This window comes from Manduca sexta, chromosome 9 (assembly GCF_014839805.1).
Source record: "Manduca sexta isolate Smith_Timp_Sample1 chromosome 9, JHU_Msex_v1.0, whole genome shotgun sequence".
Taxonomy (NCBI): Eukaryota; Metazoa; Arthropoda; class Insecta; order Lepidoptera; family Sphingidae; genus Manduca; species Manduca sexta.
The window spans coordinates 9,216,705-9,360,883 of NC_051123.1; the positions used below are offsets into that span (position 1 = coordinate 9,216,705).

A 144,179-nucleotide genomic window follows, 5' to 3' on the forward strand; every position below is an offset into this window, starting at 1 on the left:
TGGATGAATTTTAGACGCTTCAGAATATGACACACAATTTTGCGCCATGTATATTTTTATATTAGATTGTCTAGTTGCTTCAGGACAAGACTTGCTAATAGCAAAGTGCTGGCCACCACAAAGACAACAATAACTGTCATCCACCTCACAGCTACAAGATGAGCCATTATGCTCATGACCACATTTATAACACCTAGGCTTTGATCTACAACTAGTTTTAGTATGTCCATATCGACAACAATTAAAACATTGAATAGTTGGGTATATATATAAATCTACTTTAAGTGCATTATAACACATAAATATGCGCGTGGGAAGAACCTGGCCGTCAAAAGTTAACACCACTGTTTGTGAGGGTTTCCATGTCACAGTCCCATCAACAGTACTCTTATAATTAAGGCGTCGAACTTTAATAATTTCTCCACAACCTAAGGGAACTCTTATATTTTCTTTTACCTCACTTAGGGACATATCACATGGGATACCTCTTACAAGTCCCATTCTTGTGATATGAAATGTTGGGATATATGCCTCATAGCCCTTTTCGGTTAATGCAGTATGACTTAAAAATGTGTTAGCCGATGTACAATTGGAAAATGCCATGGATATTTTATTGCGTCCAATACGCTTTACACTGCCTAGGACAATATTGTCTATTTGATATTTGTGTAAAAAGCGACCAAAAGCATATTGGATGAAAACTAACATCTTTATTTGTGTCTTCAGAAGATTTTACAATATGAACTACAAAGGGTGCTGCATCTGAATTGGAATATTGCTTTCTTTTAACCTCACCTAAAGAGTCAGAAACGATTGGAAGCTTAAGAAGGAACAACTGGGGTTGACTGCACTTGTGAATATGGAGATGGATCACCAGAGTTCTTCTCATCACTGTCCACACAACAACAACCATGTTTGCCAGATTCAATTGCCATTGGGTTATTTCGTTTTTTTGTTACAGATTTTACAAATTCTATGCAGACGCGTTCCCGTTTTTCTTTTATTTACATTGGATGTTGAACAATCAGTATCCATACTAGAGGCAGTATCTACAGTTATGAACTGTGAAGGTTCAGGAACAACACCCCCAGGGTCTGGGGGCTCCTTCATCCTGCTCATAATATATTAAATTTTATTAAAAAAAAAAAAACTTACCAATAGTAGTGTTTCTATTTATACACAGTAAAAATGAAAAGAAATAAGTAAATATATATATACAATATACAACTTAACTGACTAATTTTATATACAAATATTTTTTTTTCCTTTAAGCCAAAATAAAACACCCGCCAAGTTCGAACGTTTCCCGCGCTTTCGATTGGCAAGTTGGAACATTTGACATTTTATTTGCTTTTTAATTCGGCATCATAAAGAGGACCAAAGGTAACCATTTGGTTATTTTAAAGTGTACGCAAGCCGACCGTAGCAACATAATATTTGTCTCGTTCTTTTCAACGGTTTTGGCCTATTTGAAAAAATAGGATAAGTATATGAGGGTAATTTAGATTCCTTCTATGCTTGTTCTTGTTCTAAGGTTATAACCGTTATAACCAAGGTTATAACTTATATCATTTTTCCAAATTGTTAATCTGAGAAACGGAATATAAATTATTATTTTTTAATGTATAGTCGATTATTACATTATTTTATAGGATTAAATTTAAGTAAAGTAAAATTTATATAATCGTTAAAAAAAATTAAAATAATTATTATATTTAAAAGCTCTACAATTTGAAATACTTACTAGAACGGAACGTCCTTGTCTTTCTTAACTTTTCAAATAAAGGTCATACAGGTTACTTACGTCAAATTTGTAATAAGTCGACCTCTGGCTTAGCCGGTTTCTTGCAGTTCCCTAAAAAATCCACTATAAAAATGGCCGCAAAATACAAAATTGTCATGATTCGCCACGGCGAGTCTGAATGGAACCAGAAGAATCTCTTTTGCGGTTGGTTCGACGCTGACCTGAGCGACAAAGGTGAGTCGTAGTCCAGGATCTATTACGACCTCTACCCCGAGCCACAAATGATGCAATATTTCTGTTAGGTCGCGAGGAGGCTGCCTCTGCCGGGAAGGCTCTTAAGTCGGAGGGCTACCAGTTCGACGTAGCGCACACTTCCGTGTTAAAACGCGCTCAAATCACCCTTAACACGATTCTGCAGGAGATCGGCCAGACCGATATTCCCATTAACAAGACCTGGCGCTTGAACGAGAGGCACTACGGTGGTCTCACTGGTCTGAACAAGGCTGAAACTGCTGCCAAATATGGAGAGGCACAGGTAAAATATTATTTTTATTTTTCAAACACTTAATATAAAATGATTTGTGTTACATTTTTATTCCATTTATTCTATACTTTTTTAATATTATACATTAAACTGTGTAATATGCTACTTTATTTATTTGACTTTATGACCTTTAAATATTTTTTAAAGGTCATAAAGTAATTTTTTTTCTTTAACAAAAACACCAAAATAAGCAAATTTAATAAAGAGTCTATTTATTCTATAAATTATGTATATTTTTTTCTGTAACTTAGGATTTTTTTATATATTGTCACATCTATGACAAACTTCTGAATTTGCTATTTTAGTAAATTTATTAGTTTTTCATAGTTGTTAATATTATTTCCAGGAAAATGTACAATAATAATTAATTTATTACTACAAAACTTTTTTACATATTACAAGTCTACGTCTTTTACATGTCCAATTGGCCTGTATATAATGGCCTATAATGAATGCCTCTAGGTCCAAATATGGCGTCGTAGCTTTGACGTACCCCCACCAGCGATGGAGAAAGACCACCCCTACTATGAAACCATTGTCAATGACCCCCGGTATGCTGGTGACCCGAAACCTGAAGAGTTCCCCATGTTTGAGAGTTTGAAACTCACTATTGAGAGGACCCTGCCTTACTGGAATAATGTTATTGTTCCTCAGGTATGCTATAATGAATTCTATGTCTTTGCTACATATGATTCAAACCAGATTTGAATGGTTTCATGGGTGTAAGTAACATAAGTTTAACACACTACCAATTTCATCAGAAAATCCCAATAGATAGTGTATAGGATTTCGATACATTCGGTAGAATTTCGATATTCTTTTAGAAAAGTTTTGTTTATTGAATTGAGTTGTAAGTGTTCTTGCTGTATACAAAGCTGGTCTTAATGCATCCAATAAAGGTAGAACAGAAACTTGGCAGTACTGACACTGAAGTAGCCCAAATAAGTGTAAAATAATTTTAAGCTTCTATATTTTTTAGCCATAAGTTTTTACAAAACTGAATTCAATATCTTGTAAATCTTTTTTTTTTCATTTCTGCCTATCATTATTTTATAATAAAATATAACATTTTGTTGTATTTGCAGATCAAAGAAGGCAAAAGAATCATTATTGCTGCCCACGGAAACAGTCTTAGAGGCATTGTCAAGCATTTAGATGGTAAGATTTATTTCATATTTAATATCAATATATAAGATATTTTGCAGTTATTCTAAGATGTGATCTCCTTATAGACTTGGACATAGTAACCTATATCTAAAAAAAATTATATTACATGTCTCCACAAATTTATTCAATTCCAACATACACTTATACATTTTGTAATTTAAAACTCATGAGTGACATATAAATCCATGGAGAATTATTTTTCAAAAACATTTCTCCAGGTCTGAGCGATGCTGCCATTATGCAACTGAACCTGCCCACCGGTATTCCATTTGTGTATGAATTGGACGAGAACATGAAGCCCGTTGACTCCATGGTCTTCCTTGGTGACGAGGAAACCGTGAAGAAGGCTATGGAAGCCGTTGCCGCTCAGGGCAAGGCCAAGTAAAGCGTTATCAGTGTTATTTATTATTTAACAACATGTTTATGATAAGATTATAGTTTTTATTTTACGCATGAGGCGACTAATTTAATAGTGCGGTAAATATGTGATAATTTGGAAGTGTAATACAGCTTAGTTGTGAGGGACTTATCTCATTAAACAGAATTTGTTATTGACAGGTTGAATGGGCACGAAAAAGGTTTTTTTGCTTATTATTTATTTTACATACTAAATTACATCTCACTATTGATACAAAAGGAAAATGTAAAACATAATACAGTTACCAATTTATAAAATAAAACTACAGGAATATGTTATCGTTTTTTAATAAAAGAGCAATCATCATTATAGTGTTAAAAACTAATATTGCACCTCCCCTATCCCAGTGCATAATGTCTTCCTACATAATTTAGTTTTTCACTCAGTACTAGTGCAGGGTTTAGGATATGAGTAAAACTCCCATTTGGTATTGAGATCTCTTTATTAATCATAGACTAACTTCGATAAACTATTTTACGAACAACACTAATGCAATAACAAATTTAGAACTACGGAATAAGTTGTCATGAAAAATGGTTTATCTATTTTTTTTTGTAGTTATCTGTAAAGAATATGTGGGTGTGTAAAGTATATTTTATCTCTACTTTCCTCTACCTTGGAACTACTCAACTACTTTATATGTTTTAACTGCAATAAACTACAGTGTATTTAAATGTAAATAATATATACACTATGCTACTTCATAAAATGCTAATAACAAGTGGCTTTTATGATTAGCTGTGACTATCAGACAGAAAATAAATGCAATGAGGAATTTGTGAAAAAAAAATGTAACAGCAATGGACTGAAAAATTTGCTTATAACCACCACTGTGGGTAGCTACATTAAAAAATCTAGAAAAATCTAGGACTAAATCAAATAAAACTTGTTTATATGATATCTGGCAAAATCAGCGTGATATAATGACAATTTACATGAAATGCTGATCTTGAATATATTTAAACTGTATAAATACTTGGTAACTTGGCAGATACAGGATTATTTTGATTATGTGTTCTGGATGCATGCCAATCACATTTAGTTTTTACCAGAGTATAAATATGCTTGATAGCAAATAACTATTGATCTAATTTTCATCAGGTAAGCTGTCTTTTAAATCTTTCATGACGCCATCAATATCGATTCTTTTTTTTTGACCTCCATGTTTTGAAATGGGATGCCCAAATAATGGATTTTTTTTGTGCAACTCATGGATTTTTTTTTCTGGACCCTTATCAATTTCCATAGACAAATCCACAAATTCATCCTTGGACTTATTCTTTGGTTTATTGGTCTTCTTTTTATTTTTTGGTCTGCAATCAAATCTGAAATCTTTGGGCAATTTATGGACAAGGACACCATGCTCTAATCTGTCTGTGGGGGTCGAAAACTTTTCAGTGCATTCTTCTACGAAACAGCAATACTGAAAAAAAAGAAAAATAATATAAGTCAAATAAAAAAAAAATTATCAAATGTCCCATTATTTTTTTAACTGCATGAAAGCCTTAATGTCGGGTTTGTTGGTCTGTTCTTGACAGCGAATTCAGAAAAGAAAAACAACATGTGAATAAGAGGCCCTTTTCAAGTTCAACAAAGGTAATTGTACTATTCAATTATTTTTCTGTTTGTTAAATATTACGCAATTTTTGAGCAACATAGGCGTTTAAAAATATATGTGAATTAAATTATTAGTAACTATAAAAATCTTTAAGAATACCCTTAAGCATTACTTAAATTATTGCTGTTTCATTAGGAAAAATCGAGCTGTGTCTGCATTTACTTCTAACGATCCAGAAATCTTCAAAACCCTCGCAGTTACAATTTATCAGCAAAGGCAAATTTTTTAACCATTAGATAAAAGTAATCCATTGAAAAATCATAACCAAACTGAATGTAAAAACGAGATAATTAGATAATTTAACTATAATTTTATTCTCGCAAATGTAATTATTTTCAATTTTTCAGCTGTATTTAATCCTAAAAATATCTTTTATCTAACAATTGCAACATCATGATTTTGTCACCCGCATTGCTCTGGAGGGAAGTGGACAATTAATATTCCCAACTCCTCCCTATCTTTCTATTTGATTAATTTCGTTGCGGGATAATGACATATTAGTTTTCCCTGAGACTCCTCGAGCTTCACTGCTCGGTGTCACAAAATGCGTGCTATTGCTGATCTTGGCTTACAGGAGTTGTAGTGGTGGTTGTGAGGGCGGGAAAGTCTCTAAAAAATTGGAAAATCAACTTTAGTGTTAGTTGTTGTATAAACTTACTGAAGGTTTCCTCTCTGCCATAGCAGAGAAGAATGAATCATGGTTTTCTCTAATATGTAGATCCAGCAAATACGGGTTTGGCAGCACTTTCTTGCATTGACCACATGCATATCTGTGATTGTCATTGTGTTCTATAAATACCGCTTCATCCGTAAATCTGCAATAAAGATGTATTTCACGACCAGACCAACCGGATAAATAGATCAAAATATAAGTCGATCAAATAATTTCATTGTGAGGCCACATTGCCTTGCCATTGATAAAAAAAAAATACAAAACTATTCTCTACTCTATGTTCGTTGTGTTAATGTTAACTGACAGATTTCAATACACGATCCTAATCTTAATCTTCAGTCCGATTATAAGGATAAAACAATAAAAACGTTTCATTCGTAAACATGTCAATTAAATTTCATTCTGATTGGTCAATATTTGTGATCGATCGACTAAAATATTGGGGATTGTATTTATATTTAATTAAATCGACGGATAAAACCTACTTGTTTGAAATCTGAACACTGTGTAAGAGTATCTAAATATTTCTTTTTACGTCAAATAAATTCGAAAATCATATTATACTTACTAAATATTAAGTTTAATAGTTATTAAAATGTTTATTGGATCCTAACGAAGCTGGTAGGAGCGGCATTTCTTAGGATATGTTTAAGCAACATGAAGGCATCACGCCGTCCTCTAGCTTCTTTAAATCTCCAATTATTTGACGTAAGAAAGCAAAAACAGTTAATGCAATGCACTGATTGATAACGTTTGTAAGAATTAATTTAAATTACTTAGGTTCGATTTTTGAGTCACATACAAGTGATCTAATGAATACATTATAACTGAAATATGTCAAACAACCATATTTATGAACTTTACAAATGCAATTGTAAATTTATTTGTGTTATGAATAACTTTTGATGATTTAAAAATTGACCCTAAAATTATACAATAGCAGTTCTTACGCTTCGTCGTCATGGATTCCAAGTCGCGGCGGAGGTTTATCAATAGCGGCATACAAACTTTTTGGATCAATTCCCTTCTCCGATAAGGAGGTTAACAGCTCTACAAGTTCTGCGAGAGCTTTCATACTGAAAAACAACCACCATATTAAATATGAATATAAAAAAAAATAATCAATTTTGAAAATAGAATTACTGGAATATTTAACCCGGGTCCTCGTTTTTTTTTAATAAAGTGCACAAATACCTGCTACAGAACATAAAGAAAATATTCTAATCTAGATTATAATGTGGATATACGTTACATAAATATTTAATTTGTTATTAGTTACATTGTAATGGGCAAGATAAGTATGTAATACTATTGTAAATTATTTTAAAGCATGTGTAACTTCGCAACGTTTCTATTTCTACTGTTGTCATTAAAAAACCATAAGCAGGTACATAATAATTAAATTTAAACCAAATTTTGATCATACATTTACATAGAATTCGCTCTCAGTACTCAGGTACATAACTTCGTTAAATTACTCGGTTAATGATAACTACGGTTAATTTCAATTGTTATTAATTTCCGGTTTTCCACCTAAAGGTTGCCTATCATATTGGCTGCCTATCTAATTATGCTGTAATATTGATTTAAGTACTTAATTGCAAATAACTGACTATTATAGTTTTAATAATTTTGAACAAAGATTAACTATGGTGCTCGTTTATCAGTTTCCGATGAAGCGATTCTACAATAAGTTCAGACAATAATTTTAACGTACGCATGCGCGGTACGGCAACGCTCTGAGGTCCTAGGTTCGAATCCCGGGTCAGGCAAAGTTTTGTTTTGTTTTTTTGCTCAGTATCAGTCCATTGTTTAGAATTTGTACCCGATATTTCGTTAGGCTCGTCCCCTATCACATCATGGGACGGAACACACATGGCTAAAAATGGGTGCACGCGGTGGTTGCGCCGTGGATTCGTGTTTCAAGCTTAATTAAATTCATTATTTCACATCAGGTCTATTGTATTACCTTCTTGTATTTGGATATGACATATCTACATCTATTTGAATTTATGTAATTACTTTTATAATATTTCTCTTATAACCAAACGTATAGAATTACGGTGCCTGCATTCAAATGAATATTTATTAACACAAGCACATAACGTTTTGGGTTGTTATAATGTCCTCCTTTTCTTCGAAGAACCCTTTTGTCCACTCCACTTTGGGCTCGGCCACAATGGCCGAACACACTATTATAGGATGTTGCAGTGAGGCTTAGGACTTACGAACGGTCGCCACCGATGACACCCCAGAGGTTCCAGCCTCAAGAAAATCGTTAGACCGTATAAAAAATACAAAAAAAACCCCCAACCTGCGATTCTGGTTAATTAAATATTTTATTGCTAATATATGCACAACTACCAACTACGTAGCTTTTTAAGATACCATAACACTATCTTGCCATTTTTCTTGTGTAGAATCCAGTGTCCTTGCTAATGAGGTACTGGTAACTCAAGGTTTATCAACTACAGCGAACCGGGAGGGGAAATGTTAGAACACAGCGGGAAGGCATCTCTATATTTAGATCGCGGTAAACAATTTGATGAACAATCAACAGTATTGATGCTAGCTGAGGTAGAGGAGGTCTTAACTTGTATAGAATCCTATATAACTGGTGGTAAGTCTTACTTGGTATCATGTTTGGAAACTTCAGGAACGGATGCCACGGGTGGCATGGCCATGGTCACGAGGAGTTCTTTAAGCTTCGCACTTAGTCCTTCTCTTAACTCTTGTAATATCTGTAACAGAACATTTCATACAACTGTTTTTGTATACGAATATTAATTCACAAAATTTAAACCTTATAACGAGCATAGAAATAAGTGAGTAAATTATATTATTATTATCATTTTACTGTTTATATTTCCACATTGACCTATGTTAGTAAAGGAAGTGAAATACAAACTGCATCGTCTAGGATAGAGATGGCGAATAAGGCTCGACCGAGATCTCGGTCTCGGTCTCGGTCTCGGCATTCTCGGCTATAAATCCAGCCGAGAATTTTGTCTCGGTTCTCGGCTAAAAACCGCCGAGATTCTCGGCAATTACCGAGAAACTTTGTACGGAACAGAATGAGATTCAAATCAGCGCGCAGCCATATTCGTCGCTCGGTGTGAGTGAGTGAGTAGGCAGTCTGCGTTGTGATTGGTTGGAGTCCAGTTGGTGAACTGCGGCCGCCTTCGCGCCGTTCGTTCACGGTTTATTTAGCCATTGTTGATTGTTGTTAAATTGAAATTAGTAAAAATATTCTAGTTAATAAAAGTAAGTAACAAACCCACATTAGGCCAGCTTGGTGAATGCCTAAACCCTCTCAGTAGTAAAGGAGAGATGTTCCCAGCAGTGAGATCCAATATTTAATACATCGTATAAATTGCATAAATGTAAGTACTTTTTAACCGAGTTCAAAAAAAGGAGGAGGTTATCAATTCGACGGGAATGATTTTTTTCTTTTGTATGTTTGTTACCTCAGAACTCGCTCATTTATGAACCGATTTGGAAATTTCTTTTTTTATTCGAAAGAATTTCTCTCCAGATTGGTCCCATAATTTTTTTTTCAACATCGCTTCAGTAGTTTGTTTTAAAAAAAACTAGAATAATTATGTTGTCCTAGAAAACGAAATCGCGAATTTTGCTTTCCTATGACGTTTTTAGTTATGTTTTTGCATTGAATTTGGTTGAGTGTACTTCTCATATACTTATACATATAGCATAACATCTTTTCCGAGTGTCAGGGGTAGGCAGAGGCGTAACATTTCAGCGCGATAGTCGTACTGTGTGTGAAACATATCAGTTGTGTTTTTGGGTTGGGTTTAGTTGACTCTACTTCTTACATGCATATATATAGCATCACACCTTTTCCCCTTTTCAGGGGTACTCAGAGGTGTAACTCTTGAGCGCAATAGTCGTATCGTGAGTGAAACACGCCATCGAGGAGGTGAATCATCATCGAACAAAAAATTAAACCGCCTTCAAAAACCACTCAAAACCAAAAAAATATTTCACGTTACAGGTATATATTGGATACCAATTTTGGAGCCGGTGCCTAATTAAAATTGCTAGTTAAGCTATATTTGTTGCATAGTCCATCTATGAGCTAAATTTCCTATATACCTCATATACCTGTTATGTGAAATTATTTTTTGGTTTTGAAGGCGGTTTAATTTTTTGTTAAAATTATTTTATAAGTATTGTTTTGCTGAGTTATTACTTGTACGATAAAAGGAGACACTCTTTGAAGGGTGAAAATACCGAAAAAAATTTATACTATATTATGTTATTTGACTTTGATTGTTAAGCGGTTTTTTATAAACAGTGCCTACTGTAGTATACAGTTAACAATTTTTTTATAGTTTATTCATGATTTGTCTATTCTCGGTCTCGGCCGAGATTTTATTTCATTCTCGGTCTCGGTCTCGGTCTCGGCCGAGAATGAAAAACCCGTCTCGGTCGAGCCTTAATGGCGAACCAGTGGCACGCGCGCCAGTGACGAAATAATTCGGGCACGCGAGTAATATGCTAAACATTGTATATGTATCTTCTTTGGGCTACACTTCGCTTAAGCACCAGGTGCAGTGATGCCTCTTTACCGGGAGCCGATAAAAAAACTTTGTTGGGACAAAAAAAAATCGCTAAAGACGCAGTCGGATAGATAAACCCGGTCCTAGGTAGCACGTTACGGGTCCTTTTTTAATAAAATAATGGCACGTTAACCATTCAAGGTTCGCCGTCTCTGGTCTAGGACATAATTTAGGTCATGAGCACATATTTAGAACCTAGATTATCCTTATGACCTAACCTGCAGGATCCAGAGAAATAACGAGTTATTATTGATCATATAGAAGTCAGGGAAAATACCGAACCGCAGAAATTGGTTACGTGTCTGATTTAATGGTTTCAACTAATCCTCACTTTTCCCCTTTGAGGCTCCACGTCATCCGCAATGACTAAACAAAATTTTGATTAGCGTCTGTAGTTTTACAGGCTTATCATCTCCATCGGCGTTTAGCCACGCTTCTCTACTAACCAAGGTTGTCGACAATGAATAATGATACGAATGAAAAACATTATACTTTGTACAATACCGTCGTAGCTGAAGTAAATTTATAGGCATGGGATCGTGAATCTTGGAATATCGAAATCCCGGCCAATTTGCAGATAATTTTATATCAAACAAGAGGTCTACAGTATTGAAAGAATCTTCGGGAAATAAAAATTAAAGGCATTTTAAACAAAATGCTCTTATCCCTAGAACTTCAGGGGATATAAAAGAAAAGGATTAAAGCGAGAAGCGCTTTTATCCCTTGACATTTTTGGATGTCATCCTGTTATACCAACTGATTTCAGTTGTGTTGGCAAGCGTAAATAATGGAAACGTAATGAATGGCATTATAAAGGTTTGATAATAAAAATGATATTGCTATATTAAATAAGTACATATGATTTTTTGCTGTGTAACGATTATTGTACGATTCTAAATACAAAAAATTTGTAACTAACTTAATAATTTTACTAGAAGTACAATAGTTTCTGGTTAAAATTAATTGGCTGTATAAAAGCGTGGAACGCACATGGAAGTATTTCTTCGTTCCCAAGCCGGGCAACTGCCCAAATTGATATTCAAACCTATTTTTTTTCTTAGTATCTATCCGGAGTCTGGAATTTGGGTGCGACATGGCGATAGCCCCCTATCACATCATGAGATGGAACATACTTTTCGAAAAGCGGATACCCTAGTTGCACATCTGCCTACCTTTTCGAGGATAAAGACGTGATGTGTGCGTATTACATCAGCTGATTTCAGACTGACGTTTTTTATTTTAATTTTAGTTTATTGACTGGAAAGTTATAATATGATTAATTTGTAGATTATAATTTGATTCTCATTGTTTTAACAAAAGAAAAAAAATAATATGGGGTACCTTAATTTCGGGGTTATCCCCGAAACCCCGGGATCACAAAGGATTGAAATAAATTTTCTACCTACATTCCTCAAGGATATTATTAAGATAATTTTTCAGTTGTGTAAGTAGTGTTAGATACACGAGCGGCGGACTACCTTTCGGCACATTAGGGGACAAGGGAAGCAAAAATATTTTTTAAATAGACACTTACGTATTAAAATAAAAGTAATTAACGGTTTTCCCGGTTTTTATGTTTAATTTAAATTCTCTCAAGTCCGAAACCTTTGCAGCCTTTATGGTCTCGGAGTGGATGAGCTGTTGGTCGTCCAAAACCAAGAAGTTCCAGTAGTTCAATAAAAATAATTAATACCACAATATGTAAGTATTATTGGCAGAGCTTGCTATAACCCTATATCGAAATTTTTCGGGGGTCCTCCGCCCTTTAGGGCAAAGTAACCTTTTTGGTACCTGGTGAAGATTAGTGTTTGGGTTAAGAGGGACCGTATACCATTGAAACGGCTGGTACAGCGGTACTTTACGTAATAGGTAAGTATACAAAATCCAAGAAGAAAAGCAGCTATCCCCTCTCAACACCTGCCCCATGTGCGTAAACTCATATCCAGAAATTACCTTCTACATACCGTCAACTTCGCGTGTATATTACCATTTCCTAAATTATATAGATTTATACTTACAATCCTAGATACGTAGGTATAGCAAAAATAAAAACTGTAAACACCTACAGGAAACAAGGTAAGTGGGTAGTGGGTACCTATATAAAAATGTTGTTAGTTAGATCTTGATTAATAGAATGCCCAATAGGGGAACACACACAACTATACACCTATTTTGGCACCCCATTCAGCAGATTCACTGCGTTGAGATTATGTATTCATTCAATTCTCGACAGTACTCAGACTTGACCTCGATTTGCTGATTGTCGTTCATACAGCTGATAAAATATAACCACTCATGCAAGTCATCATCGCGAGCCGCGGAACAGTTCGGCTGCCGACACGGTCCAATAAATGCCGCTTAGTTGTTACTAAGATAATAACCTCAACTTCCTTAGCATCATTCAACTCATTATTTATATTACACTCGCGTAATACACACGTGAGTGAATAATCATTGTTATGAGTGACGTCTTTGATTAATAAAATAGGAACTGATATTGCGACGTGTTTTTATTGATCGTGTTTAGTGCTCTAGTTACCGCATTTAGTGGTGTATTAACGGTATTCATAATATTATAAACAAGGAAAACAGTAAAAATGTCCGTAAGGCAAAGAAAGGTGAGTACATGTAGATTCATATTTTTGTATTGCGCAAAATGATGTAATACCTATTATAGCGGTTGAATAATATTTAACAGTTATAAAAAAAGTAAATACAGACTAACTTACAACTTTAGTAGCTTCCTGTGTCCTTGAACAAATTACCAATAAGTACTATAGTTTGGTTATTTTATCCTAAATACTGAATAGTAAATACGATCAAAGTACCTAATGGGTTACTGTCTGGGAAGGGCTAGTTATTGATTTAGATATATTTATTTAAATTTTCGCCAGGTGTTGATTACAGTTTGTACATATTCTGCTAGTGTGAAGTGTCAAATTTATGATAATAGATAATAACAGAGAACTGATTTTATCCCGCTAGAGACGCTACAGTAATCTAAAAAAAACTAAAAATGAAAAATTAGGTAAAATGTATATTTTTTATAAATTTAGGTGTAACAAAAACGAGATTCTATTTATTTCCTAAAAATAAAGTAAATGAGTTTCGATACTAACATATTGTAGTTATATAAGAAAAATACGTTTTAACGCTTGAAGTATTTCAATGTATGAGTGAATGGACACAGACGTATATGAAGGATTTTTTACATATATCGAAGTTGTTTAGAAAAAAGATGCAGTGTTGTATTTTTTATTACGATATTTATATTGAATAGTTATGTCATATCGAATGACCAATTAGTCGATTCTCAAAGTTGCCTTAGACAAAAATTATCTATTGTTTATGACATTGACATTTCCTGTCATTATGTTATGAAGTTTTATTACAGTGGTTCGCCTGGTTGGTTGTTTAATTTTTGTATTAATTTATTTAAAATGCGCTACGTTTACAGTATTCGAAATAAAATCAGTATTATATCATAATACGTTAGTTGTGATGTTTAAATTTATTAACAATGGGAAAGTTCAGCACGTACAGATATTTAGAGGTATGATTTTATATTGAATGTTTAGTTTTCTTTTTATAAATAGCATCTTGAAATCGTATATGTAATATTGTCGTAAATATAAAAAAACCGCAAGAACCTTCGCTTATCTATAGTGTGATGGTGTATAGAATTTTCAATGCCTTAGGATTATTTTAATGCTAATTTTGCCGTGAAGTAATCGGAATAAACTCTATAGTGATATTATCCACGTAAATAAATCGTGTGAGAAATGCATGAATGGTGTTTTGTGTTCTTGATAATAGTAGCCGGTATTAAAAAGCAGAATATAAAAGACAAGTAACAAAATATTTTAATGGTTTGCCATAAGTTCTTTATTTTCTTTGAAGTACTATGACTGAATTTATTATATAGTAAAGAGAATTTTGTTTTTATAATTGATTATATACTCTTCTAATTAGTAAACTGATTCAATAACATTAACCATAAGTTTAATTACATAAAGATATGTAAATGTACCAGAAAATTTGCAACACAGGAATTTCTTGCTCATAATTTTTTGGTTAGAACTTCTTTCCGAACTGCTGGTAGAGCTAATATTGATGAAATCTAAATAATGTATAAAATTTTACAGGTTCAAATAAATTATTTAATTTAATTTAATTTTAAAAGAATATGCACCAGTATATTATAGCTTCCTCTGTTTATCTATCAGTGATTTCGCCAATATCAAGTAATAATAATAGCAAATATAAATAAAGTGTGACCAGTAAAAATTGTTTCAAAAACAAATTTGGTAATGGACTTGATTGATCACAAACTTACAGAGAGTTGACATCAAAATGGTCCCACTGTAACTGATATGTGTAATATAATTGTTTATCATAATATTATGAAAAAATAAATACCTGTCATCTACATATGAAGTATGAAACTAAAAGTTCAGGTTTGGATGTAACATATTACTTTTATCAATATTATGAAATGTAGATATCTGACATTCTCAGTAAAGGCCAGGTCGAAAGTACCCGGAACCGGAGGGAATGCATGAAAGGATTAATGAAGGTTGAGGAAGCTCGAGAAGTATGCCAGGACCATGCAAAGTGGCAATCTATAGTCTCTGCCTACCCCTATGGGATAAAGGTGTGATGATACTATGTATGTATGTATGAAATGTATGATGGTTGTTAGTGTGATTGGAAGTCATTCAGAAGGCTTAGATAACAACTAAGGCCTAGAATAATTTGTATTACTATTAGAAGTGGAAAAAAATACTTATTTTGTGTTAATTCTTAATCTATCCATTAAATATACAGTAATCAGCCACCCAATAACATTTCTTGGGTGTTTGTTAGATTTTGCATTTCAGTGATTTTGTTACAAAATCCCATTAGTCTGTAACTTGCAATATACACAAGTTAAAAAACAAACTATCATAATATATTCTTAGCTGTTCTTATATTTGGGTAAATATAATAAATAAATTTATAAGTATTCTATCCAAGTATACATGTTTGCCAAAGAGTTTTTATTATTTCTGCTGCTACAAAAAATGTTTATAATGTATAAGGTGAATTATAATTTTATTAGAATTGCTATCAATGTTTTTTGTGTACACAGCTGTTATTGACTGTTTATTATTTATTTATAATGGTTCACTGATATAGTATAAAAGCATAAAATCAAAGCATATATAGCATAACATTTACTAACAAGACATAAAGTTAAATGTATTTACTACACATTCTTATTTAGTAAAGAGTAGAAACTCTAACTGTTTTGAATTATAAATGACTTCACACTAGGAGTGAGGCATTTTATAGTAACAGTTAAATATAACAGATAAAAATACAAATGGTAACTGTTACAAAAAAAAAGAAAAAACAGTTCCAGTTCCACATAGCCTAAAGTTTCTTTACACACTGTCACAAGCTTCTATATTCTTGTTTATGATATTTTTATTGTTTAAGAGATCTGTTATTGATGACATCCTGTTACAGTGCGTTCCATTCTGTTGTGATGTTACTTTGTTACAAGCTTCTCTCTAGTCTTACAACATTCTTATTAGAAGGAAAGAGATAACACATGTTTAACAGCTTGTCAACTAATAAAGACACAAAATGGTAACAAATCTTAATGGTCACTGTATAGTATAAAGTAACAACCTGTTATTTTGTAACAGGGTTTTGGAACTATTTTTACTTCTCGTACATAATAAACGGTTAATTATTAAGGTATATTATCAACTAATATTTATATAAATGTACCTATATATTGGCATAATATAAAATTAAGAATACAATTATACAATTACCAAACTATAATTTATTATGAAGTCACCTCTAACAATTTAATTCTTTTATTTGCTTTAAATTTGAATCAATAAAATATCAATATGTTTATGTAACTAATTTGTGATGTTTTTGTTGCAGTTAAAAGATGATAACTCTTCATCTCATGTTAACATAAGGAGTAGGACTATAAAGCAACCGCGGAGGTTGAAGAAAGTATTTATTATTCTCATTGTCTTAGCACTAATTGTCACATATTTCTTAGGTGAGTAATTTTATAAATTATTTCCTCATTATCAATAATACGTTTCGTCATTAAGTGTTTTGACAAATCATTGTTGTATTTCTTACGAAATCTCTTATGGATCAGAGATTAAATATTGATTAGAATAACTGATTAAAAATGTTTATTGGTAAGGCTTTAGACATTGGACCAGTGGCGAAAGGTCCATTTAGACAGATGTCTGTCGACTTCTCTTTATGTAAAATCTTATTATCATTAGAATGATTTGCAGATCGCATTCATGCCTATTAGTACCTATATGTTGCGTCGGGTTTCCCTTTCGGAAAATTTTATATTTCGCCACTGGATAGGACTATCATGTTTTATCGTGGTATGTTTTATGACCTCATATAAAACCTAATTTTACAGAGATCAATTGAGGAAACTGACCCATATGTTTATTAGGGTATTACAAAAATTATTAACCAAAAATATATTTTGACAACAAAGCTTTATTATGTAAAATATTTTTGGTTTCTATTATTCTGTAGATACTTATTTGAAGATCTCTAATGTCTTTTTATTTGCGCGATTGAAAATAGAAGACGCTATAAATTTTATATAAATATAGCGTGCAGTAGGATCCAAAGGAGTGGTAAATTTAAAGACCATTTTCACTTTCAACTCTAAATTGAACTTGAATAGAGTTTATAATATTTCTTCTAGTTCAAACGATGGCACATACTTAACGCGCTTTGTCTATATTGTGTTAACTCAAAACGCGCCGTGGCATGTAATACCTTGTGCATTTAATTTTGAATTGCCTCAACCTGCACTTGGTACAGATAATAGAATTCCATACAATATGCTGTTAAAATAAGACTATAATACAATATATTTTCTACTTATTTCATAACAAGTGTAAACATGTCCCTATTTTACGCCGAACAATGAAACAAATTGAAAAACATTCCTCAAATTGAAATCGTAAAAGTTTAATTTGACAGTAATGAATTACGCTTGTGTACGTGCGCCAGCCAGTACTCAGTCGCGAACAATTGTTTGTAAACTTTGCCGGCAAGCTGTGTACACGGTACGCGGTGGTACAAAATATCTAGTGGGTGGCAGAATAAATATATTTTCACTAGGTAACACGTTTGAGAAGGCAAACATGTGTTTGTATAGTAAGAGTAAGACAGTAAAAAAATCCCCTATACTATACGGTTATCAAAACTGCGCTTCGATTAGAACGCCCGTAATTGCAAAGACGGATAGGCCCCTAATAGACGGAATAATGCCCCGTCAATCTTATGCAAGTATTTTTAGTGAGATAAGAAAATGGGTTTTGTAGTATTTAGATTGCTTGAGACTTGAGAGTTTGAATAAAAATTAAGACACTCAAGTATCGCAAGGGATTCGTTAATAAAATATGTTTTGGTTCAAACTCATATATGAATAGTATATAACCGCAAATATAAATTATGTGACGCCGCGTTTCTCTTAATGTTATCTGATTTAGACACAAAAAACTCAGTAATTGTAATGGTTTGTTATTTCCCAGCCAATTTATCAGATGCGCCACAACCGCGAATCTAATTATTAAACACAAACACGACAAATCACGCGCTTTGCACTTTTCAGGGGTAGACAGTGTAAAACACATTTAGTCAGTTATTTTGCTGCCTACTAGTTGTCCCGCGGCTTCGCCCGCGTGGAAGGCAGTGTGTCACAAAGTTTTTCCCGCTAAAATCCCGAGATTTTTTACAACCACACGACCTCTTCAATAGTATTCGATATATTTCAGTCAATTTACATAAAACCGTAATGTACTATTAACCTAAACCTTCCTTAAAAATTGCACTATCTTTTAATGAGAATCGTACAAAAATCCGTTCAGTAGATTTTGAGAAAATTGACCACACACAGAAAGACAACTTTTGGGGGGCTTTGATTTTATAATACTTACAGATAGTTAGGGGACATCCATTAATCACGTGATGTTTTTTGTGACTTTTTAACCTCTTCCCCCCTCTGGTGACATGTGGTGAGGTTTTAGACTACTATAACTAAAATCACGTGTATTTTTTAGGACAAAGTATATTGAAATTTTTATATTAAACTAGCGACCCGCCCCGGCTTCGCACACCCCAATGCTGATATTAAATACACTACAGAAAAACTGTGTATATAAAAATATAGCGGCCCACTCTGGCTTCGCACGGGTATAACATAACAAAATAACAGTATTTCTTCACTATTTAATGGATGTTATTATACATATAAACCTTCCTCTTGAATCACTCTATCTATTAAAAAAAATTGCATCAAAATCCGTTGCGTAGTTTTAAAGATTTAAGCACACATAGGGACAGAGAAAGCGACTTTGTTTTATACTATGTAGTGATCCCGCGATCAACGAAAAATAAATACACGTGATATCTCATTAAAGACCCCCCCCCCCAACCCGTGATATTTCGTGTTTTATTTCCTCCCTTCTCCCATCTTTCGAGCTTCACGTGATTAATGGACGACCCCATAGATTTAATGTGGGCCTTATTGCCATTTACATACCGGTTACAATCTGAGTGTTAAAATTTATCTAGAAGTATAAAACCAAGGTTACCTATATATTTAACTTATTTAATTTGTTATCGATAAATTAATGATTTTTATAACGGCAAAAACGTTTCCCGTGTTATATTATCGCTTTGAGATATTAATCTATTGTTTGCGCGGCATCGTAAACATAATTAATTAATGTCTTGTACCGATTCTCAAACTGCAGTTTATCAATGATGTAAAAATCTAAATATCATAAGAAAATTAAAACAATTATAATTAATTTTGAAATAAAACATTTTTATGTTACTTTACTTTTAGCCTGATTTGTTTTAACACAGTATGGTTTATGTACAAGAACTCACAGCAATGATCGGTCCCTGATTATTTTTATGTTATTAAGTCTTGGTAATTTTCTTATATAATTACATATTTTTAAGACTACAAAATATGTTAACAAAGTTAGTTAAAAAAGTTACATATAATGTGTTAAATAAAAATAAAAATGAGAAAAGAAAACAATAAGTACAAACGGCGGTCTTATCCCACTAGGTGATATTGTCCAGACAACCATGGTATGAATATAAGAAAAATATAGAGAGAAGGCAGTGTAGTGAATAGTATAATAACTTGGATTAATAAAAATAATAACAATAAATAAAATTAAAATATGAAAACTATGTTGTCCCACCTGGACGCTTCGTGGATGCTTTTAAAATTACAAATAAAAATTGGGCCCAATGTTGAGAATACTTATGCTGTAATCGTGTACACATAACGACTTGAGTTTATGAGTACATTAATTGTATGCATAATTCAAGAAGACAGTGCTTATTTAACCACCACAGTTCCATTGTGCCCGAGTCTTTACACGAGTTGATAACAATTCGCCATTCGCTTTCGGTGTTGTCATAGCACAATGACTGTATGAAGTCCGTATAAATTTGAAAATAGAATTCTAACCTCAGAACAAGAACAAGCATAGAAGTAACACTATGACATTTGAGTGTACTCTGTCTTAGACAGCAAGAAATTTAATTGTGTTGCGATCCCTTCTGATATCTTATCGATATCGATAGATACTTTGTCTATCGGCTATGGTAAATTCACAGACCTGCTAAAATAAACACTTTTCGGTCAGTCAACTACAAACCGTTGCAAATTGCTATTTTAGATAAAGGCTAAAAAAAAGATATCAATATCCTGATTTGGTATTCAAGTACCAAAAGAAGTCAGGATATATAAAAGCACTCGTTAAGAAGCTGTTAAATTACAATAAACTATAGAACTACCGGCTTTCTCCGAGCTAAATTTTGTCCAATTTTCATTTGCTATTTACAGCAGTTTGATGCCTTCCGAAACGTCATTCAAACAAAAATGGTCAAGCATTTAGATTATTAAATTAAGAAAATGTTAGAAATTTCGGAAGGAATGGAAACCGCTGTAAGTAACAAACAAGAAATCGGCTGGAATTTCGTTTAGGAGAAAGCCAGTACGCCTTCTGTTCTTTTCTGACTTTCTTAGGGATTAAAAGATACCCAAGAGGTGTGATTTGACAGAAGCTACTAAAATGGGACAGTAAAATTAAAACACAGCGGTATCATTCATGTCACATATGTTTGATAACTTATTTCAATGTTAATAAAACTTTGTCGAAAAGCTTAGAGCAAACACGGTGCTGTTTTTTCCAATGCCAATTGGGACGAGCTATGGCAACGATCCATTTTTGCCTCATAGCATCATCTGTGGGGAATCTGCAATGAAACACATTGTATGAAACACACTATGAAAATCAGATACTTTCCTTAACCCCCAGCCTTCGCGCACGGTTTCCAAGTGGCTTTTACCACTACACCACCGTATATTTAAAGTAAAAGGCAATTTATGCAAAATAGTAAACTACAATATACTAACATCTATGTTATCGACAGAATATGCAGCACAACATTATTGAACACGACTACGTAAATTGGTAAAAATGAAAAATACTTAATAATTACTGTATCGAATGGCCAACAGCAGATTATAATATAACTACAGCATAATAAAGATTAATTAATAATACTTTTTGCACTCATGTACAGGGTTTAAGCAAATATATTAGGTTTTTTGTTTACTCACCGATGGAAGCTGATGATTTCAGTTTCATTTTCTTTACGAGAAGAATGAGATTTACACCCCACAATAACGCAGGCCATTGCTTGTTCGTAGGGCTATATTATACTTAAACAGCACTGAGTATTTATTAAAATTAACAACAAAAATATTACAAAACATGTAACCACTTTTGAAAAGCACGCGCTGAAGTATAACGTAACTAAATTGTGTGGGCGCGTTTGTGACATTGTTTTGAGGTTGGCAAGTTGGAACTTTTGACATTTTATTTGCTTTTTTAATTCGGCATCATAAAGAGGACCAAAGGTAACCATTTGATAATTTTAAAGTGTACGCAAGCCGACTTTAGCAACATAATATTTGTCTCGTTCTTTTCAACGGTTTTGGCCTATTCGAAAAAAAAGGATAAGTATATGAGGGTAATTTAGATTCCTTCTATGCTTGTTCTTGTTCTGAGATTCTAACGTTCCATTTCATTTTTTTAAATGTAACGTTTTTCAAGTGAAGTGATCGTGTATCGATATTGTTTCCAGACAGTTACGTATCGATTAATTTGTGCGCGAAGAAAAATGAATGTCACAACGCCTACGGTAATGCGTACATTACCTGTTCTAATAGCAGGTTTGTGTAATTAGATGTAGCCCTGTAGTTAATGTCGATAAAGTCGAAAATTAAATATGTATCCTTGGAAAATGATTAATATTGTACAAACATTGTTGAAACTGTTAATATTTAAATTACACTCTGGGAATAAAATTGTAGATACTTAACCCATGTTACGAAGTTATATTGAATTTGTATTATGTTTTCAAATCTTCTTATTGCAAGAAATAAGTTTATCTTTGAAAAATGAGTATTGAAATGGTTCAATAATTATACTGTAATTAATATTTCACTTGTATGTTTTATCGAAATAGGTATTACATATATTTTCATTGTGCAGAATTAAATACAGTATTAATTTAGAAGTGTAACACTTGAATATTTTAGTCAAAACTAGATTAGTAAAAGTATTTGGTATCGGGCAAACAGATTATAAATAAATAAAAATATATTTTTATACAATATGTAAGGTTACTCTAGGGAGCTGTTTAAGGAGGGTATTGAGTGTTCCACTCTAGTCCCAAATAAGTAAAAAGTATATTACCTTATTTTTACAGGATATGTAGCATCTAGGTAATTTTGCTTTCCTAAGCCAAGTTTGAAATACGGAGGGAAAACGCATAATACGTAAAGGTCATATTCATACGTAATAAACGATAAGATAGGTCAAACAAGTAGCTAGCACAAGGGTACCCATATTTTGGGAGCCTAATATTACGATTTTTTTAGTTTTAATCTTTTTTTTTATTAGTAAAGTGCAAGCATGAACTGCAATATTGTTTAAATAGGTGTTTCGATAAAAAAAAACTTAAGCGCTATTTTTTTCGATAAATTTTGACTAAGTTAAAAAAACATATAAAAAGATGCTCATTTTTATTATGTATGAAAATTTTTCGCAAAAAAATATCGCTTAAATCATTAACCTTTCAACCGTAGATATATATTATTGTAGATAATAAATTCTGTCGAATAAAAAACCGTGTTAGGACATGTTTAGATTACTAATGCGGTCTGCGGTTGACAGTGATATTCTAATGCATTAAACACATATTATTAGTTATTGCGTCACTAAAAAAAATATCCTCATTTAACAATTAATATTGGGACGTAAAAACTCTTATATACATAGTATCTCGTCTCTATCCCATAGGGGCAGGCAGACTATGAATTGCCACATTGCACGATTCTGGCATACTTCTCTCGTATCCTCCACCCTCGTCAATCTTTTAATGCATTCCCGCCGATTCAGGGTATTTTTGATCTGGCCTTTACTAAGAAACTCAGATATCTGATATGAAGGCTCTTCCATCCACATTCGCCTTATATATCCTCTTTGTCAGTTTTCTGTCATTCATCCTCTCCAAAAGTCCAAACCACCATACCTTTATAAAAACTCTTGATTATTAAAAATAAAAAAATAGACTACCATGTAGGTTTTATACTTCTCTCTTTACTATAAATATGTTTAATATGTCGGTATTATGTAAAACACACACACTCATGTCACAGACAGACATACTCGACAGAACTATATATAAAATTATGCAATGTGTCCATATCATTATGGCACAAGTTTGTTTACGAGTGCGAGTCTTTCTGTTTGTTCAGAGATAACGCAATCAAATGCTATTCTAATAAATGGTTTTCTCGATTCGGTCCAATGACGGAGTGAACGTGTCTTATTAAATTAATAATATTTTTTTCTAAATAAATATTCGTAAAAAACTTTGATTTGTTAAAAAACTGTTACGTGTTGCATTTATTTATATTACACAGTCTGTATAGGCTAATTTACTAAATAAAAGTGTCCATTACTGGATCCACGACTTTGAAAATGTTATTAAGTATGCAATTATTGGAACTATATGTGCGTTGGTTGTTCGGTATAGGGTTGTTTGCAGGCCAGTCGCAATGGCTGGACGGTATCGCGAAGAGCCTCGGGTACGAGAGCGTGTACCACTACGCAGTGATCATAGACGCCGGTTCGTCTGGGTCCAGAGTGCTCGCGTACAAATTCAGGGTGCCTTTTACTGGTGAGTGTATTTTTTTTTATCGAAATTGAACTTTATTATTGTGATTTTAATATACTTATTTGAATATGATGTGTTGGTGATTAATGTGACAAAAAAAATGAAATTAGCTCTTTTGGAAGTGTTTGACGATATCCTACCAGTGGGTAAGTGTGGTGCTTCTGTAACTTCGTATATAGCAGCATGTATGTACCACGTTCTGATCAGGTTGATTAGATTCTGTAAGGTTTAAGTTGAAGTTTAAGTCCTAAAATTTTTTATGGAAAGTCCACCCAAAAAATGATTGAAATTAAAGTGGAAAAACATCATTAATATTTTTCTTATCATACATTGTTTTCAGTATTCAGTCAAGCCAAATTGGACCTTGTGGATGAATATTTCGAGGAATCTAAGCCAGGGTTGTCATCATTTGCAAATGATCCCGCTAAGGTAAAATACCCTTTTTGTTATGTTTTTTGAAAACAATGGAATGTGAAGAACTGTAAATATATATTGATAAGGGCTTTTTCGATGGATGCTGCGATTCAATAATGATACATTGTAATTTAGGGTTTTATCTAACCTGCTACTTATAATTTTGCGTAGAACATTGGTTGTTCTTATAACAAATAAATATTATTAATAAAATTCGGAAGCAAATGTAAAAAAATAATTTAATATGTAGGATGACCATGAACGGAACGATAATTCAGGGATTTTGCAGAGTTCATTTTAAAACGTATTTTTTTCTTAAAATTTACTAAATGCTCAAAATATTTTTGGCTTAAGCATTAAGTAAAGTCTAAAGAAAGTAGGTTCTAAGTGGGTCAATATTCGTGTTGTATAGCTCAGAAAAATTGTCTTCATCGACTAGACCATTGATTTCCAAAGTGGTCCAGGTGGACCCCAGAGGTCCGTGGGAGACCTGACCGGGGGCCACGTTGGCGTGACCGAAAAATGGGGGTCCACAATTCGTAGGTGGGAGCACACGAAAATTTATCTGGTCTGATAGTAAAGTACTAAAATGTTAGCTTGACTTCACCTATCAATGTAGGCAGATAATATTAATAGGGGTCGTAAGAGACACGGTGACGCCAACATAACAATCCAGACCCTCGCGATGGTTGGGCGGTGGTTTTAATGCGATTTTTGTGCGAAGCCTCAAATAAGAGTACCACCAGAATCAGCAAAATTTTTAAAGGAGATACCTTAAGAAATTGAGAGATAGAAAAAAAAATTGGGAACCTCTAGACTAGACTGTCTTCATCTATTTACCTAAACAAGGTGAACGGTACACTTCGCAAACATGACAGAAATGTCAAATGAATGCATGATGTGTTTGTGCAAGTGTATTTACTTTATTATTGTTATAATTATGATCTCAATAATGTTATCTTAGAATGGCTCTCAAATATTTAAATAAGGTCACACCGTCATGACTACGGGGAGCACAGGAGTTACTAGTGCGTGTCGATTAGGGGTATTTAACAATTCCACCACGGTATCCCCTGCCGTTCGTAAAAGGGGACTTTTAGAGAGTTGCGGGTTGAGCCAGGGGAGGGCTGTTCGCTCATATACTCCAACGAGGCCTCCCGCTGTCTTAGACGTCAAAAGCGTCTTTCGGATCTTTATGTATATAATATTAATGAATTCATATGTGTATAAAAGCGGCGATACCCTATTTGGTTGTGGAACGGACTGCCGAGACGAACGTCCGCAGGTTCAAATAACAAGGGCACACACCTCTGACTTTTCTAAAAAATTTGGTGTGTATTCTTTGTGAATTATCGCTTGCTTTAACGGTGAAGGAAAACATCGTGAGGAAACCTGCATACCTGAGAAGTTCTCTACAGGCATTTCGAGGGTGTGTAAAGTCTACCAATCCGCACTAGGACAGCGTGGTAGACTAAGGCCTAATCTCTCTCAGTAGTAGAGGAGGCCCGTGCTCAATAGTGGGACAGTATATAATACAGAGCTGATATTATTATTATTATTATTATGTGTATAAGTGTAGGGTCCTTGTTTCTACCACTGTAACGCAAATGCAAGCCAAAAAAAAAGTTGTGTATGACGCTCCTTCGTATTAAAGCCAGCGAAGTAAACTAAGGTAATGTGTCCAGGGTGCGGACACAATAGTGCAGTTAATAAAGAGGGCGGAGTTCCTCACGCCGCCCGAGAAGAGGAAAGACACTCCCATCATAGTGCGCGCCACCGCCGGCCTCCGTCTACTGCCCGCTGAGAAGGCGCAACAGCTCATCGACGAAGTACAACTAGCTGTGTCCAAGTGAGTATATTGTTATAAGTAGAAGGTTTTACTTTAAGTTCTGCTACTTACTGGTAGTAGGTTATATGTGAGAGTCCGCCTGGGTAGGTATCACCGCAATGTCTATTTCTGCCGCCAAGCAGCTGTGTGTAGTTACTTTTGTTTTCCGGTTTGAAGGACATTGTAGCCAGTGTAACTCTTGGATATAATATGACTTAACATTTCAATGTCTCAGGATGGCGAGCGCACTGGAATACCAAACAATGCTTTGTAATTCAAGGTGTTGGATGGTTGTTTCTACTATTTATGGCCGGTCGTATCGCTTACCATCAGGCGAACGGCAAGCTCGTCTCGTCATTCAAAGCAATAAAAACAAAAAAAGATAACTTTTTTCATATAACTAAATGACGAGATAGGATTACTTAAGGCAAGCGTCGTGACGGCCACTACAAAGGTACAAGGACGATAATTATACTAAATTTATATACTCAATGGTATTTTTTTTATATTTTTAGTTCATTGAACGTTTTTGTTTTCCTCAGATTGGGCTATGATGTGGGTCCTAACAGCGTCAAGATCATGGACGGTTCCGACGAGGGAATATTCATCTGGTACACAATCAACTTGTTGCACAGTGAGTAATATTGTTAACTAAAGCGATTTTGATTAAAATAAAAAGAACTATCACTGAGTACCGATATACTCTCTTAAATACTACACCAACAAACCAACCGATTCGGCTGTCAATAACCAAACGCCTCAGACTGTCAAACGCTCATTGTTTTTATAGCAAAAATATTTTTATCCTTACAATATTATATTTTTATTGATTTAAAATTTTTTGAGACTGAGTTTTAATGGAGAATAATTGGACGTAGATAAACAAAAAGGATCGAGCCCACAAAATGTCACTTTTGAAATAGTTAAGATTGAAGTTTAAATCGTATTTGTACTCATTGATATTCTATTTTATATTTTGTTGATAGAAAGTTCGAATTAACATATTGTGACTAAGATGTTTTAACTGATGGAAAATAAAGACCTTATAGACTAGAAATAATTTGGTATACTCGGCTCATTTTCGACCTTACTGTGGGTTGAATCGTTTTTGCTTATCTTCGGCTAATCATACCCGTCAATTGGCAGTCTCATCCATCTATTATGTAACTTAGCAGTCTTCGAAATGGCTTAATACATTACTACCCACCCCTGAAAAGACATGATTTTTTCTCGTAAACGCTAAAGCGACTCCATTGCTGATGGTAAGTAGAGTTGCATCCACATAGACCCGACACACGAGATATTTTTTTAACCATAGAGGTGATTAAATAATATTTTCAGATCTGATGGACGGCGAGACGATGGCCGCACTGGACCTCGGCGGGGGGTCGACGCAAATCACGTTCGAGCTGAACGAGAGAGACGCGAAACTGTACCCTGCCGCCGACCAGTATGTGGTGCCGGCTGGTAACAACATCACCCTGTATACGCACAGGTGGGTTGGTAAAATGATAAGCAAAATAAAAAAAAATGTCCTAGGTGGCGTCAAATCATGGTTACCATAGCAATTCATTTTCATCTGATTTCTATATGGAAAATTTTATTTTTGTAGCAAGAGGAAATGGTGCTATTCCTGCTTCGGAGATGTGATCTTCACAATCTATTTGAGAGACATAGCTAAATAAAAGCTTGTAATAACTGTTTACTTGCCTACAAATACAGGTCATTATCAACAATGAAAACATTATGTTTTTAGCATTTGGGTTGGATTATTCCGCACATGATGTCTATGGGAAATGGAAATAATTTTGTAGATTCTTATATAGTTTAATTAAGAAACTACTTCACAGCATATTGTTGAGTTTCATATGTAGCGCGATTGTCACGTTGAGGTCTTAGGTTCGATATCCGGGTCAATTACAGTGGTTAGGTTTTCTTGTTCAGTATCAGAGTTCTAAATTATTCCTGATATTGCAATAGGTAATATATTTCACATTACATCTAACAGAGTTGTCGAAATGTGGCCTCCATCTACCAGGCTATCATGAAAAGATAGAAGTCACGTTTCTACAAAAATGCATTTTATTTCCAGTTATTTAGGTCTAGGTTTGAACGCGGCCCGCTACGGCGTGTTCCTGCAAGAGGCTGGCGGTAACGACACGCGCGAGTTCACGTCCGTGTGCGTAGAGCCGATCATACAGCGCGAGCCGTGGACGTACGCCAACAAGGAGTACTTTGTCAGGTATGGTGTCCTAGTACTTAGTAGTTTGAGACATGGTGTCCTAATACTTAGTAGTTTGAGACATGGTGTCCTAGTACTAAGTATGATTCCTGGTTGTACATTGTTAGATATGGACCTCATTAACGCTAGGGATTAGGTTCAAAGTAAATTATATCATCTACGTCTTGGGCGGCGTGATGGCGGATAGTAATACTGGTGATCCCAACATAACTGTACAGTTATTCCTTAGATTAGAATTAATAGCAATTTCCCGTGCAAACAATATATTATTATGTTCATTAAACTTGTTTGAATAAATAAATGGCATTTTAAATATTGCTGTGAGAAAGAGTGGGTGCGTAGAGGGAATATCTCGCTATCTCTTTCCTACGCCCGCCTCGTATGTCTAGTGACGTCACGCCTCACTACGTACAGCTATTTAACTGACTGCTACCTCGTCCACTGAATTTAAATTTTTATATCCTGGCAGCATTTGTTAGCCTCTCCGCCTGCGTGATAACGTTTTTCTGAGATAAAAAGTAGCCTCTAACAATCAGGAGTAATGTAGCTTGCTATTAGTGAAAAAAAATTCTAAATCAGTTCAGTAGTTTAAGTTATTAGCCCCTAACAATGAGCAAAGTTAAACTTTTTTTTTTTTATAATAGTATAAATTTATTTGTGTTTTTAGAATTATTTTTTTGTATGATATTTTTTTAGAAAAAAACATTTAATTTTTGAAGTAAATGCTAATAAATAAAGTATGTCGTGGCAGTGGCGCGGCGCGTCGCAGCGGCATGAAGCGCGCGGCGGCGCTGCAGCTGTGCCACGCGGCGGTGCGCCAGTACGTGCTCGGCGCCATGGACTGGGAGCCGCAGCAGCCGCCGCGCGGGAACGTCGCCGCCATGAGCTTCTTCTACGACATCGCCGCTGACGCCGGCATGATCGGTAATGTTAATGCCGCTATCAGCTTTATATAGCACGGTATCGCCAAGGAATGTGATGATAAGTGGACTGTCGTTCAAATAGTATTGTAAGTGTGATGTATGATGTGTGCTTGAGGGAGAAACGAAACCAGCGAGTCTCAACTAACAATTGTGTTTATTAATTAAATGAACTTACATTTATACCTTACAAATACATGGCGTGTGCATTTAATACATATTATGTCCCCACAAAAGGGTCAAAAGCAAGATTTTAAGTAAACATTAGCTTTAGAAATATAATAACTTAAACTTTCCACAAGCCACCACTTACCTATAGGGTTAAGGTATGCTCCTGATCGCCAACTGTCGATGGATAGTATTCGCTCTGATAACGACCACCTTACTTATGGCAAAATTATGCAGACTGGAGAAATATCTTCCGTTAATCAGTACTCTATCTCATTTCATTTACTGTCAGGTGTAGAGTTGCCACTAATGTGGTTTTTGAAGTCGATATTTTTGTCGCAAATAGTTTTAGTCAGTATGTACCCGCCGTGTGCGTTGCAGACGTGATGCAGGGCGGCACGGTGTCGGCGGGCGCGTACCGCGCGGCGGCGGCGCGCGCGTGCTCCGCCTCCAACGTGGAGCAGCCCTGGGCCTGCGCCGACCTCGTGTACGCCGTCACGCTGCTCAGCGACGGCTACAAGATACCCGACAACCAGCCCATATCGGTACGTATTCCATTTTTTATCTTTTGTGTAAAAAAACTTGCAAACGAGTAAATTTTTTTTTCTTAAAAAAAATTTATTACGTTAAAATTTTACGAAAACATTTTTGCTTTTCTCTAAAATTAACTAAAACCTTTGTAGTTTCATTCGGTAAGAAAAAAGGTTTGAGAATATTTTCATGTCTTAAATTCGTTCATCAAATTTTATAACTGCCTACACTACTTAGCTAATATACAATATACAATATGTAATATTTCTTCAACAGCTGTTCAAAAAAGTGAACGGGCACGAAGTATCGTGGGCGCTTGGGCTCGCGTACACAACAATGATGAACAAGATGGCCGCCGCCGCTTAGCAAAACGCCAACCTTTTATAACGAGCTTACACACGGTAATATGGAACGCAACACCTTATGCCAGGTGTAGACTACAGTCGATTTCAATACACGATTTTAACCGCTACTGTTGTATCTATAGTAAAAATAGACCAATCAGAATAAAATGAATTTGAAATGCTTACAAATTTTGATCAGTTTATAGTTACTATTAAGCCGTAATAAACGGTTAGAATAATCCATGTGAATCAGCTGTAAGCGAACGAATCTGGACGATTGACCGAAAGCGACCAAGCGTGCGGTTCGGATCGGCGAAACGTTCGCTTGGTCTGTACCCAGCATAATATTACCTTAGTAACGTAAACCTTCCTTAACATCACGGCTTTAAGGACTTGTAGCCAGAGCCGCACACAAGACAGTACAAGTGTTGCGTCCATTTACTTGCAAATTGTAACAACGCCATGCTTACCGTAGCTCGTATAAACATAGATCACTACGCCACTCGTAGTCCGTATTACTAACACTTTAAGGACCCTTTTGATTTGGGTTTTAGTTTATTTGACAAATGGAATCGGTTTCTGTTTGGTTGTGATGGTGAGTGTTTTATCCTGGCAGAGGATACGCCTTGATACGTTATAGTCTAAATATACTGACGGTTATAGGATGTGTGTATGGTCCGCAGAATAGAGTAGTTTGTTGTGTTTGATTTTGTATGAAACAGCAAAAACTGTAGAGAAGAAATCGTGTGAAAATGAAAATGGTATAAGCTGTTGACAAAATAATCCATGTGGAAAAATTTCAATTCTTCCAATGAGCTAGAGTGGGTATGCATTGTATTTTCGCTATATTTTTCTCATTTCAGAAGCTAAGTTATTTTGAGTGTTTTTTGAAAATTCGTACTCTTGATTTTGAAAGACGTTAATGGTAGATAGTAAAAAAAACAACTACCCTATTATGCCAGCTTTGTAAACTTAAAAAGTGCTGGAGGCCATTTAATATAACAGCAATATTTAAAAATACTTTATAGAAAATTACCATCGACCCTAAGAAATATTAATTAATAAATCTCGAATCCCTTTATTGACTGCGATAATAGCCAAATATTTCAATAGTTATTTTCTTTGTTAAAAATTATGACACTAGGGTAAAAAACCAAATGTTGGCACTCCCAAAAATGTGTCCTACATTTTGAACTATAATTAGATTACCAGTATCAGAATATTTTTAGTAACAATTTAAAACTATAGAAAAGAATATTAAAACTATAGTTCGGATACTTCAAATGTTATTATAGTTTAAGGGTTGGTGGAATGCCAATATTGGTTATTTTACCCTAAATAGAAAACACTTAACTCATACGGCTCATCTATCAACTACGTCTGAATTAATTGGATTGTAAATTCTTCTCATTCTGGTAATGGCTATATTATAATATTGTTTCGTGCATGTTTCACAAGCATTATTAGTTGATAATGCGCTTTTTTGAGTTCATTTCGTGTGTTTTTGCATATCGACGCCCCATGACGTCCTTAACTGTCATACGACGTATGATGACGTCAAAATGCAGACTAAAAAACCTTATGTTTGTTTAATTTATATTTTTTTGTGAATAGCAAAGATTCAATAGCAAAAAATGTGTTTCAAATGACTATGTGTTTAATTGTAGTATTGTAACAATTATCAATATGATTTTCCATAATTCCAATAGTTTTAAAATAGATATTCATAAATGTAATAGTTGTGTAATTATAGGCTGTGACAAGTGAATTTGTGGTACCGAGTAGGGCAGGGATGGCAAACCTTTAATGGTTAACGTGCATGGCCGCCAAGATTACTTTTAGGGAGGAGCATCTGCATCTACATACTATAAGTAGGTACTACATAATATTACATGAACATTTTTCTTTTCAAATAGAAATCGCGCGGGTATTTACATATGATAAACCATAATAAAACCTCTGTGGTCCATAGTTCCCATTGACATTCAGTTATTTTTATTGTGATTTGTTGCGGACAGGGGGGTTCACGGGCACCCCCTTGCGCCCCCCTCACGGCGCCCATGTTAACGTGCCAATATTTATAACAAAAAAATATGGCCTGTAACATGCAATCTAGGACCGGTTTTATTCATCCAAGTGCCCCTTTTTAGCGACTTTTTTATGTCCCAACTATGTTTTTGGCATGTTCGCGTGCCATTGGTTTGCCATCCCTGCAGAAGGGTTTTCCTGAGTATAAAGATAAAGAAGATTGACTTGTGCTATACCACATGATTATAAAATTGACGGTTGAAATTAATTTTGTGACGTTACTAAATAGTGTTTGTCATTATTTACAGTAAAAATGTGTATTTTCATTTTTTTTTCGATTCTAGGTGTAGTAGTATATGTGCAATCAGATACAGAGGAATTTTCCACAAGTATTATCTTAATTTTAATATAGTTAAATGTAGAAAGTACGTTTTCATTACATGATTCCATACTTAATACTTCAGCATTTTAAGTAAATAGAACATATAGCCGCGGTTCAAAATTAAATTCCACATGACTGTATTGTAAAATATACTTTAGTATATAGATAATTGAGAATAATGTTGAGATTTATAAATTCTTTGCATGACTCGATATCAGCAACAAGATATAATGGAAGAGATATCGTATTTTACTGCTCACACGGGGTTTTAAGTAAGAAACACGCATTAAACGCTCATTAATTGGAGAGCGTAGTATGTGGAAGCGCCCTAAATGTGTACAAGTCATGATAAAACAACAAAAAACATATATTTGGGTTTTTAAATTTTTATTCTATATTGTAATGTTTTTTTCTTGCTCGCTGTCAGTTTGGAGAGTTTTTATTATTGCTTTAAAAATATTTGCAAGTGCAATTATGTATATTTATAAAAATATTCAACGTGTATATTATGCTGTAAATTATGTATTAAATCTCGTATTACCGTACCATATAATTTTTTATATTATTTATGAAAATAACCGAGGTCCAAATATAATTCTAAATATTTTTGTTGCAGATTTTTTATGAAGGTTGTACACTTGTGATATTACGTTCTATTGATTTTATATTCTGTGGTTTTCGAGGTTTACGTTGGCCCTGAACTGTGCATCGTTTATAGGATCAGGCTTATAAAAATTAGAATTGAATTGAAAATATTTTTTTAGGCAACTATCATTAGATTGTTTTAGGTTAGGTTTAATAACTAAACGCACTTACCATAATAATCGCGGTAACGACCTCCTAATGTAAAAACCTCTTTACGCCCTGAGCACAGATCCAGTTATTTGCGATAAGCGACTTTCGCTTGGTAAAATTTTACTTGTCTGCATGCACTTTGCATCTATTCGACTTATTGGCAAGCATCGGAAACGTTTTTAAGGCTGGCATCGATTAGAGCCGAATCGAAACGCGACGAATCCAATCGCATTTATATTGTATGTGCGGTAATTCGGCACAGCGTGCTACCGCGCTGTCCTACAACCGTTTTCAATAAACAATTTCAATCTTCAATTCGATTCCACGAATGTACCAATCAAATTAATTCAGTTGTAGGCAAGTCAAAAAAATGTTCTGATTTGTGAATTTTTGATAGAACGAAAAGAAATATTGGGATTGTTTATTGAAAATGGCGGATAATGGACCAGTTTTATAGTAAATGTATAGCGGGGGATTGATACGATTCGACTCGACTCTGCGAACTTAGTCGATGTGAGAAATGTATGTCGGGCGAATCGATAGGTTTCGACTAAAGCGTAGTTGATGCTAGCCATTATATACTTCTGTCAGCTCAGATTAAATTTGTAAATCGAATGACAATCGCTGCCGCCACATATTTCAGCGCACTATTGATTTGTAAGAGGTTATAGCAGACGTAATATTGGTGTTATGTGTAAAATTGTACAAATTTAATAAATGTTGAATCTTAGTAAGTGTTTTATTTCAAATTACATAAGTTAGAGTTTTTATTAAAGCTTCATTTGTGCAATCACTCTTACGTACATTAGCCCACAAGCTAGGGTTTCTAATAACGGCTACATTTGTGCTATAATTTTGAGAGTTAACTCACGGTATTATATTATTTTATGTTTGAAAGAATTTCTCAGTGATAACTTGGACCCAACCACTCTATAGACAAAGTTAAATTGGAAGTGAACCTAAACGTTGCATGTCTAAAAATAACTAATTCTAATAGGTGAAATAAAAAATCATATAATTTTATAATTTATTAAGAACCATTCAATAGTTACAATAAAAATGTTTACACTATCGCACATCTCAGATCGCTTGAGTCGCTCAGTCTCGTCTAAAATGATTAAATTTAAATATAACACTATGGTTTTGAGATTATAATTGTCAATAACTAGAACAGAATTGCCGAGTCTATGGGAGTGAAAACATTTTTTTAGGTTAGAACAGACGCCATTTTGTAAAAAACACAAAATTAAGATGGCGTCGAAAATTAAATACGTAAGATATATTGTGCGTAATAAAAATGATTTATGGATTAGTAAAAATAAGTTAAAATATGTAAAGTACGTTCTTATAAATAGATATAAGTATAAAAGTCCATTACATAGTTTTAAAATAATAAGTTCCGTCGACTCGGCCTAAAGATTAAATACCATTAAATTGTAAATTGCTTACTGTAACACGAAGAATCTAAACAGCTATCTTACATGCATCTAAACTATTACATTGCGTAGATATGACAAATATGTCGGTATTTCTGCCACGGATTCAATATGGCCCTTGCCTATAGGTTAAATTTGCTCCGAATGGCTGTAATTGTTTTTAGATGAGAAATCTAAAACCTCTCAACAAGATTTTGGAATTATTGGCGTAGTTAATACCTAGATTTTTCCTATGCGAACTAAGGTGAAAAATACCAACATTACGAATTTAAAGATTATTGCGTAGGCATATTTAAGTAAATAAAGGTATAATAACACAGAAATTTAAGTTTCAGCGAGAAACATTTGCGAACGATTTATATAAAATACTTACTGAAGTAAACAGTTTATATTTAGCGAATAAAGTTGTATAATATTTTTTGTTAGACATATTTCCATTTAGGAAGAATATTTTTATAAAAGATGTTCTGTTGTAGATAAATAAAATAATATTAAATAACTTAATTAAAATTACAGTCCGCACAGTGCTCTTTAAAATTATTTACAATAAAACTTAATTTTTAATGAAGTCCAAAAACATCTTTGGTTATTCTCACAGCATACACTTACATCCAATAATCTAAAGAAGTTTCTAGATAAAAAACTTAAATTAAGAATATTTCATGAAACGTAGAATCCTATTTTATATTCAGAGAACTTGACAACTGCTGCTAACTACCGTTATCAATAATCAATCCCAATCCTTAATCTTTGATCCCATCGCAAGAATTTACCAATCAAAATAAGTATGTATGTCAAAAAACCCTTCTCCGTTTGGTCAATTTTCACGATCTGTCCAAAAAAAGCGATTGGGGTCGCTTATTGAAAAAGGCGGTAAATCGATAAAATCTTATATCCAAGTTTGTAACCAAAAGTGGTTATATGTTTTTATCTAAATGAAACGTGATATATAGAACAGTGGTTCATTCTAAGGAGTTTTTAATATGAAATTACAACTTCTTATACCAAAATAGGTAGTGTTCTCCGTCTTCCACCAAGAGATCGTCCACGCCTGGAATAATGAAAAAAAGAAAAAACATTATCTTTCGGTCTCTTTAACTACTAAAAGGTAGGTCTTGTGGAAATATGAGCACTGAGCAGTGTAGGAAAGGTTGGATCGCTTTGCAATTAATTTATAAAACATTAGGATTTTGGTATGTTTTTGATATTTGGATATGTGTACGGTAAAATGACTCCGCATCTACTGCACCTGGTGATTAGTGGAGTGTTAGAACAGACCGGCAGAACTGTGTCACATAGTGGGGAATATTCTCATGTCAGTCCACGCTGTATTTGTATACTCCGTTTATTAGATGCAGAGGAGACACCTTTTCAATCCCGTATAAAAATAAATATCTTATAGCTTTTGCTCGCGGGAAAATATTTTGCCAGGTTAAAAGACCCGCTATATATTTTTCTGGGCTAAAAAGTAGTGTATGTCTTTCCCAGATTCTCAAACTATCCCCAAAGTAAATTTCATCAAAATCAAAGCTCAACAAACAAGGTTACCTCCGCATTTATTATCAGTATGGATTAATAACCACCTGTTTAACGGATTAAAAGACCCGCTATATAATTTGCCAGGCTAAAAAGTAGTCTATGTTTGTCCCAGGTTCTCAAACTATTTCCATAACAAATTTTATTAAAACCGGTTCAGTGGTTTAGTCGTTAACCTCAACAAACAGGGTTACCTGCGCATTTATAATTAGTATGTTAGTATGGATAGTATATAGAGCGGCGATAGCCTAGTTGGTTGTGGAACGGACTGCCGAGACGAATGTCCGCAGGTTCAAATCCCAAGGGCACACACCTCTGACTTTTCTAAAATCATGTGTGTATTCTTTGTGAATTTATCGTTCGCTTTAACGGTGAAGGAAAACATCGTGAGGAAACCTGCATGCCTGAGGAGTTCTCTATAGGAATTTCAAGGGTGTGTGAAGTCTACCAAACCGTACTATGCCAGCGTGGTGGGCTAAGGCCTAATCCCTCTCAGAAGTAGAGGAGGCCCGTGCCCAACAGTGGGACAGTATATAATTCAGGGCTGATATTATTATTACGAAAGTATGGATTACTAACCGACTGGGGCGACGAGCTGGTTGCCGGGCGGGCTCATCGGGTCGGGTATCTCGGGCAGGCGGTACAGCAGCCAGTAATGGTAACCCATCGGCTCTTCCTTGTGACCGGCTAGTGTGTGCACATAGTGACCGTTGGGCCACTCGCTCGCCTCGAACTTGAACTTCGGATTCTGTTCAGCCGCCATTTGCATCACGCGGTAGAATGATACGTTCCTGAAGTTGTAATAAATTTATTTGTATTGTTATTTTTATCTCAAGCTTAATTAATTGATTTAGATTGACAACATAACACCGATGATTCGCCGTGTCCACTAAATAGTCCCAATAGATTTTATAATCCACCGAGAAAATGTACCAATCAGAATAAAGCTTTTTTTTTGATATGATTAGAGTTTACAAATTACTTATTTTCATTGGTTTATTACTCCGAATCAAAGATTAAGACTGGGTTCGTTTGTTAAAAACGAGCGTCCATCGGAATTGCCATCTTTCCTTCTTCATTCTTTTTCAAAGTTAAACCAAAGTACGGTGCGTAATATATTATGTTATGGAAATCTATCTCAACTATGATGTATAGTCGTTTGAATATAGTAATTAGACTCCATGTTTAGTTTCATTTCGTAAATTTCTTTTGTTAATGGTCTCTAGAATCAACGTATCAATCTACAAACACAAACCTCGGTGCCACCATGTGCAGTGTGAAGTTCTCAGTGACGTTGGTGCCGAGCCACAGCGTGTATGTGAAGGACACGTTCCTGGCATCAGACTCGTTGCTCGTCTGGCCTGACTGATACGCCAGTTTGAGAATACCGTCGCCACCGTTGCTGTCTGAAAGATGATTTAATTTTATTCCAGTGTAAGTAGGGATTGGATTTAAAGTCCTCAGTGTAGAGTGCCTATTGTGGCTGATTCGAAATACGGTTTGCAGGTTTTGCAGACTAAAGGTTAAAATACAATCCCGAGGAGACTCTTAAATTAATATCTGATAACCCAATAAGAATTTTTAATGTAGCATAGTCACCAAACTTCTTACCAGCGTTGTATTGTAAGGGCCCGTAACCTCCTAGAAGTAAAGTTTCGTACTCAACAGTGAGACAAAATATACGGTGATAATATTAATAAGAGAATTATAGTAGTCGATATAGAAAATTAAAAGTATAGTCATCAATTTAACTAATCGTATAGAAGTTACCTAAAGGTTCATGTCGGCTGTCAAGCAATTTGTCGCTGCAATGCGGAGGTCGTACAGCGGCTAGAGAGGCGGGAGTGAGCGCTGCCACTGCTGCAGCGGTCATGGCCACGTCGCCCCACCCGCCGTCGGGGTTCTGTCGCTCGAGCAGCCACTTTCTGGCGGTGGGCAGGCTCCAGTGCTGGTGCGCGCCGGGACCGCTGTCCGAGTCTTCCAGAGCCTGGATAGAAAAAAATCTCGTTCGCCTTTTACATTCTACTATACATTAATAGCGTGAAAGTATTTTCTGAAATTGACCTTCGGAAATCTTTACGGATTAAGTATACTCTTTGATTATAATCTATAATATTATATAAAGTTGTATTTTTATAATCTCTCAAAAAAATATTTAAACACCCAAAAAATATTGACTTCGTGAATTTTTTTTACGCGGGGAAAGCGCAGTACCACTTCGACCACTGGAGGAGTGATTGGTCGAAGAAGGTGTTTGTTTTACCAGTCTTAAGGGTCTTTTAAATAGTGATCTATAGAAGCATTGTACCTAATACATCCACATGTAGTTATTATAATAATATTCTTACTTGAATAGCAAGGGCAGTTGTGGTGAGACTGCCAAAGCTGCCATCAGGGTGCTGCTGCCGCGCCAGACCGGCCATGGGGCGGCGCACGAAGTGGATGAGGCTTCGGTGTCTATGGTCCTGCACCACGCAGCGCAGGGCCAAGATCACCATGGAGATGGTGTCTGCAATGTTATTGATTAGGATTTGAGACTGATGATTCAGAGAATCCGGTTGATATAAGTTTTAACTAGCCTTTACGATTTGTGACTGCCACAATGAAAATCAAGCAGATATCTGGCCAATTTTTGTGCTACAACTTCGACATTACAGTTACATATGAAGGATATTTTCCAATACATTTTAGTAAATGTTAGCATATAAATTATGAAATCTGGTTTATGTTAGTTAATTATCTACTCTATTAACAAATTAGACGTATCCAACATTGCTATGAACTCACTCCTCACAAAGGCTAAATATCTTACCAGTTGGCAGTTGGCACTAACTTATGACATGCTGATACTAGCTGGAAAGACTAGCACAATGAAACAGTTTACGAAGAGCTCACCCAAGCTATGGTCAGCAGCGGCATTTGCAATATCCAGCAGCCGTCGGATGTGACGACGTCGCACGTGGGCCGCGGAGGAGCACGCCGCGAGGGTCGCGTACGCAAACTCCAGGTCATGAGGGGGTTCCCGATGAAGCAGAGCGGCGACCAGGTCCCGTCCGTGGAACGAGCGAGGGTCCTTGCACAGAGTGCCTAGAGCCAGGGTGTAGGCGGCGAGGCGGCCTAATGGAGGGGGAGACTCATGGTGCCTGTAATCAGGAAAGATAATTTGACTCACCAGATATCGTGTAGAGTATCGTGTATCGTGTACATTTCCATTGTCACTTTGTAGTATATAACAAAAAAGTTTGATATATTCATCTTTATTTAGTAGGCCCACTGTTATAATATCGGTAGCCATCTTTATTTTAATAGTGATTCTCATGTCCATTTTCAATGAAGGATCTTAAACTTTTTTCAATCTTTCGCAAAAACTGACCAATCAGAGCAAAGTTATATTGACGTGTTCACAAAATATGATTTATTTCGATTGGTTCATTCGTGGAATCGGATATGAGATTGAGATTGGGAGAGTTTAGTAAAGACCGCCATATGTATCGTTACTAAAATAAAAGTGGCTACCGATAACTTATTGTGTTAAGTATTACTAGTCACTACACAGTCAACACTTGTTATATTATTTAATAAAATGTATTATCAAGCACTCACTTGGACATCATGAGCAGTATTTCGATCTCCATCTGCTTAGCAGATAATTGCATCTCTAGTCCTTGTTGCTCTATCTCCTTCCCTGTGTTGTTCGCCAACTGAAATGTTGAACTAAATTATATTCGCTCTATAAATACTTTATTTGGATTCGCTTATCAGTAAGAATAATATCGAATACATTGTGTGTAAATGCGAATCGATGTGACATTGCAATTTGCTATTGGATTTGATAGCCGAGTCGGGGAAAACGATATTCTATTTTCCTGCCTAGGTTTAGCTCGAGATCTGCATTTTGTTCCTGAATCCCGATGTGACGATAGGTTCAACCTTTATCACATAGGATCTAGTTGGCGAAATCTGGGTTTGATACACCCATACCTACCAGGCTACCATGAAAAGCAAGAAGTTACGATACTTATGTTTTTGTAATATATGTCTAAATAAATTATTATCTTGCTAACAACTCATAAAAGGGAAAGACGTGATCATCATCATCATTTCAGCCCGGAATCGTCCCTGCTGGACATAGGCCTCCCCCATTGAGCGCCACAGGGACCGGTCCTGGACCACCCTCATCCATCAGACTCCGGCGACCCTCACCAGATCGCCGTGATACTATGTACGAATTATATGATGATATAAATATACCTGCAGGGTCAACATGACCTGGTGCGTGTCGTTCCCCCAGCCCCAGTCAGGCTGGCGGTGCTGCAGGAGGTACTGCAGCGCCTTCTGTATGGCCTGGCCCTCGTTCAGTGTCTCCGCCTCCCAAGCCACGCTCGTTGAAGCCACCGTGGTGGTTGTAGGCGGGGGCTTGGTGGTCGCAGTTGTTGGTTGTTCGGTTTCTACCAAAAAAACTTAATTGAGTAACCTTTTTAGTGTCAGTTGAAAGGAGCTTTGGTGAAATATTTATTTCAGATCTATATTTGGAATACAAATGTTCTCATTCTAAGCAAGAAGAATCTACTTGGCGGTATTTGATTTCAGATTTATTCGCAAAGTAAAGGGTAGAAAATCGATTTAAATTGATTGTTATTTGATTGAATAAATTTATGATATCCACATAATAGAGATCTAAACAAATGAATTAACATCTTTTTCATGCAAATATTAGCAAAAACAAGCGTCCATTTTAATTAATAATGTTTTAATTAAATAAATGTGCTACCAGTTTGCCCCCAAACAGCTGCGACTAGTAGAAAGGCGCATAGCGATGAAAAGAAACGGTGGTCCATATTGAAGGCTGTAACAAAAAAAATACGTTAATGTTTCATACTATAGGAATTGTACAGCTATTCTTATTTTAGTCTTTAGAAGACTTGTATTTAGGTACAAAATATGTTTTTAAACTTTGTAATTATTAGAGGTTTTTAACTCAGATGGTTTTATTATTTATTTCCCTTCGAATCTTTGAAATTGTTTTTGCCACTATAGGGAGAAGAGTTACGAGAGAGATTGAGAGAGAGGTTTTTATAACAACTAGTAGGAAGCTGCTAGCAACGTACATTTTAACTTGAAATGATATTCAATCTTCATCTGATGTAGAGTCCGCGGAATATAGTTTACGCATGTTTCAGAAAACGGTCCTTACATTTTACGATGAACCGTACATCTAATGCTATATCTATGAAAAACAAAATTTATCATAAATTATTTAGATCCGAATCCACAACTGCACGAGGCAATCACTACCTTACGTAGTCTACAAATTGAAACATGAAAAAAAAAATCTTAAAGCAAAGGAACTAAAATATACATTCATAAGCATTTTGAATATAAATATGCACGCGCAAAATTAGGTTCCCAAGCTCAGAAATAACAAAATAAAGGTACATCTCGCGTGATTTTTTCTCAAGGAGGGGTGTGATACTCTTGAATATGTATGAGCAAGGTTGTCGTTTACTTGAAGAAAGTGCTGCGAGACGTGTTGCTACCCTTCCTCAGTAACATATTAGACCTCAGTTGAGCCTGACATTTATCGCTATAGAGGGCTGTTTGTGGGTGTCCTTTGCTCGTTATTGACGCGAATCCTTAAAAATTTACGCATTCTAAATCCTTAGGATAAACTTCTAGATACTTATAAACACTTAATAATTAGTTTGGTGGTCTTATTTTTTATTTTTTCGATATACAACTAATTTTCTAGCTCTGAATCTACATTCAATATGTTATATTGTAACAAAGACAATTTATCTGCTTCACGGCGTGCAACGATTCGTGTTTGATCTGACGCGTGATTGATGAACCTCTTGAGGTGTGTTGCTCCCCTGGTACTCTTATATTATTTAGAATATATTCGTGTTTTGTGTTCATGTGTTTGTTTGGTTAATTGCTCGAAAGAAAAATAAAATGATGTTAAGTAGTTTAATATTATGCTATTTTACGGAAAATTTAGTACTTAGTAGGAATTTATATGACCATCTAAATTCAGTATACGGTAAGACACGATTATACAATTTGTAAGATCAAATATTTGATGGCTACTTAAAGTTTTGATAACTACATTCAAACTTATGTAATTTTAGTCAAACTATGTTCCATAAAAATACCAATTTGAGACCAACGAAGACAGAGAGAAACCGAGCGCTGGTAAGTGCGAAATTTCCATAAAATGAGGCGTCAAAAACATCCTGGCTAAGTGTGTGTAACGAAGTAAAGATGTGTTTTCACGGACGGATGCGCGGTCGCCTCTCTAATTAGCGCAGCAGACGGAAAATTAGCTCTCGACACCTAAATGCACAGTCGCACACTGCCACTCCCCGCCCATGCCACCATCCTACCCCCGGGACAAATGTTAAAGATTAGCGCACACGTATCGGCCCGACACCAGCGGTTCAGCCACATTGATTTACTGTCAAAAACTTTTTATAGAAAAGCGGTACAGTAACATGGTTATGAGGCAGTGTATTAATAGGTTTTGGATGTCATTTTTAGATATATTGCTAATTAAAATCTGTTACTTTTCGGTCATGGTTCGTGAGAGGTCAAAGCGGTTATAGCAATAGGATTCCAGTCAATTAGTAGAAGACAAATCGTTCGTAATGAATTAATGTGTCAATTATTATGTATTGTTACGTAGCATATTTTAATAATCTATTTTGAAAGAGAATATTTATGCTAGGTCGATAAGTGTGCGTCAAATTTATGTAGATTTTGTTGTTTGAAAAAAATAAATTGAACGCCTTCAGCCGTCACATGAGCTTGTATAATTGTTGATAGCACTGATGCATTACCAAAATTAAAATGCTGAGCCTTACCACTGAGCAAGAGTTTAAAGAAAATAAAACGACGTGTAATAAAACATTTTAGACGGTAAGTAAGTATGTTCTAGAAAATTATTAATAAATGATATAAACAAACAAATGTCGTTGAAGTGAAAACAAAATTTTATTATTTTTAATATTATATCCAGTCCCGCTATTACATTTGATTATAATAATATTCCAATTTTAAGTGTTTTTCTGCCTATGATCTGCATGTTTACATTGTCATGTCATTAAAGAACTTTATGTAATTAGACCGTTAGTATACTAAATAAATAAAACATAAAATAAAGCAGACCACAAACAAAACCTAGTTTTATAACAATACAAATGTTGATCTAACAGAATTACAAGGCCCATCAATCAAGCACCGGCGGCGGGGCCCACTCGCTGTACAAAAGATAAATTACATCCTTACTGTACATGACTATCAGATAAATAATGATACGACACACATTCTAAATAGTGTTTATAATAAATTACTCTGGTTTAATGTGTATTAGTAACTACTACGTCAAGTTCACATTCATGCCTTACCACGGGTAGGCAGAGACGGAAATAATGCCTCTCCTTTTTTATGGACGAAACTAGTTCCTTTACTTTATGGGTTTTTCGTCCCATCATGTGATATGAGGCGAGCTTATTACCATGTTGTGTATACATGGAAATATCTCAATATACTGTTAATAGTTGTGAAGGAAGACATCGTTCGGAAACTATACTAGAAAATTCTTCGTAGGAATTTCGGAGGTATGGGAAATCTGCAACACGCACTAGTCCTGTGTGGTAGACTAAGGTCTAATTAGAATGGGCCCTCTGAAATCTCAGGTTCGAAGGTCCAAATCAGTTTTCCAAGTGTTTCTGTAACAGCTTGAAGTCTGGAAATTGTACCCGTTATGGTAATAGGCTTGGCCCTAGGGTACCATGAGCGAACACATATGGCGAAAAGTGGGTGCCTTAGTAGTACAACTGCCCTTCAAGGAAGCGTGATGTGTGTTTTTTTATTTGTATTATAAATGCTAGGACTTTGGCTGTTTTCTTATACTTATCGTAGATATTATTGTGTGCTTTTCATGAATACCATTTGAAGGTTATCTGGTCCATCACGTTTCAGTAATGTTTAATCGTAACCGTTTAGTAAAAGGTAATATTTTAGTGTAGAATCGAGAACACTTTTCATTTTAACTGCTGCCCAGAGGGCGATTGCTGTTAGTAATCGCTGTCGTTAGGACTGACAAAACGGTGCAAAACTGCTCCCGAAATATATTTTAAAAATTGTTTCCTAAAGGTTTTGATAATAACCTTTTAGGGATGTGTTATGATGGATTCATATATCGAATTAGGTGTGTAGATTGCAATGTTTTCCTTTAGCGTTACATTATATGGATGTAGGACATGATATGCTTTGAAAAGATTTACATTATGTATAAGAAAGTAAATAGGAATGTTTCTATCCAAAAGGCAGAAAATTAAAGAAAATATGCATGGAATACATGAGGGAGAATATTTTTTTAAACTGGAAGACGATACGAATAACCCGCTTTATTGAAGGTAAATCCATGACCATCCAAACTTCGGGGTTGATAGAATAAGAACATAGGAGGGGCCTATGTTCAGCCTTTAAAAGTCTGAACATGCTGATGCTAAAATTGTACAATGCAAATTCTAGTCGAGTTCTTTGAATAATCCATAGTCGTACTGATACAAATCTGTCTATCGAAGTATGATATGTAAAATATGCATTAGAGGATTCCAACCGAGCCGCGACGTGAGCGTCGTTTTATTTTACGTTCGTACTAATGTGAGTAATGTCGCTGCGTACTCGAAGTTATTACTGTTTAATGACTAAGCGAATTTAAAGAAGATTCATTAGAATAAATTACTGAAGCTTTTTGCTATGCAAAGAAGAATTTGTTTGTGATCAGTGTGATCTTCAAAATTCATAATTTAAACCAGAGGTTCACTAATGTTTTTTTTGCTCATATACCCCTTCCTTGATTTAGCTGCTTCCGATGGACCTTTTTTTGGGGTCTCCGTGCCACTTACATCTATCAATATTATCTGCCCACACTAATAGGTGAAGACAAGTCAACATTTTAGCACTTGACTATCAAATCAGATACATTTTTCGTGGACTCCTTACGAATTATTGGTCTCCTTTTTTTGGTCCGGTCCGGTTTACATCGGCAGGCAGGAATTGGGTTAAACAGACCATTCGCCACTGTGAGATATACCTATATATTAGAGCTTCTATCACATCTCATATGTACCCAATATCAAGTTAATGACAACACACTAAATAATTGCGGATAGAGCACATAAAAATGTTCAATCTAACAGAAACAAATCAATACGCCCGTTCCAATTCCAACTAAAACTAAAACCTCGGGTTTTCCTCATTTCCAACTTCGTATCAATGCCACTGGCATTCTCATCTGTCAAACATCTATGAGTAAAAAGTAAAGTTTCCCAGTTTCGAGCAGAAACAATAGTGGTTGATATTTTATGTAGGTAATGTGTCTGCGGACACCCAGGGGATGTAGTGCATCGGAATATGTTCGAACGTTGACCTTTCCATGGCTATTATGCGAGGGTTGTATTAAATGTTTGAAATGCAGTTTTGACGTTGAGTTGTTTGAAATTAGTTTGAATATTTTGTTTGTACTTATTGAATTTTTCGAGGATGGTTAGGACTTCGGCATTTTGATTTTTAAATTCTATGTCTATTGAAAGGTGAAATATCGTCGGGACTAGTGCAACACCAAGTAAGTGACAAAGAATGTTTTGTATTATGAATCCTAAGTTTGGTATAGTAAGTCTTAATCTATATTGGATATTTTGCGTTACTTACGGTCTTAATTTGAATTTTGGTTTGATTTTGAATTTGAATTTACACTATCTTCAGCAACATTTAATAAGCGAGATAGTCATCGATTTTTGATAATGCCATAGAATTAGCAAACTACTTGGAAATAGTTTTAACCGATTAAAAACAATATTACGACTTGCCACACAACACTCATTACTTATGGGTCTCAAAAAAATAATTTCTGTACTTCATCGCCACAACTAACCAAAAAGATTACCAAAAATATTCTCTCCAATACTTTGAAAATTTAACTCGAAAAACTGCAACAAAAATAATGTGAAACTAGAATCTATGGTACCCGCCTCAGGCGCGCAGGTGAGCGCTCCACGCTGCAGATTTAAAAATGCCATTAGTACAGCTTTATGGAAACTTCTAACATAATTATGGTTCTCGGATAGTATCGATTCGTTTTTATAGCGACTGATGTAAAGTGCAGTATAATCGTATTATGTTACAGACGGGGTTTGCTTGTGATTCCATCTGGGAAATACATTTTATAGAATGGAAACCTCACTGTATTATGATTTCTTTGTATACGCGAATGTTAGACATTTAAATTAAACTATTTTACGGATTTTATCGCGGTTTTAATTTTTTACTTTTCTCCCGAAGTTTCGTAGACTTTGCAGCCTTCATGGTCATTGGTCACGGGGGGGGGGACTGTATTGTTTAGAATAATAAGGAGCTTGTATGGCCAGAATATGGTCTATCTCTTTTATATGTGTGTGTTATATTCAGTTAGTCTATCATCTTCAGTCATTAAACCAGTGACGAAGCGTCCATACAGACCGATTCCTACCGTCTTTCCTTTTAGGTTTATTTACGTTTGTCTTAGTTTTTGTTTTCTGTTAAATTGGTTTGTTATGTTAACTACAGCATTTTTATTGCCTCGAGTTACCTAATAAATTTCACCCTTCGCGTCTACTACCCACTGCTGAATATACAGGTGTTCCTCAAAGATTTCCAGACCTTGCAATACTTGCAAGAAGAGGATCCAACGGCTTCCAGCTTTGTCATGTCTGTTCACCTTTTCTGTTTTATGTATTTACTTCTAAAAAAGTGTCTTCAGCAAGTAATGAATTTATTATTAGTTACAGACCAAGTGTTAGGCTGTGTAAGTTTAGCTCGTGCATGATATTTATTCATACGTGCGAACATACCGTAAACTATCTAAATTCAGTTATGTCCTATGTCTAATTTTCTCAGCTATGCTAGTGAACTCAGACGGTCTTCGTCTGCTACAGTCAGTGACATAACTACATCATAAAGGTCTGTGGTAATTTAATCGAATGGGTCCTTCCTTAAAAAATTGAAGTTAAATAGATTTACGGCGATTTTAAGTCACAACACAAAAGTACTTAGTAAATTTTACATTTTGAGGCCCATGCAGTCGGGACCCGTGCCGTTTTGGTCATGTCACGAACTTATATAGATTTTTACGACGTTTTTTAGGTCACAACACAAAAGTACTTGGTTAATTTTACATTTTGAAGCCTACGCAGTCGGGACCTGTACCGTTTTGCATGTCATGTCATATTGTTACGCTACTAGCGTGATCACAATGTTCAGTCGGGACTGCCGTTTTGGTTTGTCACATTGTTACGCTAGTAGCTTCGTCACAATGTTAGTAAGATATAACTCCATTGGTAGTGGACATGTCGGGATAAACCTGTATGAATAGATCTCGTCCGCCGGCGGGCACAATTCTCGCATTACTCATTCCGGCAATGAGGCAATTTCGTGCCGACATTCAGCGGACTTTTTATCCGTACTCGGTACGGTAGATTTGATTAAATCTTTGTATTAACAGTGAACGTTGCTATGTCAAAAACATGACTTCATTTGTTTCGAAGGGTGATAGTCGAGAGTGTGTTTTAATGATATCATAATGAAGATATAAAAATTAATGGAGCGCGGTCAAAATTTGTTTTTTTACGCTTATATTATTGTTATGTTTATGGAATAGTTCCCATTTTATAAGAAAGCGATGGCTTGGGTGTGGCATGGATTGCCGAGACGAATGTCCGCAGGTTCAAATCCCAAGGGTACACACCTCTGACTTTTCTAAAATTATGTTTGTATTCTTTGTTAATGCTTGCTTTAACGGTGAAGGAAAACATCGTGAGGAGACCTGCATACCTGCGAAGTTCTCTATAAGAATTTTGAGGGTGTGTGAAGTCTACCAATCCGCACTAGGCCAGCAGAACTGATAGGAGAGGAGATGAACAAACCATAATGCGGGTGCTACTAACTTTTGTAGGGTTTATCATCAAGCGAGCAACTATCTTGTTTCCTAAATCAGTTGTATAAATAAATTCTGTTTAAAATAAAAAGACAAACCTGCAGTGACTCTATTTAATAACAGCAGAAAACCCAATTTCCTCTACATTACCATATTATTGAATTTCCAACCGCATAAAAACAATATCGTAGGTGCATATTTCAACGCGGCAATAAATGATTTTTTGACTTAAAAACTACCACCGCATGTATAATATTGGGTGTTATTTTTACGCATCACTTAAAAAGTTTAATTTACCCTACTTAAAATTGGCATAATGTATAATTGCCATAAAAAAAGAAAAAATATATGTTTTTTAAATATAGAACACAAACATAGTAATTTTACCCCCTTGAAATTGGCATAATGTACAATTGCCATAAAAGAAAGAAAAAACTTTTTTTTAAATATAGAGCACAAACATAGTACGGATTACGAAGTTTGAAAATAGAACTGAAATACATGGCTGGTTAAAAAAAAATACATAAGTACGATACTGATTGAAGTGCATTCAACATCGACGAGACGACACAATCTCTCAGTCGCCATAATTACGCTAATTGCGTCTTTACGCTTTTAAGGACAATATTGTAGGGGATATGCGAGCCGGTAAAACCTCCACAGCTGTAGACATATTCTGTAGACTCAATACAATAAACCCCATGAGAGGTAAGGTGTAGGATAAGTACTTTTTATAAGTGTAAAAACAGCCGTATCGTAATACAATTTGAGGCGTGAGTGGAAGTTTTATGTTGGTTTTATCGGAATTATGGTTTAAAACTTCGACCCTTGCGAGCCAGATATATTACACACATTTACACCTTTGTACTCGAAGGAGTAGGTAGAGGTACAACTGGTACATCACTTTCTGCCATATGTTTACTGTCCCATAATGTGACAAGGGGCAAGTTAATCGCCAAATCGAGCAGAAATTCCAGACTCCGGGTTGATATTGACTAAAAAAAAACCTATATCGTTGCACCGTATTACAACTACCTACGACACAAAGCCAATCAAAGTTATAAACTTCGATAGACAGTGTCGATACATAATTTATTTTTTCTATACTCAATATGTCTTACGAAAAATTACAAGAAAACATCAACAACTATAAAGAAAGTCACAAAAAAAAACTAATTTACGCAAATCTTCCGCGCCCCGCACAAGACCCAAAAGTGGCGGTTTACAAAATTTTTATCTCCACCGAGGGTAGACGTAGAGCGGGAAAATTAAGATAAGCCCGCCGTTCTAGCGAAGACCTTTCTCTAAGAATATTGTGTTTTATCCCCCTCATTGCGATCGCAAGACATTGTCTAGGGAGCTTAAGATAGTGGTCAATTTTATTTCTAATAAAAGTTTGGGTACATCACGCATTAGACTATGCTTGTACGTAGGTTTGACTGACGAGACGAGCTTGCCATTCGCCTGGTGGTAAGCGATACGACCGCCTGTAAGCAGAAGAAACACCATCCAACACCTTGAATTTCAAAGTATTGTTTGGTATTCCACTACACTCGTCATCCTGAGATATAAAATGTTAAGTCTTATTATGTCCAGTAGTTACACTAGCTATAAAGTCCTTCAAACCTGAACGCAACAGTGATTATACATTGCTTGTCGGCAGAAGTTGGCATTGCAGTGGTACCTACCCAAGCGGACTCTCACATATCAGAGACCTACGACCAGTAAACAATATACTTTATAGTCATGATTAAATTTTTAATCCATTTTCCAGTACAACGCGATCTATTCGTATACTACTAATTAGTTTAAATGCCTGTAAAACAAAACGTTCTATCAATTTTTATTTGTGTTGACAATAATCAAAGATACTATGCATCTCTGTAACACATATTGTTTTGTCAATTCTTATTTGTGTTGAGAATAATAATTAATGAAAGATACAATGCATCTGTTTCCTTAATTTCTTAGATACAGCTATTAAGGTGGTAGCTCAAGGTCCATTTTCATACATTTTGTTTCGGCTTTAATCTGGGTAACTAAACAAGTATTGGCAAGTAAAGAATTTAAATTCACGTCTAGTTAGTGATTAGTTCTCGCAGTTGAAGAAAATTGTAAAAATAATTAATAATCATGGATATTTCTGCCTTTAAAATTTCGTCATATTAAATTTTAAAGGCCGAAATATCCATGATTATTAATTATTTTTACGTTTTTTCAACTGCGAGAACTAATCACTAACTAGACGTGAATTTAAATTCTTTACTTGCCAATACTTGTTTAGTTACCCAGATTAAAGCCGAAACAAAATGTATGAAAATGGACCTTGAGCTACCACCTTAAATCATACCTTTATTCATAAATTCTCATTACACGGCGGAATTACCTAGTCTTGCCATAAATATTGTAATAAAGAAAAAAGAAAATTGTTAACTGCAAATAACATTTATTACTTTTACAGTGTGTCAGTTTAATACATAAATATAAAACAATTAAAAATATAAAAAGCTTATTCGAAGTGGTCTCCATTGGCTGCAATACAGTCCTTTAAACGATGAGGCCAGTTATCAATAGAAGCACGCACTCTTTCCATGGGAAAATTCTTCACTGCCAATCGTATAGATTGTTTTAGGGACTCAAATTATCATGGCGTTTAGAGCAAGCTGTACTCTCTAAAACTGACCACAAATCATAATCCAGCGGATTAAGATCGGGACTAGACGACGGCCAGTCTTCAGCTCTGATGAAGTCCGAAACGTTCGATTCCAACCAAGACTGCGTGGACCGAGCTTTATGACCCGGCGCCGAGTCTTGCTGGAAGGACCATACTTGGTTATTGAACATGGTGATGTTAAGGGGCTTAACTACCTTCTCAAGAATGGTATCTTGATACACTTGTGCCGATGTTTTGATACCTTTTTCACAAAAATATGGCTCAGTCACTCCTTCATAGCTAACACCCCACCAAACCATCACTGAAGTCGGATAATGTCCACGTTGCACTCTGTCGACTAATTGGGAAGCTTCCTTAGAGCTTTGAGCATAAATACGGTCATTTTGTTTGTTAAAATGTTGCTCAATTGTAAAAATTTTCTCATCCGTAAACAAAATTTTTCTGTGACCTCCCTTTGCGTACCGCTTCAGTAGTTGTTTCGATTTTACCACCCTATTCTTCTTTAAATTATCAGTTAAGAAATGGCCAGTGCGTCTCTTATAGGCTGCAAGTCCTAAGTCATCTTTTAAAATACGCGACATGGTTCTAGGTGCTATCTTCATTTCCCGAGATAAAATCTTTTGCTTTCGGACAGGATTTCTTCGAATTCTTTCCCTTACTGCTTTGACCACCTTTTTCGTACGAACACTACGTGGACGGCCAGATCTTTTCTGTCACAAACAGAGGAGGTCTCATTGTACCTATTAATAGCCCGGTACACAAACATTTTACTAATACCAAGTGTATGGAGAGTTTTAAAAATTGCATTTGGCTCCATACCTACTTTGTGTAATGCTATCACAGCGATTCGGTTCTCTTTATCACCCCACACCATTTTAATATCGCAAAATATTTTACAATGTATTGGCGCCAAAATGAGAAAACACAATGAACAATCGTATAAAAATGACAGATTCGAAATTCAAATGTAATATTTTTTTATAATTAAGTGTAACAGTATTTATGGCCAGACTAAGTATATAAACATAAAACAAAGATAATTTTTGGTTTTAAAACACACGAGAAAATATCCGAATGTAAAGCTGCACTGTCGTTCACTAAAAGAACGTTATTTATTTCAACAAGAAAAATATAAAGGTGAATTATCACTGTAAATATTTTACATCGTAACATTGGATATGGCACGCAGATTCAATGTAAAGCGACTGTTCCCTCTCCAACATAAATCATACAGATATACACGGGTTTATGTTTCATATATTTCAATATTTCATACGAATTGTTTTTATCGAACGCATTTTTTATCGAATCAATAACCTTTCTTTGTTTGTTGGCGGGAGGGTATCTGATATTACGTACATACAAAGCTGGATCTAGGTAGCCATCGGCAATTGTAGATAGCTAATGTAATTATTTCGCCATAGCATTTGCGTCTATTTATTTATTGATATAAAATACACCAATAGAACTATATATTATAATATTAGGTATTATTCGAGACTTGGCCCGCGTGAAAACTGTCCCCGCTACAAAACTCTAAGAACTGTACGACGCCGGCGCCAATTATTTAAAAAATCAGTAAAAGAAAGTCATGAGAGCATAATATTATCGAGATAAAAAGCAGCCTATGTTAATCCCGGACATGGTCTACCCGTATGTAAAATTTAATCCAAATCAGTTTAGTTGTTTCTGTTGTTACTCCTAACAAATAAAGTAACACCAAAACATTTGAATATACAATATTAATAAGATAAGATTCCAATGCAATATAACAATAAGGTACATATAACATGCATTTACAATATTAGTAAGATAGGATTCTAATGTAATATAAAAATAAGATACATATAATATCCGAAATGTGTGCTATTTATAAGTGTACACAACATTCACCATGGTCAACATAATTAAAAACTAAATAATATTGAAAAGATATTAAGTAATTACAGAATGTCTTAGGACAGTATTGATGAATACAATTAAGTGGCGCTCTTAAGTGCGTTACAGTCGAGACGCTGTTAAATAAGATTAGCATCCTAAGATAGTCGTTATTAAATCATTTAACATCACCTCAAATGATATTTTAAGTCACAACACGTGGCGGATTTTGACAGCTGAATTTTGTAAATTTAACAGCGGCGACTCAAGTGACAACAAGCTCTTAAAGGACAACTTCATCTTTGTTTATTAAAATAGTTCAATCATCGATATATTATATTATGTACTGTGTACTAGATCTGGAGTTCCAATCACTCATTGTTGAATTAAAGTGTACTGCATTCCAATATTGGTTGCCATTTTACTTATACTCTATTTACTTTATAGTTACGACTTTATTTAAAGCGCTTTGGCACTGTATATTTAAAAAGTAGACGACGGTTGATGTTTTAGCGCTGCAGCAAACCTCAGTTCTAACTCTAGATTTTGAACCAATGGTTTATATGGATTTTTGTGTCTATAGAATATACGTCAATGAGTTCAATACATTAAATTACTTGAGATTTTTCTCAAAGGTGAAATTGGTTTACTAAAATCGCCCGTAGTTACCTTTTTTAGGCCATTTGACAATGTGATAACTATAACTAAACATTTTTACATGTTATTTAAAACATTGCAAACAAGGGCGAAAATACCCTTGACAAAGAAATTCGTACACGCCATGATAATTGAAAACATGGTGTCTTTGAATACTGAAATTGAATTTTTATCGCGATGTGTGAGTCCACACATTGTTAAAGAACGCATTAATGCCTTTGGGATAACGGTGAAGTTTTAATGGAGTCTTCCGGCGAAGTTTAGATGACGTTTATTTAAGGGTAGCAAGTGCGATTTTGAATATTGAAATTATGGAATGAGTTGCCTCTGCGGGTGTTTGCGGGTCTACTTCCATGAAAGCCTTTCTTGTTGTAAATTACTGTGCATTTTATTAGCCTCTTTGTTCATTCAAGACATGGTTGGCTGTGACGAATTTTATACCAATATATCCAGCTACATACATATATAAGTACATACATGCAGGCCTTTCGACAGGTCCGTCCGAAAATATTTAGGGGAGGCCTATGTTCAACAGGAGTTTGTGTGGCTGATGATGATGTACTGCAGCTTTTGAAAATTTCCCGCCGATATTCGTAGTTTCGTATTGTGTTTTTAATATAGCTAATACCATAACATTTATTAGGAGTTCCCTAAAATGAGTAAGATAGAGTAAGTAGGGGAATTAATTACGAATATTTTATTAGCAGTCAATAACAACGCTTAGAAAATCAATATACATTTAGCCCCGTAATTAGTATTGCCCACGAAAGGGTTAAATTTTCACATTCACATTTTGTTGTCTTAAAATAGAAAAGAATGAACAAAATTACTAAGATATATTAATAAGCCCCATTATACATTAGTTTGTAAAGCCTACGTTTCGTAAGACGCAAGAAATAGTGTCCATTGTGCAACGACATTTGGCACCATTAATTTTCTTCCTTTATTTGTCCTCGAAAAACGAGCTTTGTTCCAAGAGCTAGACATTAGTTACAACTAGAGTTGCTATTTTAGTCTGATACTTTTAGTTAATTACAGTAATATAGATAACATTAACTTGGTAATAGGTGTGTTTTTTGTTTAACAGAGAAAGTGCATTCTTTACCATTGCCTGAAGTGAAGACTTACGATTTGTTAGGATGTTGTATGCCCCAGCGAGGTAATAGGTGTTCCTAGTTTATCTATTTATGTACTTGGGTTTCGTTAATTACCGCACGTTTTAATAGTAAAGGACAATGTCGAGGAAAAATAGATATTAATATATTTTGCTGAGAATTCTACTTAGGAATTATGTAGGTACGAGAAGATGGTCAACTCGTACCAGATTACTGTGGTGGATGTGGCCTAACCCTCTCAGTAGTGTAAGAGGTCCGTGTTCAGCAATAGGACTGTATATACAGAGATTTTGATGTATTTAGTGTACGAAATCGGTGATTTCTCTCTCGATATCAGGTCTGGGATAGTACAATACTGCGTAACTAGCATTGTCTACGTAAGTGACATAAATAGTCTTTAAATCAACTGAAAGTGTTGATGTTTACTTCACACGATATTGCCCTATTCTCCGACAATACCTAATTTGTTCATAAAAAAGTTTCCAATATACAATAAATAGATTGTATTCCATAAATCTTATTTCAAATCATATTTCCGAATTCAAACAGCAATGTTCTAAATCGGCACGTCCTTGAACATAGCGGACGGCGAGCGGCGAGCGGCAAGCGTAGCGTCCCACTACTGACAGGAAATTGCACTTTTCCAATAGCTTCTCTCGAGTGCATGCGGGGTAAATATAAAACAATGGCGTATTCATATTTTGTATCAAGGTTTTTTTAGTGAAGGGGCAACGAGTAGTCGCATGGGGTGGATCATAGATGTCTGGCTTTTGAAGTAGACACTCTTAGGATTAGGCTCTGTTCGATAGACTTGGATACATTCAAGATTATTCCGTATTGATAGACGTATAAGTACTATTGTTTGATTGACGGTAAATTAATAGATAGGGAACCTACATAGGTGCCTAAGAATTCAAGTAATGTTTAAATATAAAACAGTAGGTAGTAGAAGTGTGGATTCAAGACCTAAATTTTAGTCACAGAGTGTATTCCGTGACAGGATAAGAAATAATAATGGCCTTGCGAATGCTTAGCATTACGAAATATTTCCTTTGAGAGCAATTTAATCAGCTGGTGGCGGTTAAGACAAATTTCAAATTAGCAAGTGGGCGGCTAAAAAATTGCCACTTATTCGAAATGAAGAATTTTAGTACTATCATTTATAAGTTACTAGCATTTGTTCGCAACTTTGTCTCAGTGGAATTCCGTTTGTGACAAATATACGAAAAAAATTGTCTTTTCTTAGTGTTCAAACTTATTTCGTACCAAATTTTATCAAAATCCATTCAGTCATTTATGGGCAAGAGACAGTATTTTCCCATTTATAAAGTCTTAGCTAGTGGCTCCACCTACAAGATTGCTATGGCGGGAAAAAAGTCTTGATAAATATGTTTCCACGAAAAAGTAGCGTATGGTCTCAAACTATGTCTATACCAAATATCGAAATCGATTCAATGGTTCAGTGGTGCATTGTACCAGACAGATGGGAGTCAATTTCTTATTTATAAAAAACTAGCTTTTGCTCGCGGCTTCGCTCGCGTGGAGGAGTTTTTCCGCAATATTTTTTTTCCGACTTACTTGATATGTATCGTTATATTATCACCAAATTACACAAAATCATTATAAATTGTTGTCTATGTGTTATTCTGATGTATAACTGATATTACTGTAAAGTTTCATCCAAATCCGTTCAGAAGTTTTTTCGTAAAAGAGGAACAAACATACATACATCCATCCTCACAAACTTTCGCATTTATAATAATTAATAGGATTATTATGGATAACCCAATCTTATAAATCAAGGACACAAAATAAGCATACATTCAGGTTATTTCTAACAAATCCAACAATACCTTAAACAAATTGACCAGAACAGCGCAGCGGTAATGAATCAAAAATGTACGACCAGCAAATTTGATACATTTCCACATCCATTTATTAGGAAGCCGATAATGATTAGATTTGTTACCTCCCGCGGGATCTGAGCCGCGGCCGACTTCCATCGACAAATTAATTCACTTGATTTCACGATCTCGAAGATACGTGAATAAAAGTATGAGTAATATACTTGTACAGCCGCCTTCATAAGGAATCAGACGTATATAGAATGGTTAGGTATTTATTAAAATTAAAATTTTTTGGTTTTAATATATTTATAAAAAAAATGTGTTTTTGTAAAATGTAGATATTGTAACTTTGACTTAGCGGATGACCAACACTTTAGTCCCCCCCGTGACCATGAAGGCTGCAAAGTCTTCGAAACGTCGGGAGAAAACTAAAATATAAAAACCGCGATAAAATACGAAAAATAGTTTATTTTTAATGTCTAACTTCGCGTAAACATAAGAAATCATTATGGTTAGGTAAGTAGTTAGTCTATCTAGTACGAGTTGACTGCGCATTATGAATCGTCATTTTCATATACAACAATAGTTTATAATCTCCAAAATAAAAAAATAGCGTAATCAACTGCTGATACTGGACCCATGTTTGAGAAAAAAAGAATAGGATTTCGTAAAATATTCCTGAAAAAGGTTGTCTTTGGTTATAAGTCACATTGATTTATAATTCTGGTTTTCTAAAGTCCAATGGTCAAAAAATACAACTTGATAGTTTTTATCATGTCTTATTGTCATTCCCTAAATAGACGTCTCTTAGATTTTAAAGAGTAAAACAATCTCCTATTTACCTATACGACTATCAAAACTGTTCTTCGATGAGACCGCCCGAAATTCCAAGAAGACTGATTACCCGCCGAAGAACGAATAGGGCTCTGATTATATACCTTTTTTAATATTATTACGTCCCACGCCGTTTTTACAATTACAAAAGACAATCTGTTTGGTTACCTTTTTGACAACCCTATAATATTATATAGTATATCTTCTGACTATACTACTTACCTTGCATGTTGTTTTAACAACACTTAATTTATGTATTTTATATTTTTGACAACCCTAAAATATTACCCGATAAGACATTTTTAGAACACCTAAGAAACAGAAGGTATTAAATTTTTTTGACAACCCTAAAATATCATCCTATAAAACAGTATATCTCCTAACAATAAAAAATATAGAGCTCTAAAAAAACACGTAATGTAATATTAAGAAGGGATTTCTTGTCCGCGGTAAGAAAATGGAGAAACCCTTTTAAAGCAATAAACATGTTTGTAAGTCATAAAAATAACTACTCCTTACAAAGGGATGCTTTGATTACATTTGCAAAAGAGTTTCCATGTTTTTGAACGAATAATGTTGCAAATGTTGTTCTGGATTTCATTGACTGGCTTAGGGTTGTCGCTGGCTAGTTTCACAATAAAGCGTTTGCTAATAACGGTTATTAATTACCTGATAATTTAACGATTTCTGTTACTTTTAATTTGTGCTTTATAGCTTTTTAGATATTAAAACATCTTGTAAGAGGTTTTGTGTGTCTTTTAGTTATTAGTATCAATGGTGAAATAAGACAAACACAAAAATACTTGTTTGTATTAATATTAAAAAGGATGAGACAGGTTAACAGAAAATATACCAAATAGCAATATCAAATTATAGTTAAAGGCTCACCCCCTATCATATTATAGGACGTAAAACACACGGCGAAAAATGCATGTACACTAGTTGCGTCGATGTGTTCCCTTCACGAATAAAAGATGTCAATTTAAAATATAGAACGTTATTAAATTTTGTAAATTTTTCATTCATCGAAAAATCTTAAGATATTCGTTTATATCTTGCCGTTTGTTCGATATTCAAAAACGTTATTGACGAAGTTCAATATTTTATTTCGTAACGAATAACCTCAGATAACAATGAAACTCCAACACAAATGATATGATTAAAGAGAATTCACCCTTAATGTTTGAATACCGTTATAGGAAACGTTCGCCCACGTTATTTATAACGGCTATATTTGTAAAAAGACGTTGATTGATCGGCAGACGTCGATTCTATATAGAATCGCGGCAATCGCTCATTCTTGAACGGTCCGTCGAGATTTCTTATATAAATAAAATCTTTATTTAATACTTAGGGATTCCTTTTTGAGATGAATGTTGTCCTTTTGGGGCCATTCGTTTGTGTCTTGTTTGGTAATTTGAAATTCGGGATTGAGGTTATAATGTTTTGAAAGATTCTTTGTTGTGTTCGGGAACATTCATGCGGTAATTGTATATTTTGAGTTTGATTTCGTATTCAAATATATTCTAAGAATAGAGACGTATAAGATGTGTAAAATTTTATTTTGATATAATTATATTTGTTGGTTACATTTTACTTTAAGTCAAGTTATGAAAGAATAAAATATATTTCAATGGAACGCTTCGATGGAAAGTTCGTTATATCACACATTCTATTTTTAAACCCGTAAAAATATTTCATTTCAGAATACGCGTAACATTCCATATTCGAATGAAAGACGCGTGCACGTTGTTAGCGGTGGAAAAAATTCGGCATTTGAAAAAAAATCCGTATAAAATGAAAGGCTTGGTGGAAAAAAAGGTGGTTGAACAAAGGGCGGTGCTCTTTGGTCGTCCATTCGAATAGTATCGCTGCAGCCGCCAACCTAGCCTGCCGCTTGAAGAACGCACCGAGTGGATGGGTACTCGACATACATTCAGCTCGCTACCACTAACATTGGAACTCGATTACGTTGTTTGTTTATATTTATTTTTTTTACACTTCACGCTAGCGTTGAAAATATTATAACTTGACGTGGTGACTGAAGAGATGAAATACAAAAATGTAAATAAAGGTTAATAATGCGAGCAAGGAAAGTACATAGATATTAAAATGAAGAAGTATAAAAATATGAAATAAGTAGGTATACTTATTGAACGATACGCTTGTCGGTACGACTGCGCTCTGAGGTCCTAGGTTCTAATCCCGGGTCGGGCAAAGTGATATTTGGGTTTTTCTGCTCACTATCAGCCCAGAGTCTAGAATTTGTGCCCGATATAGCGATAGGCTCGCCCCCTATCACATCATGGGACGGAACACACCTGGCGAAAAGTGGGTGCCTTGGTTGCACATCTGCATACCCCTTCGGGGATAAATGCGTGATATTGTGTGTGTTATTGAATCTTTTGATACCAAATACTAACATGCGTAGAATTACAGGACATCGACTTGTAACCACAGTGAGAACATCTTTATGTCAGCTGAAAATTAATATTAATATTATGACTTAACCAATCTCAGTTTTCCTGTGATAATCACAGATTTTTCGAGTTGTCGAGTTCGGATCGAGCCCGTGGTAGGGGCAGCTCGTTACGTCGGCAGAACGTTACAGATGCATAGTAACCGCGGCCGCGTTCGCAAATTTATGGTCGATTGTTTTGCATAAAGGACGCGGCACGTCAATTGCATTGTTGGATTATAGCAGATTTTTAGTTCGTTTCTCTTCGAGTGTCTGATCTGTGGTTTTCAATAGAACTTGTAGGAAGTAAACCCGCTGATGCATTTAATATTGATCGTATAAAATAACGTAAAAATTGTTTTAAAAATCTGATTCGGCTTCCTGAACTTAATATGTACTTGATGGTGATCGTATATGACATACAAAGTAAATTGTTTTTAAAAAATAACGTAATTTTTTGCCTTCACCTTACCTGAACATAATTCACATGAACGTCTAGCTGGAGATGACTTTTTATTCAGCCCAGAATATAATTTACATGAATGAAATGAAGAGATGTGGCAGTTATCGTTAAAATGTAGTTCAAACCGCGCTAGTATTTTAGTCGGCTAGTATTTAGTAAAGTGTCTGTAGATAGAAGGTAGAGATATTTAACTAAATGCAGATACGGCATCTGTACAGCACTCGGCTTTTAAACTAGCACATTATCGCACACATAGATAATTTTTTTATACGTGTATGGCAGAGTGTCCCCACTGCATCTGATAATAAGTGGAGTGGTTTCTTGGTTGACGATTTTGATTCCTTCCTAACCGAGCGTCGGCTACGGCGGCCAATCTCAACGGAGATCAGCAGGAGATATGTGCACAAGTCTGTGCGCACTACACAGGTGCAATATCTATTCCTTCACTCTCATAGTCCGGTGATACGGCAATCCGACATGACCAGACAGGGATCAGGCGCAGGAACAAAGGTTACTTTATAAATATCAGCAGAACAAGGGTTCTGAGCTCATTGCGGCATTAATGAACAGGATGTACATATTAATCAAATAAAAAAAATGTTAATACGATAACAAAAAACAGAATTAAAATGGCGTGTTGCACCTGTATTCCATCGACCGCGTTCAGTAAATTGAATCAAACTAAATGTAATGGCGAAATCGCAGCGGGCTGCGATAAATTTTTCAAGTTTAATTACTTTAGTGAGTTTGCAAACTGTAGATACCGGTTTTGCATCGACTTTGTGTACTGCGAATACTAGTAACGAACTTGATTAGTCACGTTTGTTAGGATTAATGTGGGACACATTTACAGCTTCGGAATAACTATCCTATGAGATATTTAAAAATTAAGCTGCATTAACCGCCATTTTCAAAAAGATTCCAATCATTTTTTTCGTTCTATCTCAAAAATGGACCAATCAGAACAAAGTATTTTTGACAAGCTTACAAATGAGTTATTTGATTGGTTCCTTCTCGGAATGAGATTGGAGATTGAGATTTGGGTCATTTGTTGAAAATGGCGGTTAGATGAAGCAATTATTGCTAACAAATAAATGTATTTTTTTTTATATCTGACAAAGTATACGTCAATGCGGCCGAGAATTGCCTTGCAGTTGAAAATGATGAGACGAGTTAAATTTATAAGCAATAATACAATTATTCGAATAAAACACAAAAATACTTTTTAAGGATAATAAAGAAATAAGGTTTCGATTTATAAAATCCCTACCAACCTTGAACGTGCTCAAACAAAGGGATGGCAAACCACGTGGGTGGAATTAATTCGGTTGTTTTACTTTTGCATTATTTTCTTCCGGTATGAAACGTTAGTTATTTAGAATAAGTATGTATTAAAAATATTTTTGAGTTAATTGTATTTAATTGATGCAGTGCGCATGCGCTTTGTAATTCGAAGTTGGTTTTGTAATATTTGACAGTGTCGCTCACGCTCAATATCTATGTTGTATTTACATAAATGGAATTATATATTTCACATAATTCTATGCCTTTTTCAGTAAAAAAATCCAATTACCCCGAAAGATAAGTTCCATAAGTTATTGTATTAGTTTTACGAACATAAAAAATTTAAATCAATTATTTCTAAAATAAGTAAAAATTAATATAGGACTATGTATTAGTGAGCCATGGATTTGAATAAAATAAAAAACTTTATCACGTAGGTGAACAAGGTTGCACTTATACATCATACCAATTAAAATCACTTACATAACTACGGAAATTTTATAAATAATAATTGTATACAAAAATGGTAATAGCTCCTTCGCATCACATTCGTCTACATTGTGATAGGAGACAGTAATTATTTTGTCTCGACAGTTTCATCCCTTTATCCGGGAGGCGGAGGAGAAAGATAAATCCAACCTCCGAGGAAATCGCACGCGAACTCTCCTGGGGTCACGCTTGTTACGTGCTCGGTGAGCTATCGTTTCGAGATAGCGACGCTTTGGATTTCGATAATATTTAGTGTTTATTCTGTTTCGTTTGACTACGCATGTATATTGTATAAGAACTTCATTGGGCTAAATTTTAACTAGTAATAATACTTTTTGGAGCTAATGTAAAAAATATGAAAAGAAATTATGTTCTAAATTTAAATTTCTTTATAGCTTAGGTACAGTCTAGAGTTGCACTCATAAAATGAATTAAATCAACATGGCGGCAGGGCGAATCGATTGAAGACGTGGCACATACATAAAGCTAATGTATAAAACCAATAAAGACTGCTGTTCAGTCCAAATAGTGTAATTCCCTCGATGGAATAGAAACATTTATTTGTCGTTCGGTTAAACACATTGCGCAGAGCACTTTTAAAGATGTATTTCGACTGTCCACGTAAAATAAATGTCTGCAGTTGCATTTGATATTTATTTTTCCAATTTCTAGCTTTTGATCATTTTATAAGGACTTTACTATAGCCTATATAAAAGCTAAATAAATACTCTTATAGGTAAGTAGATGAAATATTTAAAAACAAATAAAAATTGAAACTGTAAGTAATTTTTATATCATCAGTCATATCTGATAGCAAAAATAAATGAAGTTGAAGTACTCGTGGGCACAGACAATAAGTGACATGAAGTATGACCGACACTGAGGACGTTTTCTAATGGAAGCAATTCACTAATGTTTAATTAAAAAGTATGACGGGTAAAACGCAACTGTTTTTATTTGATCAATAAACATTTGCATTAATTCAGAATGCAATATGGCCACTGAATTATATATTTGTCCTTTTTGATGACATTTTAATGGAAGAAATCAAATTAATGATATCAATGCTCATTGTTTTTTAGACTACAAACAGAACGAATGGCTTTATGAATTGTGATGCTCATGCCTAAAAATACCACGTTCAATGAATCCTGCCAGCTGATTTACGAATTCGATATTTAAAATGCATGTATTGCCATGCCCAGCCATGCCATTCTTTATAAATAATCAGCATTAATTATAACGTGATTTGTAATGCTGGTTCGTTTAAACAGAAATTAATATTAAATTCCGAGTGATGTAACCTCGTCCCAGCATGAATGCATAGAGCAATAAAGATGATAACTTTGTTCAAGTGGAGTAATTGCACCGACGAACCACTTTTGTTTGCTATTCAGTGGAACACACTCCGCAGAGGTTTGCTATATTATTTTTAGAGTTGAGTATGATATTTATCAAGTTGAGATCTTGTTATTTAAGTATTTTTATTAACGTAGAAGTATTTGTAAAGACTTTTGAATGTTTGTTTTATGTAAACACATAAACCCATAATGAAATTAGATAATTTAATGACAACTATTCTAAACAGAAAAAAAGCAAATTTAAAACCAATACATACAATAGGTGTTCTAATTTTAAACATTCGAAATTGATTAATTTACCATTGATTATAAAACATTAAAACCATTGACATATTATATTCTATAGACACGAACTCCCATATAAACTATTTGTTCAAAATCTGAATTAAAATGGCAACCAAAACGTCACTGTTATAACCTATTTATTCACTTGAACAACAAATAATTTTACTTATTTGACTAATATTTTTTATTCAAATCCAGGTTTACACTTAGAATAGAGTTCTTATATCATGAGCGCCACTCCGTACACAACCACATTCTGTCAATATTGACCATACTAATATCAGTTTGAATGGATTGCAGTTCAATTCAGTTGAACACAGTAAATGTTCGGAACGCCAAATCGAGTACGTAGTACATATACATCGATGTTAAAAACACAATTTTAAATTTGTGCAAGACTGAAGCACGAAATTCTTTTAAAAAATAGTTGGGGATGACAATCGCAAAGAACATCGACCCGTTGGTAAGTGTATGTCACAATTTGAATGCATAAGAGCAGTAAGCTGCAAGTTACTTGGATAATGTAATATTCTCAATGGAATACAAACGTTTAGATTTACATTGAACAAGCTCTTTTATTATTCGTATGCATTATAAAAGTTAATGTGTCCGATCCATTAAGATAGGTAACTAAAGTAACAAAATTTCCCCATTTATCTGATAGGTAAAAGTCCATAGTTTAACACATTTTATAATAAGGCGGAGGTTAGCTTGGTTGTAAAATTTTCTGTAAACCATAATACTCATTATGAAATACTGCCTTTTACTCGCTTTTGCTCGGAATTAGGCTTGCTATCAATATTAAAAAAGAGTTTTGTAACAAGCCTACATCATTTTTCGAGATCCAATCCAATTGGCACAGCAGTTCATTCTTGAAAGCGCAACAGGCAATTAGTTTCGCTTTAATAGTTTGAACAATTTTTCCGTCTTTTTACTGTGTACGGTAGGACTAGGGCTGCCATCCGTTTGGAATTCCCCGATTTGTCACAGTTTGCGCGGGGGGGGGGGGGGGGGGGAGAACAGGGACGTCCGGCTGGACACTTCTGCTGTCAGGGGATATCCTATTTTTTGGTAGATAAGCGATTAAAGTAAATCTTCGTAAAAAAAAAAACATACTTTACAAATGAATAAAAATATAACTATGTTTTTATTTTTGTTACACACAATATTTTTTCAAAGGTGTCCGGGGAAAAACCCATATTTCGCCCAAATATCCTGGATTTTTGCCGTGTTTTGGTCCTTTTTACTATCATTAAAGGTGAACCTTTAAAGGTCATGCATATAAGATGTTTTATATGTATAGATATTCATTGCTGGAGCGTTTTTACGAGCGGAACGTTAACAGATTTATGTTCAGTTTACGTCCCAGTTTATATCTGAATAGCCTTTGCTCGCGGCTTCACCCGCGTGAAGGAGTTTCCGAGATATTTTTTTCCGACTTACTTGATAAGTATCGTTATATTATGACCAAATTACACAAAATCCTTACAATTTGTAGCCTATGTGTTATTCTGATGTATAACCAATATTACTGTAATGTTTCATTCAAATCCGTTCAGTAGTTTTTTCGTGAAAGAGGAACAAACATACATACATCCATCCTTTCGCATTTATGATATAAGTAGGATATGTATGTCTAGGCGCGGTTACAGCCAACTTCTGTCGATAGTTTGAATTACTTCCAACAGAAAATATTTATAAATATCATCACATTGATTTAGTGCGCATACGTGCGTAAAATGTGTTATTTATTACGAGGATACGCTATTTCGATTGAAGCATCTAATACGGTGGGTTAGAGTGGTTATTTGCGTGGCAACACTCTCCCCGCGTTGATTTTAATATATTTATGTTTTCCTTTTAAAGAAACGTTCCTTCTTCTTTTATTGCTTGATTATGTAATGTTTTAATATATCATCTTCAAAAGATATCAATATGACTATGACTTCCAGGTCTAGTTATACAATTGTAAAAACCAAAAACAAATATACATCACGCATTTATCCCCGAAGAAGTATGCTGAGGCGCAACCAGGGCAATCGTTCTAATGATAATTAGATATTACACATATAACAACAGAGAAGCCGACAGGAATCAGGTTAAATGGACCCTTCGCCACTAGTACGGTTTATACCGACGGGTCCATATGGCCCGATACCTATCGGCTTCCCTTTCTGTAGAATGTCATTATCATTATAACTACCTGCAGACAGCATTCATGCAACTCCTACCTATCTTTCTATTTGATTATTTTCGTTGCGGGATAATGACATATTAGTTTTCCCTGAGACTCGCCGAGCTTCACTGCTCGGTGTCATTAAATGCGTGCCACTGCTGATCCTGGCTTACAGGAGTTGTAGTGGTGGGTGTGAGGGCGGGAAAGTCTCGTGAAAATATAGTACCTTTGTGTTGTGTCGAGTTTCCATTCCAAAAATTTCACCCTCCACCACTGCAGTCAGTCCGACAGAAATCCGTAAACAGATTTCCCCGTGTTAAAAAAAATCTACTCATCGTTTAATGGCCCTAAGTAACATAGTACGTGCACACAAGTACATTTTAAAACCTCTGCTACTGAATGAACTAACGCTTTGCGAGGAATTTGTAAATCCGAGCGAGAACCAACAATGTTGAGATAGAATCAAATGTGCGATGCAACGATTTTGTCAGCGGTTAAGGGTTAAAATGTTCCCTACAAGGGGTGTAATTTGATGGTAACACTTTTTTTAAATTTCGTATGTGATTTTATGAAAAAACACGTTATACATGGAATTAGATGGATATGTTGTAGAAGATAAGTATTGATGAAATCTGTTGGTAAATAAAAAAAAAAATAATAATAATAAATAATAATAATAAAAATAATAAAAAATGATGCATACGCTCAGATGTTAAACAATATCAAATATAAATTAATCATTTTGATTTCTTACATCAAGCGCTAAACCATAAACTAAGTGTTCAAAATCAAATCGGCTGTATATTTGTGATGTACCTAGTTATTTTTCAAAGATTAGGTCGCCAACCACAATCGACTAATCTTCAAAATTTCTATTGACTCCCCTAAGATAGATATCCTTCTCCAAAAATTTAATCTACTCTCAAGATAATGAACAAAGAATACATTCAAAAAGGCCATCCCGTAACAGTCGCGGTTGAGAGCCGAATTATATCAAATATCACAGAGCATGCACACCAATACATACGAGTATTCAGACGAATATATCGCAAAAAGCATTCTCTAATACAGGCCGCAGTCCCATTTGTTCCCTTCAACATTTCTCTCTCGAATAGTTGAAACATTTATCTAGTATTTTTTTTTATCGCTCGGCACACCGCCAGGGGGAGCTGGATACCCGTCCAACAGATTTCATTTCCTACGGGAAATGCGACAGATATCGCTAAGGGTCCATCCAACTTGATTATTATACAAGAAAAAGCTACGGAAGGAATGGAAAAACCGGCCTGTTTGCACGACTTGTTTTGTGAAGAACAATTTTAATAAGAAGCTGTCTGTTTTAGTTGATGTTTTGGATTGGTCTTGTTTGTTTAATATTGTACACAACTTTGTAAAACAATGACTTGACTGTGAAATGCATTGGGCAAAGATTGATTGACACTATTTCGTTGCTTCTTTTAAAAATAGAATGTAAAGTATGAACAATGTATTTTTTTTTTTATTTTAGGCTATTACTAGAATTTTATTACGTATTTGATGTTTGATGGTAAATGCAGATATCGCTGAACGAATTTCGAAGTTCTAGATTATCATAGCAACGTTTTATCCCGGAAACATATAAATTGGGACTTGTATTACGGCAATGACATTTGACGCGGGTCGAGCGACGAGCAAAACGTAGTAAAAATCTAAATAATTTATTAAATATTCCAATAATGACAATAGGAAGGAGTCCATATATACAACAGATACAAATACCAGGCGAGCATAACACAGAACTGGTTATTAGCCTAGTTAACGAACGGGCACGGAGCTCCCTTCGTCCCCTCACAATAGTATTGTGTCTGATTGCACATGGAGTTTGTACTTTTCACCTAATGAACCTGTCTGGTTTCGGGCATACTTTGGTTACTTTGTGGATGTTTTGCCGTTTATTAAATTTCGCCTCGCGTATTACAAGATATTTTCATGTTATATATACTTGTTTTAATATTAAGTTTGTTTCGAATATCTTATTAATTCAATATAATTTTGAGCACAAATTAAAAAAGTTTACATAACCAAATTTTCTAGGCATTGAGGTTAGTTAAATACTGTTTTTAGGATTCCGTACTTCAAAAGGAACCATTATAAGATCACTATTGCCGGTCTGTCCGTTTTTCTCTCTGTCAAGGCATTTTCTCAGGAACGCGTTGGTATCTCTCAGCTGTGAAAGAATCAAACTTGGGAGTCAACGCGATAAAAAGATATGACCAATTATATTGCATATTTTTCGATTTCAGAGGGGAATAAAAACCTCTAGGGTACTTGCCGTTGATCTAGAATCATGAAATTTGGGAAGAGGTAAAGTCTTACAGCATATGTAAAGGAGAAAACTTGAAAACCGCAAATATGTACACTAAAAAAACTTTTTATTCATTAAAATAAACTGAGGTTTAACTTTGTTTAAGATAAAGAACAAGAATATTTCCAATGAAGGTAATATATAAAAGCATTTTAAAGTTTTGAATTTGTTCAGCTACTTTTAGGTCCGACTGTGCCATAATCAAAATGGTCACAATTTGTACGACAATAAATAATACTCAAATCAACACACGCATACAGACATAAGTACCGACTAAACGAAATAAAACCAACCAAGTTCAGAATTATAATGAAGATTCGCTGAACGATCGAGCAATTTACTCGAAGACCTTGAGATCAAATCGGTACAAAAAGACAAACAGGTGAATAAATATGTAAATCCTTGCGTGGATACCAGAATAATCAATAAGAACGTTTTACGGGTAGATTTCTAAACATCGTGAAAAGGAAACGATTGAGGAAATTATGGATTCTCATGTGAAAGAACTTTCCCGACATAAGGGTCCATCAGGTGGTAGGATATATTTTATATCCGCCCGGATAGCGATCACCATATATAAGGTGTTAAACCCCGCCATAGTGGCCCACGTTAGTGTGTCACGTTCCGTATGGCGCCGTAGTGGATCAGCCTGTGTATATCCGGTTCCATCAGGCCGGCTTAATTATGTCGACTGTCGAGGGGAAATCATCTGTCGTCAGTCAACATTCTATTGGACCCCACTCCACTTACCATCAGGTGCAGCGGGGTCATTTTACTGTGCTCGTACAAAAAAAGTATTTTCATAATGATTTCTTATGTTTACGCGAATGTTAGACATTGAAATTAAACTAATTTTCGGATTCTATCGCGGTTATTAGCGTTTTATTTTCTCCCGACGTTTCGAAGACTTTGCAGCCTTCATGAGTCCCCCCCGTGACCATTAGTTTAATTTCAAAAGTATTTTTCTTAAGTAAAAGTTACATATGTGTTAAGGCCCTCCCGCGAAGAAATGGCCTTGAGCATTTGTTTCATACTCTTATGGATCTTTACTTATGGACGGCGATAAGGAAAAATATACGAATTTATTCAAAAAAATATTTTTAGGTCTTTTGTAAATTACAAATATATTCCTTATTAAATTGTCCATCTAATTTAGTAAATTATTTTATCAATACATATTACAGGATTACATATATTTGGAACACTCTCGCCCACAATAATGTTATACAATAGTGGATCGCAATGGTCCACTCATCGCAAATGTCAAGCAAAGTGCCACGGAGCACTCCGTAATTAATGTAGTGGGCGAAACTATTTGTGTGATATGCTTGGGATATTATTCAAAGTAGATATTTATATTTAACTAGATGACCCGGTGAACTTCGTATCACCTACATACATTTATTATTATTATTCATCGTGGAACGCAATTTTGCCATACCAATACGTACGTTATCATTATCTGTCTCTCGCTAGTCAACAGGGCCCTTATTCTGTATGATATAAATGCGTAACGCGGCCGTGTCATGTTATCTTCGAGAAATGTGCGTGGAATGGTATTCTGTAAGCCAAATTTCTATAGTCCTTAACATGATGCGTTGTGTTACGTGCTTGTTACGCACTGTTAAAATAACGTGCGGGATAGAGAATAAGGCCCCAGTACGGCTTGCACGTGAGGTAGCTCGTCGCACATTTGATTGACTTCGACGATCTAAGTCATCTCCGTGGCATTTTGCGACAATAACAATAAATAAAGTTCTCGCGCACTGAACAATTGATGATAGATTTTAATTATAGTCTTGAAATTTCTTTATTTATTTTCTATTTTTGAGAACCAACTAACACTTTTACACTTTATTTATTTCTGAAATGTTTTGTATTTGAACAAAATAAACCAAAGAAATCGGACCTCATATTACAACTATGAAACAGACTTATTTCTGAATACACCTATATATATGTTACAGTTTTTATTTCTAAAAAGAGAAAAAGACATGAAATGTTTCACAGGTAGGAACATTTTGTATTGAAAACTTATATTGTCGTTTTTAGTATTTTCCGTTATTTATTATTTATGTTCGTCACCGTTTAATCCATCCCTGGACTTCCACAAATAATTCAAAACCAAAATTAGCCAAATCGGTTCAGCCGTTCTCGAGTTTTAGCGAGACTAACGAACAGCAATTGATTTTTATATATATAGATGATAAATATATTAAACTACGGAATTGTTTTTTTTTACATAGCCTTTTAATGCTGTAGGGGCCATATTGGTAACAAATTCCAGAATCCGGACTGATATTGCAAAACCCAATATCATTTTGACCGACCCGGGGTTCGAACCCAAGATCTCAGTACTGCAATCGTGTCGTAATACATCTACGCCATCGATGAAGTATAATAAATTTAGGTTTTATAGGTACAAATTGTAAGAACAAACTTTTCGATTAGAGTTAAACGCGAAGATTAAATTGATAATGATTATAATATGTAGTGTAAAAATATTTTTTAATATTTCGTACTTTCATTTACATTTTTTTATTAATTTGAATGACGAGACGAGCTTGCCGTTCGCTTGATTTCTATCGAAACGGTCGCCCATAAACAGCAGAAACAACATCCAACACCTAGAATTACAAAATATTGTTTGGTATTCCACTGCGCTTTCCATCCTGAGACATGAGGTGGTAAGTCTTATTATGTCCAGTAGTTACATTGACTACAATGTTTTTCAAACTGAAACACAATAGACTACACACTGCTGCTTGGTGGCAGAAATCGACATTACGGTGGTACCTACCCAGGCGGACTCTCGCATATGAGAGACCTACCACCAGTAAGTAGTAAGAGTTACTTTTTAATATTTCAATTTTACTGAAGACTGTAAAAAAATATTATGCATGACATAAGTGCAAATCGAGACAAGGGAATCAAAAAGACAGTTTACATTGCTTAATTTCTATAAACATTCAGACGATGAAGTAGAACATAAACACCAACGTTTGTGAAATGAAGAAGAGATAGTATCGACTTTAGAGCCACGGAAAGGCATTTGAGCTTTAAATATAGACGGAATCGATATCAATACTCTTCTCTATTGTATTCTATGTACAGATATGAGACATGAGCAAATAAATTGTCTGGTGGTTAGGTAATAGATTTAGATGTTAACTTGCCCAATGATTAAAAATGGCTACGGTGTCTTTTTAAAGCTGAATACGAGAACGATGATGCTTGACGATGCTGCTTGGCGAAAAAAAAGGTTTTTTGAATATTTGTATGGGGATTTTGTGTTAGTGGTAGGGTACTTTATATCCGCTCGGATAGCGACCGTAAATAAGGTGTTAAAACCCGCCAAAGTGACAAACGTAAATATATCGTGTTCTGAGATCAGCCTGTGTTCATACAGTTCCAACAGGCCATAATTGTGTCTACTTTTGAGGAGTAATCAGCTCTCGTCAGTTGATATCCATTACACCCTTATCATCAGGTCCAGTGGAGTCACTTTGCCGTGAAGATATTAAAAACATTAACATGTTTACCCCGACTCTGTGTGACGGGTGAAACAAAAGCAGTAACAAAAACAAGAAACATAATACTGCTTGGCATTCTGGCTGGCCCATAGATAGTAGCATCTTGTATCTTTTGCTTTAATTGTACATAATAAAGTCAGTAGCTCAAGTCGGTGGAAAGTGTTACAAAATATCGAAAAAATATTACTGCAATGATTCGTGCATTAATTCTGAGGAGTGAATGCTATCATTCACGGCTATTGAGTCGGAAACTCATATGGCCCCGCTGATTGCCAACGTCATGCATTCGCTAATGAAGTAGGAATATCTAGGGTGTGTTTGTATAGTAATGTTGGAGTTATTTGTTATCCTCTATTGTTATGGTCGCCTGGTATTTCTGAAAATGTTTATTTAGAAATTTTTATTAGTTGTCTGCAAATTTCCTGTTTCGCTTTGTTTTCTTTTAGCTTTACAGCTGATAGGATTTTGAAGAAAAATTATTGGGGATTTTATCGATTTTATTTTATATTATAATTCTCCCGAATTTTTGAAGACTTTGCAGCCTTTGTGATCGATCGGCCCCGTGACCAACGTAAGTGAAACCTTATTTTAAATTTCTTACATTCGCGTAAACGTAAGCTGATGACAGATTGTCGTGTCGTCTATGATATCGGTTATTGACTTTAACTTTGCATCATATTTTTTATTGGATTTCCGTACGAAATATGATAATGTGTTTCGAGAAACACGAGCAAAGTTATCCAGGGATGGAATTAGGATTCATTATGTTGATAGATTCAGCCCCGTCGGGTCGCATTATAACACGAAAATACCGTCCCAAAATAGGCGCATTGTTTAAGCCACTACCTACTGCATTGAGGATACAGGCTTGAGTATATGTGAGTATGTACTCTGGATTAAGTTGCTCAAGATCAACAGTAAATTTAGTATGTTCACTACGAAGGGGTTTCAGAATCCGCTTGTTCTTCTCAAGTGTTCTTAGCTAGACAAGCATTTTCGCTACACGGTAAAGTTACAAGATCCGAAATAGTTTACCTTGTTGGCGATTTAATACATTAAATCCTAAGGTTCGTGCAAACGTGGCAACTTTCTGTTGCTTCCTAATCCGCAGACGCAACCTGCAACTCGACCAAACTTGCTACGTTTGTGCACCCCCTTAATCTTCAATCGGGTAAACCGATATTAACTTGACACAACTGTAAGTTTACTTGTCGAAGTTTTGAGATTTGCCGAAGATCTGATAAAAGCGACCTGACAAAGCGAGATTCAAAGTTTCGTCTTTGCCAGATTAAACTGAACGTGCAATTGTAACTGACAAGCGATTCAAAGTAATCTTGATTCTATAGAGTTACCTTCGTGATAATACTCCATTATAATACGATTATGGTCTACTTCTCTTTATCTAGATGAATATTATAAATAAGTAAACTTTGTAAGTTACTAAATTGCTTCATTGCGATTAATCTCTAGAAAAGTGTAGGAATGGTGCATCGCCCTTTAATAATAGATGCTTTTTTACTCCGAAGATGACAAAATGAATGACCAAGAAGATAACAGAATCTATAAAAAGGAACTAAGCCTTGTATTTAAATTTATCATAGTCTTTACACATAATATATATTGCAGAGACTACGTCCAATGAAAAGTTATGCTTCAAAAGCGAACGACTGTCGCCGACGTTCGTTCAATCTAAATTAATCCGTCATAGTCTTTCCTACGCGTCTAAGCTCTCCCTCCAAAGGGATATTTGTCCTGCAGGACTTGCAGAATAATTATGTTCCGTTTTAATTGAATCAGGAATAATTTATCAATACCTTAAGCAAAACAGGGATAGCAGATGCGTCAGTCACGGAGAGTTACCAGGCTGACATGAAAGCGGAGCGGTGTTCATTTGCATTCGGAACGTATAAACTACGAAGCCGACATGCCCGAGTGCTTTGAGCTCCTATTACCTTACATTGCAATTATTGTCGGTGTCATTTCACTCATGTACCATTATGAGATGTTAGTCGTCTTTATGTTTATGGAGCCCTGGTATTATTATCTTGAATTTCATTTTATTTAATTACATGACGTGGTGGAATATATTAACAATGATATATATTATATTCCGCAGGTTGATTAATTAGATTTAGAATCGGTGCTCTTCATTTGGTTTTATGTGTATTTTTTTTAATATGTGTATTATTATGTTCTCTTATAAATATTATAATTTATTCCATTTGACATTAGATACGGTGGCATGAAGTATCTATCGACAGTACAAAAATATGTAACGCTATAAATTTTATGACATAAATTTTGTCACATGAATTTCGCGTTAAGATTTATCGGTGCGATTTGCAACTTGTACAGTAAAGTGCTATCGCAGTGATTTCTCAAACGTAGGTATCATTGTGGTTTCTAATAAACGATGTATCCCGTTTTGCAAAGTTATGTCGAACATTCCTCACTGTCAAACTAATAGCCAATAATGTTTAGATCAATACAGTTAATACGATTAGGCATTTAGGGGAAGAAATAAACAGACAGATTAACAGTATTGTGCTATCATAAATCCTAATTATTTCCAACATTTTACAGAAATTTAAACCTTTCAAACAAGATTTAAGTATATCTGTGTAATAAATTCAACCTATACAAGCAAATACTTTTTATTTCTCACGCGGTTAGCAACCGGCATTGAAAACATTTTAATCCACAAAAATCCATTTCATAATCGCTATGAAAAATAAATCGCAACCTCATTACCCGTGGCTATTTAGAAAATTAAAAAAAAACGTATAAAGGCGGGTTCACACGGCCGTGCGCCGTGCTCGCCGGGCCGTTCCACACGCTCGGCTCCGCAGATAATCGCGTTTGATCACGATCAGCGCTCATGCGTGACAACCGCCCTGAACGCGCCATGGATATTTTTATACCACTTATAGCAATTTGCAGTAGCATTATAGTTTACATACGAGCTTGATCTTATGTGGGATCGAAACGAGATTTTAAGTTTTGATGTTATATTGTGGTTTGCCATAAAAACGTAAAAACTACGTCTTATTTTGTTTTTTTGTCAGCGGACTAAAAACACATTTTAGTATTTTTAGGTAGTAATGAGGGACATTAATTTGTTTTCTAGTAAGTATTATTGCAGCAACGGAACAACTCACACACGTTTTTATTCTTTGTCACCTTAATCATGAATTTGATTCTTACATGACAGCAATCAGAAAGAGTTCTCTATACCTACTAAAGTTTCCTTTAAATTTTTGGCAAAAAATATATTTGCATCGAATATTATGGAAAATGGTTATAACCTGCCTTCCACATCAGTTGCCAGAGACAATAACACCCTAATTGAATCGACACGTTCCTGCAAGTTAAATGGTAACGTGGTATACCTAACGTGACCAGACGTCCCGTTTTGAACGGGACCGTCCCTTTTTTCGATAATCTGTCCCGGTGTTCCCAAAAAAAACTCGGGGACACAAAATTGTCCCGTTTTTCAAAACCGTCCAAAAATTTAAGAGCCGACCGGGCTGCTACTTTACAACGCCTACGAATCTTTTCTCTAATGAATAAAATGTGGACATCTGAAAAAACTCAGTTACAGATTCCAGTTCTGAAAACGATGTTGATAAGTAACTAATGACAATATATAAAAAAAAAACAGTTGTAATAAAACAAATTTGTTCTTTAGACAAATATAAATAAAACTGAACATTTGTATCTTAGATAATATTTTTAATTTATAATTATCTAATAATCCAATCCTATTGTATTTTAATAATATTACAAATTATAAAAGTTTGTAAAAAGTTTTGGATGTTTTGTATGTTTGCCTGAAGTAAACGCAGAAACAACTGAACGGTTTTGTATAAAAAATTTTTTTTAGATCAGGTTTTGCTTCTTAATTTTATCTTTATAGTTGTTCGGGAAAGGGCGATTATCCGAGTTTTCATACGTGCAACGCTCGGCCGCTGAAGTACAAATTTTCTAATAAGCGTGTGTTATTTTTTTCCATTGTTTTTTTATGCTTGACGTAAATAAACCGATGTCCCGTTTTAAGACGAAAAATAAATGGTCACGTTAGGTATACCTCACGTAAATTCGAATAATGCAACATATTTTTCCGTACACAGATTGTAAGCACACGAGAATGCACGGCAGAGAGGCAAATTAATTTAAATACTGAGTTGTGTTTACATTATAAATGGAATTTTGTAATTGCACGCGGCTCGCGAGCATCGAGAGGACGGGAGCCACTGATGAAAAATATTTCATTAACTTTTCAAACTTACTAATTAAAGTGGGGAAATCGTTGAAAAAAATAAAATAAGCATTAAGATTTAAAGGAATTTTGGTTTAGTTAACAACAACATCGAAAGAAAGAAAAGGGATTGTGAACATTAGGTTTCTCCTGAAGAAATAGGTAGGCGGAGATCCTTATATCAAATTTAAAACAACTACACTATTGACTAAAGATAGACCTCTCTCTAACCAAAGTTCTATCTTGCGAGGTTGAGATCAGCAAGAAAACTTGAAGTTGACTTCCACAAGTGATTTTTCCGGGTAAAGAAGCACGGCAGGCTGACTTCTGCAAACTTTTAACCTTGAAGGCCTTGCAGCGAATCACATTTGTGTATAGAATTATTGAAATGTTGCCGATGGTTTTAAGGCTGGAAGTTTTTGCGCAATATATTTACAAGCATAAACTTAGCTTTAGAAAGAAATTTATAGAAATTAAAAGATTATGTATTGTATTTGAGCTATTTTTTAACTACAAGGTAAATAATATTCAAAAATTCATTATTCCAAAAAATTGCCTACATACAAGGGTAGTCGGCTCTCTACACATAAATCAAATGGCCATGTACTAGGATTACATAAACCCACAGGTGTTAGAGCATCCCAGTCTAATAACATAGATGATGTAACTAGCCTACAATGTACATAGAAATGGTCTAGCATTGCTTCTTCTATAATATAATTTATCTATGAATCATAGTCTTATTGCTTTCTTGCAAATGATAAATGATTTAAGAATGAAAGAGACAAACACTTTTGTTAGGTTTATTGGTCTCTCATTGCTGATATATCTTCAATAACCGTATAGACATTTCAAACGAATAATTTGCATGTTATCAATCGTGCTAAGTATTTTCTGATTGCACATTGTACCGTCTGTCAGCAAACGATATCAGATCATTTTATTTTACGGTCATATTGCTTGCGGTAATGACATTTCTTACATAACATAACATCACGCATTTTATCCCCAAAGGGGTATGCAGAGGCGCAACTAGGGCACCCACTTTTCGCCAAGTATGTTCCGTCCCATGATGTGATAGGGGGCGAGCCTATCGCCATATCGGGCACAAATTCCAGACTCCGGGCTGATACTGAGCAGAAAACCCAAATATCACTTTGCCCGACCCGGGATTCGAACCCAGGACCTCAGAGCGCTATTGTACCGGACATGCAATACAACTACGCCACCGAGGCAGTGACATTTCTTGATGTGAAATAATATTTTATAAACGATATAAGTAAACACAACATTGTACCCAGTGTAACTGGACAGAATAAGACTTAACACCTTATGTTTAGGATGGTGAGCGCAGTGGAATACCAAACAATTCCTAATTCTAGGTGTTGTGGTGTTTCGACTGTTTATGGGCTGTCGTATAGCTTACCATTAGGCGAACGGCAAGTTCATCTCGTCATTCAAGCAATAAATAATAAAAAACACAGTTCGGCAGTATATAAAGAAAACCGACTAACTTCTGTAACAATCTTCTAAGATAAAGCAAAAAAAAAAAATCATAAGATCTTTTGAAATAATAAACGTTACATGTTAGGTTAGAAAATTGTATTAAACATTTTGAAACTGAGCAAAGATTTTTTTTTATTTGATACGAGATAAATACCCATTTTAGAACAAAGGATCGCATTTAGTAATGAAAGCACACATATGGAGATTAAAAAACGTTTAGGTGAGTACATGTTACATGTAGGTAGTATTTACAAGCGTAGGATTACAAGATATTAAAATGCTAATGAAATTTTGTAAGTTGGCGAGTTTGGGACTAATGATAAGCTTCCATTATTCGGATGTATTACCAAATGAGAAATAGGAACAATTGTTCGGATAGGTATTGTCACACACATCGATTACGAATTAAAATATAGAAATATTGTTAGGTGTAAGTTACTCCCTTAACATTGCATTGTTTTCTTGCTGCTAATAACTTATATTGTAACTTTTATTACGGCAGCTCAAGATACAAGCGCCGCTTAGTTTGGTTGCCATTAGCAAATATTGTATGCCTCCTAAGTCTGTATTTGAAATTAATAAATGAAAATGAAATGCTTTTAAAAAGCATCTTTGAACTACAAATCACAATGATATGAAGATTTTGAATAGATTTCGAAAAGCTAATGAATTCGCATTATAATGCCATCGTGTTCTTCATGCGAAATCAAGAAAGCAAGTTTGTCCGTGTAGATTTAACGCGAGTCTCCGGCTTATGAAATGCTTGCTTACCAGCAAGAAATAGAAATGGCGCTTCTACAAATTCGCGCAAATTCCTGGCCGTGCTGCTCGCTCAAGCATCTTTTCATTCCATCCGGATAGCTCCACTGAATTCTTTCATTTTCACCGCAACCGTATAACACTCAAAGCGAACTTTGCAAAGATCGGGCAAGATTGAAAATTACATTTTAAAAACTGGAAGCCAACTCGCAAATTGCAAACTTGCCATTAAACGTTGGTTCTCTAGCAAAAAAGACTTAAAAATAGTCCCTCTAGAGCTGTCATCAGCAGAATGCTAAACTGGAGTGCCTTGCCACTAATTAGGAAAGTAGGTTAATAAAATATGGGTTGTTTGCCCTGCAGCGTTCAGCTGTTTTTTGTGCGCGGAGAATTTTATTTTTTTATTTTAAAAATCTCTCACTAATGTAAACAAAATGTGCTGTTATTTTGCGAATTTGATCATGGCCGGTGAAAAGATTTTTTTATTAAAATCTAGATTTCATTGCTGGTTTTAAAAAGAGTGAAGTACACTTTTTTTGTAAGTGTTACTAATCAAGGTGCGATGTTTCAAACCTGGAATTGAATAACCGAGTATTTCAGAATTAGTTTTTTTGCTATTTAAAAGTGCCTATTTGAATTAAAATGCATTTTTTTACTTAATTAGATCAATATTTTTATTGCTTACTGGTTCCACAACTGTAACTATAATATTCTACGTTCAGGTGTAGAATCCAAAACGCAAATCTACACTAATGTATAATTTTAACTTTTACTTAACACATTTCCCTAAAGATCAAGTCATTAAGCGATTCAAGAAACAATTATATTTAATATCATTATGTTTCTAACAGATAAAAGATATAATTATAATTTTATAAACTAAGATGTTTTTATTACATAGATACGTTTTCCGAGCTCAATACTGGCAAGACGAAAGCAAGGTAATTGCCCGACATTCACTTAGTCAACCTCCAACCACTATCGCGGCTAGTCGGCTTACTAACTTTTGTAATTTCATAAATAAAATGCCTTCCTGTGTTTTTAGACAATATACAAATTATACTCCAACTATGAATGAAAAAAACGTTCCATTTCATACGTTAGTAATAAGTATACACTATTTTACTTATTTTTTTAACTAATAAATGCATTTTATTTGACATTCATGGCGACGGAGGTCGACGCTCGGGCCGTATCAATGCGAGCTGCTAGGAATGTACATTTATGTGACTTGTAAATAGTGCGCTGTTTTTATGTGCAATTTTGTTAGTCTATGACGCGTTTATTTGTCAAACGTCATTGTTTATAAACAGCTACATGACCTTAGCCACAGATAAAAATTCCACAAAGTCGGAACACGGCCCAACTCCCAAACTTTCTGATTCTAAGGATCCGGCATTGTCCCTAGGGACGTGCCATCTCTCCCGCACGCCAGTTTAACGTCTCAGCGTCATTGTTAACGAATTTTACAAAAGCTGTTCCTTAGTTGTGGAATTACTAAATGTTTCATGGCTTTTCTTCAAGTTTGCGGAGTGTTCGAAATTTGAATAACAAGACCGGCTGTTTCTTTTGTTTGCGGAATCTTTGGGATGTTTGAAGAAATTTGTTTTATTTTTTATAATTATTTATAAGGGCTTATATGGCATGGAAGGTGGAATAAAATTATATTATAACGAGATGATGTACATTTCTATTTGTATAAATACTAAGGCACTATAATATAATTATGAAATTGGGAATATGGCTCACTGACGATGATTCGTCGAAGCGTGGTGTATTTAATACTGCTTCAGAGGCATATAAGCGATATTGGGTGTTTCTACCCAGTATCAGTTCGGAATCTGAAGTTTGTGCCCGAAATGGCGAAAGTCTTTCCCCCTATCACATCATAGGACGGAATACGTATAACGGAAAGGGATCACCATGAAGCATTAAAGGCATGTGTGTATATTCTAGAAAATACGAAGCCAGTACAACCATTTAAAACATAAGAATCACAATGTATAGCCACATTATCGTACATTTTAGCCCTTGCAGACCATTGTAACAATAGGGATCAGGGGGAGCCGTAAAAGTTTTAAGTTATTGGTTTTATGACCCTTGTTTTCATGTCCTTTCTCGGTAATGGATATTAAACGTGTTTACAAATTTCCGTCATAAATTCCTGATTCATGATACGTTGTCTTTGTATTATGGGTGTAATATAAAAGACTAAATAGTGAGGTTTGAAGAGAAATGTATAATTAAGATATTAATTTTACGAAACGGTAGACGGTTAGAAGTGAACATTTCATACAATCCGATTTTATAGCTGCCAAATATTTAGGTCAGATAAGAAATGGTAACAACATTTCTGCCAGTTTTAGCTCTATCGAAAAAACCACATCAAGTTCATAGAGAGGACATTTCGTAGCATTATTATCATTTTCATAAATATATTATTAAGAAATAGTAAGGCTTCGTTAAACAATGGAATCATACAAAATTCATTTTAAATCCGAAAACAGCTTTGAACGAGACACTGCATTTTTTAAGTAATTATTTGATTTTTTAAAATATATTTTTATATTTAGTTAATATGATTAATCTTTTAATGCTATCCTTTTATTTGAGAATACGATTTAAGATAGACAAGGTATCAAATCCATCTCAAAGGCCGTGTAATAACCTCTGAAACTGGCTCGGCATGGCTAAGTCAAAGTAAACCTTAAACTCAAACCCAAAAGCGATAATATTAATGTAAGCCAACCGATCTGTATCCCTAATACGAGAACCTTCGAGCCAATAAATAGTGTAAAGCCGAGGTCGCTGTAATTAAAGTAAACATTCCATTAGGACCTCCCGCACGTTCGGGCAGTTTCTCCTGCCAAAATATGGGGATCTGGGACCTCTGCACTGCAAGTAGGGACGGTCGTTAAAGTTTAATTCCTAATGAACCTTCTTTGGTTAATGTAGTTTGGTTATTTGAAATTATTTAAAGAATTAGTATAGATTTGAAGGTAAATTGTAATCCATTTACCGCCGATTTGAATAGACGATCAAAACTTTTTTTCTTTTCATCAAGCAAATGCATTGATCAAGGTTTTGACAGACTTAAAAAACTTACGTTAATAGTTTTACTTTGGAAGTTTGAAATTCGGTCATTTATTGAAATCGGTTTTTTTGTTTAGTAAGAAAGATGCTACTTAATGTGATAAAATTAAAATATGGTTCTTATATACGCTCTTTAAGTTCAATTTCAAATACTAGAATCGTATGATATTACTACATAATAATTAATGAGCTGCTTGTTATATTTCTAGGTCTATAAGCAAAGTCCAATACTAAAACCAAACGTGCAAATGCCTTTTTTTAACTGGCCTACGTTTGTAATCCTAAAGGTCGGCTTATACAAACACACCGGACTTTCGTTTGAGCGCTTTAAGCGCTCGGGATCCTTGAAAAATTAAGTGACCATGCTGAACGCAACCCAATAACGGGTTACCAACCTCGGTTTAGGACGACCACTGCAGTGTGAATAAAAAGTATCTCCTCTAAGTTAGAGTCCGCCTATTTCTGCCGCCAAGCAACAGTGTGTAGTTACTGTTGTGGTCCGGTTAGAAAGATATTGTAGCCAATGTAACTACTGGATATAATAAGACTTGACATGTCTCAGGATGGCGAGCGCAGTGGAATACCAAACAATACTTTTTAATTCAAGGTGTTGGATGGTGTTTCTGCTGTTTATGGGCGGTCGTATTGCTTACTATCACGCGAAAGGTAAGCTCGTCTCCTCATTCAAAGCAACAAAAAAATAACATCCAAGAATTTTGCAAGACATTATCCATCATCCAAACATTCGCAAACTTCCGCCACTACTTCAAATTACTACTTATATGGCCAGTCGGGAGCAATCAACATTCATATAAAAAGCAATCAAGCCTGAAGTGGAACAATCGACATAATGAATACATAGTCTGAGGGTATTGTGCCCGCCCACCGGGCCGGATTATTGGCAATCACTGGGAGCCGTGATCTGTTATTGAAATTTGCATTTATGCACGGTCATAGTCTAGCTCTTTGGTAACAATGGCGGCAGGTTGAAGCCATCGTGTATACCTTTGTTCTGTTCTGCATATCCGTTTATCGTAAATGCAGTGACGGAAATTTATGGCGGAAGACGTTTTGGCGCCTAAAAAGCATGGATGAAATTCGGCAAAGCGAATAAATTCCCGGATCCTTATTCTCTATGATAGTATTAACTCGTAATACAGCCGTGTTGCGTTTCTTCGTGAAAATAGTATGGAATGATATTCTGTAAGCCATTTTCTATTGTTTTAAACGTGATGCGGTGCGTTAGGTGTCTGTTATGCACTGACAAAATAACGAGTGACATAGATAATAAGCCCCCTGGATTCATTAGTATCTTTATCCTTGAATACTAAACAAAGGGAATTTCATTACAAATTACAAAATAAATATACTAAAAATTATACTTTAATGTTTGAATTACAAATACACGCATTAATGAAACATGAAATATTATTGCAAAGAGTTTGCACAATACGTTTAAAATTTGTACCATTAAAACCATTTTTATAATTCCGCAGTGATAACCCAATGCAACGAACTAACAAAACGTAATTTCGCGGAGTCAATTGAGTATTCATTGTTAATTATCCTCGGTCATACACAACAGCAACTTTGGACTACAAAACGATGCAATGCGCTCATCATTTTAGCTTTATGTTACGTCACATTACTAATATGTACTGATTGTTATATCTTTAAATTCATAGACAATAGACATAGCACCAAAGAGATTATTTAGATCGGATATTGAGAAGATTATCATAAAAAAACTTTGCGCTCATGCGATGGTTCATATGTTGTCCATATAGATTTCAATGACAGTTTTTATTAGAGGTTAGTTAGTTAGCTTTTTTTTTGTGAACTGCCGCGGTTGTCACCGGCGGTACCCTGCTAACGGTGCACAAGCGATCCCCCGGCTTAGCAACCACGGCAGTCTCAGTGATGATTTGGTGGGCCCTACTGCCTTCACTGAGGGTGCCAGCGGACGGTACGCTGGCAGCCCACAGCTATTCGGTCACGGGGCCCGGAAGGAAGAAGGGAGGGGATAGAGGGAAGGAAGCTAAGAGGAAGGAGTAGGAGTTTGTTAGGATGGTTGGAAGGGAGAGGGAGGAGAGATGGTGAACCCTTATAGGCCTCAATGTGTATTTGGCAACCAAGAGATATACACATTACACTATGTGCCTAGAGTCGCGGCCTAATGTTCCCCCGTGCATGGGCGTGCGTTAGTTAGCTTGAATCATAGGATCATTTTGGATCCGATGGTGGACCGATTATCGAGACTTAAAAGATGAAAGGCAGTTTACATAAAATGCAGTGGCAGGACAACGTTTACCGTACCCACTAGGACTACATGAAAGAGAGAGACATATTGCAAATTTGACACGTACTACTTCTACTGAGTTTTTTCTTTATACATGCACGATAAAGTGACCTCATCACACCTAATTGTAAGTGGAGTAGGGTCCAATAGAATGTCGACTGACGAGAGATGAATACAGCAGTCAACACAATCATGCCGGCCTGTTGTAACTGGATATATACAGGCTGATCCCAGAAGGTATACTAACGTGGGCCATTATGGCCGGTTTTAATACCTTGAGTACTGTGATTGCTATTCGGGCGGATATAAAATATATTCTACCCCCAACAAAAGCGATGTCTCTCAGTATTGCTCTGTTTATTATTTATGTCTATGCTTAAACGAAACATTGCTTCTTGCTAGAATAGAGAATTGTGGTATCCTAGCCAACTGCCGTATCTCCTAGTTCCAAGTTAAATCTTGCCCAAATATATCCAGGGAAATTTGTAAATGTAGACATTTCTAATGCAAGTTTCAGACTCGGTACGATCTGTGCCGCGTCGCAGATTATCGTCGTTGTTTGGTTGAAACTATTTCCTTAACTTAACACTTACGTCTCGGTATGGAGATACCTTTCACAAATCCTTCTTTTCATCGGATGTTAGCGTGCCGCTGCGGCTTATTTCGTGAGAATGTGAACATGTAGAATTTGTTATACTATTCATATTTGTGTACTTGGTGCATATGGCTTGTATGTATATTGTGGAAAATCTTTTTGGAGACTCATTTATGTTGTGTGTCTGGGAGAATACGTTAACAGCGATTGTGCTTCGTCTAGACTTTGACATGAAGAGTCAAAGTTACTGTTACTAATTGACGACATTTGTATTGACTACAATACAAGCATAATAATTTGTAAATTGCTTTTGTTACTTTTATATACTGGTGTGGCAGATCTTATATGTGAGAGTCCGCCTGGATAGGTACCACCGCAATGTCTATTTCTGCCGCTAAGGATAGTGTGGTCACTGTTGTGTTCCAGTTTGAATAACATTGTAGCCTGAGTAACTAGTGGACATAATAAGACTTGACATCTTATGTCTCAGGATGGCGAGTGCAATGAAATACCAAACAATACTTTGTAATTCAAAGTATTGGATGGTGTTTCTACTGTTTATGGGCGGTCGTATCGCTTACCATCAGGCGAACGACAAGATCGTCTTATCATTTAAAGCGATAAAAAAAATAAGAAGGAACTGTTTTTAGTTAAAAAATAAAATAAAAAATATTTCAGAAGGAACTATTTGTTAGTATTGGGGTATAACAATAGTCTGTAAGTAAACCGAATAAGTGCGAATTGGAGTCGCGCACAAATGGTTCCGTACAAACTTGTAGCTAATGTATTTAAGTAGGTTTTTATATAAATTCACTCACATTGACAATTAAATTAAACATTGAAGCTAATTAAGTAATGAACAATAACTTATCAACATAATACTACAGTATGGAGTGACAGAGGATGTAGTTACCAAAATTGAAATTGATTGAAGGGATGCTAAGATGGTTGGGGATTTGTAGAGGATGGATGATTGGAGAATGACAAAGACGATGTATAAGGCGAATGTGGATGGAAGAGCCGGTAGGCGTCGACCGCACCGAACCTTCGAATGTCAAATATCTGACATTCTAGCTCAACGGGAAGCAGGCTTAAGGTTTTAATTTCTTTGTAAAATCGTAAAATATACGAAATAAACTTTCATATCGTTTGATCACGTTGACTCACAAGTTTTTTCACAGCTAAAAGAGACCGTAGACCTGAGTTTAATATAAATTTCAACTTAATACCTCTACGCGTTCCTGTAAAAATGGGTCTTGACACACAGACGAAGGTACAGAACCCTAAAAACAAGGTCCGACCCGACTTAATTTATAATTATTACGTATTGTTTATTTTGTCGGCTCGGAATATTATTGCTGTCAGGTTATAAGGCCGTTTTTACGTTACCTAAAAATGTTTCTAGTTAGGTTATGAAGGTCATGCCCTAGGCTTTGTAGACTTAGGGTCCTTGTTGGCTCTGTTACTCGTCCCTCGACGGTTATATCATCGCCCTTCAACTCGGCATTGAATTATAAATTCTATACCGTAGATAATACGCACCTATTTTATTATAGGTGTTAATTACGGCCAATGTAAATTGTGTTAGGCAATAAGTTATGTAAAAACATTGTCTGTATCTATACTGATATATAATGCTAAACGGTTTCTTTGAACGTGGTAATCTTAGGAATTATGAAGCCACGGCGAATGTAAATTGGGTTACGCAACAAGTTAGGTAAAAGCATTATCTATACTAGTATATAAAGCTGAAGAGTTTGTTTGTTTGAACGCCCTAATCTCAGGAATTATTAAACCGATTTTTATTTTTTTTTAGTATTAAGAAGCTACAATATTTCAGAGTGCTATAGGCTATTTATCGCGGGAAAATATAAAGCAGAACCTTTATGCCCGAAAACTACTTTACGCGGGTAGAGTTGCGAGCTATGTATTATAAAATGGTTAAAAAATATACCCACTGCGCATTTTTTGGAATAAATGAATATATTGTCGGTCCCTACGTAAACATCGCTTGTTTAGTATTATATTACCATAGCGATAAGCACTTCGATACTTATTGTCTTAAATAAATACAGTTCACTTTAATAAGGACCGTTTAAATATCGACAGTCCCTACGCATAGTATCGAATCTGCAAAATGCATTTTTGTAGATTCGATACTTTACGTAGGACGATATGTTATCTAGCGAATCACTACTACTTCTTGCGGGTAGAACTAATTAATTATACTAGCCAGATGATGTCTGATCATCCGATGGCTGCTAAACTTCACGGATAATAATTTGTGTGAATAATAGTAATTATAATGATATTTATTTATTTATAATTAGGACAAACAGTTGTTACATTATAACTAGCTCCAATAAAATATAACAGTAATAATAATGATAGAAACATTTAAGTAGTAGTAACCACTATTATTAATTCACACACGATATTTTTAATATTGTTTTTTTACATGAACTATAAAGGTTTTCAGCTTTCGGCAGCCATCTTTTTATCCCCAAAATAATAATAGATCTCATGAAAAACCTTTTTAGATGAAAATTCGACTCCAAATACACTCGTTAAAGTGTCGTACCCCTTTTAAAATGTTGTTTACAAAGTTTTTATTACTTCGAAATAAATTATTCCGCATTATAATATATTTTTGGCTCATCAAAAGTTTTACGACTGAAAAAAGTCGAACATTTTTACATTTTATAAGCTTAAATATGATAGAATAACTGATAAGCATCGATATATATATGTATACTACGTACTAGATTTGGTGTTCCAAACATTCACTGTGTTCACCTGAATTGAAATGCAATTCATTCAAACTGACTTTAGTATGGTCAATATTGACAGCTTGTGGTTGTGTACGGAGTGGCGCTCATGATATAAGAACTCGAATCTAAGTGTAAACCTGGATTTGAATAAAAATATTAGTCAAATATATAAAGTTGAAGAGTTTGTTTGACCGCGCTAATCTCAGGAATAACTAAATCAATTTTGAAATTTTCACTTATAAGAACCTTTTTTACGCAGGCAGAGCTACGAGCTAAAGGTAGTACATAAATACGCAACTTCGTTTCTTTTGCCTCACAAGGGTAATGCAACAACTACAGACAAATTTTAATCTAAGTTTTTTGGTGCAGATATCTACTTTTATACTGCTGAATAACAAGACGAGCAATTTATTCCACAAATGATGCCTCCACGAATTTATTTAAATAGTAACAACACTAACCAGTACTTGAATAATCCCTGCATATATTATTGAGCAAAATATTTGGAGATAATTTTACATAGATGTTGGTACATGTTTCGCGGACAGCAATAGTTGTGCACGGCAAAATAGTTGCGTAAATTGCTCCCTAGCGTGTATAGGGTTGTCCAGAAAACACAGGTTGTCTATTGCGTAATTTGTAACTGCTTCTTAGCGTGTATAGGTTAGAGGAACCAGGATGTCTATTGAACAACTTTCTTCAGACTTTTACAACTACGCAAAGCTGTGTGCCAAATGCTTAAAGTCGAAAGGAACTTATAGACGGTGCCTATAAAATATACATTTAATGAAGGATTAAATGTATATTAAAATATATAATAAAAATATTGGACATAATATTTTAATTCCTCTCAACAATAAGATAAATCGACTTCAAATAGTAAACATGCCTTTTGTTTAATAGCAGATATACAATATATAAAACTAAATGAGATCAAAGGGAAACTATAAATTACTAAATAGTATTTTTTTGACAACACGTTAACCTCACCAGTTAAAATTCCTGAAAAAAAACTAGACTATAACACTGAGAGATAGTATAACATTCTATTAGCGAAAGAATTGTCAAATTAGTACACGTTTTAAAAATAACCCTACTCGATATGCACTTTACCTCTTTATATCGATAAAAATTGATCATCCGAATGTTTCATCATGCAAAGTCTGATGATAGTGTGTACCTCAAACAAAACGTTTATTTAGACGGGCAGTCGATCGTCTTCCGCCCGCTTGGGCCGGCCGGGCTGGCAAGCAATTTGCCCCGTCGTTCCGTTTCGCCTGTCACGCACAGATGTGCCTGTGTACACTGTTATTCAGCGTTTACGATCCACAATTTAGATTGTTCTTTATTAGAAATGTGTGGATTGGAACTTTAGGATACAATTTTCTACATTTTACCCTATGGAACGTGAACCAATTGATTTGGAAATGGAACGTGGTTTAAAATTGTTGTTTTGTGGTAACTGTTTGGTTCGTTTATGAAGTCTGTTGAAGTCGTTATTAAACTGAAATATTATTATTAATTATCAATTAATTACATAGCTTTAATAATAAATTGATGGTCCCAAAATACACGTCTGAATTAAAACCCAATTTGAATAGCAAGCAACAAGAGGTGAAAATTTAAATAAATTCGAATAGTAAGTACCAGGAGAGCAGATAAATGCAAGAATAGATTAACTCGACCGCTGTGGATATTAACCGCTACTACAAGGTAGCTCTGTGGAGCTCTCGAAAATTTATTCTGTGGTGATGCTAATGAGTTGATACTGGGACTCTTGCCGCCCGTGCTCCCCTGGTACACGGCTAATTGTAACTGAAGTTTTCGAAGGTTGCTGCCCCGTTCGTAAATAAAGTTTTTTATACCAAAAAAACCGTGCAAAAAGAAATACCCTATTTCAATTAAATTACAAAAAGTAGTTACTTACCTACTCACGCTAAATTAATGCGGGCATATTAGTTTTTCTTTCGACGCATTTTTTCCGTTCTATAACGTAATTCAATGTTGTAGGTTTTATTCATATTTAATGGAATTGGTTACAAAAGATAATACGATGAGTTCGAGAAGCCATTGTTCACATGGTGTAATTATATACGTTATTTACAGCTAACAACAGGGCAGCTACAAGGTAGGGACTATCATGTTCCAGTTCGAGGACATTAATCGTATCAAATAATAACTAAAGTAAAGAACGTAAGCGCAGTTTTCTCAAATATACTTTGCCATGTAACAAATTGTTTTAATAGTCAATTCTTCTTCGCAACTTTTGCACAAACACTGTACACTGTCGTTTTGGCCAGCGGTTAGAATGTTAGATATTAAATATTAATAGTCTCACTTATAAAAATTCGCAAAGCTATGCTTAATTAAAACAAAAATATCTCGATCAGCTGTTAGTCAAAATCCGCCATCTTGCCTCTTAATAAGATTTAAACTAGGAACCGGTGATGTTTTTGACAGCTATTTAAGCAATTCCTTAACTCCTCTTAAGGCTATAACAAGTTAATATGTAAGACTATATGTTTGAGATAGTAGAAATATAGTTGAAGGGAAGCTTTACTGTTGAGTTTCTTACGGTCAGTGAAATGAGGGCAGGTAATTATTAGATCACCCGATGTGGCTTGGAACTAGAAAGGCAACGACTTGGAAGGTGCCGTTAGACAAAAAAATGATGGAGACCTTAAGCTAGATGGGAGGACGAGATTAAAAAAATGTGGGGCCAAATGATTTTTTTTAAATTATACTCTTTTGGCTATATTACTTAAAAATACTATGCAGAATATAATTATCGTATGACCACCAATGCTACTCATTATAATTGTCAATTCATATAATTTGCGTTACAAAGCAAAATAGACCCTAAAAACATAACCCTAAAGACATAATTATAAAACTCGATACGTATTCAATTACCAGAACGTGGCAAATGTATTAAACCCAACCCTTATTTGGCGTACAGTATTAGTCCATCACAATAGTAATTTCATTAGCTATTGATTTGTCCGGCGGTCGGCAAATATGGCGATTGATGCAATAAAAAATTCATTTCCACTTTGCTGCCCGTATTCCAATTAAGTGTATGTACTCTATTGTGTACGGATTTTATGTTAACTGTACTAAATGTGGGTATGTAATCATGAAATTCAGACGGTTTAATATTTATGACATAATTGTTTTCAAGAATCATTACATATAATACTAAGTCTCCGCCAAGTCTGTATGCCTGAACGTGAAGACTACGGAATAGACTTCGATGAAATATGGTATGGTGATAGTTTGAGACCCTGGGAAGGACATAGGCTACTCTTTATCCTCAGAAAATATACATAAGTAAAGTGTCTGAGATTGTTTGTTGTTGAGTAAAAGCCCAATTTAAATTAATCTGTTTTATTATCCGTTTTATTATCTATGTGATTGTCTATGTTCTCTTGTCAATTGTCAATTCATTATTCATTCTCGGAATAAACAAGTTTCGCGGTAAAAAAGGTGAATATTCTTAATACACAACATTTGCAGTAAGGAATATTTGGATACACTGAAAAAAAAATCCCTAATGAAAAAAAGCTGTCCTTGAACATACTTATTTTATTTTCAATATTACTTAAATTCTTGCCATAGTAACTGCGAGTAGGAGTAGCTATAACTAGTCACATTGATCCAAGTCGGTGTTCCACGAGGGGTTGACGTCAGGCAGTTGTAAAAACTAAACCAAATCGTTTTCCTACATACGTGAAAACTATGTAATATCGATCCCACATTTCATTGCGATAATGGCTTGTTTAGGTAAGTAGAAAATTATAGATATACTGACGAAATCAATTATAACTTTCGGTTATTTACTTTAAAGTTTAAATCGCTTTACCTCTATTAATTTAGACATACTGGCAGACAAATAAACAACCTCGTGTAGTTTTTAAAAATAAATCCAAGTAATTTGAAATAAGAATCTTATATCATGCATTGATTATTTCGCCGTTTACTTTTTCTTGGCTACTTTGATTATGAGGTACGTAATATTGCAGATTCTCTAGAATTTATTGAAAGCAATTTGCATCCAAAGATATGTATGCAAACACCGTTCACTCCCAGATTAAGCAATTACGATCAAAAATCCTCTTTGAAGCTAGCCTTGCACGAACTATGCCTTTGAGCGTACGGTGCAGTTTCATTCATCGTGCACTCTATTGCAATCAAAGTAACAAACGTTGGAATTTAACTGTTTTCAGTTTCGTATTCCATTGCCTAACATTTTTGAATCGCGTTCCAGCGTTATGCTGGTAATGTACGCATCTATCTTTAACAGATCGTTGCGTTTGACACGTCAATTACCCACCAGCAACAGTGACACAATGCACCAACATGAAAACAGAGTAGTAAGGTTAAAATAGAATGTTAAAAATATACCAATGTGCACTGCAGTGCATGAATTTTTTATTTCAATCCATTTTTATTTACTTTTACTGCTGGATGATATTGCATTCGAACTGGGGACGATTACGAATTATTTATTTTGTTTACGCTCTCAATTCAGTAGGGAATAGAATACTCTTCGGATGAATGCACAAGGCTTGCATAAATACTGATGGTGAGAAAGTTTAAGATCAATTTAACACTATACTTGATGGCAACTATAACCGTAACAAAATTCCGTGATAGTAAGTCGTACTGACTAGTCCTTTAGGGGCAGCTACATTTTCAAGAAAACTGAGAAGCCATAAGTCGATATACATTATATTTAATATATAACAAATACGGCCCGTAGTATACTTAGTACATTGTAATCATTTTCCCGTGACAGGAGAAAAAATCGAATCAAATTCGTAACATGCAGCTATCACCAAGATGGCGCTGTCAATCTGCGAACATCCACTTTGTTTCCAGACAAGAGCCTTTTGGAAATACAGTACCAGGGTCTCAAAGCTAACGAGCACATTCATTTAAAAACACTAGTCGATGTGCAGTGAAGCGTACGAATTGCGTTCCGTATTAATTTTTCGTTTGCTTGTCAAGAGCCCCTAGGCGGGGTTTAGCTCTCATTACAACTGCTGTCGTGGTTTATATTGTGTTCTAGGCTGAAAGAAATACTGCCTTTGCCTAACCGAAAATTTAAAAAAAACCCTGTGTTTCATGCATGCTGACTTTGCATTGTTAGTAACAAATTGTATTTTAAAACATTCGAGTAAAGTAAATATTTGTGAAAAATATAAACTATAACTTATAGCAAAAACTAATTTATCTAAACGAAGTCACATGCCGGCATTTTGTCATGAAAAAATTACACATAATTTAAATATGGCGACATATTCTCCATGAAAGTATAATATTACTGCGGGGTCGCCACACACGCATAAATCTTCATAAGCCGCCATCTTGAAAGTGCATTTTCCCCGTGGGTAATTTCATGTTACTGGCAACATTTATCATCATTCTTGGCTGGCAACACCAAGGAAGATGTATTGTTTACGGAAACCGTGTGTGCTTAGCGGCGTCATCTTTAGATACCTTCGATTACTTACTGAATGGTTGAGTTATTGGAGGATAGTGATTGCTAGACTAAAAATAAAATGGAAACGTTTTACAATTTTATTACTTTGGCTTTAATATTTCCCATGTTTGATTTGCACGTTTTTCTCGTATATTCCAAAAAATTTATAGTTGAATTACATTTTAGATGTAGTAAACAAACATTTTATATGGGTTTAAGTGTTGTCTTAAAATAATGCTATTATTTATATACTATTTATCATTCTTTTTATACATTAAAATACGTCAAGGCGGATTTAATGCCTTCGGATTCTCTACCAGTCAACCTTTAGGTGATGCAGAGATGAAACAAACATACATGAGTGTAAAAAAAATCTATAAATAATATAAATATATAAACACGAATATTAATGTATAAAATATATATAAATACAAATAATTTATAATGTGTCTTATCGCCATGTTTATTGACTGACACTTTCTGACACTGAACTAAGTAGGCAGTTATCCGTCACCACATTTATATTGACCAACCCACAGCAGTATTACATATAACGAGAACTTTAATTTAGTCTACCTTTTCAAAATTCAGATTCAATTTTCATATAAGATATTTCGCTCTTATATTTTCCGAAACAAGGGAGAAAAGAAACCACATCGTTAAACGGTTTTCTCAGACACGATATCTGAAGATGTTCCCAAACGTAGTTCGTAGACTGTTTTAATATTAATACTTTGAAAGGAAATTTATAGATCATATTGAAAGGGAGCGGTGAGCCAGGCGTGAAATTATTCTAATTAAGTTCAAGAAAGTCTTGATTAAATATGAAAAATACTTTGTAAAGGAAAACAAAATTCAACGTTTCATTTTGCACAAAAGTTATGTACTTTATTTTTTGTAGACTTTTGCTTTATGAAATTTGTTTGCTGGTGGTAGGATATAATTTATATCCGCCAGGATACAAGGTGTTAAAACCCGCAATAGTGGTCCACGTAAGTATGTCGCGTTCCGGGATCAGCCTGTGTATATCCGGTTCCAACAGGCCGGCATAATTGTATCGACTGTCGAGAGGTACCTAGTCATCTGTCGTCACTCAATATTCTATTAGACTTTCATTTCACTTACCATCAGGTGCAATGGAGTCACGTTGCCGTGCCAGTGCTTCCATACAAAATTTCATATACTCACATTAATAATTATTGAACTTATTTTATTTCCCCAAAATTCTTAAGTAGCCACATGTTTTATCAAGATTCTTATAATAGTAACATAAAAAACATTAACACAAATTCAGTTGCAACTTTATTGCATATTCTTTCATTGAAAATAACAGAACAGCGTCGGCATAGACTTCACCGCGTTCAGAATTCAAAAGAGACGCAACGTGCCCTATCTCATAATATATTCTTTCCGGTAATTACGCTTCTAAAATTAATATCCAGGGGTATTTTGTACCACGGCGCCATTGTTGCGTGAACTTTGCGGTCGGCGGAAGGTAAAATATGATAACAAGGGCCCAACGAGCCCAGGTAAAGGAAAATTGCTTGCAAAGATGCTTCTGCCTTCGAGGGTTATGTAAAAATAAAACGTGTGCATTAGAGATGCTTCTCAATTAATAGCTTTGAGCGTGCTAAGCCGAGATAAACTGGGAACTTCTTTTACGTCGCTTGTCGTATTTTTTTAGTCTGTGGAAGGAAGGTGGACATTAAAATGATATTTATAGTACACTTTAACGGTCAAATGGCGCATGCATTATTTAAAGTAGTTGTACAACTCGAGAGTACTTCCTGCGGAGTTTTAACTCATGTATTTTTACGGTTGTGATTTCATATTTTCCATAGCTTTAAATGGCCTTTCGCTTAATTTAATACTTCTTTTTTATCTTTAACTATTCTGAATATGTTTTTTGGTGGAAACACATCTGTACAATCGCGGATCGCAATTAAAATCCCGATTGGTAGTGCAATAAACTGGATTTATTAAAATTAATCCGACACTTAACCGCGGATTATTATGACATGAGCCTTTATCCCTGCAGGCCGTACGTAAATAAAGCTCAAATTGTAACAATTTCGCCCGTGCACCGCGTTCGAATTAATGTTTGCGTCGCCATTTCAATTTTGGCACGTCGATTGTTTAACTCGATCGCTTTGGTATTATGTTCGCCTGGTAGCTAATCTTTGGAATTATCATTGTGTCATGGATCCATCATGGTTTTAACCCATCGATGGTGCAGTTGACCTGTTATCTTTTTTATAAATCTGCAGTAAAGAGATTTTCTATGCCTATGGTTCTCAGCATGGCTTTATCTTTCTTATATTTATTTACAGCTAGGGATACTAAGTCCATAACTTAAATCTATGGTGATTTAAACTATGACTCGGCACCATGGTCTTTATTACTCCTTATTTGACCTTAGCGGATTCCCTATGGAACCAATATTGTCCTATCCATATGAAACTTACAAATCTGTCATTTTAAAAACAAAAAAGATAACTATTTAGATTGTAGATAAAAAAATTACAAAATCTTTCTTAACTACATACATACATCGGAAAAACTATCTTTTGATTTCTGTAATCATCAATTATAAAAATCGATCGAAGCGTAACAGGCAGAGTAAGTATCGATCGAAATCCATACTTACTCTGCCTGTTACGCTTTCATGACTAAATCACTGATCCGATTTCGATAAAATTTTGCATGAAAATAGTTTGTGTCCCTGTGAAGGACCTCGGGAAAATATATAGCGGGATTTTTATCTTTGAAACACCTTTACACAGAACAGAGCCACGGCCAATAGCTAATACTATATGTTTTTTCTAAGGTGTGTAATAACTTATAAAACATTAGGTACAGTTTTTCTTTAATAAGGATTTTTTTCGAAAAATAAATTAATAAGTTTACCATAATTGTTACGGTACATAGTTTAAAAAACATATTGTACGCAAATATTTTGGAAAAAAAAAGTTTGAAAATAGAACACTATATTTCACCTTGAAAAGTTCACTCAAAGATTAAAATTACAATTTTAAATCCTCAACAAGAGTTCCAAATTTAAATTAACTTTTTTAAAGTTGCACGCAAAGAATCCTGCAATACACAGCCATTGTCAGTCACCTGCAGTAAGGCCATTGCTATTACGTTGTTGATGACATCGCGCTGACCCAGTGCGGATTGTCAATTTGATTTGATTGTCAAGATTAGTGGCCAGTGTAGTGGCTTATTTGAGATGACCCTCAGACGTTTATTTTGATTGACGGAATGCTGAATGTTTGTGTTGACCATTTGGCTTGATCGATTTCGATGGTGTTGACTTTGGCTTTTCTTGAATATGGTTTAAGTCATTCATTTCTTCAAAAGAATTATATTCTCTAGAGTTAATTACTGTCGGAAACAACATAGTGCTATACTATTATTACGTAATTTAATTTAATTGGCATGGGACTTTGAACTCCGAAGATACAGAAGAAAACTCCAAAACTCCTTTTTGTGTTAGGTTTTGATTGAACATCATTTTTGTATATTTGTTCGTTACTTAATTTAACTATCCTACTATCCTATTCTCATCCTATAAAAGTTGTTCCATTTTATTGTTTTAGTCTGATATATCAATTACTACTGTCGCATTCCCTTTATCTCCTTTCTTCGTGCAGAAAATTAAAATATAACAAACAGCGATAAATTCGAAAAAAGTTTCATTATCTTAAATATTCGCGTAAACATAAGAAATCATTTTGGATTGTAAGAGTATTTACAAACGGTTTTTCTTTTGTCATATAGAATTCGTTACACTACACAGCATATTACTTATCTGATTGAACAGTAATCCATTTACTAACCCATACCAATAATTGGTAATTTAAATGCTTTCAAATTAGCTCTACAAAGTCCGCACAAACGAGTAACGTCAGGCTTTAATCTAGTGTTTCGGTACGATGAACCTAAACCAATTATGGCTAGTGGAAAGAGCGGGCTGAGCGCATGATTATTATCTCGAAACTCCTTCAAACTTCTCAAATTAACTAACTTACCAGAGTAATTTCTTCGAGTTCTTAAGGCTCTTTGAAATTTAAAAATGGAATACAAAGCATTTTATTATTGCATAAGCGTTGCGTCAATAAATTCTTTGTGGAACGAGAATACATTTTTGTGTATCAAGGGAAGTGTTTTTTTAACGGGCACGGCCAACTGACTTTACTGCACCTAATGGTAAGTGGAGTGGCGTCCAATAAGAGTCGGCGAGAGATGATTACCCTCGACAGTCGCCACAATTATGCCAGCCTGTTAGAACCGGATATACGAGTACCTTGTGTATATCCGGCTGATCCCGGAATGCGACTCAGTTACGTGGGTGATTATGGCGGCTATGTGCGGCAAAAGGTCCATATAACCTGCTGGCTTCCTTGAAGCCGGTGCCTATTGCTAGTAGTTAGATATATCTAATGTTTTTCTACGTCAGAAACATTATATATTCTATTCTATAGACACGAACGTCCATGTACACTATTTGTTCAAAATCTGAACTAAAATGGCAACCAAATTATCACTGTTATAACCTAATTATTCAGTTGAACAACAAATAATTTTACACATTTGACTAGTATTTTTTATTCACATTCAAGTTTAAACTTAGAGTTCCTATATTATGAATGCTACTCCGTACATATCTACACGCTGTCAATGTTGAAATCAAACTAATCTCAGGTGTACGGATTGAAGTACAGTTAAGTCGAACACAATGAGTATACGGAACGCCAAATCTACTACGTAGTACATATATATCGATGGTGATATATGGTCAGATTAATCAATTTACTAGACGTTATATTAAAAATAAGCAGCGGCTTCACATCACCACACACGATTTGAAGCCGCCGACACAAATGGGTCGATCAAGAGCATCACAATAACGTTAATATTGTTTGTAAATGTGCTATTTCAGAAAAATAAAGCTGACACGAGTGCGAATTTATGTCTGACCACGTCCGCTCGTTGGCTAGTTAAGCCTGCATGTGATACATTGTCTTAGAATTACTACAACAATATTACCAACTGGTTTGCGTGATAGTCTTGTATAAACACTCCTGTTGACCATTTTTCCGGGATGAATAGTAGCCTAAGTACGCCATAATGCAGGAGATAACAAGAAGGTTTTATGTCATTTCTCTATTTCTGCCATCAACAGCAGTGTGTAGTCACCGGTCCCGGTTTGAAGGACGTTGTAGCTAGTGTAACTACTGGACATAGTGAGACTTAACATGTCATGTCTCAAGATGGCGAAAGCAGTGGAATACCAAACAATACTTTGTAATTCATGGTGTTGGATGGTGTTTCTACTGTATATGGGGCGGTCATATCGCTTACAATCAGGTGAACGGCAAGTTCGTTTCGTCATTCAAAGCAATTTAAAAAAAATCTACGGCTCGGTCCAAATGTATAACAAATTTTAATTACAAACCTCATTCGCATTATAAATATATTGGAATAAATCTTGTTACAGGGTAATAAATGTATGTACTTATAATATCTTTACTATATAAAAAACAATAATAAAAATGGTCTACCTCATATTATATCGCAATATCGCTTATATAGTAATACTGCATAAAGACTTACCCAAAGACGAAGTTGTGTAATTGCCCATACAGAGTCGCATTAGAGAGATCTACTGTCCAATCACTGAACACGTATTGCTCGTGGAACTTGAGGTCCGTGTGTATATCCCAATTAATGGCGTCACACGCGCGCTCCGCTATAAATATTGATAAGGCAGTTCCGTTCGGACAACATCGTCCGTGTTTTACGTGCGCTGCGGCCGTGTGTAGCATTCCACATCATGTACAGTTGAGATTAGCTATGAATATTAATATGTGAAATGGGGGGAATTAACAGCACCAAGTAATTATTTTGGCAATGTCGAAAGTTATGATGTATAAAAGTTTTTTGGTATATCGTTATAATTTAGACGTACTGCTATTATTTGATATTGTTTTTTGGGAAATACACCGAAATACAACTAAGGTTTCTGTAAATAACAGAAAAAAGAATAATTTCTAAAAAAACATTTTATAATAAAATTAAGTTTAGACTCTTTATTCTCCGCCCTGTGGAATGGGGGCGTTTGGAGAATTCCACCACGGCATCCCCTGCCTGTCGTAAGAGGCGACTAATAGGGGCCACGAAGGGGGTCGTCGGCGGGCAGCAGGGGGCTGTCCGCCCTAGTGCATTTCTGTGCATCTTTGCACATTTGTCGGTTAACCCCGGGTTGGACGGCAGTGTGTGTAGTTGGCCTCACGCTGCCGTAGACGCCGAGGGCGTCCTTCGGTGCGCGGGGGTTTCTGAGCCCCCCCCCCCCCATAGGAGACGAGCCGCAAGGCGGCACCGCGCAGGGGCGGTTGCGGTCGCAGACTAGACACTTCAACGTCAGAGGAAGCCCGCAGCCGTCCCTAATGCGCCGAAGAGGGCCACCGCGGAGTTTTAGCTGGTAGGCCGTGCATAGGTTTAAGTTGTATATAGGGTTAGGGACTCGGCCCGGCGGTCGCCCGAAGGTCGTCATCAAATCCGGGCGGCTCAACGCCGGGCCGTAAGGCACGGTTACCCCAGCATAACTGCTCAGTCGCCCCCCACGAAGGCTGGGCGGTAGTAATAAGGGACTTTCTCCGCGAAACCAAAAAAAAAAAAAAAAAGACTCTATTCTATTTTGCATAATAAAACACAGAGATGTTTTAGAGTATTAAACCCACATTAAAACGCCAACTGAAGAATAAACACTCATTCCAAATTTAAAAAACAAATTTCATTCTCATTTTAACAGCTTTAACATTGTAATTATTTATCTTGTACAAAGGGCTTAAAGTTGAAATTTTAACAGCGCACGTAAAGCCTACTACGCAAAATACTCTTGTTTGTCTCGCTGTAAACTCGCCACAAAGCGTCCGACCTCCACTTTATAACCTATTTGTGTCGTCATCACCGTAAACTGGCCGAAAACATCCGTGATTTTGTTTTTTTTTTTCCTATCCTTTGCATGTGTGATTCGGGTTATAAGCTATAGGTTGGTATGTACATCTACCTATATGTACTACGTACTAGATTTGGCGTTTCGAATATTCACTGTGTTCAACTGAATTGAACTGTCATCCATTCAAACTGGTTTTAGTATGGTATCAATATTGATGCTTGTGGTTGTGTACGGAGTGGCGCTCAAAATATATAACGCGATTCTAAGTGCAAACCTGGATGTGAATAAAAAATATCAATCAAATAAGTAAAATGATTTGTTGTTCAAGTGAATAAATAAGTAATAACAGTGACGTTTTGGTTGCCATTTTAGTTCAACGTTGCACACATACTTTATATGGACGTTCGTGTCTATAGAATATACGTCAATAACATCTACACTATAATTAAATCTATCAGAATTTGTGTACTGTATTTTAAAGATCCCGAATGTATCAGTGTGTTATCAGAAGAGATATTGATTTACTGCTCTCCTCTATTTTAGGTAATATTAAAGAATTCTCGCATTGAAATTAAACTAATTTTCGGATTCTATCGCGGTAATTAGTGTTTTATTTTCTCCCGACGTTTCGAAGACTTTGCAGCCTTCATGGTCACGGGGGGGACTGAGGTGTTGTTCATCCGCAAAGTCAAAGTTACAATATCTACCTACATTTTACAATTATACAACTTTTTTAAAATATTTAAAATTTTAGCTGTTGGTGGTCCGATCTACGCAGAATGAGCTCACAGTGTCTTGAAGTCTGGCAGCCGGTCTTTTGGGTTCCGATTTAATTAAATGTAGAACTGGATCCCAGGCTTGTGCAAGCTTCCAACCATCTTCCCTATTGAAATTAGGATGTTTTTAATTTCAATAGCCTCGCGAATCATCCTAGGCAGGAATCGGTGTTCTTTGGCGAGGATTTGTGGCTTGTCTAGTCGCAGATAATGATTGGCGCCTCCCTCAGAGTGTTCAGCGACTGCAGACTTCGTCGAGCGTCAGTGTTTCACGTCAGCTATATGTTCTTTTACGCGGGTCCCTATATTTCTTTTTGTTTGCCCGATATAAGAGAGGCCACAGTTGCAATCTATTTTGTATACTCCCGGTTCTTGTAGAGGTATGTGACACTTGACAGGTGGTAAAATTGACTAATCTTCTTAGGCGGCTTAAAATAAGTTTTATGGAAGCACGCTTCAGGATGTAGCCAATCTTGTCGGTGACTCCTCTTACATATGGTAATACAACCGGAACACGTTCAACTGTGGCTGGTTTCACTCGGTTTCTGTGACGGCGGCGTGGAATTTGGAGCTTGTTGTCTCGCAGTACTTGCTTGACATGTTGTAGCTCAGCAGCCAGGTGTTTCTCGTCACAGATTCCTTGTGCTCTCTGAAACAAAGATTTGCCCACGGTAGCTAACTGTTTTGGGTGGTGATGAGATTCACCGTTCAGATATTTATCAGTATAGGTCTGTTTCCGATACACAGTATGACTTAAGGTCTGATTAGGATTACGGATGATTAAAACATCTAAGAAAGCAAGAGATTTATTGTTTTCTAACTCCATAGTAAATTGAATTTTATTGTTGATGGAGTTAAGGTGATTTAAAAATGCAGTTACTTTATCAGATGGTAAAATTGTGAAAGTATCGTCTACGTACCGTTTATAAAACCTTGGAGTGACCGGGGCTGTACTCAGGGCTGTCTCCTCGAAGTCCTCCATAAATATATCGGCGACTACCGGAGATACAGGGGAGCCCATCGCTACCCCTCAACTTGTACATAGAACTGATTATTCCACAACATATAGCCAGATGTAAGGCAATGTTGGAGTAGTTCTGCATATTCCACAGGAATGTTATTCTCTGCTAACTTCTTAGATACAATTCTGATGCAATCTTGTACTGATGATGTAATCTCCGGTAGTCGCCGATATATTTATGGAGGACTTCGAGGAGACAGCCCTGAGTACAGCCCCGGTCACTCCAAGGTTTTATAAACGGTACGTAGACGATACTTTCACAATTTTACCATCTGATAAAGTAACTGCATTTTTAAATCACCTTAACTCCATCAACAATAAAATTCAATTTACTATGGAGTTAGAAAACAATAAATCTCTTGCTTTCTTAGATGTTTTAATCATCCGTAATCCTAATCAGACCTTAAGTCATACTGTGTATCGGAAACAGACCTATACTGATAAATATCTGAACGGTGAATCTCATCACCACCCAAAACAGTTAGCTACCGTGGGCAAATCTTTGTTTCAGAGAGCACAAGGAATCTGTGACGAGAAACACCTGGCTGCTGAGCTACAACATGTCAAGCAAGTACTGCGAGACAACAAGCTCCAAATTCCACGCCGCCGTCACAGAAACCGAGTGAAACCAGCCACAGTTGAACGTGTTCCGGTTGTATTACCATATGTAAGAGGAGTCACCGACAAGATTGGCTACATCCTGAAGCGTGCTTCCATAAAAACTTATTTTAAGCCGCCTAAGAAGATTAGTCAATTTTACCACCTGTCAAGTGTCACATACCTCTACAAGAACCGGGAGTATACAAAATAGATTGCAACTGTGGCCTCTCTTATATCGGGCAAACAAAAAGAAATATAGGGACCCGCGTAAAAGAACATATAGCTGACGTGAAACACCGACGCTCGACGAAGTCTGCAGTCGCTGAACACTCTGAGGGAGGCGCCAATCATTATCTGCGACTAGACAAGCCACAAATCCTCGCCAAAGAACACCGATTCCTGCCTAGGATGATTCGCGAGGCTATTGAAATAAAAAACATCCTAATTTCAATAGGGAAGATGGTTGGAAGCTTGCACAAGCCTGGGATCCAGTTCTACATTTAATTAAATCGGAACCCAAAAGACCGGCTGCCAGACTTCAAGACACTGTGAGCTCATTCTGCGTAGATCGGACCACCAACAGCTAAAATTTTAAATATTTTAAAAAAGTTGTATAATTGTAAAATGTAGGTAGATATTGTAACTTTGACTTTGCGGATGAACAACACCTCAGTCCCCCCCGTGACCATGAAGGCTGCAAAGTCTTCGAAACGTCGGGAGAAAATAAAACACTAATTACCGCGATAGAATCCGAAAATTAGTTTAATTTCAATGTCTAACATTCGCGTAAACATAAGAAATCATTAAAGAATTCTCGCTTCAAACTTTACCAGTCATGCATCACATGCGCTTTTTGAGTTTAATAAAGCGTCATACAACATTTATTCGTATGTACATTATTATTTTAAAGGTCCCAAATGTATCAATTTTTTATCACAAGAGATATTGATTTACTGTTATCCTTTATTTTAGGTAATATTAAAAAATTCTCGCTTCAAACTTTACCAGTCATGCATCACATGCGCTCTTTGAGTTCAATAAAGCGTCATATAACATTGATTTTTATTCATAGATTTTAAAATGGCGCGCGCGGACACGATCATCCGGAATTGGCCTCTAGAGAGAATTTTTCACCGAGATCGAATTAAAATACGCCCGAACATGCACCGATCGGGCGATTAAAAATTAAAAACCATAGTTTATTCAAAGTTACTTCGTTTGACGGAAAGGGAATTGTTAAGTGCATGGCTTGACGTTAAATTCGGGACTCTCTTTGTTAATAATTCATATAGTGGAGCGCCTGGAGGTTTTCACCTCGGATTAGAGTTATAGTGAATGAATTAATACGATCGATGTGGGATATTGTTTTTTAAACTATAAATTGCAATGTTTACCCAAAATTTTTTTGTGCACTCCATTTTTTCATTGTTAAAAAAATATTATAAAAAATTAATGTTTGACCAAATATTTTCACTTTAAACAGTATTTTTTTTTATTTATATGTTAAATCTTACCTGAGTAGACATATAGGAACATTTTTCAAAGATACCTGTGTATAAAAATAGCAGTAGGGTCTCGAACAGTTAGAAAAACGTGGAGGGGAGAGCGGAGCGAAAGCTGCTATGTACAATGGAATTTCTCGGCCAGTTTAATTATAAATGAAACGTACTCTATTGTGTACATTTAAAAAATAAGGTAATTAATTACGACTAATGAAAAGAAAAAAAAAATAGTACAAAATCTGTTTATTTAAATATATTACATTGTTGTCTACATCAAATATTTTCTTCTACTTCATCTATCTGTATAATAGGTGAAGTATTAGAACAACTATTATATTTCTGCTGCACTGTAAACATGCTACACTGCACTGTAAAAAGTGGTTTGTACTGCAGTATAAACCACTTTTTCTGCATCCACACGCAGCTCCACATCCCTTTTTGCAATTACCAAATAATATTTTCAATAAATTATCCGGAGCAGGTAATTGATTCATTGTTATTGGGATGTACATGTTATTGGAATACTTCCATCCCCAATTTTCAATAACTACGTCATTTCCTAGCCATATCTAAATTTGTAGGTACACTCTTTTAAGGTGCTCAAACGCTGCATCAGTTGTTGGAGGCAGTGATGACAAAAGAACATTCGTATTTTTGGATGTTGCTTTTATGAAAGAATTAAACCTTAATGTATTTAAATCATGAGTTTTAGACGGAGCGCCATATAAACTCAAAATACATGCTACACCTGCTTGCAATATATTATTGGGGTCTTCATTGATATTTTTAAATACTTGCGTTTTTCAATAAAGGAAAAATCAAGTTTGCCAAAAAATTTGAGAAACGGATTGATTTACACGACTCAGTAAAAGTATTGATAGAATGTTCTGACTGCCTCGGTGGCGTAGTTGTATTGCATGTCCGGTACAATAGCGCTCTGAGGTCCTGGGTTCGAATCCCGGGTCGGGCAAAGTGATATTTGGGTTTTTCTGCTCAGTATCAGCCCGGAGTCTGGAATTTGTGCCCGATATGGCGATAGGCTCGCCCCCTATCACATCATGGGACGGAACATACTTGGCGAAAAGTGGGTGCCCTAGTTGCGCCTCTGCATACCCCTTCGGGGATAAAATGCGTGATGTTATGTATGTATGTATGTAAAGTGAAAATATTTGGTCAAACATAAATTTTTTATAATATTTTTTTTAACAATGAAAAAATGGAGTGCACTAAAAATTTTTGGGTAAACATTGCAATTTATAGTTGAAAAAACAATATCCCACATCGACCATATTAATTCATTCACTATAACTCTAATCCGAGGTTTTACGGTTTTGAATGCTCCAGGCACTCCACTAATAGTAATCATTTAGGCGCTCTATGGACTATAAATTCTGCCTGCTTATTCCAAAAAGGGTAAGCACAAACATAACAGCACTAATGGTTCTCAAAATTCATCCTATAATTTAATAAATACATACCCCATTGCCTTGTGAACTATTTTTTTCAAATGAATAACAAATTACATTTCCGTCATTCATAAACGGCAGTACGGCTTGTTCATTCATTAGAAATTGGTTATAATACCTTTTCCTGCTTATAGCAAATAGTCTAATATAATCAGTAACTAAATCTGAGAATAGGAAACCGTCAAATAAATCTGTCATAAGTATAAAGAAGCAAATACTCAATATCGAACTTTTAAAATTCAATTCTAAAAAGCAAACCGACCGAATGCAAAAGACGAATTTTACACGAAAATAATAGCGCATACATGCTCTTCAACTTTGGCAATATAACGTTTGCATTCGAATTTCAAAACATCGCTTGAATACGTTGCAATCTATTGTTTAAAATCTCTTGGGGGAACAAGTATAGATCTTGAGACGAGGGTAGTTCGCATAAAAGCTTGTATGTTGTAGGGAACATTGTTTCCAATGTATTCAAAAGAAAATGTAAACATTGTAAACCATTAGCCGCTTTCGAAAACAAAGACATAAAACTCATAATGTTTCTGGCCCTTATAACGCTTGTCATATTAAAAAAAATAAAATGACGAGGGACTGAAGTCGGTAAGCTTTTGTTTATCTATGGCCAGTAGAGCTTCATAAGAATGACAACCATTGAAAGAGGTTGTATCGTGGTTGAAAGGTTTTTGGGTATTGTACAATGCCGCCCAACAATTTTTAAATTTGTAAACAGTGTCAGTTTGATATTGCGTGAATAAATGAAACTACATTCTCGTCTTTACGTCTGCTAACATTATGCCATAGAAATTTACAAACCTACGTGAATCTAAAATTTGTACCTACTGGTCGAACGAAACGCTTCATAAAACCGACAACTAAATGTCGGCGTCACGCTTTTTTTCAATTTTTAACCCAAATTCACTAGTTAGCTACTGGATGGATCGCATAGTTTATCTATAGTTAGAAACTGAAGCGAGTTGATTTAAAAAAACGAGTTGATTGCTCTGATCTGTCATACGATCAGTATTTTTACACAAGAGTGTCACAAATACCTTCACAACATTTTTTTTCTAACGCTATATAAATAATAAGATTTAAGAATCATTTATTATTCATAAGATTACAAATTAATCACTTACTGAGAAAACTAATTTACACAATTATTTTATACAGGCCAGCACATTACAAAGGAATCTACAAAGGACATTCCAATTGACAATATCAAGAGAACTGAAGGCCTGATCTGCCGTCTGATGACGTCGACGCCCTCCAATGGGGTGCTACCCTCGCGATTGGAGCTGTTCTCGCGGCAGCTGATGCTACAGAGTGTCAACTACTCGCCCATGGGGATGTGTACACTTGATAGACCCTTAGTGGCTTCTGTAAGTACATTTGTTTTTATTGCTTTCAATGACGAGACGAGCTTGCCGTTCGCCTGATGGTAAGCGATACGCCCATAAACAGTAGAAACATTATCCAACACCTTGTATTATACAGTATTGTTTGGTATTTCACTGCGCTCGCCATCCTGAGACATGAGATGTTAATTCTTAACTTGTCCTGTTACACTGGCTACAATGCGACATTTTGAACAAGTACAATAAAAATGTATTTTGGTACGTGTTTTTGTATCGGGATACCGGGAATTATCCTCATCATTCGTACATATTAGCTTAAAATCTCTGAATTCCCAGTGAATTGGCGACGTCCTCCAAATCGGAACACAACAACTTGTACGACGCTTGGTGATAGATCAAATGCATATAGCTATAACATAGTAAATTGTTTTGCCAAATCGCTGAAGCAATTTCGAAATCGAATAGACTTTAAAGACACTAAAATAAATCTAGTTTCATACTAGACTATTTAAATTGGTCTATAAATTTTGCAATCTCAATTGATCGTGGAAAGTTTTTGCTCTCTCTTACTGTGTGCAATAAGTTTTAACCCCTTAGGGGATGGGTTTTCGAAAGTCTCTCTTAGTATGTTATAAGGAAATCGTGTCTAAATTTTCAAACTTCTAAAGCCACCGGTTCAAGAAGTTTATTAGTTGTCTATTGTACCCATAATTATTAATTTTGCACTATCTATATATATAAAAATGAATCCCTATTTCCCTTGGTCATCGCATCACGCGTGAACGGCTGGACCGATTACACTATTTTTTGTTGTTGTGTTTGTTATTGTCAGAAGAAGGATCTTATGAAAGAAAAAAATTAAGGAAGTTGAGCGGAACGTTAGAAAATTTAAGAAAAGTTAATTGTTGAGAGGACATCGTCTGTCGGGTCAGCTAGTTTCCAATATATGTATAATCTCTTTGTATGCTGTAGCTGACCGCACGCCCAAAAAGATTTGTTGTGCTATGATAATAGTGGGGTACAGCTGAAAATCAGTGCTCTTGAACAGCGTATACTGAGCTGGTATCCATTCTTCCGCACATTATGCAAGGAATACGTTGTGTGCCTATTGTTAACTGTGTGTGTGTTTTTTTTCTTTTTATACTTTTTGTTGTATTTATGTGTATGTAAAGAAATAAATGGTTTAAATGAATAAGGGCTGAAAGTCAGGAGCTTGTTGCTTTATAAGAAAGTAATGAGGATTTGAATACATTTATCCTCCACTATTTTGCTATGACATGTAAGAGCGAATAGTTCACACTGCCTGTTTGTTAACATCTCTTATCACTGTTTCTTTTAGTTAGTTCTCAGTGGATGTCTGTGTCACATCCTTTGTCGCTTTTTCTTTTAAAACTGCCAGGAGTGTGGCACTACGTACACTCACGCCTATATTTGCGATGAGCTAGGCAGAAGTGCAACAACATACATTCAGGCCGTTATCACACAGGGATAGGCAGACACTACTAAGTGTCTCATGCTACAATTTTGATACCTCTTTTTCTTTTACATTCATAGTTCTTACCAAACGAACCCATATTCTAAGTCTTTTTCAAGAAAAATTCCAATAATCCCAAACATTAAATTAAGGGGGATCCATGAAAGATTCTTATCTAATTTTTACTAATATGAAACTTCAAAACTAATTTTTGCAACATAAATACAAAATGAACATAGGACATATTAATAGTGAGCGAGTGGTGCGTGAAAACGTTCCTATTGGGATAGTATCAAGCAGTAGCAAAGAGTTTATATAGCCCGATTCCTACCGGCTTCTCTTGCATAGTTTATGTAGAATCTAATTATCGTTAGAACAATTTCCAAACCGCATTTATGCATATTATTAGTATCTATAAATTGTATCGGCTTCACTTTCGGATAATTCCACCCTTCGCCATTAGTATCGGTTGGTATTGATCGTGGCATAGTATCTATAGATTTTAAATATCATTGTCTCATTTTAATATTTTATTTAGCGCCAACCAGCCCTTCAGAATATCCCAAAAAGTAAGTCGATGTCATTCAATTTCGATGTTTGTGATTGATCGAGAGACCAATCCGTCAATGTTACTTTAATAAATGCTGTGTAATCACTACATAGTATAAAACAAAGTCGCTTTCTCTGTCCCTATGTCCCTTTGTATGCTTAAATCTTTAAAACAACGCAACGGATTTTGATGCGGTTTTTTTTAATAGATAGAGTGATTCAAGAGGAAGGTTTATATGTATAATAATAACATCAATTAAATAGTCAGCATTGCACCCGTGCGAAGCCGGGGCGGGTCGCTAGTCTATTATAAATATGATTATTACATTGCTCCTGTGTGTACTCGATATATAATCTGCTGGAAAACCTAATATAAATAAATGTGTTAGTCTCAAACCACCCTCAATAAAATAACACGGAATTGTGGCGTATATTTTGCAGTATCCTACACATGTCATATCAAACCACTAACGTGTCTAAAGTACATCAATTTCCATATACTATATCGATTGTTGTGTCTGAGCCTCTCGACCTGTGACCTGGATTGTACTCTTCGCTAAACACTGTTGTTTAGAGGCACATTATGGTGCTAAGCTGCACTCTAATGCAAAACAGGTGTCGGACATATTTTTAGCTTTGTGTAGAGTTGAAACTGGGTATGTTGAGTGAGATCTCTTGTTTCAGTGTGTGAATTTATAAGGTATTTTGATAAGTATTTAATATTAATAATAAGTCATCTTATTTTCAGATTATAATTATCTTTATTTTTAAAATCTGGTGGTAGGATATATTTTATATCAGCCTAGATAGCGACCATAGTACACAAGGCGATAAAACTCGCCATAGTGGCCTACGTAAGTATGCAGCGTTCCGGGATCTGCTCGTGCCCGGTTCCAACGGGCTAGCATAATTGTGTCAACTGTTGCGGAGTAATCATCTTTTGACAGTCGACATTCTATTGGACCCCACTCCACTTATCATCAGGTGTAGTGTAGTCAATTTGCCCTTTCCGTATAAAAAAAAAAAAATATTACGATTATAGAAATTCTTAAGAAAGAGCAATTATTTTTCACAAAAATTATATAGAGTTTCGACTTGAAAATACATTATGAATGTTCCGTAAAATTTAATTTCAAAGACCTTAGTACTAAATTAATTTTAATTCACATGAATTTTAATCCAAACAAAAAAATTATTTCTTGATAAATTATCACTTCACCCACCACAAAGTTTACTTACATAGATCAAACTGATAAAACCCAGCAATTTTTTAACAATGACAAACATTTTACGTGAAAAAGCGCTGAATGTTTTCCACACATGGTATCCGTCAGGATGCGAAACATCACGCCGGTCGGACAGCCACGGTTATCATTTTTCAAATGTTTTTGTGGGATACGGTGGATTCGTGTGTCGCTAATATGCTCGGCGAATGTAAAACATGCTAGTCTGTTTAAATCTCTCTGTTTTTTGCTTACAAAACGGCATTGTAGTTGAAGAGGTCTGAAGGTGGAATTTGGATTGTTTTGTAATTCAAGACACATTTTTTTACAAAACTGTAGAAATATTTGTATAATTGGTTTATTTTTATAAGCTTTTTTAATTTGCAATGTTTATATGTATGTCTTTTCGGATCAAATCTTGCAAATGAATTTAAAAGCAGTTATCTTCAAACAATTTAGATAAAATTTTGTATTAAATACCGAATAAATAAAATTAAAAATTTTTTTTGGATGACATTGCAGGTTAGCTAAGTGACGCTATTCTATATCTAATATGGCGGACGGCCCAATATGGCGGACTAGTTATTTTTTAAAGCACTCGTATAATATAGTTATCAAATTACAGGATTCGCTGAAAAATATTAATAGTAAAACAATCTTATTTAAATGATCTAAATAGAAAAAACATAACCTTTAAATTCAATCAATCTTTGTTTTATATTATGAAGAGATAAAAGCGTCACGAGATTTACTTGTAAAGATTATACCATAATTATCTAACTTAATCTTGACTAAAGTATATTTATAAAACAAAGATTGATTCAATCTAAGAGTTATCTTCATTTTTAGAGCACAGCAACATACTGAAACTATATTTTTAATTCTTGATTAACAAGACAATATCTAGCATACGCTTGAAATAAGTCGATTACGGGTTTATTACACATACCGCAGATTTATAAGTTTTCTTTTACTCTTATCTTTACTTTAATATTCCCGTATAATTTTTATTATCTTTACTTGAATTGCATAACTCGTGCATAAATTAAACTGGTTTCTTGTCCCGACATTCCAGTTTATCACCCCATGAATGGCGGTGGCTCGATGCCAACGTCTGCCTATCTCTGATTCGCTAATAGATAAATCGCTACTGTCGGTTGCTGTATATAATGTATTGTGAATGATGAGGGCTAATATTTTGTTCATTTGAAGGTAATTAGATGTGCGAAAATTACGAAAAAATTATGCAATATTCTGAATCCCTCTTAGTCGAATTTCGGCCACGGCGGCCATGCTCAATGGACATCAGCTAGGAGATATTATAGTGCACAAGTGTGTGCGCAATACAAAAGTACACTACCTGTTCCTTTACCCTCATAGTCCGGTGAGACGGCAATCCGACATGACCGGAGAGAGATCAGGCGCAGGACCAACGGCTTTACTTGCTTTCCGTCTTCCTGGCTCGTAGCTGCGACTGAGTAATTTTTAGATGGAAAAACCAAGTCCTATTTATTTTTTGCTTGATCTGGAATTCAAACCCAGGACCTGAGCGCCATAGTCGTACTCGTACCGCGTAAGCATTACTACTACGCCACTGAGGCAGCCAAATAATAATTGCAATACAACGCAATGTATATAGAACTTATTTAATATTACTCATGTCTTTTTCTGCCGGCAAACAGGGCTGTAATTCGCTGGCGAGGTACAGTTTGAAGACATCATATATAGTATAATTATTAGGCATAACCAATCGCTCGCTGCTTCGACTGCGTGAATAACGTTTCTCGCTAAAAGAGTCGCTAAAACACTATGACGCAAGGGCCATCTATTTAAAAAAAACAGAATTAAAGTTTTATTATTTATTTATTACACTTTATATACAAAGAGTATAAAGGCGGACTTAATGCCGAAGACATTCTCTACCAGTCAACATTTAGGTGGTGCAGAGTCTAAAGACGAAGGTGTACACAACAAGAGAAGGTAGTGGAGAGAAGAAGCAGAGTATTATCTCCCATGGGAACAAATTACAGAGATAAAAGTAGACCAATGACTAAATAGATCCTGTCCAGTATAAACATATTGCTTACTTTTTATTCCGCTAATTTGCCACCGAAGCAAATGTTTGAATTTTTTATATGTATTTTTTATAAGATGGCACTACGCGTGTCTCACTCATTTCAGGAATTATGTAGCGAGAAAACATTTCACAGACGAAGCCGCGAGTAAAAGTTAGTATAATAAATGCGAAAGTTACTAAAAGGTATGATATTTCAAAATTATATGTAGAAAGAATTAAACGTATTTGTACGAATTTTATTAACCGTAGTCCTGAATAAACATATACCTACTTATATCTCGGAAAAGTGGAAATTGACTTCCAACCTACCATAAGCCAATACACAAGACATAACTATTTATTTATAAATAAGTTCTATTTTTATTGCTTTGAATGTAGAGACAAGCTTACCGTTGTCCTGATGGTAAGCGATACGACCGTCAACAAACGGCAGAAACACCATCCAACACCTTTCATTACAAAGTATTGTTTAGTATTCTACTGCGCTCGCCATCCATGACATGAGATGTTAGGTCTTATTGTGTCCTGTAGTTACACTGGCTACAATGTCCTTCAAACCAGAACACAACAGTGACTACACACTGCTTCTTGGCGGCAGAAATAGACATTGCGCTGGTACCTACGCTGGAGGACTCTCACATATGAAAGACCTACCATAAGTATAAAGAAAACAAACTCCGACGCACTGAGGACGTCAAAACAAGTATTACAGGTCAGAATAACTTGTATAACTATTTAGTTGTTGCTAAGTTATTAGTTGAACAAAACTTTATTACAGTCTGTCATGTAGCGGAGATTTGTTCTGAGAAAAGGCTGGCAACATTAAAGCCCGCTTTACACGGGTTGACTAATTGTCATACTATAGTAGAGTACTTACTGTACCAATGTAAACATATTTGGTAGGGGTAAGCTATATATCAAATAGCGGATATCATTCTTTCTTACCTTTAATGAAGACTATTCATATGCAAACTATTATCGTATAATGACTCTTAGTGATGACTATTAGTATGAAAACTATTATCGTATAATTGTTTGTGAATTTATATATAAATCTTATTGATTCATTTTACTGGTCTCTCATATGTGAGAGACTGGGTAGGTACCACCGCAATGACTATTTCTGCCGCCAAGTTGCAAGCTGCAGGGTAACTACTGGACATAAGACTTACATCATGTCAGACATCTCATGTCTCAGGATAGCGAGCGCAGTGGAATACCTAACAATAAATTGTAATTCAAGGTGTTATTGGATGGTGTTTCAACTGTTCTACCATCAGGCGAACGGCAAGCTCGTCTCGTCATTCAAGCAACAATAAAAAAAGCAATAGAATATATCGGATGCTTTCATCTTTAAAAAATACTAACATATCTATGTCCCCTAAAACATAGCTAGACATATACCACTGTGCATCGTATTTCTGTTTTATTGAATAAGGGTCGAAACCATCATCATACTAATGTAAAATTAAACGCAAAGGAATAAATCCTATATTTCATTGGCAAAAACTGAGGATTATACGACAACGCGTCAGATGTAAAAACCATGAATAAAGCAGTAGATTCAACATTTTCCTCACAAAATACATTTAATTGGGTGCGTGTCTGCGCGAAATCCTAATAAAATACCATAAAATGACATCCAAGGAGACTTTACAAGTTAATTTACGAAGTATACGGTTAGTTAACTCCGCTAATATCCTCAAAGTGGTCTTGCAGACCGCCGAACGGGATTTCGCGTATAATTTCGTAAAGCCATCGCTGCGATGTTACCAAGATTCCCTGTGGGATGATGGGTGCCGCAAGCTTTAAGAGATAGCGGTTATGTGGAAATATTCGTTAAGTATTTTGAGTAGACTGTCTTAGTAAAGTTGTGTTGCGAAGTGATTAGCGTGTTGTGTCGCGTTTGAACCCCGGGTTGGTCATGTGATATTTTTTTTTCGGTCAGCATCGGCTAGTCTAGATTTGTACTCAGTTAATGGCAATAGCTTTACTCCTTATTACAGTAAACCTAACATAGCCGAATGTGATATCTAATTTGCCTATGAATATAGAAAAAAGAGTTTTTATATATTATACATTGAAAACCCTTTTTACTTAAACTTTTTATTTACGACAACCATTGTAAGTAACAATAACCAATGTGTACATTCGATTTGTTAGACAATCAACTAATAGATATTATGAAGGAAATTTCAAAGACAAAACAGTACTCATAATGGTATTATATCTTTTATGGACACTGATGCACAAACTGCTGAGTTATTACAGTGCTACAATTCCTAGAAAGATCTTGATTTTTGAAAAGATTTTTGGAAATTTCCTAAAATTAGGACATAGTAGTATAATGCAATACAATACAGTTTAAATCAAAACATAAGTAACTACACTCTGACTATAGAAATAGCCATAGCAAAAGTCGGATTTTCACATACAAGAGACCTACTATTACCGCTATAAGTTCATACCTCACGCCAAAACCGCAAGCCGGTCTTAGGACAATGCACGGAGCTAAGATAGATAACCGGCTAATCCGATGACGCGACGTAAACCGACCACTTTGTTTGCTTACACGTTACGGTGTGTTTTTAGAACGTTAACTCGCGTGTTTGCGTTTACTGGGCTTTTGTAGTTGCAAAACCACGTCGTGTAAGTCGTAATGACAAACTATTTCTTGGATTTGCAAAATAAATGGTGTTTCGTCATATTGTTTACAGTGGAGTAATGGTTACTTTTTGCTGACGTCATCAGTTACCTGCAAGGATGGCGAAACAGTGGCACGGGGCAAAATAATTCGGACACGCAGTTGTATGTGTTTAGCATGTTATTCTTTTGGCTTCACTTCACTTAATATAGTGCAGTGAAGACATTTTGCTAAGCTACAAAAAAAACATAATATATTGGGTCATAAAAAAGTCGCTAAGAAGGGACACTCTGATAGACAAGGTCCTAGATAATACATTACAGGCCATGTTATGTTCTTTTTATAAATAATGGCTCGTCAACTATTAAAGGTTCGCCATCCCTGCCCTACCGGATCTAGAATCACCCAAACAAATGAACACGATAGTTTAACAACGTTAATGATTCTACATTTCAGATTTAATTTGACGCAGTACATTAACCGTTACTACTTAACATAGCACCATCAACAAACAAGGCGGAATAATTCTATTTGTCGAAAAAAAACTCATAATTGGACTACACTTTCGAGTCATTTAGAACTGGCAGTACTAGAAAAAATATTTTTCAACACCAGTATATCTTGACCCCAGGTTACCAGACAATCGCTTAACGTCTATGACTGGTACCGTAAACCGCATGGTTCAGTCTTAGTGGACAATGGCGCTCGCAAAGGGAGATAAACAGCTAATCCTGCCGAAGCGACGCTAACCCGCTCACTTTGTTTGCCGACATGCGGCCCTATTAACACACCGATAGTTTTTGTTAACGTGCGCGTTTGCGTCATGTTATTGTTTTAACACTGAACATGTACTGGGGCATGATTCTCTACGACAATGTCGAACTTGTAACACGGCGTGTTTCGTTAACTTCGTGTTATGACTGTGTAAGAGTATTCTGGATGCTAATTTGACATTTCATGAACTCGATGAGGTGTGACACATCCGCCTTACGGGCATGTTACGAATTGTCAAAATAACGTGCGGCAATCCAGCGCGTCTATGCGCGTTTAGACAAATTAATTATTTAGATACAACGACTGTATAATTTCTATTGACGATAGTATCCTCTTTACATCGTGAAAACGCAAATATAATATTCTACCTTATCAGTAACAATAACAAACATAAATCCTAAATGATCGAATTAATATTCAAACCTATGTTTTTGTATCTTGATAGTCAAATTTGTGTTATGGGCTCAGCGGTGAAAAATAAGCTACTTTACTACTGGCAACCCGACTTTTGACAACAATTGAGTTCAATCAAGTTTATTTTTATTACTTCGATGTAATATTTCTATTAGTAAATAGATAGGCAAACAAATATAAAACACTAATGAAGGTATCTTTTTAAACAATATGTTTTCTTAATTATGTACATTACAATTAATACTATGTAGTTTCTTTGTGGTGAAAGTTTTGTACCTATAAAGTTTGATAACAATAAAGATTATTGGAAGAAATTTTTACTAGTTATACATTATTGTTGTTATAAGTAATTGGTAGAGGTCTTAATCAAGGGCTTAGCCAGCTTTAAATTAAATATCAAAATCTTCAAAGTGTGAATATCGATCCAGGGAAACAAAGCAAAAATTTCATGTAGGTAATCCCAATCATTTTAAACAATTACATACAAAAGTATGTAATCATGTTGAATCTAAAATTGTTTGTACAAACACTTCCTTTTTATTTTAGGAGACCAAAGGCATCTTACATTGAATACTAATGTTAACAAAACTGATAATATCAAATGTAATAATAAAATTATTTACTTTTACAGGATAGTGAATGTAATGCAAGATATTCCAAATAAATAATAGTAAAATATACTCAGTTTTAACAACACATTATCTTTGTTTTATTTTTTATTTGTTGTTCAGTCTTAGATAACATAATATAAGTAAAATTTCTATACATGAGTGAATGTTTGTTAATTAATCAGTTTCACCTTAATAACTAAATAAATGTGTATGAAATATGGTACTCAGACAGTGAGCTGTGGATTGAATAGAGTACTTTTTATTCCAAATAGATTAATGCCGGTTGAGCGGCTAATAGAAGTTACTAGGTAATAGAGCTATAATTTTTTAAAAATAACGTTTAATAGGCAATATACACTTATTTTAATTATTGGTGGTAAGTCTGTTATATGTGAATGTCTGTCTTGATAGTTATAAGGTGTCTACGGCAATGTCTGTTTCTATAGCCAAGTTAAACTGTGTCCATGCACTGATGTGTACCAGTTTAGAGGAAATTGTAACTAGCGTAATTACTTTATAAGACCTAAAATCTTTATCTCATTCTGAAAACCTACTATGGAACGTCACATAGTGCTTTGCAATTCAAAGTTCCGGATGGCATTGTAACTGTTTATGGGCGGTCGTATCGCTTATCATCAGATAAACGGCATCCTCGTCACATTATTTAACTAAATAAAAAAAAAAATAAGTTAATGCCTTAACGATTTTGCAACAAATTTTATGATGGAAGGTCTGTAGAATTCCTCTTAATATACGTTGTTAGCGCCAATTTAGCACAAACTGCATTAGCACAACAGCATTTACTATTACTCATATAACAGCATTCGTGTAAAATCTTCAGTAGCATTAAATATATCAATTCAATTCAATTTTTAAAATGTGGCTTTAGTATTCTTTATTCGGCTATAGTATTTCAAATGAAGTAAATAAGTCTATGACATTGACATTTGACAATCATTTTGAAGTTATATTTTTTCGTTTGAAAACAATCACAGTCTACAGAAATTTCTTTAAATTATTTTTATATTCCTTTCATGTTTCTTACATTTAAGTATATACAAAAATGGGATTAAATAAAGTTTGGCAGTGATTTATTCGAATTACATCATTTAATATGACGAATACAAACAAAAAAGCCTTTTCAAAAACCGATACTTGCCGATTCGAGGGGATGAAAGATTTCTGAACGCATTAACACATCGTAATATAAAAATATTAAGCATAGACAACCTATCGTATGGCATACACAATACCTATTTTTCAATTACACATCGTGGCGCGTGTATGAAACGCGTTTGTGTTTAGAGCTTGTTTTGACAACACGCGTTTACGGCGTGTTATCGCGAGTAGCATAGGGAATCAACCTACTGAACGTAACGTTAACAGCGCAATTCTTTTTAAGTGACTTCTAAAAGGTGGAATGTTCTAAATTCGTTTTTAGGTATACTCCAAAAGATACGCGACCGCATTGGATTATTTCGTTGTCCGCTTGTCGGTGTGTCTGTCTGTTTATCAGAGCCTTTTTCTTAGGAACGGGTAGAAGTATCAAGATGAAATTTATATTAAATAGTCGGATCTACGGTTTCAGTTGTGAAAAATCCCAAATTTGTAAGTCAACGTGATCAAAAGATATGAACGTTTATGTAGCATATTTTCGCATATTATACGATTTCACAAGGGAATTAAATCTTATAGGGTACTTCCCTTGAACCTAGGATCTTGAAATTTGGTAAGCAATGTTTTACAGCACCTGTAAAGGAAAAAACCGAGAAATTGAGAATTAAAATTGAGAACTGTAAATATGTTTGTAAGTTTATATTTAATTTGTACAAAACCTTCGCTGCGCGAGTCCGTCTCGCGCTTGTCCGTTTTTTTTTATTTTATACACTTTGTACTCGAAGTAATTAAATAAGAATTCCAGAGGCATGGTCTCTCAACAAAGTTTGGCTGATTAATTTGTATGAAGATGTACACAGAATATTAATATACAAACGATATGTTCGTAAGAGTTCGGGTTTGTTCCTGTCCGATCTAAAAGTAATAGAAATTCGAAACATAGTTTTAATATGGTTTTACTATTTCCGTCAAATTCTCTTGAAAGTTGAAACAGACACTTATGTCCAAATTGGCACTATGTTAGACAAAAGTCATAAAAGTGTGTATCCGGTTCCAACTGGGCGACATAATTGTGTCGACTGCCGAGGGGTAATCATCTCTCGTCAGTCGACATTCTATTGGACCCCACTCCACTTACCATCAGATGCAGGGTTGTCGTGCCCGTATAAAAAAAATAAAGCCTAACTTAGTGTTCCAAACACGTCCATTCGAATTTGAACAGCAATCGAGATATCACAATCGATTTTCACAGGCGTGACGTAAGATTTATAATTTTCATCTCGGCTGCTTGATGTGTAATTTGTAAAAAAAATTAAAACCTAACTTAGTGTACCAAACACGTTCATTCGAATTTGAACAGCAATCGAGACATCACAATCGATTTTCACAGGCGTGGCGTAAGATTTTTAATTATCATCTTGGCTGCTTGATGTGTAATTTGTAAAAAATAGTAAAACCTAACTTAGTGTTTCAAACACGTCCATTCGAATTTGAACAGCAATCGAGATATCACAATCGATTTTCACAGGCGTGGCGTAAGATTTATAGTTATCATCTTGGCTGCTTGATGTGTAATTTGTAAAAAATAGTAAAACCTAACTTAGTGTTCCAAACACGTCCATTCGAATTTGAACAGCAATCGAGATATCACAATCGATTTTCACAGGCGTGGCGTAAGATTTATAGTTATCATCTTGGCTGCTTGATGTGTAATTTGTAAAAAATAGTAAAACCTAACTTAGTGTTTCAAACACGTCCATTCGAATTTGAACAGCAATCGAGATATCACAATCGATTTTCACAGGCGTGGCGTAAGATTTATAGTTATCATCTTGGCTGCTTGATGTATAATTTGTAAAAAATAGTAAAACCTAACTTAGTGTTTCAAACACGTCCATTCGAATTTGAACAGCAATCGAGATATCACAATCGATTTTCACAGGCGTGGCGTAAGATTTATAATTATCATCTTGGCTGCTTGATGTGTAATTTGTAAAAAATAGTAAAACCTAACTTAGTGTTTCAAACACGTCCATTCGAATTTGAACAGCAATCGAGATATCACAATCGATTTTCACAGGCGTGGCTTAAGATTTACAGTTATCATCTTGGCTGCTTGATGTGTAATTTGTAAGGGGCGAGGGCTACGGCCCCGGGCCAAATAAATCGCGATCTGACAGCCACCGCGATAGGTAAGGTTCAGAGGGCTCTCTTTATTCCAAGATACAAGATACTTGAATAACTTGTACGGAGATAATTTATTTATTTAAGAACCTCCAACGAATAATACTAGCGGCGATAGCCTAGTTGGGTGTGGAACGGACTGCCAAGACAAATGTCCGCAGGTTCAAATCCCAAGGGCAGACACCTCTGACTTTTCTAAAATCATGTGTGTATTCTTTGTGAATTTATCGTTCGCTGTAACGGTGAAGAAAAACATTGTGAGGAAACCTGCACATCTGAGAAGTTCTCTATAGGAATTTTGAAGGTGTGTGAAGTCTATCAATCCGCACTAGGCCAGCGTGGTGGACTAGTGTGGTGGACTAGAGACTAGGCCTAATCCCTCTCAGTACTAGAGGAGGCCCGTGTTCAGCAGTGGGCAAGTATATAATACAGGGCTGATATTATTATTGTTATTAATAACGAAGAACACACATATAATAAAAACAATGTCGTAGCATTTTTACAATTAACAAAGTGACGTGCTTCTTCAATTTATTATCATGTTTAGGGATAGAGGTATTTGAAGCGTTAATAAAACATTGCGGTCTGAAGCTAAGTAGTTTATTTAAAATGTACCGGCGATTACAATTGGACGCCTACCGTTTAATACTTATAGCTTTTGTATGATCTATGAGCTCTAGACGGTACAATAACAAATTAACAAATCTGTACGTATTTTCGATTATCTTTTGTTTAGTGTAATCAATAGAATTGGATAAATATAAATGCTTAGAATGAATGAACATTTTTATAAAATGAAATATTAATGAAGTTAATACGATGGCTGTGACTGAGTATAATTTTTAATTTTATTTTGGCCCGACCCGGGATTCGAACCCAGGACCTCAGCGCGGTAGTCGTACTTGTACCGTATACAATTACAACTACGCCACCGAGGCAGTCAATAATATTTTAATAATTATCTATTAAAGGCTCATACTGTATTAGTCAATAAGTACAAGACAAAACAAAAGGTGTGTCCGCTATCATTAGACAAAGTCCAGCGACCAGGGACTGATCAAGACTAATGATTTGATCGCTCGGCCATTTGTAACGTCATGAATCACGGGATCATCTCGATTACCCAGCGATTAACGATTGTTTCGTCTCGATCGATTTTTATGTAGTCTAGCAAATTGGCCTTTTGGATATCCGGTTTTAATGTAATATCTTTTTTTAAGACTTTAATCTTAGAACTAGATACATGTTTGATTACGAATTTTATTGACAGCAAGATATATAATACCTGAGTACTATCTTTGTTTTATCTCGGGAAAGTACATTTACGTCCCTGAATTAAAGGTAAAAAAATATTAAACAGCTAAAGTAGTGAACATAAAATAAACACATTGCTTTAAACTACGACATATATTCGCTACGTACTAAAATAGTAAGTATATATAAGTTACGTTAGTAATATAAAAATCAAAAACGGCTTTATATCTAGCGACATTTTGGACATACTTAAGTATAATAATATTCTAGTCCGCAAGTCATATTAAACGTTGACACAATCATATTAAGACGAACTCAAAGAAAACGTCTGTTCAAATAACTAGAGTCTGAACAAACAATCCAAAGAGATGTGCCAACAATTCTTACAAATTTAAATGCAATTGTAATCCGGTCGCGTCTCAGCTACCACATTTAATTAAACAGTACACTCCATAATAAAAACAAGGAGTCTTTTTCAATGGAAACTATTTTCCCCCGACTTCGTTATCTTGAAATCCTTCGGCTAAGACTTAATTTAATAAAATCGGGACGGCGGCTGTATAATAAATACTTTTTATTGACTTTTTAAGTATTCCAGATACTGGCTTAGGGGTGGATCAAGGGGTTTCTTAAAGGAAGTGTTTACTTATACTGGATTATTGTTAAGACTACCGTAATTGGGTATCGGAATGCGATTGAGTTTTGGAATCTTTTCTGGGTCGCAGTTGGGTTTTGCATTTCAAATTGCTTATCAGGATGTATGAGACATTTACAGGTTAATAGTTAGGATATATATTTTTTATATTGCTTTTATTGCTTTGAATGATGAGACGAGCTTACCGTTCGCTGATGGTAAGTGATACGACCGCCCCTAAACAGTAGAAACACCATCCAACAACTTGAATTACAAAGTGTTGTTTGGTATTCTACGTTCGCCATCTTGAGACATGAGATGTTAAATCTCATTATGTCCAATAGTTACACTGGCTACAATATCCTTCAAACCGGAACACAACAGTGACTACACACTGCTGCTTGGCGGCAGAAATAGACATTGCGGTGGTACCTACCCAGGCGAACTCTCACATATGAGAGACCTACCACCAGTAAATATGAAACTTAATAAAAGTTTATAAAAGAGGGGAGACATATATTTATTTAGAACACCATTAAAGGACCGTCATATTCCACGCACAAATTCAAAAATTGCTTACTCAATACAAAACCGCTTCAAAAGCAAACTCAAAGAAGCCGAAGATCACGAACAGACGTCATAAATATCCGAACACAGACTAATAAATTCAAAAAAACGACAATTTCACGCACGATTTCATCGGGCCACAATGAAATGAGAATTTAAAGCAAGCGAACTCTTGAATTTCATAAAAAGCGTACATGCTTTAAAAACAACGCGATTTTCTCCCCGCATTACCTATTCATAGAAGCTGCGTGAATAAAAAAATTCCGACATAATACTAGGCTTATTTCGTATGTAAAAAAGCCTTTCAGTGCAGGTTATCTATCCATTACTATCGCGGCTGGCGCAAAAAGTACGCCGTGAAATATAGGCCTGCCATCGCCACCTCTAACACGTATTTGCATAAAATATAACTCTTTAGATATATGAAAGCCTGGTATGACGGGTTGGTTTTTTTATCGCGTATTGGATTTTTTCACAGAGATTTTTGTATGAGCATATTTTTTACGCATATTAAATTTTTACCTAAATAATATTATTCTTCATGCCCTAGCAAGCAATCTCTTCGCTAACTTTTGATATAGCATTTCTAGATTATGAAAGTAACATGGAAATGAATAAAATAAATGTTGGCAGTATGAGTTGATATTCTTTTGCCTTCTTAGAAAAATAACGATAAGAGCCCCAACCTTGTGATTTGACTACCTATCGTGCCATTTTACAATAGACAGTTTTAGACGTTTATGATTTCTGTTAAATAAATTAAAAATAGCTATTTATATCAATATAGGCCAAAGGAGATCTTTATGGAAATAATCTGGAAGAAGTAGCACTTTAAAGCACTTCAAAGTGACATTGCAACACGTCAAGAAGGTTATAATAAATAGATGGTTTGTAGGAAGCGGATATTGCGCTCTCTGGCGCAGGGTTCCGGCGCTGCAGCCGCCCGCACTATTGTGCGGAACGATTCCGAATTAGTGCCCTCTTTCCTTTGTTTACGGATGTACGCTACACTGTAAATCTTTGAGAGCTCTATTTTCAATCTATGAGATAGAAGTTTGTTGATTTTGTTTAAAGGAATCATGTTAGAACAGATTCAAGAAAGCTTTTCCTACGACAGAGGTAAACCACATTTTGTCACTGCCTTTGGTATGTTTACTATAAAAAAAATCTAAGATTTGATGGTGGCATTTGAGGAGATGGTATGAAAGTAAATATATGGACCAGTGACGTTAAGCAATAAGGACAGGAAGAATTAAAAATGTAATTAAAGTACGAAAGGGGGGATTGAAATTTCTAAAGGAAAGAAACACAATATTATACATTCTACGAAAACGCAACTGTACTGAATATATTAAAACGTTTATTAGGTCAGCAGAGAAGCGCAATGCTCGAATTTCGCAGATGAATGCGTTACAGATGTAGAAACTATCTAGGCATAAAACAGCTCACAACTCTCTGGGCAATTTGACTCGACAAATCCATTCATTCAAGTGGTTCAAAGTGACATGCTGCACGATGTACTATCTAGTGTTAAATTCAGAGTAATAAAGTTGAAATGTTGAGGAATTATTGTCAGTAGTTGCAGTTTTAATCACGACCCGCTACTAACTAACCTGTATTATGAGTTGAACAGCAAAAAACATTTATAGTATGGATATAAAAGCTTTTTCTTTCTCAAACGGATTGTTAATCTTAATATAAATTTGTGTCGACATTAAAAATAAAAAGTGGTAAAAAGATACAAAAACTTAAAACAAAGAAACACCACATTTTCGCAATAAAAATTGGAATCCGAGAAGCCTTTTTCCGACAAACCAAGACAATAGTACCAGGCAATCATAAAACAAAGACGGCTCGTATCATGTGTCGGGAGTCAAATGAACCCATTGACGGTGCCAAGAGACGTCCTGGCAATATTTCTGCCAAATAAACGTGCGGATCTAGTACAGCCGTCAGGACTGCTTGGAACTATTCCAGTTGTTTAAGACTATGTTCATTACTGTATTTATTGAATGTATCTAGAGAATCATTTGATAGATCTTATAATCTACATTAAATATCCAATGCATTGAATAAAAGTGTTTATTTGTCAGTGAGGGCAAATAACTTATGTTTACGACTTTTTGCATTGAGAAGAATGAAGAATTTCCATTTACATTATAATTCTCTTTGACGAAGTTCTTACTCAAGTGTTCTGTGATTTCATTGTCACTTTTCAAAATAGAATTTATTACGAAATAAATTGTGGTAATTAGTAATACTAAAGACTAAATTACCAAATTGGAGCCAAAAAATTGGATGGTCCTCATTATAACATTTGGTAGTTACAGAAATATCTATATCACAATATAATAAAAAGTGGAAATATTTATCAACGTTATTAGACATATTTACTAAGATTTCCCAGTTCGAATCAGTTTGCTTAAAGTCCGGAGAGAGATTTTTTTAGCTTGTCATATATACTTCGGATTATTGAAAATGTACCAACAGTTTTTCCAACATTCCTAAATTTCATTAAACACAATTTATTATGTAATAAATCGTCCATCACTTTCGTAATTCAATTCACATAAAAACAACTTCAAAACACTACTTGTAAAGTTAGGACTTGAAGTTATATTATTTTAACTTTCTTTTTACATCAAAGTGGACTTTATATTAGTGTAGTGTAGTGTTGGTATCTAATTTTCTTTATAACATTTCTTTAGGAAACTTTTTATACTTGAAATAATCTTTATATTCTTAAAACAAGTGCTATAGACATGTTCAGACAGTTTGAGCACTGTCTGACTAAAAAAAATAATAGTAGGTTAGCTGCTTTATTACGATCGATAAGATATATATTTTTTTATTTGACTGACGAGACGAGCTTGTCGTTCGCCTGATGGTAAGCGATACGACCGCCCATAAACAGTAGAAACAACATCCAACACCTTGAATTATAACGTATTGTTTGGAATTCTACGCTCGCCATCTTGAGACATGAGATGTTAATTCTTATTATGTCAAGTAGTTACACTGCAATGTCCTTCAAACCGAAACACAACAGTGACTACACACTGCTGCTTGGCATAGACATTGCAGTGGTACATTCCCAGGCGGACTGTCACATATGAGACACCTACCAAGAGTACCAAGTAAGATTGCTAAAGATCCAAAAAATACCGTCACTATCCGTCAGTGGCAAAGGGTCCATATAACCCTATTACAACCGGCTTCACTTTATGTAGTATCTAGTTATCAGAACGATTTGCAGACCGACTTTATGGATATTGGTACCTATATTTTGTATAGGGTTCCCTGTCAGATAATTTCTCCTTTCGCCACTGCTATTCGTACCATAAAAATATGTTTAAAGACTGATAAACCAAGCTAGGTCTCGGCTGGTAATCGACAAGTCTACTTACAAATAGTTGCAACGATACCTGAATTTTGAATTACAAAGCACAATCTCATTTCACTGCGATTGTCACTTTAAGATATTAAATGTACACACACTCACGCCTTTTATCCCCAAAGGGATAGGTAGAGGCGCAACTGGTGCACCTACTTTCCGTCGCGCGTATTCCGCCCCATGATGTGATATGGGCCTGTCTTTTTCCCAATACACAGAACACTTTTTTTATTTCTGGCCCTCTAAAGCCGAACCCCGTGGCATTTTAGCCCGCATGCCACCATATTAGTTGGCCCACTGCGCGCAATATTGCCTAGCGACAAAAATAAATGAACACCTTCAAGTATACCTAGCAGAGACAACCAATTAAACTCAACCCTACGAAAATAGCATCAAAATCTATTTTCGTCAGAAGACAATATAGTCGGGCCTTAAAAATAAGATTGGGTGAATAACGTGCCGACGCGAATAGCTCGAAATAACACAAAAGAGTGTAATGATAGCCGAAGACAATACGCGGTACAGAATACGGTGGGATATTATCGGATTCTGTGCCGTCGCCGCCGCTATATTTTCGTTTGTAAAGGAATAACATTTTTTTCGCAGTTTCCGTAATATATTTTGGCCAATCACGTTCCGTGGGTTTCCAGAATTCTGAACGGTATATTACATCTACATATTTTTATATATAAATCTATCTATACTATTATGTAAAGCTGAAGAGTTTGTTTGTTTGAATGCGTTAATTTTAGGCACTACTAATTTGAATAAAAACACGCTATGATCACCATCAATGAAAAATGTTGCAAAAAACGTGGATGTTTTTTTTTTTGAGAGCTTGTGTTGCTACGTAATATTTAAAGTTACGCAACAATCATGTATGACGGAATTATCCTTCTTAAAAAGTTCTCAAAATACATTATAAAACAAAGTCCCCGCCGCATTTGCCTGCCTGTCTGAACGGGATAAACTCAAAAACTACACAACATATTTCGATGGTATTTGATATGGAAATAATTTTAGACGCAAGGAAGGACAAAAGGCTATTAGTTTCTATCCCGCGTAAAATTAATTAATGGGATTTTTATCCCGGAAAACACACAGGGAAAACGACGAGCAAAAGCTAGTATAGATATATCTTCCTTTATCTATCAAAGGGCAAGCAAAGTCACTACTAGTACACATACGTTGATATTGTAATTATAATGCTCTCTGACATAAGTTTTTTAATGTCATACTATCTATATTGTATAAATGTGTTAAGCCGTGATCAACACAAAATCATCCTTATTTTTTACGAAACAAAAACGTAATTAAGGATATAAATTCACAAGACAGTGACATTCAAACTTCTACCCTTAAATGTAGCGCATAAGTTCCAGAATACAATTAAGAACGCTCTATATAGTTTTAAAATGCAGATGCGAGACACCCGGAAAATTCGCACATTCACTATTCAAAGTACATAAATATTATGCATGGAATACAAAGCCGCCATTCCCGTCCTCTTAGAGCACAAAAGGCGGCCCATTCATTGTGTGCTATGAAAATATTATCCTCGGGTATCCTTTACATGGACGGCAGTTAGCGCTCGATGGAGAGGTCATGACTCCAAGAACCTGGCTTTGTTAAATGTTTGTATATGTTAGTTTAGGTCAACGGTCGTAAAATTGTGGCTGAATACTTACGTATTCAGCCACAATTTTACCGGTTTGACGAGTTTCTTGGCTGTTTGGGTGGTTCCTTTGCGTTAAGTGTACATTTTTTTGTGACCGTGTGATTATAGTTTTTCTGTGTTAAACATTGTATGCAAACAGAATTTTAATATTAAGAAAATTATTGTCTCAAATCGTCAATAACTAAAATAGATATAAAAAGATTGTATTTTTTTTAAATCCATGGACAACGTCTTTTCGATATAATTTGACGGCTGAATGTCGCCACTTCCTTCGCACTATGGAAAGACGGCTTTAAAAATTCGATAAAAACATTAATGCAAAAGGCTGAGTAACAAACACGTTGAGAATGTTTTCACATAACACAATAGCTAGGGTTGATGCATTGTGAGTGCTTTCACCTTGAACAATATTTACTTTCATAATATCGTTACGCTTTCATAAAATATTTATCAATACGAATTTGGGACGCGTGTTAACGCAAATATTTGAGACATTTTGTTTACGCGTGTGTTTTTTATTGAATATTTATTTGTTATTATGGAGCGAAACAATAGTTCGCTCCAAAATATGGAACCATGTGGAATATTGAGTTGATGAAGATGCTTAATATTTTTATCTATAGATAATTAAGAATCATTTTGAAGCTTTGTCTTTGGTTTCAAAGAACAAATAAATAAATATAACAAAATGTGGAAAAAAATTTTTTTAATAACAAATTATGTTGCTTTAATAATTCCAAACCTTTGATACGTATTAATCGATATCTTGGTCTCTTGTGGCTCGCCGGCGAGCCAAGACAGCTACATGACATTTGCGTGTGTCACGGGATTATAACCTTATATACTACATATATACTACATAATAAGGTTATTTTTCCGTCACACGCGTAGCTGTCAATGTTTGCCGGCAAACATTCAGCTACCTCACGGGTTAAATTCCGCGATGGTTGCACGTATCTTTATATAAGGCAGACGTTTAATATAATTTAATATATTTAATTTCAAATATTTCCAAGAAACCTAAATGTATTTTTAGATATATAAATCTCTTACATATTCCTCGAGTTATTTAACTCAGAATCGCTTCGGTTGTAACACCAAATTACAGTAAGTACGCAGCAGTAAATACATATCAAGCTCAGAACAAGAACAAGCATAGAAGGAATCTAAATTACCCTCATATACTTGTCCTTTTTTTCAAATAGGCCAAAACCGTTGAAAAGAACGAGACAAATATTATGTTGCTAAGGTCGGCTTGCGTACACTTTAAAATTATCAAATGGTTACCTTTGGTCCTCTTTATGATGCCGAATTAAAAAGCAAATAAAATGTCAAATGTTCCAACTTGCCAACCTCAAAACAATGTCACAAACGCGCCCACACAATTTAGTTACGTTATACTTCAGCGCGTGCTTTTCAAAAGTGGCTACATGTTTTGTAATATTTTTGTTGTTAATTTTAATAAATACACAGTGCTGTTTAAGTATAATATAGCCCTACGAACAAGCAATGGCCTGCGTTATTATGGGTTGTAAATCTCATTCTTGTCGTAAAGAAAATGAAATTGAAATCATCAGCTTCCATCGGTGAGTAAACAAAAAACCTAATATATTTGCTTAAACCCTGTACATAAGTGCAAAAAGTATTATTAATTAATCTTTATTATGCTGTAGTCATATTATAATCTGCTGTTGGCCATTCGATACAGTAATTTTTAAGTATTTTTCATTTTATCAATTTACGTAGTCGTGTTCAATAGTGTTGTTCTGCATATTCTGTCGATAACATAGATGTTAGTATATTGTAGTTGACTATTTTGCATAAATTGCGTTTTACTTTCAATATACGGTGGTGAAGTGGTAAAAGCCACTTGGAAACCGTGCGCGAAGGCTGGGGGTTGAGGAAACTATCTGATTTTCATAGTGTGTTTCATTGCAGATTCCCCACAGATGATGCTATGAGGCAAAAATGGATCGTTGCCATAGCTCGTCCCAATTGGCATTGGAAAAACAGAAAACAGCATCGTGTTTGCTCTAAGCATTTCGACGAAGTTTTATTAACTTTGAAATAAGTTATCAAACATATGTGACATGAATGATACCTCTGTGTTTTAATTTTATTGTCCCATTTTAGTAGCTTCTGTCAAATCACACCTCTTGGGTATCTTTTAATCCCTAAGAAAGACAGAAAAGAACAGAAGGTGTACTGGCTTTCTCCTAAACGAAATTTCGGCCGATTTCTTGTTTGTGATTTACAGCGGTTTCCATTCCTTCCGAAATTTCAAAGATTTTCTTAATTTAATAATCTAAATGCTAAACCATTTTTGTGTGAATGACGTTTCGGAAGGCATGGAAACTGCTGTAAATAGCAAATGAAAATTGGATAAAATTTAGCTCGAAGAGAGCCGGTAGTTCTATAGTTTATTGTAATTTAACACCTTCTTAACGAGTGATTTTATTTACCCAGACCTCATTTGGTACTTGAATACCAAATTAGGGTTTTGATATCTTTTTTTAACCTTTATCTAAAATAGCATTTTGCAACGGTTTGTAGTTGACTGACCGAAAAGTGTTTATTTTAGCAGGTCTGTGAATTTACCATAGCCGATAGACAAAGCATCTATCGATATCGATAAGATGTCAGAAGAGATCGCAACACAATTAAATTTCTTGCTGTCAAAGACAGAGTACACTCAAATGTCATAATGTTACTTCTATGCTTGTCATTGTTCTGAGATATCAAGTTATAAAAAGAGAATCGGTATTTCGGCGACAAAACGTCACAGTTCTATGAGCGACAGAGACAACGCTCTACAAATCTGAAGCTAACCTATTTGTCATCCTTATCATCAACTATAACAAGTCCATATTTGATCATTGCCTCGTAAGAAATTCCATAAGAACCTATTGTAACTGATTATGTCTTTCTGATGCCAATTTTTTATATTTACTGTCGAGTACTGTACTGTACTTTTCTAATAAACGAGACAATAAACATTACAATCAAATATACATATAGGAAATAAATATTAAATAATACATCATTTACATGAATGCATTCGAAAATTGGGCACTTAATAATAATAACCGTTATTAATAACGTTATAACAGTTATAACGTTATTAACTGTTTACGAGTAACAATATTGTGGTTACAATACGAGGTCACGCACGAATAACTCAACTATTCATAATGAAATTAGGTACAGTCCTGGGAGACCCTTGGACAATAAAACGCGAACCTTAAGGACTCTGTTACATAACTATTGAGAAATTGGGGGAAACAATGTTACGTCGAAATTGATAACTTAGGATATTAGTAAAGCGTTGTAGCACAGACATCTTTATATTAATAAGTGAACAAAAAACTTTGTACCCATTTTGATGCACATTGCGCGCACAGAGGAGTATGAAAATGGGTATAGTTAAAGTTAAGGTATAATTAACAGTTATATGTGTTATAAATATATAATTCAATGGACGAGTTTGGACCCCTGGGCGACCACTACTTTATGCAAAAGGAGTCACTGAATAGGTTTTGAGTGTTAATAAATAGACGAAAACCATATGACGCTTGTGAAGAAATATTTTGATATAGTTGTGACAAAAATAAAACTTTACACTTAAATTGGTTAAACCATAGATTTATTAGTTGATAATAATACAGAAAATCAATATTTTCAATTTGTATTTCCTTTCCACTGTTCAATTTAGTTTGCCCCATTTTATTATAAGTACATGCGGTCAGCCACAATTTGTGTTAAGTCAATTTGTGGCTTATAAAGCAATATATTTGCATAATGAACCCATTGATCATTGTTTCCCGAATTCAATACTGTTTTACACTGATAATTTCTGTCATTTTTTGGTCCTCCGGTTTTTTTTTTATTGTATTGAATAACGAGACGAGCTTGCCGATCGGCTGAGGGTTAGAGATAGGACTATAAACAGTAGAAACACCATCCAACAACTAGAACTACAAAGTGCCTTATTTCTACCACCCAGTCTTTGCGGGGGCGACACAGCAGTTATGTTGGGTTCATCGTACCTTACACCCCGACGTTGAGCTGCCCGGTAAACCCCGAGCGACCGCCGAGACCTGAACACCTATATATATATATATATATATATATATATATATATATATATATACCCTACGCACGGCTTACTAACTAAACGCCACGGTGGCTATCTTCGACGCATTAGGACTGATATTTGCTGTCCTGCTTTTGCACGAAATAAGCCCAAAATACTACTGCTACAGAACAAAAAAGCATGCCGATTTCAGCCTACAAACCACTTGCTTTGTAAAATCATTGATTAATTACAACTGGCGGTCGTCCAGTGGTTGAAATTCGACCGTCGAATTTAATATGTTTATAATACGTATTATCTATAATGTTTTTTTGTACTCCTTCGCTATATGAACTTTAATTACACCAAATTTCACACTATTCAGCCGCGTAATGTGCTTCAAAAAGAATACAAAATTTACTTCACGTATTAATAATAGATAATCCGTAATTTAACTTTACCTACTGATTAGTCAGTTACAAGGCGTCGCTGCGTTACTAGGGTGACATAAGGCGCAGAGGGCGAGCAACTTCAGACCGTCTAAGTTTAATTGCGCGTATTGTTACACTCCCATTGGTCAAGAGGCTTGGCGAGACTCAGCGATAATATTTCTAAAGCTAAGTTAGACTAGCAAGTTCTCCTACCAATAATTTCGCAAGAATTTCAAGATGTTGTTACTAGAGGCAATATTTCAATAATTATACACCTGAGATTCGTTGCAAGTCCTGCAAGCCTCAAAATTAGCAGAAGTCAGTTTGCTATGAGTATTTATGATAAAAATCGCACGCGGAAGATAATTCAATTTGCCCTGAAATAGCAAAACAACGATGTAAAAAATGTCAACTTATCTTTTCCATATCGTGATTGGCACTTTTTTAATGCGTATATTAGCATATTTTCTGTAAATATCTCATTTTTGTATTAATATTTAAGCTCAGTATTTAAGGACGCTGTGACGTCTAGTCACACTGACATTTCAAATAAGACAGCGATTTATAACCAATTGGTAATAACTTTTGAAGCACAAATTTGGTCCTGATGTACCGTCTATAACTTTACTGTTTAATTTGATTTTAACATTTAGTACAATATCGTTTGTTAGAAGTAAACACAGACTGCTGTACCGATTTAGTTAAAACTATGCGTATAGATAGGCCATAAACTTGGCTTGGCATATGCTCGTTTTGGTACAGAAGATCTTTCCCTCAGATGGAGATGCTAACAAAATATTACGTAAGTAGAGACAAAATAACAGAATATTCTCGAGTTAGTGAGACGTCAATGGTATCGAACATACATTACTTCATACGGGATCTAGAAATTCGCAGCGAGAACCTTGTGTGTAAATCACCTTGTTTTATGTTTATCTTGTGGATAGAAAAATTCTTTACGTTGATCCGAGGAATATGTACGCTAGTATTTTTGCCTTATCCGATATTATTTGTGAGCTATTTTTGAACGCAATCAGACATATTGGTTAGTGCATGAAAAATGTATAGGATATAAGGTATCTTTTCGTAAAAGAAAAATCTGGAAACCTAGTATTAACTAAAATTGATTATTTTTATTTTTGTGGCTTACTTCTTTTGTTAATTTCTTTGTTTTGAAACAGTTCTAAATGTTTTTTAATATGTGAAAAGATTTTGTTTTACCTTTGATATTTATAAAGTTTTTTTATCAAAGTCAATACTAGTTTACTATTGTTTCGAAAATAAACGCTACAAATGTCTATCATTGCGATCATACAGATCTTTGAACAACAAAGCGGTGCATGGCACGGAACCATGCCAATCACTGAGACATTCGATTTAAGACTTATAAAGCCCAGTAATTATAGTAGTTTACAGTGGGTCTCTCGTGTGAGAGTCCGCCTGGGTAGGTACAACCGCAATGTTTATTTCTGTTGTTAATTAACAATGTGTAGTCACTGTTGTGTTCTGATTTGAAGGACATAGAAGTCAGAGTAACTACTGGATATAATAAACTGAACATCTCATGTCTCAGGATGGCGATTTTACTTTTAATCCGACTTTTAAGATCGCTTATCGTATAAAGAAATCGACCAGTTGGCAGTGACGAAGGATATAGACTTCCATATCGTAATTTATGTAAAATATAGACCGTGTTTATGTAAAGTATTACCAATATGTTGTGTCGAGTTCCCTTTTTATAAAATTATGTGTTTATTGTTTGTTAATTATCGCTTGCTATAACGGTGAAGGAAAACATCGTGAGGAAACCTACATACCTGAGAAATTCTTTATAGGATTTTTTTGGGTGTGAAGTATACCGATCCACACTAGGTCAGCATGGTGGAATAAGGCCTAATCCCTCTCAGTAGTAGAGGAGGCCCAGCAGTTGAACAGTATATAATACAGGGCTGATATTATTATTATATATATGAACTAGCGACCCGCTCTGGCTTCGCACGGGTATAACATAACAAAATAACAGTATTTCTCCACTATTTAATGGATGTTATTATACATACATACATACATAAACCTTCCTCTTGAATCACTCTATCTAGTAAAAAAACCACATCAAAATCCGTTGCGTAGTTTCAAAGATTTAAGCATACAAAGGGACATAGGGACAGAGAAAGCCACTTTGTTTTATACTATGTAGTGATGTCATTCTTTCGATTCTCGTAACTCAAATATAGTTTTATCCCGTCATAGTACATATTGTTATAAAGAGTATGTGTGTCCACGACTGCATGCTCGCAAGTGGGCAGTCATTATTTCATTGACGGTAATTTGTTCATTACCAACGCTGGTACATCTCAAGTCTTTTACGCCATTCAGACGAATAATTCTTTGTTATATTTTTGCTTTGATTTTTTTATAGTTTTGGTGGCGTAGTTGTTACGGTACGACTAGGTCGCGGGTTCGATGCCTAAGTTAGGTGATTTTGGGTTTTTTATTAGATATTAGCTTGGAGTCTGGAATTTTGTCTCGATGAGGCGATATCGTCGCTTGTCACATCATGGGACGGAATATGCTTGGCGGATAGTGATTGCACCAGTTCCGCCTCTGCCTACACCTTCGGGATAAAAGGCGTGAACGTCTATGTATTTTTTTACTGTTAAGTATATTCTGGATGATCATAACAAAAGTAATTATAATTTTTTTTTGGTTTAAAACTTTCCTGTGATAATTATAAAGTATGTTCGTTCATCAATCTTAATTATATTTTTATACATTTCTGTTTATATAACTCACGTACTCCTAGTTTCTAACATAAACCGACCCTCATTATCGCTCGTACGTTCTACTAATTGGACATTATAGAAAAAAACTATTTCATTTGAAAAATAAACACTCAAGGCACATCAATTAAAACATAACGGTATTAATTGCATGTGTACTTAGTAATTAAGGGTTTATGCAAACACACATGTTTCTTTGTAATTGATTGGGGTTTACAAAAAGAATTATGTCTCTTTTGTATTACTAACTAGTCGACCCGACAGACGTTGTCCCGTCTTAACTATGAATTTGCAGCGCGCATTCTGTCAATCGCTGACAATTATTTCAAACAATTGACAGTTATAAAATTAATATTTTCGTTAAGTTTTCTTAAATTTTCTAATTTTCCGCGCAATTTTTTGAATTTTTTCTTTCATAAGAACCTTCTCCTGACGATAACAAACACAACAAAAAAATTTGTGAAATCGGTCCAGCCGTTCACGCGTGATGGCGTGACCAAGGGAAATAGGGATTCATTTTTATATCTACTAGAAACACTAGCTGTGCCCGCGACTTCGCCCGCGTGGAAATCAATGTGTCACAAAGCTTTCCCGTGGAAATCACGACCCACGAGATTATTTGCAACCACGCGATCTCTTCAACAGTAATCGTTATATTTCAGTCAATTTACATAAAACCGTAATGTACTATTAACCTAAACCTTCCCCAAGAATTGCACTATCTTTTAGTGAAAACCGTACAAAAATCCGTTCAGTAGATTTTGAGAAAATCGATCATATACCGACAGCTTTTGGGAACTGTGTTTTATCTATATCTATACTATTATATAAAGCTGAAGAGTTTGAGAGAGAGAGAGAAGAGATGAGAAAAAGTTTTTTTTGTCTTAACTAAAGCATGCAATACAAAAAAGTGTGTAAGATTAAACATAAAACATGCTTAATCATTAATCATTAAACAAGTTAATGGAACGTTACACGCCTTCGATGTGACAATTAGGTGGCCAGCTCAGCTAAGTTTGTTTGTTTGAATGCGCTAATCTCAGGAATTATAGGTTCGAATAGAAAAATATTTTCGTGTTAGACAACTCATTTATCAAGGAAGGCTATAGGGTATATCAAAATATATAGATAAGGAATAAAATTTAACAAATAACGCATACATTTTCACACATAAATAAGTACAGTCGCACTTAAAATGAAATGAAGTTAGAAATAATTGCTAGAGCAAACATATTAATGAGCATGTGACCCATATCTCGGCTTGATATCACTACCCAGCATCCTATTTAGCCGGCAACTACAAACAGGCTGACATATCGGCTCATGTTATCTTTAGGTAAACCTAATTTACCCACAGCGGGTCGGTTCCGACGTTCAAACAGATTATAAAAGGTTTACTGTAAGCAATGTAAATATTGTTTTAGTTTCTACGCTTTGTTTAATTAATTAAATGGTTTTTGAGTTGGCTGTATGTGCTTCCTTTGCGTTAAGTTTTTTAATTAAATAGACAGTTTTTGATTGATAATACATGATAAGAAAAAGTAAGCCCGCAGTTTCTTTTTGCCTTTCTTTTTCGGGTAATCGTCAATAAGATAGCTAGTGAAAGGCTGTTAGGTTAGCTAGGTTAGGGCTCATGTCTTCGCCGGTGAGGATCGCGACGCGTTATCCTTTTATTTCCCACTTTTTGCCACCCGAGCAATACTTTGTTATACCTTATGCCGTGTATTTATTATAAACTTTATCCCTAATTTAAAATGTCCGTAAATATATGAGTGATCTTAAAGTTATTTAGAAATAATAATTATTATTCGTATAAATTGTTTTGACGTATCATAAATGCAACTTTGTACACTTACGTGATAAATAAAGTATTTTACTTTATTATTATTATTTATAACTGTATTTAAAATACAGTTTTAATGAACAGAAAAGGTTTGCTCCAATCTCAAATTATTACGTAAAACATGTATTTTGCTAGAAACCTCGTGTTTTATTAAGCACGAAGCTTCCCTGCGTAACATTGATAAGACATCGATTTACGGTTTGAAAAGAAAGGTTAAATATAGAATAAATTTTGCTTGCGGTGGCTTCATTCGTGCCCTGAAGTTTATCGCTTATCCTTAGGGAACTACATTTTTCAGCAGAAAGTAATTTATGTGTTAATCCAGAGTATCTATCAAATTCTGTTCAAATCCTTTGTGTATAGACTTATCCATGACAGTGGAGTGACATGGTTTACTTAAAACAATATTTGGATTAAATTTTTCTTGAATTTTCCTTAAGAATGGCATCGATTTTTGCATTTATTACTCAAAAGCAAATATAATTTTATGTTATTATTTAGAATTTTTTTAGTTAAGAATTTTTATAAGGTGCTATATAATACTAAACTGGAATTTGTATTCATTTAATTGATTTTATATATTTGCAATATGTTGCCTAAATTTATTTTATTATCTTGTTCGATTTATTAAAAGTATTAAGTTTATATAATTATATTGTATAATAATTCCGTAAAATAAATTGTATATTCGTTTTTATTCTCCAATCTCGTACATTATGTAGTCACTTAGCACATTTTTGATAACTTAAGTCTAATTACTTACTATTACTATAACAGCAACATAACAGTTAATCTTTTATAAAGATATATGAACTTTTTATGTAGCTACACTACGAATGAGTTCTGCGCGCGATTGTACTTCAGTCGGAACAAAAGCTTTTAAAATAAATTCACCTCATTTCAGAGCTTTGTGACATTAAAATTCACCTAAAAATGTCTTGTTATTCTGAAAATATTTCATGAAACGGGAAAATGTTACATGTACACACGAAACGTCATGTTTGAAGAATACCTCACGAATTCTTACATAAATTTTCAAAAGGGCTCACAGATTCGGAAGGATGAACTCGTCATCTTTCAACGTCAAAGTACGCGAAACAAACGACGCGTAATCCCAAAGAAACGATAAAATAATCCCTGATCCTTTGAGGAAAATATCGGACCCCGGCGCCCTCAATATACAACTTTCTTTCGCCAACGGTTTTAAATATACCCAAACGCCTTTTAAAATGTACCGCCTAAACTTCAACTTTTTTAATAAGCCCACCCAAAGGACGTACCGGCCAGGACTAATTCGCAAACTTCATCCATAAAATTAACTGGCCGAAATTCAATGCCGGTGATACGGTTTGATAAAAATGAATAAATCATGACACTTACCCAATTGGCGGCGGGATTTCAAATTTCGAATTGAGAACACTAAATTTTTAATTTGGCAGAACTTCGAAGCGGAGCGAGGCGCGCGCGACGCGTCCACACGACACGGCGGCACGGCGGAGACTAGAATGAATTTGAGGGTTGGGCGAGTCAACCCCTCCTGCAACAGCCCGCCGATTGCATTTGCTCTGTTTTGCGCCAATAAAGACTTATTCGAATTTTAGATATGGCCAATTATCTCGTGATTTCTGGACGTTATGCAAGAGTAACGGTTCTTTCGAGTTAATTAAGTGGAGTTATGAAGAATTGTGTCGGAGTTTTGATAGTAGCTCCTTTGCGGGATAAAGTTCATACCCTGGCGTACTTCACGAGTTCTTAAACTTGAGTGTTTCAAAGAAAACCACTAGAGCTTGCTAAATATCCGTAATGGATGTTGGAAACTTGTGAAATTCTGAAACTAATTCCATTCTACATTTTATAAAAATCACTTAATGTAACTAATATTTTAGAATATATAACTTTAATAGTCAATAGAAAAATATATTTTCCGAAATTGATTGTACAACCTTCATAATTCGGACAAAGGACTCGTGAACGACATAGGACGGAAATTGAATTCCAAAATATGATTGGACCTACAAATATAGAATTCAATAAAGAAAAAAAGATATAGAAATACACCAGCTATAGATCCGTAGAATCAGATTTCTTGGAGCATATCGTAGCAAGGCGTACACAGCAAGGCGTAGTCTATTGATAACTTAGAGATTTTTTTTTTTGTAATCTATTAATATGGATACAACATTCGACGATGTCTTCAGTTTTTTTTTTTCTTGGAATGACGAGACGTGCTTGCCTTTCGCTTGATGGTACGCGATACGACCGCCTATAAATAATAAAACTAAATCTATGATTATTTACTGTAAATCCTGAAAACATTTTCCATTATACTCGGTGTGTACTGTGTATTAAAAACCTCTCGAAACTTCTCATTATTTTAAGCATAGCTTTTGCCCGCGACTTCGTTTGTATTTTTTTCTGGGATGAATATTTTCCTAGATAAAAAGTCTATAGCACTCGAGAATATTATAGCTTCCTATTAAATAATAATAATAATAATAAAGCCTTTTATTCCGAGAACAAAAATGTTAGCTAAACAATGAATTTATAAAATGTCCCTAATCTCGGTGTGCCTCTTGGCATAGGCCTCCTCTAGCGCTTTCCACTGTGGTCTGTCCTGTGCTACTCTGGACCATAGGTGGCCAGCTGTAAGTTTGATGTCGTCTGCCCATCTCCTTCGCTGTCTCCCTCGGCTTCTTTGGCCATCTCTTGGGTACCATTCAGTTACTTTCTTACTCCATTTGCCCTGGCTATCACGCATCATATGGCCTGACCACCTCCATTTCTGCTTGTCTATTTGGCTTAGAATATCGGTAAGCTTGGTTTTATCTCGCAGATCACAATTTCTGATTCTATCCTTACGTTTACACCCAACTATGCTTCGTTCCATTGCTCTTTGACATTTGGCCAGTTTCTCTCTTGAAAATTTAGTGAGTGACCATGTTTCGCACCCATAAGTTAGGCATGGAAGGATACACATATTGAAAGTTTTTCTTTTTAATGACATGCTAAGATTTGGAGACTTCATAATTTCTTTCAAGGACCAGTATTTTTTCCACCCATTTGCAATTCTTGTGTTTATTTCTTTTTCTGTTTGGTCATTAGGGGAAATTAGCTGGCCCAGGTACGTGTACTCTTCAACAAATTCGAGGGTTTCGTGGTTGACACTTATGTTTGTTTTAGTGGAGTTGGTCATTAATTTTGTCTTTCTTGGGTTCATTTTAGTCCTATTTGCTTGCTTTCTGTGTTAAGATCTTGAATCATTTTTCTAGTATTTCTGGGTTCTCTTCAAAAGGACTAAATCGTCAGCAAATCGTAGGTGGTTCAGTTTGGACCCATTTATGTTAAGACCAAAACCCTCCCAGTTTAGATTTCGGAAGATACTCTCGAGAACTGCTGAGAAAAGTTTCGGTGATAGTGGATCACCTTGTCGGACACCTCTTTTTATGCAGAATTTGCTACCCAGTGTTTCAAGTTGAATTCTAGCTTGGCTGTTACTATAAATGGTCTTGAGTATACTTATATAGGTTGGTGGTATTCCTTGCTGTTCAAGAGTATCCCATATGTATTTGTGGTTAAGACTATCGAATGCTTTGGCATAGTCAATAAAGGCAACATAGACTGGTTTGTTGTATTCGTTGTATTTTTCAAGTACTTGCTTAAGCGTGTGTATATGATCGATAGTAGAGAATCCTTTCCTGAAACCTGCCTGTTCTACTGGTTGTTGCTCGTCTAGCATGGGACTCATTCTGTCTAATATAATCTTTGCAAATACCTTATATATATTAGACATTAGGCTTATTGGTCTATAGTTTTCGATATCTTGTTTGTCACCTTTTTATGTATGAGAATAATATAGGATTTTGCCCACTGTTCAGGGATGCGATTATTCGTTAGAATATTGTTAAATATATTTGTAAGAATTGGAGTTATTTCTTTAAGAGTTCCTTTCAGCAGCTCATTTGTTATTTTTATCCGGACCTGGAGATTTATCCATCTTTTGGCTTTTTATTGCTTTTTTAACTTCACTTGGTAAAATTTTTGGCACCGGGTCTAAGAGCGCTTCTGGTATGTTTGGTCTTCGTGACGTGTTTTTGATATGGACATAACCTTCATGTGTTTCCTAACTTCCTATTAGTGAAAGAATTTTCGAAGTCGATTCAGTAGTTCCAAAGATTAGCCCCTACAAATCTATAAACTCTCTCTTTACAATATAAGTAGATTAAGATGGTTAAATGCTGGTTCATTCCAAAGCTTCAGGGTCTTGTTTGGTTTGTTTACCGAAGTTTGTAACATACAGTCATGACGGAACGACTAAGGGCCGGCGCCTATGTGGTAGAGCATAGCGCAGATATTTTTTTACTGTCAAACTATTACCGATATTGGCTGCCTTAAAATAATATTAAAAATCAATTAACACAAAATAAATTCCTGAAGAGCAAAGAATGTATTATTGTGTTAATTGATTTTAAATATTATTTCAATGCAGACTATGTCGAGAATAGTTTGACAGTAAAAAAAAAATCTGGGCCGTGTGTGTTTTCATGACAGTAATTTTTGCTGTCTTTATACAATACTTCACTGCCCTCGTCATCTTAAGACTTAATCTATTAAGTCTCACAATGTCCAATAATTATTGTTAAGTTGATTTCGCCAGTCTTACGGACATCTTGACGGAATGCCTCTGCATTACACCCCTTCCACTACCAGATCCCAACATATCATTAAATTCAATGGGCATTACAATAAAAAGATCTAATATTTATTTTTTCAATTTTTCTCATCAAGGGGCCAGGTCAAGTGGATTAGTTAGCTAATTATTTGTATACTTAAACCAGGCTGTATCCAATTAAAAACTTTAATAAGTTACTTGCCACACTTAATTTCATAATTAGAAAAAATAAAATCAATTTATTTGTTGGAATCAGATTGGTGCTTTTTTAATTCTATTTCTGCGTATTTGATATGCTTGTTATCTATAATGTAAATGACCTCTATATCATTACAGGTAAGGACAAAAATAGGTTATTTAGATATTTTTTTATCATGACCTTTTTTGTTGCTGCCTAGCTTTTGCTCGTGTGAAATATTTCTCCGGTATGAAAGTCCCGATTTATATTTTACCGGGATAAAAAGCTTATAGCACTGAAGAGTAGTGTAGCTTCCTAATAGTGAAAAAAACATCAAAATCGGTTTAGTAATTCCTGAGATAAATGCATTCAAACAAACAAATTCTTCAGCTTCATATATTAGTATGAATACCAGCTTTTAAATATTTGAAACAAACATCTAAAGTAGATGCACCCACGTTGTATACAACTTGCTCGTTACTGTTCACGATGACATTATACGACATGAGTTTGAAATATCCCTAGAGAAATCTTGCTCAAACACTCCCACTCGAGAAGACACCATTTATAAACAAAAGAGAACAAAGTAATTTATTTGAAAAATTTATAACGTTAGTATTAACAAATTATAATTATTAATAACTAAAATACATAAAAAAATTAAAATTAAACTATTTTCGGATTTTATGGCGGTTTTAATATTTTACTTTTTCTCCCGACGTTTCGAAGACTGCAGCCTTCATGGTCACGGGGAGCCCCGAAAAATAGTTTAATTTTAATGTCTTACATTCGCGTAAAAGAAGAAATCATTATAAAATACATAACATAAATGCTGGCGATATATTTTATATCCGCCCAGATAGCGACCACCGTACACGGTGTTAAAACCCGCCATAGTGGCCCACGTAAGTGCGTCGCGTTCCGGGATCAGCCTGTGTATATCCAACAGGCTGGCATAATAGTGCCGACTTCCGAGGGGTAATCTCACGTCAGTCGACATTCTATTGGACCCTACTCCACTTACCATCAGGCGCAGTGGAGTCACTTTACCGTGCAATAAAAAACATAAGGCCTTATTATAATTGTATGAAGCGTGTCAAAACCCTCACGCAAACAATGAAGTCCAGAACATCAAATTAATTGAACAAACTTTTCGATGAAGAATGTTTGCGGTTCCGATCTAAGCAAAACCTACAAAACAAATTGGATTTTGTTCTGTATTCTGTGTATTTTTTATTCGTAAAACTTCGTAGGAATTCGCGAGATATTTTGATGAACATTGTTTTAACTTTTGGCTGTACACTGTTATGAACACAAATTAAAGATCTACATCAGAAGACTAGCGGTATTAGCCGAGTGAATATTTAAAATCGTATCATTAATGTTTAGAATTTGAAGGTTAAGTATTAGAATATTTTAGGATTGTAATTGTTAAGATTGTTAACCCCACTAATAAATCTTTAAGTACATCTAGTGAATGTTACTGCCCTGGATTCAAGTTATAAAATATCATCTACTTCTCCTTATTAACCCACTACGAAAAAAGAGGGAAGTTTTCAATTCAACATGCACATTTACAATGTTTGTTAACTCAAACCTCCGTCATTTATTAACTGATTTGGTTTTTTTATTTGAAAGAATATACTTACAGATTTGTCCTATAGAAATTTTCAAAATCGGTTTAGAAGTTTGTTTTTTAAACTAAAATAACTGGAATACATCGTCTAAGTAAACAAAACTGAAATTTTTACTTTCCATAATTTTTTCAGTTGTCTTTTTACGTTGGGTTTGCTTGAATCTACTTCTTACGCTAATTAAACACGAATTCCAAAATTGGTAACCAGTATAAAGGGAATGTTAAATTATTTTTAGTTGTTTAATGGTTGTTGAAGGCGGTTTAATATGGTAAAAAAATTGTATTTCAATCAATAAATAAAATAAAATACTTTATTTATCACGTAGGCGAGCAAAGTTGCACTTATGATACGTCAAAACAAAGAATAAGAATAATTATTATTTCTAAACAACTATTAAATGATTTGCTTCTACACCTACCAGCATGCTAGGGCTCGACAAATAAAGGTTTTTAGTAATGTTTAGTAATTAACAATAAATATATATGTATTATAAACCGAGAGGTCACGCTCGTCTTAGTCATTCAAATGCAATGAGAAAAACCAGACAAATGCGAGTTGGACTCCCGCACCGAGAGTTCCTTACAAACTTGTAGATAACGTATCTAAGTGTATAATATGTAAGTTCAAAATTGAGGTACATACACATACATGCATAGTATCAAGCCTCTATCCCATGGAGGTAGGCAGAGACTATGGAATATCACTTTGCACGATTCTGGCATACTTCTCTCGCTTTCTCCACCTTCATCAATCTTTTCATGCATTCCCGCCAATTCAGGATACTCTTGACGAAGCCTTTATTAAGAATATCAGATATATGAGATTCGAAGGTTCGGTTCGGTTGACCCCTACCAGCTTTTCCATCCACATTCGCCTTATATGTCCTCTTTTGAGGTACGAAACCTTAAAAATAAAAAAACATCCCCTAATACACAATAATGATGACTTTGAAACTGAGTCGTTAGGCCCCTGTCAATTTAATATGACTGCGTTATATTAAACTATATAATATTCTTATTTCTTAGCATCAATTGAGAAACCAACAACAGCTATAAATTATCCCCCAAGGAACAAAAGAACTAGAAATTCAAATACAGAACTGTTGTAAAAGTTTTTAAATCGCTACATTAAAAAGAATATGGCCGAACTATATAAAAATACAATAGTGCCAACATAAAGAAAAACTTCTCTAATAATACTGGCAGCTACAAAATAAAAAAGTTTTGTTGGTTTGAACTGAGTACATAAAGTTGAAACTTATTATTATATACCTAAGTTCTATACTCGTTTGATAACTCTTAATGTCTTAACCCTGAACCTGTAACTTTATTAATCAAAGTTAACTAATACAAATTTAATGTAAGCGCCATGGTGCGGGTCTCTTTAGGGTCTGACGGATATTAGAGACCTCCTGAGCGAGGGCATGAATAAATACTAATTATAAAACT

General features: G+C 35.1%; 4 protein-coding genes across 8 annotated transcripts; 2 read left to right on the top strand and 2 right to left on the bottom strand.

Annotated features, from left to right (window-relative positions):
* Nucleotides 1-1,767: 1,767 nt before the first annotated feature.
* Nucleotides 1,768-4,149, top strand: LOC115452213 (phosphoglycerate mutase 1). The gene is made up of 5 exons (XM_030180681.2): nucleotides 1,768-1,978; nucleotides 2,047-2,279; nucleotides 2,751-2,942; nucleotides 3,374-3,446; nucleotides 3,674-4,149. Exons 1-5 carry the CDS (start codon nucleotides 1,876-1,878, stop codon nucleotides 3,838-3,840), a joined length of 768 nt encoding a protein of 255 aa, XP_030036541.1. The 5' UTR covers nucleotides 1,768-1,875; the 3' UTR covers nucleotides 3,841-4,149.
* Nucleotides 4,150-4,296: 147 nt separating this feature from the next.
* Nucleotides 4,297-13,694, bottom strand: LOC119188867 (protein lethal(2)k10201-like). Of its 2 annotated transcripts, none has more exons than XM_037436936.1 (5): nucleotides 13,474-13,694; nucleotides 8,796-8,905; nucleotides 7,115-7,240; nucleotides 6,150-6,306; nucleotides 4,297-5,296 (listed from the first exon to the last, which is right to left on the bottom strand). In XM_037436936.1, the coding sequence occupies exons 2-5, from the start codon at nucleotides 8,846-8,848 to the stop codon at nucleotides 4,961-4,963; spliced, it is 672 nt and encodes a 223-aa protein (XP_037292833.1). In that variant the 5' UTR covers nucleotides 8,849-8,905; nucleotides 13,474-13,694; the 3' UTR covers nucleotides 4,297-4,960. The 2 variants fall into 2 exon arrangements, with proteins under 2 accessions (XP_037292833.1, XP_037292834.1); XM_037436937.1 differs by having other exon boundaries at nucleotides 13,573-13,676.
* LOC115452212 (nucleoside-diphosphatase uda-1) lies at nucleotides 13,038-34,458 on the top strand. Of its 4 annotated transcripts, none has more exons than XM_030180679.2 (11): nucleotides 13,038-13,362; nucleotides 16,688-16,811; nucleotides 23,936-24,079; nucleotides 24,417-24,505; nucleotides 26,176-26,339; nucleotides 26,861-26,952; nucleotides 27,660-27,813; nucleotides 28,411-28,560; nucleotides 29,312-29,484; nucleotides 30,030-30,193; nucleotides 30,456-34,458. In XM_030180679.2, exons 1-11 carry the CDS (start codon nucleotides 13,342-13,344, stop codon nucleotides 30,543-30,545), a joined length of 1,365 nt encoding a protein of 454 aa, XP_030036539.1. In that variant the 5' UTR covers nucleotides 13,038-13,341; the 3' UTR covers nucleotides 30,546-34,458. The 4 variants fall into 4 exon arrangements, with proteins under 4 accessions (XP_030036539.1, XP_030036538.1, XP_030036540.1 ...); XM_030180678.2 differs by lacking the exon at nucleotides 13,038-13,362 and adding an exon at nucleotides 14,113-14,297; XM_030180680.2 differs by lacking the exon at nucleotides 13,038-13,362 and adding an exon at nucleotides 14,113-14,297 and having other exon boundaries at nucleotides 23,948-24,079.
* Nucleotides 34,459-35,844: 1,386 nt separating this feature from the next.
* On the bottom strand, nucleotides 35,845-41,541 carry LOC115452215 (uncharacterized protein CG3556). Its single transcript, XM_030180682.1, has 9 exons — nucleotides 41,472-41,541; nucleotides 40,952-41,148; nucleotides 40,304-40,401; nucleotides 39,596-39,843; nucleotides 39,049-39,209; nucleotides 38,471-38,687; nucleotides 37,956-38,106; nucleotides 37,280-37,491; nucleotides 35,845-36,215 (listed from the first exon to the last, which is right to left on the bottom strand). The coding sequence occupies exons 1-9, from the start codon at nucleotides 41,536-41,538 to the stop codon at nucleotides 36,154-36,156; spliced, it is 1,413 nt and encodes a 470-aa protein (XP_030036542.1). The 5' UTR covers nucleotides 41,539-41,541; the 3' UTR covers nucleotides 35,845-36,153.
* Nucleotides 41,542-144,179: the final 102,638 nt, after the last annotated feature.

Bases quoted from the DNA above. Each gene is read 5' to 3' on its own strand.
- LOC115452213 (XM_030180681.2), top strand. From the start codon at position 1,876: ATGGCCGCAAAATACAAAATTGTCATGATTCGCCACGGCGAGTCTGAA. The intron at 1,979-2,046 runs GTGAGTCGTAGT...TATTTCTGTTAG, and splicing joins CGCTGACCTGAGCGACAAAG to GTCGCGAGGAGGCTGCCTCT. The intron at 2,280-2,750 runs GTAAAATATTAT...GAATGCCTCTAG, and splicing joins CCAAATATGGAGAGGCACAG to GTCCAAATATGGCGTCGTAG.
- LOC119188867 (XM_037436936.1), bottom strand. From the start codon at position 8,848: ATGGCCATGCCACCCGTGGCATCCGTTCCTGAAGTTTCCAAACATGAT. The intron at 6,307-7,114 runs GTAAGAACTGCT...TCTTTATTGCAG, and splicing joins GGAATCCATGACGACGAAGC to ATTTACGGATGAAGCGGTAT. The intron at 5,297-6,149 runs GTAAGTTTATAC...CTTTTTTTTCAG, and splicing joins TGGCAGAGAGGAAACCTTCA to TATTGCTGTTTCGTAGAAGA.
- LOC115452212 (XM_030180678.2), top strand. From the start codon at position 14,265: ATGGGAAAGTTCAGCACGTACAGATATTTAGAG. The intron at 24,080-24,416 runs GTGAGTGTATTT...CATTGTTTTCAG, and splicing joins ATTCAGGGTGCCTTTTACTG to TATTCAGTCAAGCCAAATTG. The intron at 26,953-27,659 runs GTGAGTAATATT...TAATATTTTCAG, and splicing joins CACAATCAACTTGTTGCACA to ATCTGATGGACGGCGAGACG.
- LOC115452215 (XM_030180682.1), bottom strand. From the start codon at position 41,538: ATGGACCACCGTTTCTTTTCATCGCTATGCGCCTTTCTACTAGTCGCA. The intron at 39,844-40,303 runs GTGAGTGCTTGA...TCCTGATTACAG, and splicing joins ATACTGCTCATGATGTCCAA to GCACCATGAGTCTCCCCCTC. The intron at 37,492-37,955 runs GTTTGTGTTTGT...TTACAACTTCAG, and splicing joins CTGCACATGGTGGCACCGAG to GAACGTATCATTCTACCGCG.